This window comes from Dasypus novemcinctus, chromosome 16 (genome assembly GCF_030445035.2).
Source record: "Dasypus novemcinctus isolate mDasNov1 chromosome 16, mDasNov1.1.hap2, whole genome shotgun sequence".
Taxonomy (NCBI): domain Eukaryota; kingdom Metazoa; phylum Chordata; class Mammalia; order Cingulata; family Dasypodidae; genus Dasypus; species Dasypus novemcinctus.
This window is the reverse complement of record NC_080688.1, coordinates 51,003,071-51,147,249: the sequence shown is the minus strand read 5'-3', so window position 1 is coordinate 51,147,249 and position 144,179 is coordinate 51,003,071. Positions and strand designations below refer to the sequence as shown.

Genomic DNA, 144,179 nt, shown 5'->3' with positions numbered 1-144,179 from the left:
GAAAGGAAAGTGTACCCAAATAGCCAAAAGTATTCTAAAAAAAGAAGAGTGATGAGGGAGGAATTTCACTTCTTAACCTTGAAATTTTACAAAGCTACAGTGGTCAAAACAGCATGATACTGGCATAAAGACAGATACATTGATCAGTGGAATAGAATTAAGAATCCAGAAATAAAGCTTCTCTATACAGTCAACTGGTTTTTGACAAACCCACCAAGTTAATGTTAATGGGACAAAACAGTCTCTTCAACAAATGGTGCTGGGACAACTGGATAGGTCATCTACAACCAAAAGAATGAAGAAGGACCCCTATCTCACTCCCTATACATGAATCAACTCAAAATAGATCAAAGACCTAAATATAAAAGCCAGGACCATAAAATGACTAGGAAAAAATGTAGGGAAACATCTTCAAAACCTTATAATAGATGGTGGTTTCTTCAACCTTATAGCCAAAGTATGTGCAACAAAAGAAAAAAATAGATAAATGAGACCTCCTCAAAATTAAAGACTATTGCACCTCACAGGACTTTGTCAGAAGGATGAAAAGGCAGCTGACTCAAAGGGAGAAAATATTTGGAAATCACATATCCAATAAGGGTTTAATATCTAGGATATATAAAGAGATATTATAACTCAATGATAAAAAGACAAATGACCCAATTAAAAATGGGCAAAGAACTTGAATAGACATTTGTCCAAAGAAGAAATACAAATAGCAAAAAAACACATGAAGAAATACTCTACATCACTAATGGTTAGGGAAATACAAATCAAAACTACAGTGAGATATCACTTCACACTGATCAGAATGGCCACTATTAAAAAGACAGAATTATAAGTGTTGGAGAGGATGTGGAGAGATAGCAGCACTTATTCACTGTTGGTGGGAATGAAGAATGGTACAACCACTGTGGAGGACTGTTTGGTAGTTCCTAAAGAAGTTGAATATAGACTGGCCATGTGGCCCTGCAATACCGCTACTGGATATATACCCAGAAGAACTGAGAGCAGTGACATGAACAGACATCTGCACACTGTTGTTCATAATGACATTATTCATGACTGCCAAGAATTGGAAACAACCCAGGTGTCCATCAACAGAAGAATGGATAAACAAACTATGGTCTATTTACATGATGGAATATTATGCAGCAGTAAGAAGAAACGAAGTCATAAAGCATATAACAACATGGATGAACTGGAGGACATTATGTTGAGTGAAGCAAGCCAGACACAAAAGGATAAATATTGTGTGATTGCATTACTATAAACCAAATAAATTGTATAAAATATTGTACAATTCCAAAAACAATGTATAGGTATCCAATACATTTAATGAGAAATGTATGTTTGTTTGTTTGTTTTCACATGGATAGTAGTTAACTCTGTAGTTCACATTCTCCCCCGATACATTAAGTGAGTTATGGTAGGATATATAATGTCCAACATCTGACCCTGCAATATCATTTAGGACAATTCCAAAGTCCCAAAAAAATGCCCCCTCATCACATCTCTTCTTCCCACTAGGGAGCGGGAAGTTGGCCTCAGCAACTACTGTGGTCACTTTGTCCTTGTCAATGATACGATTTCTTCTATTAATTGTCACAAAAGTTTTATAGTATATTATCAGTAAGTCCACTCTAATCCATATTTTATTCCTCCATTCTGTGTGTCCTGGGATAGTGATGTCCACTCCACTTCTATATCGAGAGGGGACTTAGATTCCACGTGGATGATGGATGCAATTCTCCTGCTTGCAGATGTAGGCACTCTCAGTTCCCTGGTGTGGTGATTGACCATCTTCACCTCCCTGTTAAATGACCTGCATAAGTCCAATGAGCCAGAGAGTAGGAGTTGCAACTCTGCTGAGGCTCAGGGCCCAGCTGGCACATGGACAGTCCAGAGATTCAAGTCTCCTGTTTTTACACCAACACTAGCACCAACCAAAGGTTCAGTAAAAGTGACAGAAGAGGCAGGTGTAGAAAGGTCACATCTGAGTCCAACCCCATCACACTCAGGGACACAAATTCCAAAGTAGGGCTCACTGACATGGTACTGAGCTCCAGAGCTATCTGCCATGACCATATTCCTGTGGGCCTACATAGCCCTCAGGAGAACCAGTACCTGGGGTTTGTATTGACTTTGGCTGTTTCTGGGGTCCTCCTGAGGAGTGCATAAGCATAACCCCCAGATGACCTCCTGACTCTTTTTTGAAAACTCTTCACCATATAAACTCATTTGTCTTTGCCATTTCCTCCTTTTATTCAAGATCAAAAAGCAGTTTTTAACACATGATCCTACATGTGGACTGAGATATTCTGCTGGTCTGAGTTGACCCTTTTATTCAAGGTTTTTTTCTATTTATGAAATGTATGTTTTTATTCTATTGTGTTTTCTTTTTAGTTTTTATTTGTTTATATTTTCAATTATTAAATGTCCAAAGTAAAGTTTTTAAAAAAAGTAAATAAGTAATAGAGACTTTTTTCAGTCTTTACAGCCTCCCAACCCAAGGGCCTTGGAAGCAGGTCTGCAAAACATTATGGGGGTCAGGCCCCAGATTTGAGCAAACAACAGGGACAGTCCTAAAGACCCAAATCAGGTTAAACCAAGAATAAAAGAACAGTAATAAAACACAGGTTCCTACCACTAAATCCCTACAAGAGAGAGAAATTGAGCATCTGAGTACTCATCATCCTAATCAGATGGCTAGACATTAGCAAAAAATTATAAGCCATACTAAGAAAATTGAATGGCCCAAGGAAAGGAATATCTCAAAGCCCCAGAAGAGACATAGGATTTGAGACAACTGATCACCAAGATGCACAGAAATTTCCAAAATCAAATTAATGGGTTGAAAGACAATATGACTAAAGAGATAAAGAACATCAAGAAAAAACTGAGGAAACAGAAAGAACAGTTTGAAAACCTGAATAGAAAAGTAACAGAGCTCAGGGGAATGAATGACAAGATAGGTGAGATTAAAAAACACATTAGACAGGGTGGATGTAGCTCAAGTATTTGAGCACCTGCTTCCCAAGTATGAGGCTCCAAATTTGTTCCCCAGTACCTCCTAAAAACAAAACAAATACATGAAAAATTAAAACAATTGTCAGATGTAACTCAGTAGTTGAATGCCTTCTTCTCATGTACAAGGTCCTGGGTTAAAATCCCCAGTAAATCCAAATAAATTAAAAAATAAATAAATAAATAAATAAATAAATAAATAAATAAAATTAGATGCATACAAGAGCAGACTTAAATGATAGAACAAAGAATAAGTGATACAGAAGACAGAACATCTGAAATTGAAGAAAGAAAAGAAAAGAGATAGAAAAGAATGGGGAAAAAATTGAGCAGGGGCTCAGGGAGTTGAATGATAACACAAAACACAACATATGTGTCATGGGAGTTCCAGAAGAAGAAAAGGGAAAGGGGGAAGAAAGAGTATTTGAGGAAATAATGGCTGAAAATTTCCCAACTCTCATAAAAGAAATGAATTTAATTGTCTAAGAAGCACAGTGCACCCCAATCAGAATAAATGTGAATAGACTTACTCCAAGACACATACTACTAAGTGTCAAATGCCAAAGATAAAGATAAAATTCTGAAGGCATCAAGGGAGAAGCAAACTATTGCATACAAGTGATACCCAGTAAAACTTAGTACAGATTTCTCATCAGAAACCATACAGACAAGGAGACAGTGGTACGCTACAATTAGGATACTGAAAGAGAAAAAGTGCCAGCTAAGAATTTTTTATCCAGCAAAATTGTGCTTCACATATGAAGGTGACCTTAAAATAGTCACAAATGAACAGAAACAAAGAGAGTTTGTAAAAAAAAAAAATCCAACTTTGCAGGAAATATTAAAGGAAGCTTTACAGCCTGAAAGGAAAGACAGGAGAGAGGCTGGAGGAGAATATAGAAAACAATAGCAGAAAGGATAGCCAAAAAAATGAAAAGATGGATGAAAATAAGATACGACGTATGAAAACTAAAGAATAAAAATGGTGGAAGTAAATAGTGCATTTATAGTAAAATCACTGACTGTGAATGGATTAAACTCCCCAATCAAAAGATATGGGCTTAAAGAATGGCTTTAAAAAATGAGCTATCTATATGCTGCCTACAAGAGGCTCACCATAGATGCAGCAATACAAACCAGCTGAAAGTGAAAGGTTGGAAAAAGATACTCAATGCAAACAGTAATGAAAAAAGAGCAAGGGGGAAGCAGATGTGGCTCAAACAATTAGGTGCCCACCTCCCACATGGGAGGTGCTGGGTTCAATTTCTGGTGCCCCCTAAAGGGGAGGAGCAGATTCCACAACAAGCAGACACCACAAGGAAGAGATGATGCAACCAGGAGATACTGCAACTGCCACAAAGAGCAGATGCTGCAATGAGCAGACACCACAACCAGCAGACAATGCAAACAGAAGACAACAAAACTAGCAGATGATGCAACCAGCAAACAATGCAATCAGCTGGGAGCAGACGTGACTCAAGCAGTTGGGCATTTGCTTCCCACATGGGAGGTCCTGGGTTTGGCTCTTGGTGCCTCCTAAAGAAGATGAGCAGACAATAAACAGACAGATGAGGGACCCATCTATGGGTAGAGGGGAGAGCAGGGGTAGCTATAATAATAGAGGACAAATAGACTTTACATACAAAAATAGTTATAAGAGATAGAGGAGGCCATTATGTATTAATAAAGGGACAATTCATAAGAGGAAATAACAGTCATAAATATCTGTGTGCCTAAACAGAGTCCCCCAAAATACATGAGGCAAATCTTTCAAAACTGAAGGGTGAAATAGACATCTACACAATAATCATTGGAGACTTCAACACACAACTCACATCATTAGATAGAACTATACAGAGGATCAACAATGAAACAGAGAACTTGGACAATATGATAAACAAGCTAGACCCAAAATATACAGAACACTGCACCCAAACTTAGTGGGTTATATGTTTTTCTCAAGTGCTCATGGATCTTTCTCCAAGAGAGACCACACATTAGGCCCAAGGCAGGGATAAATAAATATAAAGAGATTGAAATTATACAAAGCACTTTCTCAGATCATAATGGAATGAAACTGGAAATAAAAAATAGATGGGAAAGAGGTAAAATCATGAATGTGTGGAGGTTGAACAGCACACTCCTAAATAATCAGTGGGCCAAAGAAGAAATTGTAAGTGAAATTAGTAAATATTAATATTATGAGACAAATGGAAATGAGAATACAACTTATAAAAACTTATGGGATACAGTGAGGTCAGTATAAACACATGTATTAAAGAAGAAGGGAAGTGGATGTGGCTCAATCACTTGGGCACCTGCCTACCACATGGGAGGTTAACAGACGCTGACTCCCACCACAACAAATGATGAGCAGATGTCGCCTCTTCATGCAACAACCTAGACTCTCCCCCCACCACAACAAGAAGAGGCCACAAGTCAGCAGACTCCACAACCCACAGGAAGTGGATGTGGCTCAACCCATTAGGACACTACTTTCTTATGTGGGAAATCCTGGGTTCAGTTCCCAGAGCCTCCTGAAAAAGGTGAGCAAACCAATGAGCAGACCGGGAAAAAAAAGAAAGAAACAGATAAATGAAATCAGAAATGAAAGCGGGGGTGGATGATGCCTGACTCCACTGAAATAGGATCATATGAGGATATTATGGGAAACTGTATACCAAAAAACCAGCCAACCTAGATGAAATGGACAAATTCCTAAAAATCCACAACCTACCCTGACTCTATAAGAAATGTAAAAACTTAACAAACCAATCACACTTAAAGAGCTTAAACCAATAATCAAAAATCTCCCAACAAAGAAAAGTCCATGTCCAGATGCCTTCACAGATGAAATCTGCCAAATATTTATTTTGGGGGTGGGCGGAGGTACCAGAGATTGAACCTTATACACGGGAAGCAGGCACTCAAACACTGAGCTACATTTACTCCCCACTGAGAGTTGATTTTTTCATTTGTTTGTTTGTTTTAGGAGGTACTGGGGATTGAACCCAGGATTTCCTTCATGGGAAGCAGGTGCTAACACTTGAGTTACATCCACTCCCTAGGCATTTTGAGAAGAAATAACACCCAACCCTGTTTAAACTCTTTGAAAAAATTGAAGAGGAGGGTAAATTACCCAACACATTTTATAAAGCCAGCATCATCCTAATACCAAAGTCAGACAAAGACATTACAAGAAAATAAAATTGCATACCAGTCTCTCAAATGAACATAGATGCAAAAATTCTCAACAAAATACTTGCAAATAGAATCAAAAGACTTATACACCCTGACCAAATGGGATTCATTCCTGGTATGCAATGCTAGTTCAACATAAGAAAATCAATTAACATAATACATTAGTAAATTGAAGGAAAAAACCCACATGATCATCTCAATCAATAATCAATGCAGAAAAGACATTCAACTAAATCCAGCATTTTTTTTCTTGATAAAAACACCTTGAAAGATAGGAATAGAAGGAAAATTCCTCAATCTGATAAAGGGCATATATGAAAAGCCTACAGCCAATATCATACTCAATGGGGAGAGAGTGAAAGCTTTCCCTCTAAGATCAGGAACAAGACAAGAATGCCCACTGTCACCATTTTATTCAACCTTGTGCTAGAAGTTCTAGCAGAAGCAATTAGACAAGGGGAAAAAAAGGTATCCAAACAGGAAAAGAGGAAGTAAAACTCTTGCTATTCATAAATGACATGATCCTAAATTTAGAAAATTCTGAAATGTCTACAAGAAAACTACCTGAGCTATAAATGAGTTGAGCAAACTGGCAAGATACAAGATTAACATGCAAAAATCATTAATGTTTTTGTACACTAGTATTGAACAATTTGAGGAGGAAATAAGGGGGGGGGGAAATCCCATTTACAATAAAAACAAAAAGACTCAAATGCCTAGGAAACAATTTAACCAAAAGCTATAAAATAATGCTAAAATAAACCAATGAATACCTAAATAAATGGAAAGACATTCCATGTTCATGGATTGGAGGACTAAATATCATGAAGATATCAATCTTACCTAAACTGATTTATAGATTCAATACAATACCAATCAAAAGTCCAACAGCTTACTTTACAGAAATAGAAAAGGCAATTACCAAATTCATTAGGAAGGGAAAGCACACCCAGCCAAAAGCATTCTGAAAAAAGAAGAGTGATGTGGGAGGAATTTCACTGCCTGACCTTGAAATATATTAAAAAGCTACACTGATAAAAACAGCATGGTATTTGCATAAAGGTAGACAGATACACCTATCAATGGAATAGAATTGAGAGTCCAGAATTAAACCCTCACCTCTACTGCCAACTGTTTTTTGACAAACCTACCAGAGCCTTGTTACTAGGGCAAAATAGTCTCTTCAACAAAAGGTGCTGGGAGAACTGGATAATCACCAAAAAAAAGGAATGAAAGAGGACCCCTATCTCACTCTCTATACAAGAATCAACTCAAAATGAATTTTAAAAACTAAATATAAAAGCCAGGACCATAAACAAATCAAAGACTTTGTGGTAGGTGATGGTTTCTTGGACCTTATATGCAAAGCATGAGCAACAAAAGAAAAAATAAGTGGGTCCTCCTCAAAAGTAAACACTTCACAGGACTTTGTCAAAAGAGTGAAAAGGAAGCCAACTCAATGGGAAAAAAATATTTGGCAATCACATATCCAATAAGGGTTTAATATCCATGATATATAGAGAACTCATACAACTCAACAATCAAAATACAAATGACCCAACTGAAAAATGGGCAAAAGATCTGAAAAGACATTTGTCCAAAAATGAAAGACAAGTGGCAAAAAAACACATGAAAAAATGTTCATCACTAGTGATTAGGGAAATGCAAGTCAAAGCTACACTGAGTTATCATTTCACACCTATTACAATGATCACTCTTAAAAAGACAGATCTACAAATGTTGGAGAAGATGTGGAGAGATAGGAGCACTTATTCATTGTTATTGGGAATGTAGAATGGTACAGCCACTCTGGAGGATTATTTGGAAGTTCCTAAAGAAGTTGAATATAGATTTGCCACATGACCCAGCAATACCACTACTGGGAATATACCCAGAAGAACTGGGAGCAGTGACGTAAACAGACATCTGCACGCTGATGTTCATAGCAATTATTCACAATTGCCAAAAGTTGGAAACATCCCAGTTGTCCAAAAACCAATGAATGGAAAAACAAAATATGGTGTATACCCATGATGGAATATGAAGCAGCTGTAAGAAGAAATTTTGTAAAGCATATGACAACATGGATGAACCTAGAGAACATTATGTTGAGTTAAGCAAGCCAGAAACAAAAGGAAAAATACTGTGTGATTGCACTACTATGAACTAAATATATTGTGTAATCTCATAGAGTTAATAACTTGAATATAGTTCACCAGAAAATAGAATGAGGTTAGAGGATGGAAAGTGAGCATTAATAGCAGAATTGGTAAAATGATGTATGTTAAATTTGGAAGTGTATAGAAAAGATGAAAGCACAACATAATGTTTATAACTAGCAGTGTTATTACATGAGTATGACAGTGTTTTAAAGAGAGAGCATAAGGTCGTGTATAGTATTAAAAGGAAGGCTAAAAAATGTAACATGGGAATGTATAGCAAAATAATACCATATGTGAAATATGAATATGATTAAAATTGCTTATATAAGTCCATTTTCTTTGAAACTTAAGTAATATATGTTAATACTACAAGATGTTAATATTAACAACAAAAAACACCACATTATGCTAAATGAAAAAAACACAAAAAGTACTACATATTGCATGATTCCATTTATATAAAATATAAATATAAATAAATTTATAAAGATGAAATTAGAATAGTGGTTATGTAAGGCTGGTGAAGGATAGAGGATTGAGTGGTGACTGCTAAGAGGTGTTGGATTTTTCTTTCTGGAGTAATGAAATTGTTCTAAAATCTTTTGTGGTGATGACTGCATCACAAAAAAGCCACTGATTATATACTTTGGTTAAACCATGCAGTATAAGAATATATCTCAATAAAACTGCTTGATAAATAAATAAATAAGTGTACAAGAATAGCCAGAAATAGCAACTATGTACAGGATGGGAACAAAAAGAGATTGAGAGGTGAAAAATTTTCTTGTTTGGTTTTTGGTTTTTGTTTATTATTATTATAATTGAAATAATGAAAAGGGTCTAATAATGATTGAAGTGATAAATGCACAACTATTTGATTATACCAAATACCATTGATTGTATACTTTGTATGTATTGTTTGGTTTATTAATATGCATCAATAAAAAGAAACCAAGGAGGCAAGAAGGCAATGGTACAATATATTTAAGGTACTGAAAGAGAAAAACTGCCAATCAAGAGTGGTTTATCAGGAAGCAGATATGGCTCAAGCAGTTGGCACCCACCTAGCACATGGGAGGTCCCAGGTTCTGTTCCCAGTGCCTCCTAAAAAGAAGATGAGCACACACTGAACAGACACAGAGAACAGGCAGCTAGCACAAACAACAAGATGAGGGATAAATAAATACAATAAAGCTTTAAATTTTTTTCTTTTATTAAAAAGAAAGAATGCTTTATCCAGGGAAGTGGGTGTAGCTCAGTGTTTGAGTGCCTGCTTCCCATTAACAAGGTCCTGGGTTCAATCCCCAGTACCTCAAAAAAAATTATTTATCCAGCAAAAATGTCCTTCAGAAATGACTTTGAGTTTAAAGTCCTTACAGACAAACAAAAACTAAGGGAGTATGTTACCAAGAGACTGAAAAGAGATAATAAAGAGAATGTTACAGGCTGAAAGGAAAAAACAAGGGTGAGAACCCTGGAGAAGAGTGAATAATTGAAGAACATAAGAAAGAGAAAAAGAAAGGGTTAAAAAGGTGGACAAGAGTTAGATAACAGAAAGCAGAGGGATAAATTGGAAGGATATAATGCCCTTATAGCAGTAACACTAAATGTTAATGGATTGAATTCCCCAAATAAAAGGCAAAGACTGATAGAAAACATGAACCATCTATTTGTTGTCAACAAGAGACTCACTTTAGATGAAAGGACACAATTAGGCTGAAAGTGAAAGGTTGGAAAAAGATAGCCCATGCTAATACTAACCAAAAAAGAGTGTGTGTAGTAATGCTAATATAGGATAAAATAGATTATAAATGCTAAACTGTTATAAGATATGAAGAAGGTTACTATATATCAATAAAAGGGAAAATTCACCAAGAAGAAATAACAATAATAAATATTTATGCACCTAATATAGCTGCCCCAAAATACAGGGGACACACACTGGCAAAACCAAAGGGAGTAATAGATATCTCTACTATAATATTTGGAGGCTTCAACACTCCACTCTCAGCATTAGATAGAACATCTGGACACAGAATAAATAAGGAAACTGAAGGCTTGAATAACATGATAAATGAACTAGACCTAACAGACAGTTTTAGAGCATCATACCCCAAAACAGCAAGATATACACTCTTTTCAAATGCTCATGGATCTTTCTCCAGGATGCACCATATGCTGTACATAGGTCAGATGTCAATAAATTTAAAAACACTGAAATTATGCAAAATACTTTCCCTGATCATAATGGAGTAAATCTGTAAATTAATAACAGAAAGAAAAATGGAAAATTCACAAATATATGGAGATTAAACAATAAACTCTTAAGTAATGAGTGGGTCAAAGAAGAAATTGTAAGAGAAATCAGTAAATACCTCAAAACAAATGAAAACGAGAATTTAGCATATCAAAATTTATGGGATACAGCAAAGGCAGTGCTGACAGGGAAATTTATAACCTTCGATGCTTATATTAAAAATGAAGAAAGAGCTAAAAATCAAAGGCCTAACTGCACATCTGCAGGAACTAGAAAAAGAACAGCAAACTAATACCAAAGCAAGTAAAAGGAAGGAAATAATAAAGACTAAAGCTGAAATAAATGAAATGGAAAATAATGAAAGAATAGAGTAAATCAATGTAACTAAAAGTTGGTTCTTTGAGAAGATCAACAAAATTGATAAACCCTTAGCTAGATTAACAACAACAACAAAAACAAAAACCCAGAAGATGCAAATCAATAAAATCAGAAATAAGGGTAACATTACCACTGACCCAGCAGAAATAAAAGAGATCATAAAAGGATACTATGAACAACTGTATACTAAAACTAGATAACATTGATGAAATGGAAAAATTTCTGGAAACACATGCACAAACCACACTGACCCTAGAATAAATAGAAGACTTCAACAAACGAATCACAAGAAATTGGAACAGTCATAACCCCTCTCCCCCAAAATGAAAAATCTAGGACCAGATGGCTTCACAGGTAAATTCTACCAATCATTTAAAGAAGATCAAATACCAATATTACTCAAACTCTTCCAAAAAATTGAACATGAAGGAATGCTACCAAACTCATTCTATGAAGCTAATATCACCCTAATAGTAGAACCAAATAAAGATACTATGAGAAAAAGAAAATTACAGACCAATTTCTTTAATAAATATAGATGCAAACATCCTCAACAAAATGCTTGCTAATTGAATCCAAAAACACATTTTAAAAATTATACATCACAATCAAGTGGGTTTTATACCTGGTATGCAAGGATGTTTCAACATAAGAAAATCAATTAGTGTAATACACCACAATAAATAGAAGAAAAATCACATGATCATTTCAATGGATACAGGAAGGGGATTTGACAAAATAGAACATCCTTTCTTGATAAAAACACTCCAAAAGATAGGTATAAAAGGAAAGTTTCTCAATATGATAAGCTGCATATATGAAAAACCCACAGCTAACATTGTATTCAAAGGAGAACGACAAAGTTTCCCACTGAGATCAGGATCAGGATAAAGATGCCTACTCTCTCCACTGCTATTCAATACTGTGCTAGAAGTTTGGTGGAGCAGTTAGGCAAGAAGAGGAAAGAAAAGTTACCCAAATAGGAAAGGAAGAAGTAAAACTTTGATGATATGATCCTATATTTAGAAAATCCAGAAAAATCCACAGCAAAACTATTAGAACATATAGATGATTTTGGCAAAGTGGCAGGATATAAGATTAAAATGCAAAAATCAATAACACATCTATACACTACTAATTAGCAGTCTGAGGAGGAAGTCATAAAAAATTCCATTTACAATAAAGACTAAAAGAATAAAATACTTAGGAATAAACTTAACCAAGGACATAAAGGACCTGTATTCAGAAAATTATAAAAGATTGCAAAAAGAAACCAAAGATGGGAAGTGGCTGTGGCTCAAGCAATTGAGCTCTTGTTTACCATATGGAGAACCTGGGTTAGTTCCCTGGAACCTCCTGGTAAAAAAAGAAAGAAGGAAAGAAAGGTGTCCCAGACTGAGAGGTGCAAGTCCACCACATGATGAAGCAAGGCACCAAAAACACAATGATGCAACCAGAAAAATAAATTATAGAAAAGGAAACCAAAGATGATCTAAATAAATGCAATGATACTCTGCATTCATGAGTTGGAAGACTAAATATCATTAAGATGTAAATTCTACCCAAACTGGTCTCAGATTTAAGACACTCCCAATAAAAATTCCATTATGCTTCTTTGTAGAGTTGGAAAAGATAATTATAAAATTTATCTTGAATGGTATGGGTCCCTGAATAGCCAAAAATATCTTTAAAAAGAATGAAGTTGAAAGGTCTCATTTCCACACATTGAAGCATATTATCTAGCTACAGTGGTAAAAACAGAATTGTGTTGTCATAAAGATAAACAGACTGCCCAATGGAATTGAATAGAGAATTCAGAAATAGATTCTCACATCTATGGTCAAATGATTTTTTTAATGATTTATTTTTATTTATTTCTCACCCCTTCCCCCTCACCCAGTTGTCTGTTCTGTGTCCATTTGCTACGTGTTGTTGTCAGTGGCTTGGGAATCTGTCTTTCTTTTTGTTGCATCATCTTGCTGTGTCAGCTCTCTGTGTGCAGCGCCATTCCTGGACTGGCTGAACTTTCTTTCCCACTGGGCGTCTCTCCTTATGGGGTGCACTTCTTGCACGTGGGGCTCCCCTATGTGGGGGGTACCCCTGCATGGCACGGCACTCCTTGCGCGCATCATCACTGTGTGTGGGCCAGCTCCACATGGGTCAAGGAGGCCTGGGGTTTGAACTGCAGACCTCCCATGTGATAGACGGACACCCTATCCATTGGGCCAAGTCTGCTTCCCCAAATGATTTTTTACATCACTGTCAAATACACTTAACTGAGCCAGACTGCCTATTCAACAAATGGTGCTTGGAAAACTGGATATCCATATGTAAAAGGGAGAAAGAGGACCCTTATCTCACACCTTTTACAAAAATTAATTCAAAATGGATTTAAAAAATGGATGAAGGACCTAAATATAAAAATTAGAAGCATAAAACTCCTAGAAAAAACTGTAGGGAAACATTTTCAAGATCTTGTGTGCTGAGACCAGCTCAGCAATAGGTTTGTTGTTGTTTTTTCTAAGATTTACTTTATTTATTTCTCTCCCCTTCCCACCCCCCCCAGTTGTCTGTTCTCTGTGTCCATTTGCTGCATGTTCTTCTTTGTCCACTTTTGTTGTTGTCAGCAGCACAGGAAACTAGGTCTCTTTTTGTTGCTTCATCTTGTTGTGTCAGCTCTCCGTGTGTGTGGCGCCATTCCTGGGCAGGCTGCACTTTCTTTCACAATGGGCAGTTCTCCTTATGGGGTGCATTCCTTGCACATGGGGCTCCCATACATGGGGGGCACCCCTGCATAGCACAGCACTCCTTGCATGCATCAGCACTGCACCAGGGCCAGCTCCACACAGGCCTAGGAGGCCCAGGGTTTGAACCGTGGACTTCCCATGTGGTAGACAGATGCCCTATCCATTGGGCCATGTCTGCTTCCCTCAGCAATAGGTTTGCATGAAGGGACGGTGATGCAGAACTGAAGAAATAAAAGGACAGAAAGAAAGACACAAAAGAGGAAATAAAGATGGGACCAGGGGACTCGCAGCTTCTGAAACTGAGAGCTTCAACCTTAGTTTCCACATCGTATTTATTTAGGAACTAACAATCAGCTGTTTGTTATTTACTATAATGAGGGACAGGTACAACATTTATGATAATAAGGTACAGGTCATACAAAGTTCAAATGCCTCCTCACACAAACATTTTTTGTGTGACCAGATGGTGTTCCATCTAGTCAAGGCCCGGTGTTCCTAAGCCTGCACTTTTTGCCTGCATTATGGAAACTTTTCAACTTCAAACCATGTTCCTTACTGTTTTCCCACAAAAAATCCCCTTTTTTGTTTTTGCAAAGCAGTGATGACACGTTTGGTGATTTCTTGCTGCTTCACACCCCAGAGGGTTTGTTGAATGCATCCGAGGAGGTTGCAGTTACTATGGCGAGCATAGCTACCAGCAAATTAGGAGCAGTTAACTGGCAATTTCTCCTTCTCCAACTGTTGTTTGGCTTCTTGATTCAGATGTTTAGTTAGCCCCCATATTGGGGGTGAAGCTTCTCTGGTCTTTGGCGTCGGACCCAGCCATGTAGCTTCCAGCATCAATCTCTCCATCTGCATGACTGGAGGTTCTGGGTTCCACAGGAACTTTCAACATCTTTTGGCATTCATGATATGGTTTTATTCAACGAGTTGGTACCCAAGTAGGACATTCTCCATCTCCCAGGGAAACACAAGCATACCCTCATCCCCAAGTTAACAGCTTCCCTATTATCCATTCATTAGTCAGTGGATCATTCCACCAAATTAAAGGTTTTTCAAACACAGTTTGGTTTTGAGTTTTTGGATTATTTTGGAAATGCCTTTCAGCTGCTGTCCCTTCCAGGGTGGTTCCACAGTTAAGAAAATTAAGAGTGAATAGTGCTTTGTGTAAGTGTACCTGCAGTGTTTCCCTGTTTCCCCCTTTTTGTTTTTGTAACATGAGTTTAAGGGTTTGATTTGCTCACTCCACAATAGCTTGCCCTTGGGGGGTTATATGGAAGTAATTTGTGAAATACTCCAAGTATCTAGAAATCTTTTAAGGGAAACACTGGTATAAGCAGGACCATTATCTGCTTTTAGAGACTGGGGAAGTTCCATCACAGCAAAGCAAGCTAACAGATGCTGTCTTACATATCATGCAGTTTCTCCCAACTGAGCAGTAGCCCAAATGAATCCTGAACAAGTATCTAGAGACATGAACATAACATAATTTTCCAAAAAAGAGATATGAGTTACATCCATTTGCCATGGTGAGTTAGCAGTTAAACCATGGGGATTTACTCCAGGTTCCAATTGTTTTGGATTATTAAGAATTTGACAGGATGGGCAAGTTTGAACAATATCCCTAGCTTGTGTCCATGTTAAAGGAAAATGAGCTTTGAGGCTAGCTGCATTTATATGGGTTAGATTATGAAAATGAATAGCTTCTTGTAAAACAGGAGTGACTAATTTATCAGCAGCATAATTGCCTTGTACTAATGATCCAGGTAAGTTTGAATGAGATGAAATGTGAGTGATAAAAAATTGACTTTTTCTGTTTCTAATTATCTGTTGAAGTTTGTGAAAAAACTTATAAAGAAACTGATTTACATTGGGTTTGGTAAGAGATGTTTCAATCAATTGAATAACATGGACAACATATGCTGAGTTTGAAAGAATCTTTATGGACTCTGGTATGTCTTGCAAAGCAGTAAGTACTGCTATTAAACCAGCTAGCTGAGCTGAAAGTGCAGGAGTAGGAATTTTCTTTGACCCATCAGTAAAGATTGTTGGGGTGTCAAATATTGGTTGAAACTTAGTTATGCTAGGTAAAATCCATTGAGTGCTTTTAATGAATTTTAATATATGATTTTTAGGGTAATGATTATCTATCTGTCCAATATAATCAGCAAAGACTATTTGCCATTGTAAGTGCCTTTGTAGGCAAGCCTCAACTTCCTTGCACAAAAGTGGAAGAATGATATGAGAAGTTTCTTGTCCGTGAAGGGCATGAGTGTGCTCACAGCATTTAAGTATAATCTGGGCCATAAAATCCACATAAGGAGATAAAGTTCTAACAATACTGTTAGGCAAAAATATCCATTCTACAATATGATCTTGTTGCACAAGCATTCCCCTGGGAGAGTGTAAGGAAGGCAAGATAATCAATTGCAGTGGCTGTTCCAGATTAATGCGCTCAACATGGGCACTTTGAATTTTTTTCACTATGAGTTTTAATTCTTGTTCTGCTTCTCTCATTAGAACCTGGGGGCTCTTTAATTGAGGATCTCCTCATAATAGGGAAAAAAGATTAGACAGTTCATATGTGGAAATGCCCACTTTGGGCCTCAGCCAATTTATATCTCCTAATAATTTCTGCAGATCATTCAAAGTTTTAATAGAGTTTCTACAAATCTCAACTTTCTGAGGCTTAATTGTAATTTTATCAACAATAGTCCTGAGATAAGAAACGGAGGTAACATTTTGAATTTTCTCAGGGGCAAGCTTTAAACCTGCTGCAGTTAAGCTCTTTTCTAAGGCCTGATATGCTAAAACTAGAGTCTGGGAAGAGGGAGCAGCACACAATATATCATTCTTGTAATGTAGAAAATAACAAGAAGAAAAAGTCAATCTGACTGGATTTAAGGCTTTAGCTACAAAATTTTGACATATAGGAGGGCTATTAAGCATTCCTCGAGGAACATATTTCCACTGAAACCATTTCATGGGTTCTTTGTTATTGAAAGAAGGCACTGAGAATTCAAATTTCTCACAGTCTTGGGGAGCCAAAGGTATTATAAAGAAACAATCCTTTAAATCAATAACAAGTGGCCAGCTACAAGGGATCATAGCTGGCATGGGCAAACCTGGCTGCAGCGCACCCATAGGTTGAATGATTGCGTTTACTGCTTGGAGGTCTGTTAAAAGCCTCCATTTGCCTGGTTTTTTCTTAATAGGACACACTGGAGAGTTCCAAGAACTAAAAGATTCTTCAATGTGCCCCTTATCTAACTGTTCCTTAGCTAATTTATGGAGTGCCTCCAATTTTTCTTGGACTAATGGCCACTGTTCAACCCAAACTGGAGAGGTTGTAATCCATTTAAGAGGAATGGGATTGGGTGGTTCAAGGAGGCTAGACTGAGCAGTGGCCATTATGGAAAAGGTGAGTATCCTAATCCTTCATGATTACCATGAGCTGTGGGATCTATTGGTTTAATAATTCCCTGGTGGTGTTTACCCAGTCCTATCCCTGGAACATGCCCTTGTTTCCTCATTAGTTGTTGACTTTGTTTACTATATTGGCTAACCTGGGGAATATAAATTTCAAACTGTCATTGTTCTAATAGATCACACCCCCAGAGATTAATAGGTAAGTCTGCAACATATGACTGCAGGGTGGCATGTTGCCCATCAGGTCTCAGACAATGAAAAATTTGCACACTCTGTTTTAAACCTCTGGGAGTGCCAAGTCCCACAACAGAAATAGATGCAACTTGTAATGACCAAGCAGAGGGCCAATGGTTAGAACTAATGATAGAAATGTCAGCTCAAGTATCAGTAAGTTCTTTAAACCATTTGTTCTGAATGGTTACTTCACAAACAGGATGAGATTCTAAAATTTTTTCAGTTAAGAATACCCCTGTTATTCCTGTACTTCCAAAACCATCTTTCCCTTGGACTTTCTCTCTAGCTCCTACAGGAACATAAGGGAGGAACAACAATTGTGCTATGTGATCTCCAATATCAGCTTTCCATGGAACTGAGGTGGACATAATAACTTGAATCTCTCCTTGATTGTCACAATCAATTACTCCTGTATGCACTCTAACTCCCTGGGAGGTGAGATTTCCACTTCTGAGAAGTCCAACTGTGCCAATTGGTAAAAGTCCCCTTATTCCCATTTTTACACAGAGAGGGGTATCCCCTCAAAGCAAGATAACAGGTTCTACCATAGGGATATCTACAGCTGAGCTTCCTGCTGTGGCGGGGGATAAGTCAAGGGCACTGCAGAGTATCACCAAGTGCCAGGATTGCTCTGCTGAACCAGGAAATCTCTCTTTTGGAATGGGGCTAGGAGTGGGCCCACTGGAATTTTTCCAACAAGGGAGTGCCATTCTTATGATAATTAGACTGACATTGGCTAACCCAATGGTTTCCCTTACTGCAGTGGGGGCATGGCTCAAATGGTTTCTGTCCAGGTGGCATTTCCCGGAGACTTTTTCCAACAATCTTTTATCATGTGACCAATTTTTCCACATTTGAAACATTTTCCAAATAACCTCTTATTGATTTTCATTCCTACCATAGCCTGAGCCATCATTGTAGTATGGTGGCCCTCCATCCCTATATCCTGGCACATTTTAATATATCCAGTCAAATCTGCTTTACCTTTCATAATCCCAATAGCTTTCTGACAATCCTGATTAGCATTTTCATAAGCCATTAGCTGCAAAATAGTATCAGCATCTTCTCAATTACTGACCTGTTTTTTGATAGCCTCTTACAACTGAGCAATAAAGTCAGGGTAAGGTTCTTTAGGTCCTTGTAATATTTTTTTGAAATGATACCAGAGGTTGACCTTTAGCCTCAATCTTTTCCCAGGCCCTTAAGCAACAGTGATGGACCTGTGCAATGGTTTGATCATTCATTGTTAATTGCTGATCTACTCCCACCCAATTCCCCACCCCCACTAACTGATCCAAGGAAATGGGGGTATTATGGGCTCTATTGTGAGCAGGCTGAGTCTCTGCATCATCCCTCTACCAGGTTTTGAATTGTAAAAACTCTCCAGATGCTAGGGTGATGCATGCTAATGTAGACCAGTCAGCTGGGATCAACCTAGAGCCTTCAGCAAGCTCCTGCACCATACCATAGGTAAAAGGAGAGTTCGGACCATATTGTTGCACTGCTACTTTTAACTTTCAAAGTTTTAAATGGGAAGCATTCATGAGTGAATTAATAAACTTCATTCAGATTTTGAGGATCCACTCCATGAGCTACTCTTTCCCATATGGTGACCAGAAAGGCCATTTGAAGTGTCTCCAAGTCACCCTCCCTTCTAGCCTGTAAAATGCCTTGTTGTAAAGCTGACAACTTTGGCTGAGCATCTCTGGGCATGGGGGGGGCGGTGTCAGCAGGGGGAAAGGTGAATTTCTGAAGTCAGTTAATGAAGGAGCTAAAGGAAAAATAACTTTAGATTTAGTATCACCAAAAAATTCAGTGGGAGAAACTTTCTCACTTTCTCTATTTTCATTTTTCTCTTACTCATCTTCTGTTTGCAAAGGTTCCAAATCAGATTTAATAATCATCCAGGTGAACCAAATAGTAACAGGGAGTGGAACACCTTGTACATGTAATTTTTAAAAACTCCTTCCCTACTCTTTCCAAGTCTTCTAATCCTAAACTTCCTACTGCTGGGAACCTGAACATTATTTTTCTATGATCTATGAAAGTTCTAAAATATGAGACTCTCTGGCCTTGGCTCCTACTGCCTTCATAGTTGTTTGAGGAGACAGACATATGGGTGATATTTTGTTGAATTGTCTCCATTTCCCAATGTAACCCTGCTAGAATACCCATGTGTCTTTACTCACTGAGGACTTGGAAGGCCTTCTTAGCCACTCCGCACTCTATGCTGTGACAACAACTTTAATTTCACTTGAAGAAATTCTACCCTTCAAGCCCCACGTTGGGTGCCAGTTGCTGAGACCAGCTCAGCAATAGGTTTGCATGAAGGGAAGGTGATGCAGAACTGAAGAAATAAAAGGACAGAAAGAAAGACACAAAAGAGGAAATAAAGATGGGACCAGGGAACTCACAGCTTCTGAAACTGAGAGCCTCAGCCCTAGTTTCCACATCATATTTATTTAGGAACTAACAAGCAGCTGTTTGTTATTTAATAAGAAACAGGCACAACATTTATGATAATAAGGTACAGGTCATACAAAGTTCAAATGCCTCCTCAGCCAAACATTTTTTGTGCTGACCAGATGGTGTTCCATCTAGTCAAGGCCTGGTGTTCCTAAGCCCACACTTTTTGTCTGTGTTATGAAAATGTTTCAGCCATGTTCCTTACTGTTTTCCCACAACACTTGTGGTTGGTGGTGGTTTCTTAGAATTTATACCCAAAGCACAAGCAACAAAATAAAAAATAGATAAATGGGACTGCCTCAAAATTAAACACTTTGTATTTCAAATAATTTTTGTTAGGAAGGTGACAAGACAGCCAACTCAATGGGAAAAAATCTTCAGAAACCTTATATTTGATAAGGGATTGACCTCCATGTTATATAAAGAGATCATACAATGACAAAATGAAAGCATCCCAATTTTAAAATGGGCAAAAGAATTGAATAGACATTTTTCTGAAGTGGAAATACAAATGACCAAAAGATACATGAAAATCTAGTGCACAGCAGCACTAGCTATTAGGCAAATGCAGATCAAAATTACAATGAGATAACATTTCACACCATACAGAATGGCCATTATTTAAAAAAAAAAACAACAGAAAACTACAAATACTATATGAACATACATAAACAATAAGTGTGTAGTAAAAGTTGTGAACTTACAAAGCAAACATGCATAACATAATATGGGGTCCCATACATTAACTCACCATCAACACCTTGCATTGTTGTGAGATGTTTGTTACAAATTATGAAAGAATATTGTCAAAATCTTACTACAAATTATAGTCCTTATCTTACATTTGGTGTATTCCACCCCCCCAACCACCCTATTATTATTTTTAAATATATTTTTTTATGATAGAAGTTGTGAACTTATAAAACAATAACACACATGTGCAGAATTCCCAAACTACACCCCTCTATCAATACACCACTGTGGTGGAAGATTTGTTACAAATAATATAATATCATCTGATTGTTATCATGTCCATGGTGTACATTTGGCACACATTTTCCATAATGCCCCATTATCAACATAGTACATCTTTGGCATATAGGTAAGAATTTTATATTATTTCTGCTAACCACAGTTCATAGGGTGACTCCAGTTGTATCTTTCCCATGCTTCTCCACATTCCCACCACCCTCCAGTAGTGATGTGCATTTGCTCTAGCTAACAAAGGACACTCTTGCATCTGTACCATCAACCACAATTCTCATCCACCTCTGGGCTTACTGTGCTATCCAGTTCCTAGATTATTCTTTAGCATTCTGTCAATTGGCATTTACATACCTGGACTAACATTTTCAGCCACATCCCCATTTATAAACTAGCTGTTACTATTTGTTACCATACAGTCTATACATTTTCACACTATCACAGTAAAGCTAATTAAAACTGCTACATACAGTAAACATCAGTAGTCCATTTCAGTCCTTCTCTTATCTCCTTTAAGAATCCACCAACTACCACCACAGCTTGAAACTATTTTCCTACAAATTCTTCTAGAAGTTTATGGTTCTTGGTTTTATTTTTAGGTTTTTGGTTCATTTTGAGTTAATTTTTGGATAAGATGTGAGATAGGAGTCCTCTTTCCTTGTTTTGGCTACAGATATCAAGTTCTTTTAGCACCATTTGTTGAATGGACTCTTCTGCCTGAGCTGTGTGGATTTGACAGACTATTCAAAAATCACTTGACCATACATATGAGGATCTGTTTCTGAACCAACAATTTGGTTCCATTGGCCTATGTATCTTTCTTTATGCCAGTACCATGCTGTTTTTACTACTATAGCTAGGTAATATAATTTAAAGTCTAGAAAGGACAGTTTGCTTTTCCTTTTTAAGGTGTTTCTGGCTATTCAGGGGCCACTTACTCTTCCAAATAAATTTGATAATTGTGTTTTCAATTTTAAAAATGCTGGTGGACTTTTTATTGTGGTTCCATTGAATCTGTATATCAATTTGAGTAGAATTGACATCTTAATGTTATTTAGTCCTCCAATCCTTGAGCATAGAATGTTCTTCCAGTTATTTAGATCTTTTTTTTTTTATTTCTTTTAACACTGAGTTGCAGTTTTCTGAATACAAGTGCATTAAATCATTGGTTAAGTTTATTCCTATTTGAGTTTTATCTGCCATATTTTATTTTCATCACTCTTTTGACAGTTTTAGTTACTTTTATTGATATATTCTTTATTTTTAGACTCTCCTTGGGCCTCTCTCTCTCCTTTCTTTTCTTTTCTGGCTCTAGCACACCCTTTAGAATTTCCTGAAAATCTGGTCTCTTTGTTAGAAATTCTCTCAGTTTCTGTTTATCTATGAATATTCTAAACTCACCCTCATTTTTGAAAGACAATCTTGCTGGACATAATATTCTTGGCTGGAAGTTTTTCTCTTGTAGTATCTTAAATATATCACATCTCTGTCTTCTTGGATTCATGGTTTCTGGTGAGATATCAGCATTTAATCTTATTGGGTATCCCTTATATTTTATGCATTGCTTTTCTCTTGCTGTTCTCAGAATTCTCTCTTTGTCACTGGTGTAGGGTATCATTGATTGGGGATGCTTGGGTGGGAAGGAGTTCTCCAGGGGGGAAAAGAAAAGAAAAGAAATACACAAAAAAAAGAGAGAGAGAGAGAGAGAAGAAAAAAATAATTCTCTCTTTGTCTTTGGCATTTCACATTCTGATTAGTTGTGTCTTGGGGTTGATCTATTTGGATTTTTTTTGATGGGAGTACATCATGCTTCTTGGAATGGATATCTATGTCCTTCAATAGGGTTGGGAAATTTTCTACCATTATTTCTTCAAATATTCCTTCTGCCTCTTCTCCCTTCTCTTCTCCTTCTGGGACACCCATGACATGTATGTTTGAATGTCTTTTGCTGTCATTTAGTTCCCTGAAACATTGTTCAATTTTTTCCATTCTTTTCTTCATCCGTTCTTTTGTATGTTCTCTTTCAGAAGCCATTTCTTCAAGCTCATCAATCCTTTCTTCTGCCTCCTCAAATCTGCTATTATATGATTCCAATGTTTTTAAAATTTAATTTATTGTGCCTTTCATTCCCATAAGATCTGCTGTTTTTCTATGTGTGCTTTCAAATTCATCTTTATGCTCATCCCATGTCTTCTTAATATCTTTAATCTCTTTAGCCATCTAATTTAATTTATTAAGGAAATTTGTTTGAACATCTATGATTAGTTCTCAACTCCTTATGTCATTTGGAGGCTTATCTTTTTCCTTTATTTGTGCCATATCTTCCTGTTTCTTGGTGTGGATTGTGATTTTTTGTTGGTGTCTTGGCATCTGGTTTACTAGAGTATTCTGCATGCAGTTTTTCTTTTTAGTTTAGGGCTTCCTCCCATTTCTCCCTTGCTCATTTTGTAGTAGGAGCCCTCATTACCCCAGGGACCAATGAAGCTTCTCCCTACTTTCTCCTTTGCCAGTTTGGGCGTGCCCCTGGGGCCGTTAGCTATACAGCTGGCCAGGCCATTAGCTAGATGGCTTTCACCTCAGTGAGGCGAACTTCTCGAACGGGTTGTGAGTGATGACGGGGCCCCGGTATCACACAGCCAGGTTAAACACACAGTAACCACCCCGGAGACACAGGCTTGTGGCGCAGGTCTGGTTTATTGGGGAAGTGGTACAGCTTATTTAGGCAGGGGTGGGGGCTTGAGGTGACGTGTCAATTATAGACAGGCTAAGGGGATTGGGATAATATGAAGCAGCTACTTGATGGGATGAGGTAGTTTTGAAGTTGGCGCACGTGGGCTTCTCTGGTGGGAAGCTGGCTAGGAAGAAGGGAGGTGCCTTTTGTGATAGCCATTGTGTATGCTTAGTGGCCATTCTGGCTACATGTTGTTTGCCAGCAAGCTCACCAACAATACCTCCGTTTTTGTTTTATTTCAAGACTGCAATAACTGTGCCTGTCTTAGGTTGTTCTCCCTTGAGAATATTACCCATCTTTGGCTACCAGTTATGAGTCATTTATGCCACACAGTTGAGCCTGTCTTAGGTTGCCTCCCTCTGGAGGTCTTACCCATCTCTGGCTGCCAACTGAGTTTTGTGGCTGGAGGGAAGGTGGCTGTGCACTAGCTACACGGCTACACGGCAGTGGTGGCTTCAGGTTCTTGTGTTTCTTCTTGCACGAGCGGTTGATACTGATGAAGCTGAAGTGAATAAACGGTGAAGGCTGAAATGTTTTCTATTCTTTTCTGTAGCCACTTAATGAGACAAGGAGCTACAGACACAACACAGATGATTAGCATTAAAGTACTAATTAGTGGTGTAAGCCACTGTACGAGGGGGGAGGAGAGCCAGTTCATGAATGGGGGACTGAATGATTGAGTTTTAGTTAAATTTTTATGCAGGTCTTTTAATATTTGGATATTTTATTCTACTATACCGGAGCTATTAAGGTAGAAACAGCATTCTTCTTGAAGGAATAAGCACGTTCCTCCTTTTTCAGCTGTAAGTAAGTCTAGGGCCCTGTGGTTTTGGAGGGCTACACTGGCTAGGGAGGTGAGTTGCTCTTGAAGAGCTTGAAGGGAGGCAGTTGTGAAATCAAGGGCTATTTGTACTGATTCTTTAAAATTACCGGTGACGATAACAGTGTGTGCTAAGGTGCCATCGGCAAGTCCAACAGCTGCAAGGGAGGAGGTAAGGCTGGCTCCTACCAGAAGGGGAAGGAAGGCGGCTCACTTGCTACGGAAAGAAGAGAGCAGCCGGGAAGCTTTGGACTCTGTATATAGTATAAACTGCGGGACAATGACTACAGGAATACAGGGACTGGGAGTGGTGGAATTAATCAAGGGTGTGATTGTTTGATTGCACCAAAAAAAGAGGCCTCTTGGGAGCTGGATGGTACCTGTAAAGGAAACGTTTGTTGTGCAGGTGGGAGAGAAGGAGGTATGGCTGGTTTGGAAGCAGGTGATATTTTCAGGGCTGCTCCAAAGGGGGATATGTGTAAAGGGGGAAGAGAGGTTGCTGGGTGTTGCTGAGGAATAGTCGGAATAGTTGGAGATAGAAACAGGGACAGCCGCTAGTAGGGGACGCTGGAGGGAGGCGCACAGGAAGCAATGAGAAATATTAGCAATTCCAGATTGATTAAGGAGAGAGACAGTATTATTGAGAATTGTGAGCCAAGAAGGGGTATTATATACTAGCAGTTGTTCGTTTAATTGCTTTTTGGCTGTTTTTATATTTACGAGCATGTTGGATATACTGATTGGAGATGAGGACTGGTTGTAGAGACTATAGCGGCGGGAAACCATTATGGATCCGGTGGGCCAAGTGTCACCCCCGTGAGCATATAGCTTGCCAGTGATTCCAGTAGCCCATCTGTCATTCCAGGGGTCTTTTATATGGAGGTAATAACCAGATTTATTAGCAAAGAAGAAGCTTGGGAAGGACGACTGCCATGGCCAGTTAATGACACAGCTCCAATAGGGGCAGCCTCCATAATAAGGGCCTTGGTAATAGGTGTTGGTACAGTATGCTTTGGTTTGGGTGTGAGGGAAGCAGGCATAAGGTTTACGGCTACTTTGTTGGTATGATTTAGGTGTTTCGGTGAGTTTGATAGTAAGAGGTGTTTGACATCCCTGAGGTGAACAGTGGCCTGTGCTTAGGGGGCACGATGTGGTGCTTGAGGGAGAGGTTATAGTTTCTTTTACTGTGAACCTCCAGAGATAAAGGGCTTGTCCATTGACTGAGATAATGAGTGAGATAATTAGAGAAAGAGTGAGTATGTATAAGAGGCGGCACGTGGTGGGTGGGTTATACACAGCAGGCGATAGCGAGAAGAAGGCAAATATGCGTTACGAAGAAAGTGAGGAGGAAGGGTTTGTGCAGCATTGTCCAGTCACTCGGAGAGCCAGCGAATAACAGGAGGGCTCCAACGAGGGTGACGAAGCTACATAGAAGGATTCCAGGGAGGCTACACAGCTGCATTAGTTTCGGTGGCAGGTTTTACGAGACGGCTTGGGATCCACAAAGGCTGGTCGGTGTTTTCTGGAAAGATACAAGCAAATCCTCATCCTTGTGTTAGTAGAGGGTGGGGGCCTTTCCATAGGTTAGTGAGGGGGTCTTTCCACATAACAAGGGGGACCGGCGTGGGGGCTAGTCTTAGGCCTCCCCAATGCCGGATTGCTGGAGTAGTATGATTTTTGTCAAAGGTAGGAAGTTGATAGTGACTAGGGCTCTGTTGAGCAAATCTTGGGGGGTTGCTGTAGGGAACTCCTCTGGAAATTTCTTGATTGTATTTTTGAGGAGCGCATTAGATCACTCAACTAGAGCCTGTCCTTGTGGGTTATAAGGGATTCCTGTTTTGTGTTGAATGTTCCAGTCATGGCAAAATTGTTTAAAAGTTTTGGACTGAAAGCAGGGTCCATTATCTGTTTTTATAGTCCAAGGGATACCCATTTGATTAAAGGCTTGAAGGCAGGCTGTTATAACATTTTTTTGCTTTTTCTCCAGATAAAGCAGTGGCGAAGAGAAATTTGGAGAATGTGTCTACTATCATGTGGACAAATTTATAGTGGCCAAATGATGGGACATGTGTGATGTCTATTTGCCACAGTGCGTTTGGATGGAGGCCCCGTGGATTAACTCCTTGGGGCTGTAAGGGGCTATAGGAAGGAAAGGTGCGCAGTGTTTGCACTCACATGTGAGGTGCTTACACTGGGCTTGAGTGATGTTGGGAAAAAGGTGATGGAGGGAGTGAGCTGACATGTGGAATTTTGCATGTAGGAGCCTGGCTTGATCTGAGGAGGTAGAGAGTATGGAAACAGTGAGAGAGGAGTCAGCAAGGCTGTTTCCTTCTACTAGTGCTCCAGGTAATCCAGTGTGTGAACAGATATGCTGGATATACCAAGGAACTGTACGATTTTCGAGGAGGAGTTGTAGCACTAAAAGGGTGCTATCAATTAACAAACTGGGCTTAACCTTTAGGGTTGCATAGGGCAGTATTCGAATGGCATTGGCGGCATAGGCGCTGTCAGTGAACCTGTGAGGCTAATTTTTTACCAGCATAGGGAGGAAGGCAGCTCTCTTTGACACAGATGGGGACAGTAAAAGTTTTAGTTTGCCTTCTCCATAGTATGTTAGTTGCGGGGTAATGGCTACTAAGATGCAAGGCCTCATTTTTATAGAATAGAGCATTTTTGGGTTATAGTTAATTTTTCAACCACAAACACATAAGGATCTCTTACACATGCCTGAAGATGAATTTGATTTAAATGCAGATATTGACCATTCTTACTATTATTCCCAATCCATTCTATAGTAGGAGCTATTCCTAGAAAAACTTTCCACAGATTCTTCTGCTTGTGTATAGATGTAATATTACACCATGGAGAAGGGATCCATTTCCCTTTCTGTTTTCAAATATAATTTTTAGTAAAAATTATTTTTTATTGTCCTTTACTATTTAGACCATGCCAAATAAATCTGTCATTATATTCAATGGGACTCCCCATAGGGGCACTTTCCCACACTATTCCATAGGAATCATTAAAAAATGACAGATTCTCTTCCTATATGGCACTCTTGCCATCCTTCTTTATCCCTACTGTCTTTTTGTGGACAATCATAAGTAGGATTTTTGGTCATGAATAAATTGGAAGAGGGAAATAAAGTCACAATAAACTGAGTATTATTATTTTTAAAGATAATTATGGCCCGATTTTTAACCTACATACAGGAAGGATGGTTACTAGTGCATAAGGGTTGATAATCAAATGGTAATATGAGATTATAGATTCTTTGTCCTTCCTCATAGGGTTTAATTGACAATCGATCATCAATTGGTTCAGGGAATATATGGGTCTTATTCAGATATATATGAAAGAACGGATCTTTCCAGGTTAACACTCTAAGTAATGGTGGTTAGGTATATAGGCCGGATAAGTGTAATTACTGGCAGCTTCCTCATTACTTATGATCACCATCATCAGAAGTTGCAGGAGACTCCATCTCTTCATTCTGGGGTTTAATCCTCTTCACAGGTAGCCAAATTTGTTCTCTATTTTCTGAAATGATAAGAGCATAGCCTCACCCCCTTACTTTAATCCTGCCTTTTTTCCATTCATTGCTTAAAATATCTTTCCAGAATATTGGTTGATCTTCATTTCCTGCGTCCACTGTAGATATTTGACATTTTCCAAAGTGACATTCCACAGGTGTCAATGAATTATAAACATTAAGAAAATTTAAAGTAAATTAACTTTTGCCAATTGATCTTTTGGTGTTATAATACCATCATCTCCCCCTTTTTGTTTTAAAAGCATAGTTTTTAGGGTATGATGGCTGCATTCAACTATGGCTTGACCTGTAGGATTATAAGGAATGCTGGTAACATGTTCAATACCATACTTTAAATAGAAAGATTCAAAGGATTTACTAATGTAAGAAGGTCCATTATCAGTTTTAATTTTCAGAGGGCATCTCCTTACAGCAAAAGCAGACCAGAGGTGTGAGCAAACATGATGAAACCGTTCCCCACTTTGAGCAGTAGCCCACAAAAAATGAGAATAAGTGTCAATACAAACATGAACATATTGTAATTTACCAAAGGATGGTATGTGAGTAACATCCATCTGTCATAATTGATTAGGAGTTAGACCTCTGGGATTAGTTTCAGCCTGAAAAGGCACCACTGTTAGTGGTCCACAAGTAGGACAAATGCGAATAATTTCTTATGCCTGTAGTCTTGTTAACTTTTGATATTTATTTTGCAGGCCTTTAGCATTAATGTGAGTTAAAGCATGGTAATCATGAGCACTTTGTAAACACCCTACCAATAAATCAGCTTGAGCATTATTTGCTGTCATAGGACTAGGCAAAGAGGTATGAGAGATATACGAGTAATGTAAATAGGTCTTAACCTAATGAGATGTTGCAAGTCAGCGAAGAGTTGAGATAACTCATCAGTAGCAAAGATATGAGCTGTTTCAATATGCTTGACAGTAAGACTTACATATTTAGAGTCAGAGACAATGTTCAAGGGCTCTTAAAACATTTGTAAAACTTTAATGACGGCTGAAAGCTCTGTGCATTGAGCAGACAAATAAGGAGTTTGTCAAACCTGTTCTTTTGAGAAGTAACGTATGCTGCTTTTCCATTACTATTACTATCAGTAAATACTGTAGAGGATGGTTGGGCTATGCACATAGCCCTGAAAAGCACTGAAAAGTTTATTGTTGGGTTTTTTACAGATAGAGGAATGCAGCTGGCTTGATTTGTCTAAGAAGACACTAAAGAAAGTCTTAGCAAGTTTTAAAACAAAGTGATAGCAATACAGCTGGACTTTAACTTTTTGCAACAAACTAGCAGTGTCTGGGATTGCTGCGTACTAGTGTTGTTACTTTAATCTATGATAAGAGGTTGTTTCTGTGACACATACTCTTCCATAATAATTAAAACCATAAATAACCACATTGTACTTCTCTTTAATATTATGCTGAAATATTGGTAACTTTATACACTTTTAAACATTCATAGGAACCTTTTATTCATATGACTTTAATTAATAGAGGGTTTAAGGAAAGAAAAAACTTGTTAATTTTATAACACTTTAAAACACCTTTTATTTAACTTATAACATATTAAATGAACTCAATTATTACTTTAATTTTTCTTTCAAGGTAAAAGAACAAATCTCTTATAATTAGTTTGGAATAAAAGGCTACTGTTCAGGATTAGGTTTTGAGAAAGCAGTTTTGAACATTATGTTCCTTTAAAAGAGATAGTGCAAGAAGCACAAGAAGCTATTTTGATAAAGCAGACTTTCTTTGTATACTGATTATTGAGGATGAAAACTTGTACTAAAACAGATTGATTTGAGAGGCCTTGAGAAAGAACAAAATTTTTAACTTTGCATTAGCATAGTACTTGATACTAAAGCCTTTAAAATTTTATAGATAGACCCATTAAATTTTATTTAACTTTAACTATAAAAATTCCTTTTAAACCAACCTTCTGCACTTTCAGTATTCACTCAGGTTTTATCCCACACTCTACTCTTTCCAATAATCAATCATTTTATCTTAGGACAAAATTATCTTCTGTTTCCTTAACAATAAAAACACATTCCATATAGCCTACATACAAAGTTATCAAGCAAACTTCTTATAACATAATACCGTGAACACTAAGCAAGCTTGTTAAAATAATGAACTTTTCTTTAAATACTTAGTAGCATGCAATATCAGAAACAGTTTTCTAGAAGCAAGTTGTGAAGGGAGGCTGGCTGCAGCCAAGCTTTTTTGTTATAAAATTACCTTTTATTATTATTATTATTATTAATTCAGGTTTGTTTAAACACTTGAATTTAAACAATGCTTTATAAAACTTCTTATAATTATTTATAACCATATAGACTATATTATTTTAAGACAAATTTTACCTTTACAGAACACATTTCTCAAAGTTACCACAATACTTTCTTTAACTTGCCACATGCATTTAAGTTCCAAGAGTTTATGAAAATTAGCCATCCTACTTTAGGACAAAATACACCTTTTTGCAAAAACTTATTAAATTTCAGTTAGCATTTTCACAAACTTTTAACCAAATATTCATTTAAGTTTTACATCCTTGATATTATCCTGTGAAGAAAAATAAGTTATTTATTTCAATCTAGGCAAGAACAACTTTTTATAAAAAGGCTTATAGTAATTTTGTTAATCAAGACATGATTTTTATCATTGTAGAGATTTTATTAACATTTAAACTTAAGTATTAATATAAGTGCTTATTTAATTTTTGGCCATTTGAATAGGGCTCTTTTATAAATTTTTATTAATTTATATTACCATCCGGAGGTATCAAAATATACACTGACATTGAATGAACAGACAAACACAGAACAATCACAACACAGTAACAGAAATATACAGTTTACAATTAACTCATGATTCTTACTTTCTTGGTATAGCTGCTTTTAAGCTATCCATTATACCACATTTTAAATATAACTTCTTAAGATTTCTTCTGGAATCCATGTTGCCTGTAACATGCAAACTTGTGCTTGGAAACATTGTTATTAGTTTAGTTATGGTTAAACATTGTTCAAAGTGGGGGGGGGGGACAGCTAGCCTGAACTTTTGGAAGGGTTTATTGCTCCTCACCTTTTAAAGCACTTGGGGGGAATGACTGTTATTCCGTTAGTAATGTTGTGGGTACCTACACTTTCGGCTTCATTACAATAGAGAGCTTTTTAGGTAATGTAATTTCTGGGGGTTAAAATAGCAAGGACTAGGCTTTTCCAATCAGTAGGGTATTGTGAGCATGAGAAATGCTGTTTAATAACATCTGAGCACAGGGGCTATTAAGACTATATCCTTGAACAGATTTACGAAGGTGAGTAATGGTTTTATGATGCTAAGGAGCCTAATAGGGAGGAGAATCTCATTGTGGTAATTTACTGGAAAGAAGTGAGGATTGAATGGGTGGTGATTAAGGACAATTGCAGTAAGTGGAGCTGAAAGAGGAGGTGTAGAAGGCGCAGCAGTGAAAGAGTTAATAAGCGGAGCTGAAAAGCGAGGTGTAGTAGGCGTGGCAGTGAGAGTTAGGCTCTGTGGTTTTAGCCAGTGTCTAGCGGGGTAAGGCAGCCGTGAATAGCTAAAAGAGTGGGTATGAGACTAAGAGGGAAGGCTTTGCCTTCGTGGGGCTTGCAGCTAGCTAATAGGGCATATAATGCCCGTGCTTGTAATGCGTTCTCAGAAGAGGCTAAGTTCCCCATTCTGAGCTTCACTCACCGATACGAAGAGGATTGCTTCGGATCCCGCTGTTTGCTGTCCGGATGAGGTGGGGGGTCCCTGTTCAGGCGCCAGTTGTGGGCGTGCCCCTGGGGCCGTTAGCTATGTGGCTGGCCGGGCCGTTAGCTAGACGGCTTTCACCTCGGTGAGGCGAACTTCTCAAACGGGTTGTGAGTGACGGCGGGGCCCCGGTACGACACAGCCAGGTTAAACACACAGTAACCACCCTGGAGACGCAGGCTCGTGGCGCAGGTCTGGTTTATTGGGGAAGTGGTACAGCTTATATAGGCAGGGATGGGGGCTTGAGGTGACGTGTCAATTATAGACAGGCTAAGGGGATTGGGATAATATGAAGCAGCTACTTGATGGGATGAGGTAGTTTTGAAGTTGGCGTGCACGGGCTTCTCTGGCGGGAAGCTGGCTAGGAAGAAGGGAGGTGCCTTTTGTGATAGCCATTGTGTATGCTTAGCGGCCATTCTGGCTACATGTTGTTTGCCAGCAAGCTCACCAACATGCCAGGGGTAGGGACAGATTTCCAGCTGTATAATAATCCAAGTCGTGCAAACCTAGGCTCTAGTTCCCCAGAGAGACTGATGAATCTTCATTCCCCTTTCTCCCCTGCCTGGGGTGGGGATGGAGCTGCAGGTGTGGGCAGCAATCTACACAGTGCAGGTCCAAGATGACCACAGTTGCTCTGACAGACTTCTTATTATTCAGTCTGTGCCAGCCAAATGTACCTGCTGTTACTTGGAGAGTCTGGTGCAGGGAATCACAACCTTCTCACTGCCTGAGGTGGGGCTGATGCCTAGGCTAGGGCTGCAGGACGATCTGGGTGAAAGAAACTGGTTCCAACCATCACTGTGATTTTCAGTCCACCAGGCTTCCTCTCATGCTGGGGGCAGAGTCAAAATGGCAGCCACCAGCCTCTTTCTGACCCAGACAGTTTCAAACTTTAGTTGTTCTTAGGGTTATACTCTAGCCAGTCAGATCCATCAATGAGTAGCTGAAATGAGTGGTCAACTGTCTCCTCCTCCCATTTTGGGGAAATGGAGCTTCAAATTCCAGCCATAGAACAGCTCCTTGGTTGGCTTGCACTGCCAAAGTAAGATGATCACCAGCCTCCATGGCTTGGCCAGTAATTTCCCAGAGAGGCTGGCACAGGTTCCCCCAGCTTCCTCCCTGCTAGAGGTGGGGCTAGGGTTTAGGCTAGAGCTACAATCTGATCTGGTTGGAAATAAGCCAGTCCCCACCAGCACTATGATTTTCAGTCTGCTCTGCTTCCCCTTGTGCTAGGCACGGTGTTAAGATGGTGGCCACTGACTTCTTTCTGACTTGGACAGGCTCAAACTTAAGCTGTTCTTAGGATTATACTTTAGCCCACTGAATTTACTCATCAGTAGCTGAAGTTGCTGCCCAACCATCTCTTCCTCCCCCATTTTTGGGAAGTGGAGCTTCCAATTCAGCCATGGAACAGCTCCTGAGGTGGCTTGTGCCTCCAGTGGATGATGGGCACTGGTCTCTCTGGCATGGAGCACTCTAATTATGAATCTTCTCTGCAGATGGGCAGTCTCCTCCTTTCATTCTTTCAAGGATGTTGCAGGATGCTCTTCTGATCTCCTGGAGCCAAACTGGTCCTTCAGCTAGCTCCAGATAGCTCTGGGTGTTTACTAACTGCCCTATAGCAGGAGCTGACTCTAGGAGCACCTTACTCCACAGCCATCTTGCTGGTTGTCCTTGCCTTGTCATTTTGTTGTGGTGCGCGGGGACTTGATGTCCTACTGACATGGCCCAATAGAAGTCCTAGTCATAATTTAATCAAATAAAAGTGAAATCTCTGAATTGAATACAATCTGGCCCAGAGCAGTACACCAGTTTACAAACATAATCCAATCCTATTTTTGGAATTCATAAATAGCATCAAACTGCTACAAGAATGTATAACAAAGATTTTGGCAGTAGATGAGTATTGTGGTTAATAAATAATATAGATACAGGAACATTCTTCTACAAGGTATTTGGAATGTGGTGATACATGGGAAAAATACAACTAATGTAATTTATAGACTACAGTTAGTGACAACATTGTAATGTTTTTGTAGCATAGCAAGTTGGTACCATATTAATGCTAAAGATTAAAAAAACAATATGGGGTTTGGTTTTGTGAGATATGAATATGATTTAGCTTTTTTTTCCCTCCATTTTTTTCATTAATAAGGAGACCTTGACTATATCATTTAACTAATCTGTGTTCATTTGTGAATCTTTCTGAATACTATTGGAACAATTGAGTTAGTAGCTGGAAATAGATGAGATAAAAGTGCCTGTACAGAACTTTTTGTGAGTAATTCTTCCATAACTTGTTGCACTGCCTTTTTCTGCTATTTTAGTTTTTTGAATTTGAAATAGTTATTCAAAAAATGCAACATTCATTCATAATAATAGTAAAAATAATAAAGTTTTCATAGTAAAAGGGAAATTCTTTAATATAAGTGGCATCTATAAAGACATGTTGAACATCATACATAATAGATATATTTGATTGATTTCCTCTAAATGTGTGAACAAGGCAGTGATGTTTACTCTCATCTTCTGTTTAACACTCTATTAGATGTCTTAGCCAGTCGCAATAAGGGCAAGAAAAAAATAAAATGTATACAAGTTTGGAATGGAAGACATTTAACTATTTTCAAGTGACATGATTATTTACATAGGAAATCCTAAAAATCTGTAAAGCAATTTCCAGTAATTATACATGAATTCAGCTCATTGGAAAGACAAATAACTGCTATTATTTCCATATAATATCCAAAAGAATATTGTATGGCTCAATTATGAAAATTAAAGGAGAATTTAGTCATTATTCTCGATACAAAACAAATACAAAAAAGAGATTGCATTCCTATATAGAAAGTTGAAAAATTAATAAATGAAACTATTCACCATGACACTGAAGGACATCACATTCCTAGAAATAAATCAAAAGTTGTGTGAGAAAAATAATGACATTATAAAAATAGGAAGTTAAAAAGAATGAAAAGAAATGGAGGGATACACCACATTCATCTTTGGAAGCTCAATATTATAAAGATCTGAATTACCAAAATTGACCTGTAATTCATGGCAACCCATGTAAATATTACAATAGAATTTTGGTTGAACTTGATAAGGAGACATATTATAAAACTACAGAAATTAAGAGATTATGGTCTTTGTTTTAGAATAGATAAAAGACAAATAGAACAGAATAGAAATCTTATGCATATTTGTACATTTAATTATGATAAAAGAGAAACTCCAACGATGAGCAAGATTAAATGAACTCTTCAACAAATGGCACCAGGTCTATTTGATATCCATATGGAAAAATAAACTTATCCCATGTGCAAAAATCAAAGATAAATTCCAAATGAGGTATAGATTGAAAGGTGAATGGCAAAATAGTACTATCTCCAACAGCTGGGACAAGCCAGGAAAGAACATCTTGTTAAAAGACCCACCATAGAAGTTCTGTCTCCTCGACTGCACTGTAAGGCCTTTGAGAACAAGGCTCTGGACTATATATTTTGGACTGCCCAGCCACCCACCCATGCACACACTGTTCTGTGTACATAGTATGCGATCCAAAATATTTGTTGAATGAATGGCATTAAGTGACATCTGCATTTTTCCTCTGGGAAATGAGAAGGACAGGGCCAGGCAAAATTAGAAAGTATGTGTAGGTTGTTGGTGATAGGGGCTATTCCATCTCTACACTAAATCTACTTCTTGACCATTACTCTCTTGTTTACCTAGGTCTCACTCACTCAGGTTGTCCTCTGTCAAAGTTCTGTAATCTCCTCTTCCAGGACCCATAACATCTTTATTCTGCCAAGATATTCACACTCATGTGTGAATTGCATATAGTTCCATCAGACCTCTGAGTGGTGTGCATAAGGTGGTAAGAGAAATTGTGAACTAGTACTTTGGAGAGTGAAAAGTAATTTTACTATAAAAGAATAGTAGGACTTCAGAGAAGGGTAAGTGCCCATTTGTTACTTGTAGCCCTTAAGTTGAAGGGAGACCAGTCAACATAACTGGTGAGCACAATGGAGGTGAATAGGGAGATGTAGGTGTTGCAGTCACTGGGATGGCAAAGTCTAGGTTATGTCCTTAGGGTAGTGGCTAAAGTGGGACACTTAGGAGCAAGTCAAGGGTCAGGGTATTGGGTGATTTATCTATGTACAAGTAGAAGTCACCAAGAATGGCAGCAGGAGAAAGGTAAGGAAAGGATGATTTTGAGGTAGATGCTAAATTCTTCAGTAACTAAGAGGGTGGCAGTGACTGTTGTAGATGTTGAGAAAAGTTCAATTATTTGCATATGAAAACTGCCAGGACTCAGTAATAATTTTCAGAAGGAAAAAGGAATTTGTTTATGGCTGACTGGGCTTGGAGTGTCTCATTCGATATCCAAGCTCTGGATAAGATTTTCAATTTCCTTTTATACAGAGAATAGTTAAATGGTTTTTTGTTTCAGTGCTCAATAAGTTTGAATTAACACATATCTCCCACATCCTAGGTAAGCTTTTAGCATGGACTTCATACATTCTAGGTAAGCTTTTAGCACATTTGGTTTGCTTTTTCCCTGAATATTTAAAGTTTCTAGAGTTTGCATTGCTAAATTGTTTTTCCAGGACTGGAGTTGTTGCCATAGTTACCAAGGGCACAGCAGCTGCTCTCACTGTTCTACACACACAGCTCAGGACACATATAGCTCAGGTTAACTATGAAGATGTGAAAGACCCCCACCCATAGCCTATGTCAATGGTGACTGCTAGAGCAAAGCCTATCTGAAAATGGAAGACAGAATTGTGAAATGAAGAAAGAGGGGTGGTGGGTGGAGAATGAAGGAGAGGTGAGGTGAGTCCTGCTGCCATTATTAAGCCATTATCGATTTCACCTGAGGCTAGATTGTCTCCATGCTATATCTCTCAGTTTTAGGAGCCCATTTTGAAGTTGCTCTATTCTATTGGTTAGGATCACTTTTGTCTGTAAGCAAAGGGAAGATTGACTAGTGACTTAAACAAGCGGAGTGCATTTTTCTCTCCTAACAAGAAATCTGGAAATCTGCAGTCCTAGGGTTTGTTCCAAGTTTTAATGAGGTCAGGGTTCTAGGTTGGCAAATCAGTAATTCTCTTGGTCTTTCCCTCCTGGTCACTATATAGCTGTTGTAGCTCCAAGCATTACAACCTCACACCAGCATCTCAAACAAGAAAAATGTGTCAGAGGCAAAAGTCTTTCCTTTTATTGTTGTAGACATCAAGGCCAGGACTCATAATTTTGGGAAGGTAAAAGGAATTTATTTATGGTCAGTTGGACTCAGGAGGCTTCTATTCAAAACCCAAGCCCTGAACAAGATTTTTGAGTTCTTCTTATACAGAGGAAGGGCCAAATGGTTCTCTGTTTCAGTGCTCAATAAGCTTGAATTAACATATATCTTCCACATCCTAGGTAAGCTTCTAGCATGGACTTCATACATTCTAGGTAAGCCTTTAGCACATTTGGTTTGCATTTTCCCTGAATATTTAAAGTTTACAGAGTTTGCATTGCTAAACTGTTTTTCCACGACTGGAGTTGTTGTCATGGTTACCAAGGGCAGGACTGTAGTTCTCACTGTCCCACATACACAGCTCAGGACACACAGCTCAGGTTATCTATGAAGAGATAAACAGCCCCCCACCCATAGCCTATATCATTTCCCCCCTTTATACAAGCTTAACTTGCTGAACCTTGGCATAATAATTGTTGGAGTTATGAGGTGGGTGGCTGTTTATTGTTTTGATTGATTATCCCACTTATCAATTTCCCAGTGAGGTCCAAAAGACAAAGTTCCTGGGTAACATCCGGGGTTTATCCTATTTTCAGAAGAAGTTCTCATCCTGACAGTAGAATCCTGGGGATGATTGGTGCTTTTGTGGATTTCTTGCAAGGCTTCAGATCCATCTATTAATTTTATTTTACCCTTAGAGAGTTTTCACCTTTAATCTTAAAGGGGTGCTGAAGGGAGATGATCTCTTTTCTGTAACTACTTCCTGCTGGACATGGGTTGTAGTCCTTACCTAACAAGGCATAAAAACTTTGTTATTTTATTTTGACTGGAGGAAGATGGATCTGGCATTCTACATGAAGCTGGATGAAGTTTTCATATGGTTAATAAGATGTTCATTCTGAAAGAAACAAACTTATTTAAAATTTTGGAATATCTGTTTTTTTTTTTTTAAAGGACACATTGGGTTACAGAGGTAGACAAGGTTAGGTGCCTATAAAGATGGCACCCTTTTTAAAAGTTGGTGGAGAACAGTGAATTTATTTATTTATTTATTTATTTTCAGAGAGAAATTGTAACAGATAAGAGTATTAGGCACTTAGCCTTGTTTTGAAGATGCATTTCAGGCTGTTTAATGATTGGCACTCATGTGCTCTGTCAGGTGCTTCTGGTGAATTGGCACCTTTTGGGCAGTTGGTTTCATTCAGGATTAGTGTACCAGGTTGGAAATTCTCTTAGTTTTTAGCTGTGGGAGTGATCAGAACTACAGAATGAAGTTTTTTACATTTTGGTTTTAATTGTACAATTCCTGGTAATTTTGACTGTTCAATGGGTGACCCATCACTAGCAAGCAAGCCTTGTTTTGCTACACAGTAGAGTACAGTAGAGTAGTAGGGTGGCTGAGCCTGGCACCAATTAACTGGCTACCGCAAGCCACTGGTGGCCCCATTGTTTTTTAGCTAAGATGGCTATTTTATTTTATAGACATGTTCATTAACTATTTAGAAAATGAAGTTTACCAGGAATTTAACATGTCTAATGTACTTTTGTTACTTGATTTAGAATAGAAAAGATAACATTATAATTATTAGGCATATATTTGAACAGGATAAAGGTACAGCACTTAATTAATGTATTACTTAATGTGTAAGAATTCTGAGTTGCAATTAATAGTTTTAAGTTTAAGGTTTATGATACTTTACATGTTGTATCTCCATGGAAGCAGGCTACAATGCCAATTGTGGTTAAGTTTTACTTACAGTATTCTGGTAATCATGGCTCCACTTAGTATGTTCTTCACACAGTAAGCAAGTTGCAGCATCGTTGATCCTAGAGAGAAGCTAAGAAGTTAGTTCCCAGTATTTCACTGGCCTGGTGTATAGTGCTCTCTGGCACTATGGAACAGTGCCAGTCTGGAGTCCATTGTACATTTGACTGTACCAAGCCATCATTGGCTGCTGCAGGAGTTTGAAGCTGCAACATAGTTTCTGTTGACTTCAGGAGCACAATCAGAGGCATGATGTAGTACAGATTTTTATTTGAGGGGTCAGTGACCAGCCTAGGCAATAACTCATATGGAGAGGCAACCTGTAATGTATTCAAGGCCTGGTTTGAATGCACAAGAGAGTTTGACAATGTTAAAGTTTATCCCTTGTTTTTATATATTTTTAAACATCTATGTAACACATCATATATCAAATGACTTTGTGTATTTTTTACACTTTTACCATGAAGATATTAGCAGGCATTTTACTTTAGTAATAGAGGGGGGAAAACTATTTTTCATTGTTAAAATGAAAACAGAAGATTCCCAATGGAATCAAGGTAACTTTTCATTACTATTTACTTAAATATGCACCTTGTGGTGATCTTCAGACAGGTTTTATCATCATCAAGTTATTCTTTGCCATCAATACCAATCCAGGTTTTTAGTTAACAATGGCTTCAAGAGCTATAACCATTTAAATGCTTCAGTTTGGAAGATGTTTTTTACAAACATTTTACAACTGACCACAATTATAGACTGGCAAATTTACTCCAGATTACAATTGGCAATGAATGGAATCTACCTCATGCATTTAAGAGAGAGCAGGTTTACACTTAATTTAATTTCATTAAACATGAGCTTACAGTTTACACTATTTTAAAGATTCAACACATACAATGTTAACTTATTAGCCTGGTAATCATAAATCCAAGAGATAATACCTAAGCTAAACAAGTCGAAATTGTTATTGATTAAACAAAGAATGTTGTTATCCTCTTTTACAGGGGCTTAAAACCTTTTGTTTTTGATAATTTTAAAACTGTGAATAATTTCAAAAGCTTACTAACTTTTAGACTCTGGAATATAAAGCAACTAGTTAACCTGTTTTAATTATGATTTAATAAAGATTTCAGAGCTTGTTAACAGTTCTGTATTTAGTTTTTTACATGACCTTTTATACCATTTAGTTTAATTTAGGTTTTAGAAATATATATTACTTATATAGCAGCATATTTAACTTTAGCAAATAGGCAGACATGAATGGTTTCATACAGAAACACCATTTAAAAACTTTTTCTTTGCTGGTTAATTTAAAATATAGTTCGCTCACTGACTTTCCTTGCTATTGCTATTTGGAGGGAACCTGGAAAGCATTTGGGCTTTTGTTTAGACTGGAAAGAAACCAGGTAGATTTTACTCATTTTTTTTTTTCTCTTTGAAACAGGGGAGGTTGTTTAGTAAGGCCTGGTACCCAAGGAAGAGTATTGCTTACTCCTGGAAAATGTGGCAACAGTTATTTCTGGTGGAAATGGCCAATCAGAATTAATTTATATTATTTTAAAGGTTAAGTAAAAAGACAGTTTTTCCTTTAAAAGGGTAAAGAGGAAATGAGAAGACAAAATATTTAGAATAGCACAAAAGTGATAGGCATAAACCCCCTTTTTAATTTAATTATAACTTTTAAAGTTTAATTATTACATCGGTTTGTTAATGGTGGGCCAGACCTGTGGGAAATGTTAAGTAAATGCAAATGCAGTTTATAATTACCATCACAATAGTTAAAGACCAGAGGTGAAATTAGTTATAAAATAACTATAGGATAAGTTTGAGTAATAACCACTACTATTACAGTAAGCATTAGATAAACTTGAAGTTGCAAATAGAGGTAAATTAATTGAATATCACTATTACAATAGCTGAAACCAGGCCACCTTTGAATAGCTTTAGTTACAGATTTATATATATATATAAAGGTACTTATGCAATGATTTTAATTCTTAGTTACAGTTTTTAATATGTTCTATTTTAAGATGAATTAGATACCTTTATTAATTTACAAGAACCTTATTAGTAACAACCCTGCAATGCTTTCCTGTTTTTTTCCTAATAACCAAACAAATTTCATCTGTGGGTTATGCATTTAATTCCCCAGCAAGACAATACTGGCACTTAAAGATTCATTTTAAGTTGCCTTTTACCATGATTTTTAGGTGCAAGCAAACTGACAAAATCCAAACACAGATTTTAAAGTTGAATACAAAGTTAAGCACAGATTAAAACAGAATTCCATATCTTAGCATTTTAAGGAACTCCCTGACCCTAATTGATGGCACATGAGGTCTTATTTTGATTAATATTTACACCTTTTATAGGCACAATTGAGTTTAAATTGAGAAGTTTGAGGTTTAGTTTTTCAAGCAATAGCCTCCTTACTTTAGACAAATTTACAGCTTTAAAACATTTCAAAGCATTTCTACATAGACTTAAAAAGAGAGATTCAGAAAAGCAGAACCTGGCAGAAGTCAATTTATGCAAATATGTTTTTTGGCCTTTGACACTTTAGGGAGAGAATTTTATTGCATTTATCCTGATTCTGATCCTGCATCTCCTTTACCTTCCCCCTTTCAGGTAGATCAGTGATTTAATAGGAATGTGGCTTCTGAATGGAGAGGCATGGACTCACTGGAAAGGGACAAGCTGTTCCCCCTTCCCAGCTCTCCACTTTTGTTATGCATCCTCCTAAAGGGAGGAGGGGAGCAAAGGTGATGGTAGCAAGTTCCAGGCTACTAAAATGGTTTGAAAGAACTTTTCAAATTCAGCACCTTTCCCGGGGACCCTGCCCTGGCAGGGCTATGATTTAAGTTACTGGCTCCATCAGCTACCCTGACTGGGCCAGTTTTAATAAACTTGGGTGCTTGGTGCAGACACAGACACAGACAATCCCCGAGCTCTGGCAAATGGGATGGCCCCAGAGAGGCAAGACAGTAGAGCATGCACACACATTCAAACGCTGTGGTTTTGCTTTATAAACTACAATCAATTCACTCCTTTGCCAGTGGCAAGGGAGGGTTCCAGCTTAACCAAATTTTACCACTTTACATAATTACACAATCTTAACACCAGCACTTAGCAGACAGACAGAAGCACAAAACTTATCAATCTGACTCACAATTTGTATATATACTTTCTTTGGCACGGCTGCCCCTGCAGCCATTACAAACTTCAGAAAGAGAGAACACTTAACATTAACATCTGAACTGGATCTTCTGCTTACACTTGCTGTCTATAAAACAAATTCATTTGCAATTCAGCACTGTAACAAAAGATTCTGGCTAGATCTTATCACTGTTTAACTTTACACCCAAGCCAAGCTTCACTAGAAAGCTGATTCATTTTCCTGTAACCAAGTTTCTCAAAATCCAGACCAATTTCCAGGATATTAGGACTCAAACCCATAAGCATCCTTTCTTATTATAATCAAGCCTTCACTACCTCAGTGGAGACAAGACCAGAAACAGATGTTAACATGCAGTTAAACAAACCCAAACACCAGGCTTTTTCCCTTTTTTTTTCTTCCTTTCCTTTCAGACCTTGAGAGAATGGCTTCCCCCCAAATTTCTGGAGGTACTAGGGCTCTCTCAGAATTGGATCAGACTTCCTCTTCTAACATTTAAAGTTAGTTTTTCCTGACTATGCTCCCAGGAAGTCTTACCTTTTTCCGTGTTTGGAGTCTTTTTTGTTCCCAGAATTTGTTTCCACACCTTCCATTGCCCTCGATTTTCATTGGGAAGACTCCGGTGGAGCCCACATCTTTTCTGGACTAAATTTAACCCAGGGGTGCCCAGATTTGGAGTTCACCTGAGTCCTCCCAGCTTCCTCAGGGATCCAGAAGGGCTAGCAAAATGCTCCCATCTTTGGCTTTCATTTGCAAATTCCAAACGAGCCTCCAGATGTTATAGACATCAAGAGATGTTCGATTATTTATGTATCAAAAGGTCAGGGTTCATAATAATTTTGGGAACATAAAAGGAATTTATTTACGGCCAGCTGGACTTGGGAGCTTTCTGTTCAAAACCTGAGCCCCGAACAAGATTTTTGAGTTCTTTTTATACAGAGGAAGGGTCAAATGGTTCTTTGTTTCAGAGCTCAATAAGATTGAATTAACATATATCTTCCACATCCTAGGTAAGCTTTTAGCATGGACTTCATACATTTCCAGGTAAGCCTTCAGTACATTTGGTTTGCATTTTCCCTGAATATTTAAAATTTATAGAGTTTGCATTGCTAAACTGTTTTTCCACGACTGGAGTTGTTGTCATGGTTACCAAGGGCAGGGCTGCAGTTCCTGCTGCCCCACACTCACAGCTCAGGATACACAGCTCGAGTTATCTATGAAGAGACAAACAGCCCCCCCACCTACAGCCTACATCAATATCAGAAAGAACAACTTTCCCAGAAACCTCTTGGCAGATTTCCCCTTACATCCCATTGACCAGAACTGAATCACATGGCTATTCCTAGCAGTGAGAGACACAGAGTGAATATCTAGCAAAAGGGAACAGAATAGTCATTGTTGGCTTAGCTCTATCACAATTCATTGCTCCATTTTGTTAAATTGTTCCCCCCTAAATTAAAAAAAATTGGGGGCATGCTAGAAGATGGGAGGCTTTATGTATACAGCAAGAATCAGACAGAATCTTACTTACATAAATGATTAAAGTAAAAACAGCCAAATGTGTCAGCTCCCAGTGAGTTTTTGTCTCACACACTGAAGTGATGACACCAAAACCTAAAGGGCAGATGACTGCAACAAGAGTTGTGGGACACTTTTTGCTGATGGACCAATGCCATGCTGTAGCTAAGCAATTTAATAATCTATGGCTGTACTCTAAGGAGAGGCAAGTCTTCATCAGAACCCAGGAATCTATGAGAAACCATCTCATGATTGTCTCCTTGGAAGATAGGAAGCTGAGTGAGAAATGGCCTTGTAACAACTCCTCACAAGCTTTCCATACTCTTACATATGTATGGATATGTACAAGGTTGTCAGGCACTACAGTAGTTGCCCAGAGAGACTTGCTCTGTCTTGACTAGCTCTTTAAAATGGAGACAGGGGCCACAATTCAGGAAAGAGCTAAAGTAGTGGGGCTTAGAAGGATGGGGTTTCCAAGTGGGAGTCATTCCCTGCCCTCAAAAGAGTAAGTTTGTAAAGAGAAGCTCATTGTGGTTTCCATTTAGTTTCTTGAGTTAGAATGATAGAATAGGAAATCAGAAGGCAAAAGAGTTTTGTAAAATTTTGCAATATTTTAACACCCTCAAGTATTTTTGAATAATGTTATCTTTTTTGTTTTTCTACATTGCTTAGATATAAAAACCGTAAAGTAAAGCAAAACAAACAACAAAAATGCCTCAAGCTGGTTAGGAGCTATGAAAGAGGGACCGGTTGGGAAGACCTATGCGAGAGCTTCAATTATTTGCATATGAAAAGGCCAGGACTCAGTAATAATTTTGGGAAGGAAAAAGGAATTTATTTATGGCCAGCCTGGACTCGGGAGCTTTCTGTTCAAAGCCTGAGCTCCCGGATAAGATTTTCTAGTACTTTTTATACAGAGGAAGAGTTAAATGGTCCTTTGTTTCAGTGCTCAGTAAGCTTGAATTAACATATATCCCCCACATTCTAGGTATGCTTTTAGCATGGACTTCATACATTCTAGGTTAAGTTTTTAATACATTTGGTTTGCATTCTCCCTGAATATTTAAAATTTATAGTTTGCATTGCTAAATTGTTTTTCCGGGACTGGAGTTGTTGCCATGGTTACCAAGGGCAGGGCTGCAGCTCACATAGCTCCTAGAAAGAGAGGAACAGCCCCCCACCCATAGCCTACATCACAACCAAGACGGTTGGTAACAGTGGCCAGGTAGGAGAAGTAGATTAGATCTCTGAAGCCTCCTACAAAGAAAGAAGAGACATCAGAGTTAGCAGGAGTTATGGGAAGATGAGGGTTCTGGTCAGAGTGAAAGGAAGACTGTACCATCAGTTGCTCACTGGCTTGTTTTCTCTTTGATGAATTCTGCAGAAGTTGAGGGTACTTTGCAGAGGGCACTTTCCTGAATGAAGTGGAAAGCTGAGGCCCTAGAATGTTGGATTGCTCCTGGAAGCTTGGATCTGCATTTCTAACACAGACCTTAAATAACGGGCTTCTTTTGTTTGTTTTCTGATGCCTAGCCTATGACCTAACAAAGGCAGCAATGTGACCAACCTCTAAGTCCTTCATTTATCCAACAAATATTTTTAATTCTCTCTGTACCAATCAGTCAGCATCCTGAAACTAGGTGGGGGTGCTGTGATGACAGACAAGGTCCCGGGCCCTTATGGGGCTTACAAAAACAAAACAAGACAAAAAAACTAGTAAATAAATAAACTAGATCACTTCTGATAGTGCTATGAAGATTGGGGAGGCTGAAGATCATAAGCCATAATAAGCCTAAGAGTTGATGTCACAGGAGGCAAGCAGGGACAGACCAAGGAAGTTTTTAGGTCATATTTCAGGGAGTGGGGAATCACTGGATGTCTTCACATAGGGGAAATAAAGTTGTTTGATATACATCTATAAATGATCACTTCAGTTGCTGTTCTGTAGTATAAAATGTTGGAGCCTAGCCTGAAGTCAGGAGACTACCCTGAGTTCTGCAAATTCCCGGTGATAAGTTTCCACCTCTTTTAACTTATCTCATCCTGTTTCCCGGAAGGATAAATTGGTAGCATACTAGGTAGGAACCAAAGGTTGGAGTCATGCTTTGGTTTCAAATTTTGCTTCCCATTTACTATGAGCTCTTGCCAAATGATTTACTTGTGCTTCAGTGCTCAGAGCTGTGAAATAGGGATAATAAAAGTGCCTACTTCATAACGTTGTTGTGAAAATTAAATTACTTAATACACATAAAGTACTGAGAACTGTACCTGGCACAATCTGTAGTTAGCACTCAAAAGCTTTTACTACTTCTCTCAGAAGATTACTGGGAGAACCTCAGGAGATAATACATGTGAAAGGGCTGGTTAAATTGTAAAGACTATCTTAATGGCAGACTTCTTTCTTTTTCCTTTGACTGAAACACAGAACACAAGGCTCTCTGCTGAGGTGCAAGGCCCAGTGCAGTCTCAATGTGGTTATTGTAGCAGGGCCGCCCCTCCCCCTCCCGGAGCGTATCTCCATGGCAACGCAGGGCTTCGCCTCTCTCCGCCCCCTCGGGTCCGCAGACCGGAAGCAGTCCGCGCCGGAGGCTTCTGGGAAACGGCTTGTTGAGCGGCATTTCTGCGTCTGCCGCGGTCAGAGACGCTGCAGCGGTTTCTGAGCAGGAGGTCTGCGCCGGAGTGGCGGGGAGGGAGCGTGAAAAGAACGGTGGGCTAGGGACTGCGGGCCGCGCGGGAGCGGGCGAAGGCGCCTGGGGGAGGCCTTCAGCGGCGTCCAGGTAGGCGCGGGCGAGAGGCCGCGGTCTCTGCGCCCACCAGGGAGCGCGAGGGGAAGGCCTGCTCGAGCCCCGGCATCCGCCGCGCGTCCTCCGCCATCCTGTGTCGCCTGCTACCTCCGTCTGCCCCCTCCCCCACCACCCGGTTTTGTTCTATTTCGAGACCCTGGCTTCTCGCAGAGAGTTCTGGGACTCGTTTGGGAATGAGGTGGGAGGGGGCGGGTCTTGCGCGGGGCTGCCGGGACTTGTAGTCCCCCGCCACGGACGGAAGTGCGGCGTTTCGGATGCTGTAGCTGCAGGGTGGCCTTTGGTCTTAAAAATCGGCTGCAGTACGGGGAAGAGGGCCCGGAGCCGCCAGGCGGGGGCGCATTCGCCGCGAGATTTTGTAGGGGTGAGGTGGGGAGATTGCCTGGGACAAGGGTCCCCGCAAGAAATACTGTGGGGACTGCTGGCCTGCGCTCCCGGCCGCCTCCCTCCACGTCACACAAGCAGAGTGCTGTATAAGAACCTAAAGGAAGAGATATCTCTTTTTTATAGAAATGCTTGAGACAGTGATCAGGTAGGTTCCTGGGAATAGGAAAGAATGACTGTTGGCTAAACCCTATTTATAAGGCCAACACATTTCAGAATACTTAATTGAATCTGTATTACGTGTCTGATAAGATATTTTCTGATTACTAGCCTTCATCTCGATAGGGTTATAAGTTTTTTTAATTACTCATTTTGAGATTTTTGGGTCCTGAACCCGTAGAGTAGTTAATTGCATGATCATTCCTTTGGTGTAATGTAAACAATGCCACGGACTTGACTGCAAATACTGAGGAAAGGACCAGAAATTGGACAAGGTTTCTCTGAAGGCAGACGCTGGGAAAACTGAGTCATCCAGTTTAAGTACAGGATTCTGGGCTCCTGCAAAAACTTCGAGTCGTTATGAGAGTATCTTTGCTTCATAGACTTTACATTTAAATGTAATTTAATGTAATAATGGTGTGCTAGGTAACTGAACAATATTTGCATTATATGGCATCTGGCAGTTAATTTTTTTCAATATGTGATCTGTTCCTGAGCAATTGAATATTTTTTCACGTGTATTTTGAATATAGAGGACTTTAATCTTTTTAAATTGTTTTTCTTTACTTTTTAAAAGGCATATTATTTAAGCTGCTAATTTTTTTAAAAAGTCCCTATTCTTGAGTTGACTTAGGTATGTTAGGGAGGACCAGTCCTCAATTGCATATAAATGCAAATGAATCGGTGTTGGTCCTTACGTTTTGTTGTTATTGAAATAGGGTTTGTTATTTTTGTAGAAAAGATATTGGCAAATATTTTTTTCTGTAAAGGCCCAGATAGTAAATATTTTTAGGTTTTTCAGGCCACACCGTCTGGTGCAACTACTCAACTGTGGTTTAATACAAAATGTGAACAAGTGACTGTGGGTGTGTCCCAATAAAACTTTATTTATGGACACAAATTTTAATTTCATTTTCAGGTCATGAAATTATTTTTTCCAACCATTTAAAAATGTGAAAATTAGTCTTAGCAAAAGGGCTGTGCAGAAAAGGCCACAGACCAAATTTCGTGGTAAGCTGTAATTTGCTGACTCCTGGTATAAGTGATTGGAATTTTTGACACAGAAAAAGAACAAATACCTTTTACTGAACTATGCTAATCTTTCTTTTTAGTATATGTCCAAATTCTTAGTAAGTTATTTGTTTTTTGTTTTTTTAATTTCTTGTACCTCAGGAGGGCCTGTGAAGAAAACAGAGAATTTCCCTGAGTTCTCTATCCTATCTTGATTGTCTTTTCTTCAAGTATTATAATTCAGGATGTCTGCACAGTCAGTGGAAGAAGATTCAATACTTATCATCCCAACTCCAGATGAAGAGGGGAAAATTCTGAGAGTGAAGTTAGAGGAGGATCCTGATGGTGAAGAGGGATCAAGTATCCCCTGGAACCATCTTCCTGACCCAGAGGTTTTCCGACAGCGATTCAGGCAGTTTGGATACCAGGATTCACCTGGACCCCGTGAAGCTGTGAGCCAGCTCCGAGAACTTTGTCGTCTGTGGCTCAGGCCAGAGACTCATACAAAAGAACAAATCTTGGAGCTCGTAGTGCTGGAACAGTTTGTTGCCATCCTACCCAAGGAGCTACAGACTTGGGTTCGAGAGCATCATCCAGAAAATGGAGAGGAGGCGGTAACAGTGCTGGAGGATTTGGAGAGTGAGCTTGATGACCCTGGACAACCAGTAAGCCCAAAAGCCACTTTTTTGGGGTTAGTGGGACAAACCCACTGAATTGTAAATTCCACTCAGCTCAGTCAGAATCATATTTCTGCTTTCTCCACCACCACTCTTCATTAACTATGCTTATTTGCCTCTAGATCTCTGTAGTCTATGTTTTATAATTTTCTGTCTATTTCATATTTTCGTCAGAATTAAACAATTTTCATTGTTTCCAGGTTTCTCTTCGTCGACGAAAACGGGAAGTGCTAGTAGAAGAGATAGTATCTCAAGAAGAAGCGCAGGGATTACCAAGTTCTGAGCTTGATGCTGTGGAGAACCAGCTTAAATGGGCATCCTGGGAGCTCCATTCCCTAAGGCACTGTGGTAAGGACCAGAATTCCATTCTCGATGTGGTCTAGAGTGTGAAAGAGATGGTGGGCCTTTGCAATCACTCAGGGTAGTCTTTGGAATCTTTATCATTTTTTAGTCTTCTCACCAGTGGGGGTAGAGAGAGTATTACTATTAACCTGATTCCTTGGGTGTAGGCACAATGTAGGATCTTGATTATTGTCTCATAACAGTTGATTTGCTGGCCTCTTATCTTTTATTCCTAAACATTAACATCTTTAGGCTTTTCTTCCTTTTCAACTTCCTTCTTGAACACCTGCCCATTCCAGGTTGGTATTTGTCCTGGCCTGGGTCAGCACCCATCTATATAATACCAAGTTCCTCTGTTTTGCGTGTAATATTGTTTATTTGCTATTTGTTTTACTTTCTTTTCCTCAGAATCTCCTAACTAATCCTTTTGGTATATTAAGCTCCCCTCAGACCTACTTTTGTTTGTTGCATATAACTGAACTCTTTCTAATTTCTAGCTACATCTGTTTTTTCTTCAGCATCCCATCTAGAGTCATTTTTTTTTCTAAGAAACTCCTTTTGTGGAAATGATATTTGGATAAAATTCTCTACTTTTTCAAATATTTATGCAGAAGTAAGCTCCCTAGCTATAATATGTTTTAAATGGAAAAAGGTAAATTAAAAGCTTATAATTGTTACAATAATTCACTTTGACCAGTCTTTTACCATTGTATTAGAAAGTAACACCATATACTTGTATACTTTGACATAGCCCTAAAACTGCTGAGTTTAGTTTTCAGATTTATATGAACTAAAATGAAATTTTGTTTGAGATTACTTTGGGAATCATACATTGAGGTAGCTAGAGATATTCTGTTATGTCACAGAATAAGGCCTGGGCAGCTTTTCTTCCCATCTGAGAAGACAGTGCTAGTGAATCAATTTCTGGAGAGGAGCTGAAGCCTGCTGAGGAACTGCAATTTTATGTGCTCCATGGGACAGTCTTCTTTGTAATATGTGAGAATCATTCTCCAGGGTCTCTGGAGGTGGCATTTTCTTGAGTAGAAAACTTCTCTCTCAATTTCTGAAGCATTTTCACCTTTTTAAAAATGACCTCATTATAACAGACTAAGTTTTGCCACACTCTGCACCTTCTATGTCTTCTGTACCATTTGTCCCCACTTTTCCTTTATACTCACCTTCCTGTTCAAGTCCCCAGGCCTCACTGACCCCCACTGTTCCTTCAGTCTCTCTTTGTAAACCTTCTTTCCTGATTTTCTCCCTTTGTTGTTTGTTTTAGAGTTGCTCACAATGGACCACTTTTCTAAGTCTTACAGCTCACCCTACATGAACTAAGTATTTTTACTTTTTAAAAGTTTGAAGTCTCAGGAGAGTGTTAGGAGCCTTGTTCTTACCTCAGCTTGCATACAAGTGGGTGATGGTACCTCATGTTGGTCATTCAGACTTTTTTTACTAGACACATCTAACTGAGGCTTAGAAATATACAACCTTTTAAAGTATCATGACAAATACCAAATAGGGCAAACTTCTTTTATAGGAAAACTTTTATTTATTAAGAGATATACTGAATTTTAAAATGTCATATCTTGATTTTAACACAGGATGCCCCAGTTTATCTTTCAAGACTCTCCTCCTGTGTTGTGCCTTGTCTTGCTCATTTCAGAGATAATTGCTTTCTGCCAGACTTCTTATTTATTGTATTTGGGGTGAATTCTCCTTTCTCAGAGTAAAAGAACATTATAATAATATGGCAAATTTTATTATATTTTCACCTTACAGAGTTTCATCCAGACTTAGCCTTATCACTTGAACTTTGTCTCCCTAACCATCTTAGAATCTGCCATTTTTCTGCCTTTTGTTTTCTGACTACTACTTCTGACCCATTCATCTGTTCTCACTTTTATTCAGCTATAACCTTTTAATTTCTCATTATGTTATGCCCTGTTAACTCATTGCTGCATAATCAGTAAATTCCTTTTTTTCTTAGAGTAGAAGGCAATCTTAGATACCACTTTATAGGGGTGTTATTTATAAATATGTGCAAACTATTTACTCTTAGTTCATTTTTTAAAAATTTTTCTGCAAGTTCCTTTCTCCCAGAATAGGAAAATGAGTGACATTTGCTTTTTCTGTTTATTGCAGATGATGATGCTAGGACTGAAAATGGAGCGCTAGCTCCAAAGCAGGAGATTCCTTCAGCAGAATCTCATGATGTTCCTGGCACACTCAATATAGGTGTTCCTCAAATTTTTAAATATGGAGAAACCTGTTTTCCCAAGGGCAGGTTTGAAAGAAAGAGAAATCCCTCTCGAAAGAAACAACATATATGTGATGAATGTGGAAAACACTTCAGTCAAGGCTCAGCTCTTATTCTTCATCAAAGAATCCACAGTGGGGAGAAGCCCTATGGATGTGTTGAGTGTGGGAAAGCATTCAGCAGAAGTTCCATCCTTGTACAACATCAGAGAGTCCATACTGGAGAAAAACCTTATAAATGTCTTGAATGTGGGAAAGCCTTTAGCCAGAATTCTGGGCTTATTAATCATCAGAGAATCCATACTGGGGAGAAACCTTATGAATGCGTTCAGTGTGGGAAATCCTATAGTCAAAGCTCAAATCTTTTTAGACATCAGAGAAGACACAATGCAGAAAAACTTCTGAATGTTGTGAAAGTTTAAGAAATTTTTTAAAAAATTCAGCACTCAGGTCTTTCTTCAGAAATGAAGACAAAATTAAAACATGAAATGATACATTATAGTTTTGTTTCCCTATGACTGTCAGAAAATTCACTGGGAAATATTTTTTAAAATCCTCACTCACCATTATTTTATCTTGAGAGAAATGGTGTCATCCTTGCCTAGAAACTGAAATTTTAGACTTAATTCAGGTGTTAAACCCTAAATATTCAATGTGATATTTATATTCTAGTATTTTTCCAAATAATGATCTACCTGATTCTTTATCCCTTTCTTAAAGTTTCCTTTTTAGACAAGTACATTATTTCTGTGTTGATCATTAAAATGTTCTTTGCAAGTACACATTCCCTTCTACATGAAAAGGCAACATAGGAATTAGAAAGTCTGAAAACTAAAACCATCTCTTCAAAATTTATCCTTGTCTCATGTAATTAGAGTATGCATTTGAGAAAATAGGAGATAAAGGATGGCTAACAGCCTCTAACTGAGCTTTAAGATCTCAGATACAAAGTGATGGTGATAAAACATCAAAAAGTGAATGGGACACCTAGACTGGGGAAGATAATATACTTCTATCTAAGAATTGAATCTTATCAAGAATTTATCTAAATGCAATTACTGGCCAGCAGGAAACCTCAGAAACAGCTCATATCTGTAATTTGAAGGCATCCTATTAATGAATTTAAGGTTCTCACATGTATCGTTAGAAAGTGGACAGTCTAAACAATAATTGTAAAACTCTGAAGGTAGAAATTTTAACATTAGAGAAATCATAGTGAATGGCAGTGTTGAAGAGCAAATGTAATAAACATAAGGGTAATGGTCTGTCTTGGCTTCTGGAAAAACTAAAGAGACTGGAAGATGTAATTTATTATTTTGCCTTCATCTTTGTTAAGTACAGATAGTTCTCTGAAAGGTGGGTAACAAGTATCAGGTTTGTTTGCTAATTTTATTCGTTTGGTACAAAAGGGTTGAACCCAGGCTAAAAAAAAAAAAACAGCCATGCATTTATTAAATGTTTTCTACAGACAAGGCACTGTGCTAGGTACTGTAATCCTACTCTAAGTAGGTTGTTATTTCTCCCACTGTAAAATCTTGGGGGTTTGGTACAAAGCTCTTTCATGTGAGTTAGCCTCTCTCCCACACCCCTGTCCAATTCTGGGGGAGGTCACATCTGAGAATCCCAGAGCCATAATTCTCTTACCAGGGTGTTGTATTTGGGAGGAGTGGGGGTGGGGGAACTCGGCTCAGCTCTCTCAAGTATTCTTCAGAGTAGAGTCTGAGATACTATGACAGTTTGGAGGTTTGTGAGTCTTTTAAGAAAACTAATCCTCAGTAGCATTGAGGTTGAATCTATATGTTAAGTTGAATGAATGGACTGTTCTATTTAAAAAAAAAACAGCTAGCTTATTAACTAGTTTATTAACTATATCAGAATTGACTGAACTATTTTCTATTTTTTTAATTTTCAGTCTTAACACATTTTAAAAAATGTTTTAAAGTAATACATTGTAGTAGTAGGATTGTATACTCTTTGGCTGAGAATCCCAAATACTGTGATTCTATTTAGTGGGAAACTCTGGAAGTTAAAAATTATATAGAGTATGAGAAAAGGCTTTTCTAGGGTGGGCATCATTGTGTGGAAAAGGATTCATGTGAACAGAAATATTTCATAGTTCCAGAGATTTTGGCTACAGCTGGTGCTTGGATCAAGTTTGGAAAAGGAAGGTGATATTTGCATGAGTCTTAAAAATCGTAGTAATAAATGCAAGGCCAGCTGGTGGGGAAGTGATGCTGAGTGGAGTTTATTGATTTTCTGGTAACAATTATAAGAAATGTGCTTTATAGATTAAGATTTATTGAAGTATAAATATGTAGTAATGATATAATGTATTTTAAGTTATATAAAAAAATGTAGGGACTTTTGTTTGGAACTTTTTCTCTGTGGCTGAGAGGAGACAAGTCAATGTCCAATAAAGCTATAAACTACTCCACTCTAAGATAAAACTATCTTGAGTTGATTGACTTATTTATTTATAACTGGCTTCTTTCCAAGTAGGTTTTGAGGTGGCATATTTGGAATACTTCTGGGATGACAGAATTCTTAGAGTAGGTAAGAAGGGAACAACCCTCTCAGTGGCTGGAATTTCATGCTGCTTTAGATCTGATTTCTTCCCCATAAACAAGTTGCCCAGTGATAGGTTTGTCATAAATACCAAAGATGTTTGGTAATGTGAGAACTTAGAAAAAGCACTATTAGAGTCGGCAAATATGTTTTGTCTTGTCAGCTCTGATGCTTGTATATTGTGTAAAAAGAATTCTGAGACTAAGGCAAGGCTCCATAGGGAATGGGGAGGCTGGATCAGAAAGCGGAATGATGGTATGCAGGAAAAGGAAGTGATGCTTTGTGGGCTGTGTACTGAACATTTTCAGTTTGGATAAGTCCCCACTAGAAAAACTGATTTATCTATCTATTGATTTATGATTTCATCCAAACATTCATTTATACTCACACAATAATCAGCAATTATTGGAGGTACCCCACCTCTGATGAGTTGGACAGTTGGCATGCACTAGCATAACCAGGACATAGGTCTGTTAGCAAACAAGCAGACATGGTGTTATGGTTTGCAGAATGCTGATATATGCTGAATAGCTACTGCATTTACTGCTTGCTACTGAATTTTCTTCTGGTTTTCTTGAAAGTTAAGTTTCCCATATTCATATCTAGTTGGCATTTAATCATTTAGCAATATGTCACATTTATTTAAGTTGAGGGTAGAGTTATATGAATTGAAATAATCTGCATGTCAGGCATTGGGTTAGACACTTGCTATCTTTCTTAGATTTGTAGATTAGAAAAGTAAGACTCAAATCATATGACTTGCATGTGGCCAATTAGAGCTAAAATTCAAATCTAGTTCTGTGAACTCCAGTGACAGATTTTTTTTTTTACTCTGCCATGAATGATGGTGGTTAAAACTTGGTTAATGAATTTTATGACTTTAATAAGTTGTGATTAACAAACGTGAAAAGCTATTAAACATGCTTGTTTGAATTTTCCACAGTACAGAAATGTGTAGTGAAAAAGTACATCTCCCTCTCATAGTCTCACCCAGAAGTAATACTTGGTTTGTTATTCTTCCAGACTTAGGCATATACATATTTAAGCAAAAATGTGTTAATAGCTGACACTTGTGCCTACTGTGTACAGGCACTGTTGTAAGCGCTTTACCATGGATTAACTCTTAGTCCTCATAGTAAACATATGAGGTAGGTTCTTTTATCCCATTTTGCATCTACTGAACTGAGATTTGCACCCCCCCCCCCCGCCAACTTTGATGTAGACATTCTTTTTCATGGCTATATACTATTTCCATTGCATGAATATACTAATTTATTTAACCAATCCCTTATTGGTGGATAGATTCTTTCCAATTTTTTTTTATTAAAGATAAGTGTAATAAACATCCCTGTATATATATTTTTGCTACCTGTGTCAGTATTTCAGTAGGATAAATAGCTGGAAATGGACTTATGGGTTAGAGAATGTGCATTTAATATTTTGAAAACTACCACCAAAAAGATTTTACAATTTACAACTCTATTAATAGGAAGAGTGCCTGTTCTCCTATGCTCCTGCCAACCCTGAATCCTGAAAAATTTTTGCCAATCTCATAGGCAAAATTTGTTTTACCTTTCTTTTCTTTGATTCCTAATGAGGAAGAACATCTTTTCATGTTTTTTGGCCAGTTGCGTTTCCTGTGAATTGCTTTTGCCCAGTTTTCTTTTTTAATTATAGAAAGAAATAACTACCTTCTCACTGTACAAAACACTAAAAGTAATGAGAGACAGACCCCCCCCTCCAGCACTTCCAATCATTATTTCACTTCCCACAGTGTAATTAGTCTTTCCTTCTAGTTCCTTTTCCATACAGTTTCATGTGAATATACATGTACAAGCCATTTTTACATAAATAGACTCATACTATATGTATTGTTCTAGAGCCTATTTTGTCACAAATAGAGATTCTGAGGTTTTTAAATTTCTTTAATGGTTTCATAGGATTCGGTTATACAAAAATGGCATTATCCCATTTCTTCTCATGCTATTGCAATGCTGAAGTGTCTTATTCAGATATCTCTGTGTATGTGTGAATATCTAAGAATGAGTTCTGTTAAGAGGGATAACAATCAAAGATAGACCCACCTTAGTCTTCCAAAAAGCCTTCATAACAATTCTTACCAACTATATGAAAAGCACTCATTTCCCCAAATAGCCATACGTAAACTTTATAGCTTTTATCTGATGGGGGGAAAAAGTAATTTTAATTTGCATTTCCCTAATGAGTGGTAAGGTTGGAGGCATTTTCATGTTTATTGGCCATTTATATTTTTACTTATGAATTGTTCATATCCTTTACCTGCTTGTCTATTGGGTTATGTGTGGATGTCTACTTTTGTTTATGAAGCATCTCTTTCCCCATTTTCTGGTAACCTTTTTTTTTTTTAATTGTGGGAAACCTGTTCTCTGTGGCTTAGGTGTTGTCACCCTCCTCCAAACTCCACATAGTGTGAGCACATGATCAGGCCTGCCCATTCTGAGCCCTGTGTTTCCCTAGCCACAGCAATTAAAGAATGGTCAGATCGATGAGAGCCTTCAACAGAACTGCTCGAACTATTGGACAGAAGACTCTACTGAGGTCCCAGGAACCAAGGATCACGTAAACTTGAATTTGTACCATATGGAGAGAGCCTGAAAAGAAACTCGGAAGTTAGCAGAAGTGAAAAGACAACTCAGGCCTGATGTCATTTTTCTTGAGGCCCTAGATCCAGCTGTGCCTAAAGCCTGCCCTACCTCTGGACTTTAAAGTTTTGTGAGCCAATAAAGTCCCTTGTCTAAGATCATTTGAATTGGGTTTTTGTCCTGATTAACAAAGGTTATTTGTATTTTCTTATTGATTTGTAGAAAACCTTTGTAATTTTTAATTCTTCTAACTTGCCTATTTTAGACTTAATGTCTTATGCACTATATGGGTTAATAAAATTAGCATGGCCTTCCATGATTGGGCCTCTGTCAGCCTTTGCCATTTGTTACTCCACTCTCTCCACCACACACATTCCAACAATAACTGAACATACATCATTTTATGTTGCCGTTTTTTTTTTTCACTTTTTATTTGGTTCCTCAACTCAGAATTCTGCCTCCAGCTCCCATCCCATCCCCTTAACCTGCTTGGGAAACTTCATTCCTCAAAACTCAGCAAAGATCTCCTCTCTCCTGGAAGGTGGCCCTGACTCCCCCAGGAAGTGGTCACCTCCCTCTTAACGCATGTTCTGTACTTTGAACATGCTAAGTTTTAGCCGACTTTGTCGGTCTACAGAGTACATTACTATGTAAACATCTCTCCCAGTCTAAACCCTACCCAATTTTCACGGCCTTATTTCCCTCCTTAGTTCCCATCCCCAGAACATTATATTCATGTTCTCCTGAGCACACCAATGTCTTTCTGTAGTCTTATCCCCAGTCTGCCATGTAACTGCTTAACACATACTTCCCCTTCCACATAGAAGGACCAATCAGTCTGCAACTTCGGGTTCTCACAGGGCCCAGCAATTGGTGCTGGGGATGTCTGGATGAAAGACTTTTCACACAAATGCCTCTGGTATTTTGCTTTCTATCCTCTGGTTTCACCAACATGGGACTCTTGAGTGTGTGAGATGATACTGCTGAGTCTATCTATGCTCCATTCACCTGGAATTATTCCTCTGGGGGCATTCCCCTCAAATACCCTCTGCATGTGAACCTTGGAGTCCCTCCTCATGATCTCCATCCCCCCACATGGTTCTCTGGGGCACTCATTTTATTCTCAGGCCAAATGGATTTGAACCTGCTCTGCCCAAGGCTCTTCCAGGGCAGGAAACAGCAATGCTCAATGTCACCTGGCATTCCTGTTTAATTACATCTCCCTAGATGAGCTTTTCAGAGACGTCCTTCAAACTGAGGCAAACATTGCGCAATCTGTTTTGTTTCTTTACATATTTTCCTCATGAAATGAATATAATGGCAGGGTTTAGAAAATAAAAACCACCTGAAGTCACCCATGAGTCCAAATCCTAATAACATCCTATTAACATTTTGATGTTCTCTATTCATCTCCCCAGCTACACCATTCTTTACAACAGAAAAAAATATATATTTAGAAAAGACAACAGCCTAAGCATCCACATATTGGTTTGTTAATACTATACCTTCCTTCTTTGGATCAACAGCTCCTACCTAAAGCTAACCTCTTCGTTGGATCCAAGCCACTCTTTTAACACCTACTCAAAGATATGCTCCAATAATCCTCACCTCTCTCCCATCTTCAATATTTTCCTCTCATGAACTTTTTCCATTAGCATACAAATATGCTATTTTTATCATTCACAAATACACAAAAACCTTTGGGGGGGGGGAAGCAGATGTGGCTCAATCTGTTAAGCACCCATCTCCCAAATGGGAGGTCCCAAGTTCAGTTCCTGGGGCCTCCTGAAAAAAACAAAACAAGCAAAACAAACGAAAAAATCAACTCAAGGAAGCCATTGTGGCTCAGTGGTTAAGCGCCAGCTTCCCACATTCGAGGCCCCAGGTTCAATCACTGATCCCTGGTAACTCAAAAAAACAAAACAAAACTTGGGGCCACAGTGGAATACAGGGAACAGATCTAACCTCTTGCCTGAAGAAATAAAGTATCCAACAAAATATATCAGAGGCAAAACAAGGACAGTAATTCCTGAGATGGGAAATAAATGATATGTCCTTCAATTATCCCAGTTTACCACCTGGAGAGTTTCCAGGACAGAGAACATGGAGAGGGAATTCAGGCAGAGCCTAGCAGTCTCCCTGAGTTTAGAAGATGGAGCTGCAAGTCCTGGGAGGCCAAGGGACTACCTTTTGCAAGGCAGAGTACCAGAGAGGAGAGAATTGCAGAGGGAGAGTGCTGGAGATCTGCAGAGGTCCTTCTTGAGTATTTGGTTGACCACGGATGAGTGCATTTGTGTAAGGAAACTACCTGATGTCAGGAAAAGAACCACCCAAAAGGATTAGAGGAGAAAATCCCTGGAGCTCACAAAAGGCCAGGAATAGTATCAGTTTTATCAGCCAGAGGGGAAAATATAATTCACAGGGCATCAGTTATAGCAGTGGGTCTCATACATGGGGCAATATTGTTCCCCAGGAGATATTTGGCAATGTTTGGAGATTTTTTCACTTGTCCCAACTTGGGGGTGGGGATTGGTTAGGTAGAGGGCAGGGACGCTGCTAAATATCTTACAATGCATGAAACAGCCCCCAACAACAATGAATTATCCAGTATAAAATGTCAAAAGTGCTGAGAAACACCAGGTTAGTGTACTAAGAAAAGTCTTGCCTGTTTAGTGGGGAAAAAACTCTAGAAACATTCAACAACATAGACAGGAATTAAAAATTACCCAGCTTTCCATAAAATACAAAACACAGTGTCTGGCATCTGATAAAAAATTACAAGTTATATGCTTGTGAGCTGATAAGCCTAAAATAAGAACAAGGCCTAGAGCAACATTGTGCCTGGGAATTTCCTCCTGTCAGCCTTCATGTTACTCAAATGTGGCCAGTCTCGAAGCCAAACTCAGCATGTAAATGCAATGCCTTCCCCCCAGCGTGGGACATGACACCCGGGGATGAGCCTCCCTGGCACCGAGGGACCAGTATCAACTACCAACTGATGATGCAACTGGAAAATGACCTTATATGGAAGGTTCAATGCGGATCAACAGAATATCCCTGTCTACATAAAATAACATGACTTTAAAATGCTGTTTGACCTAAAGTAAGGGGGAAATGGAAAGGAGAAATGAGTTTATATGGCTACGAGTTTCTAAAAAAGAGTCTGGAGGCTGGCAGAAGGATTGCCCTCATGCACAACTGAGCAGAGTCAGAGAGACAGATAAAGCAGATACAACCCCCAGATATTGGTTCCTTTGAGGGCTAAAGAGACCCATGGGAGTTATGGTCATGGCCGATGGGGTTAACTACCAGGTCAGATGGCCCTTCTTTGGAAATGGTGTTTATGTGTGATGAATCTGGACTCAGATGGGATCTCCCTTCATAAGACTTTCATGCTAATGTGCTGGAGGTGCAGTTAATGTTGGGGTTTAAGATATATTTAGGGGATTTGAATCTCTGGACTGACAATGTGATAGCCAGGTCCTGAGCCTCAACAGACTCCAGCACCTACAATCTGATTTATTGGACTTACCACACTCAGCTAAGATGGAGTTGAAGAAGGACAACCACCACACCATGGAGCCTAGAGTGATTACAACTGAAAGTGGGAGGATTGCATCCAGCATCCATGTGGAATCTGAGCCTCCTCTTGACATAGAGGTGCAATGGACACAACCAATCCAATGTCCACATAGAAGAGGTGGCATTGGATTGGGAAAAGTGGACATGGTGGCTGATGGGTATGGGGAAAGGCAGGAAGAGATGAGAGGTGGAGGCGTCTTTGGGACATGGAGCTGCCCTGGATGGTGCTTCAGGGGCAATCACCGGACATTGTAAATCCTCACAGGGCCCACTGGATGGAATGGGGGAGAGTATGGGCCATGATGTGGACCATTGACTATGAGGTGCAGAGGTGCCCAAAGATGTACTTACCAAATCCAATGGATGTGTCATGATGATGGGAACGAGTGTTGCTGGGGGGGCGGGGAGAGGTGGGGTGGGGGGGTGGGGTCGAATGGGACCTCACATATATGTTTTTAATGTAATATTATTACAAAGTCAATAAATAAATAAATAAATAATTACAAGTTATATGAAGGAGTAGGAAAATACAACCCATGACAAGAAGAAAAATCACTCAATCAAAACTGATGCAGAAATAACAATTAGTAGACAGGTACATTAAAACCATTATTATAAATGTATTCCATATGATCAAGAAGTTAGTGGAAGTATCAAACATGTTTAGTAGATACATGAAAATTATTTTAAAAAATAACCAAATTACACTTCTAGAGACTAAAACCCCAATATCTGAGATTTAATATACTGGATGGGATTAATGGTAAATTAAACACTATAGAAGAAGATTATAGTAGATTAAGACACAGCCAGAGAAACTATCCATAATGAAAAACAGAGAGAGAAAACATATTTTCATTTGGCTTCCAGAACTTTCTTGGTTTCCTTCACAGGTTGTTTCTTCTTAGTTTCCTATGCTGGTAACTTTCTCACCTCTCCAGACTGCTATATGTTTGAGTCTCTGAAGACTTTGTGTTCAGATGTCTGCTCTTTTCTACCTTTATTCACTCCTAGCTGATCTCATCTGATTTTTTGTTTTTAAACACTATCTACAAATACAAAATTTATATCCCCAGTCTGGTCCTCTTCTCTGATCGCCAAACTCATATATCCTTTTGCCCACCAGACATCTCCACTTTGATGGCTGCCTTAGTCTGGGGTCCTGAGGAAAGAGCCTGAGGCAAAACCTATTGCTAACACTTCATTGGGGTGATCCAATCCCAGGGAAGGAGGACTGTGGGTAAAAGGGAAGTGAGGTAGGGAAGAAGGGAAAGAAAACACAAGTGAATATTACTGAGATGGCTACAACTCAACAAGCACAGCTGTTTGCTTAGTCTTCCTGGATGTCTTCGGAGCACAAGTGGTATGAATTACTTCATATCAGAACAATCCATGAGGTGAGGGAAGGGGAGAGAAGACTTTTCTGCAGAGTCCCCTCTCACTCTGGCCAGAATTCCCGTTATAAGGCATCAACTCCTACACTTCCCGGTTGTACTGTTCAGAAGGTCAAGACAATAGCACAGTATGAAAGACAAGCCAGAGATCAAGTGGGAGCCAGCTGCTTTTTCTACAGGCAGCCCCAGGGGCCTGTAATCTCAGGGACTGACAGGGTCAGACAGTTTACTTGGAAAGTCATCAGTATTGTAGAGCTGAAAACCCTGGTCCTGCAAATAGAGCGAGGTTTACAATCTGGGTTTGGCACAATAACTAATTAGGTGTCTTAAATCTAATGTCCCCCAAAACAAATTTTTTATTTTCTCTCCAAACATGCTCTTCCTATAGTTTTCCTCATCTTAGAAAAGGGCAATTTTGTCCTCCCAGTTGTTCAGGCTAATAGCCTCCCTGCTCCCCTGTTTGCCCTACTTCACTCAGTTTTCAACACAGCAGCCAGATCATGTCACTTCTCTGCTCAAAATTCTCTCACATCTCTCTCTATAAAGGCAAAAGACATAATAGCCCACAAGGCTCTCTACAAGATCTGACCCACTGCTACCCTCCTGTCCTGATCACCTCCCTCTTTTCTTCTTACTTACTCTATACCAGCCATACTACCTGGGTGGAAGAGGCTTTTCAGACAAGTTAAATATTGGTTTAGTATGGGCATAACAATGGCAGCATGGATGTGTATGAGTGAACTGTGAGGGTGATTGTTAAATGATGAATGTCACAATCAAATTTATCTGACTAACTAAATGAATTAGGAGTACTTTGGTCATAAGTAACCAGATAAGCAAAGGGTGAATATGTACAAGAGTGTAAGTATTTCCTAAAACACCTATACAGCTGCAACTCAGAAATAGCTTGAACCAGGGCATTAGAAATACCCTGATGGATCCCAGAGCACATTGGAGAAATCAGACACACTTTTCTCCTTTCATCTCTGCTTATTTCTGTACCTCTCCTTCATTGGCAAATAAGCTTTCTGTTTCCAGGTCACATGGCAAAGTAGAATTGGACCAACAGTTCCTGTTCCATTTATGAAAGCAATCAGACCACTTCCAAATCTAAATTTCCATGGAAATAATCTAATAGTTACTGTTGGGCCAGGTGACCATCCCTGGGGATTTAACTGTGGCTAAAGAGTTGCATGGTTTTGTTTGTTTGTTTGTTCTTAAAGATTTATTTATCTCTCCCCACTCCCTCATTGTTTGCACTTGCTGTGTCTGTTCATTTTCTTTATTTCTTTAGGTGGCACCAGGAACCGAACCTGGGTCCTCTGATATGGGAGGGAGGCTCCTAATAGCTTAAGCCACCTCCATTCCCTGCTTTGTTGTGTCTCTCGTTGTTTTTTTCTCATGTCTCTTGTTGCATAATCTCGTTGTGTCAGCTTGCCATGCCTGCCCGTCATGCCAGCTTGCCATCCTGCTTGTCCCCTTGAGGAGGCACTGGGAACCTCTGCTCCCTGCTTTGTTTCTCTCATTATGTTTTTCTTCTTGTGTCTTTTGTTGTGTCCATTTGCCACACCTGCCCATTGTGCCAGCTTGCTGTCTTCTTTAGAGACACTGAGAACTGAACTATGGACCTCCTATGTGGTAGGCAGGAGCCCAATCACTTGAGCCACATCCACTTCCCAGGGTTACATGTTATAGACATGTCTGTTTGCACTGGGAACAAGTGGATGAGGGTAACTGAGAAAACAAGAAATAGTTGAAAATGTTTTGTATTGAATACATTTCAATAAAATTGGTTCTTAAAAAAAAGTAGTTTCCCTAAAAGCAGGGGTGTGAAACAGAAAAATGGTGGATTTATATGACACCAATGTAGGCCCTAAGCAAGAGAATGCTTCAGTAAATTTAGTATATCTTCTGGATAGAATATTAATATTCAGTCATTAAAAATGAACTCTCACTTTTGCAAGCCCTCTCCATTGTTCACACAGTATCCAGGCAATCCAAATTTTTGGCCGCTAATGGCAGATATAGAACTTAGGGGAGGTTGATCAGCCTTAGGCATAGCAGAGATCAAGTTGTTCAGAACACCATCCTAATGGTTACTTGGGTGACATTCTTCACTCTTGGAAGTACATACACACTTAAGTTCTTACAGGAATATAAAATACTATAAATATATAATGTCATTTCTCATAATTTTGGAAGTGCTGCTTTTACTCCTTTTTGAAAAAGAATAAGGTGGGATCTAATAAGAAACACTTAAGTTATTTTAATAAAAAATTTAGAAATGATATTTAATCTTCTTATAATTTAAAAGCAGTAACTACTTCTATATTGGCAACACTAGCATAATCTTTATAAAATATCGAGTGTTTTTTCAATATCATCATAATAAAATATAATAAAGTGAATTTTTTTTAAAAAAATGAGACTTATTTACACTAGATAATAACTTGGAAAATGCTCATGACATAATGAGATGCGATCAAATTGGCCCACGAGATAGTGCACTCTAGGTTTTGGAGTATGTAAAAATGAATATTTGAGGATAAATTTAATTTTAACTATTTTAAGAAAATGGCTGTGTATGTTTTAATTATTTAGCATTTATAAACCTAACTTATTTCAAAAGGGATTTAAGGTAGCTTATAAAATTACATACAACATTAAGAGGGAAACCTTTAAAAATGACAGGTTTCTGGTATCAATATAAAAGTAAAGATACCTCTAACCACATTTGTTTTTAAAAACAATGAGTCATGTTGTGTGAAATAAACCAAAACAAAAGGACAAATATTTTATGATCTCACTGATATGAAATAATTAGAATAAACGAACTCACAGAATCTAGGTTATCTGGGAATGGGTTGGGGATAGGAAATAGGGAGTAAAGGCTTAAAATGTAGAGTTAAAAAAAAAATAAAAACAAAGAGAAGAAAGAAACAGAGCATCTGAGAGCTGGCTGGTAGCAGGTTGATAAACTGAAAACTTTCCCATTACTGAGCACACAGTGATTTGTCCTTACTGAAAAAGACACAATTCTGAAATTGGGCTTAACTGAAGTTATAAGAAAGACCTATTATTTGTTATAATGCTATGCTTTTTTAAAAGGGGAGAACATAGGCAAAAACATGTTCATTTGTTTTTGTATTCATACTGAAGTTGGTATTATTCATGTTGTAATTGACATTGTCATGTGAGTATGGTTAGGATAAAGCAAGTAAGTAATTTTGGGATATTCTAATTATATTATCCCCTGATCCTTGGGGAGTCTTAGTGTGAAAGAAAGGAAATATTGATATAATATTGAAGAAATTAAGTAAAACCTCTATAATTCTGAATTTCAATTGGAAATATTGAATTTTAAATCTTTATCTTAAAGATTTATCCATAAAACATGCTTCCACACTTACTCTATTATAGTCTGTTCTCAAAACAGCAGCCAGAATAATCCTTTTAAATTCAGTTTATCCCTCAGTTCATGTAGCAAAGAGCATTTCCAAAACTCACACTCTGACCACTTCCAACTACCATAAATCAGGCTTCCTGAACAATTGCTGATTCTAACACTGGAGTATGATATTCAAAAGATGAGCTTGGAATATCTTGATATAATAGCAAAGAAGTTATCATAGACTATGAATATGCCAGAGGAGGCAGATATTAATTCTAGTAGCCAAAAATGAAACAATTTGGGCTTCAATAATGAAAGCAATTATAACAGATTGAAACCCATCAAAGATGTTTTAGTTCATCACTTTATAACAATACTTAAAGAATTGGTTAACTTAAGAGAATGATAGGGAATCGTTTCGTTATCTTAGAAACTGATAAATGTATGGAAATAAATATTTAATGAGCCTTTCCTATTGACTATACCACTGGGTAACCAAATATTAGATGAAGGGAAGCATCACTTTTTTAGAAACATTACAACTAGTGAATGGGGAAAATTTTATAGAATTAGAATATTCCCGGGTGGTTGGGCAAAAAAAAAATAATAATAATTAGAATTCCCATTTTTTAATTCCCAGTGAATTAATGGAGCTAGGCACTGAGTAGCAACCAAATATTATATTCTTCTTGGTTAAAGATCACACTATATGTAGTCTTGCCAAAGGAATTAGTACTGAGTATAATCAAGCCTCTAGATCTGGCTGCCAATGTTCAGGAAATACAAATGAACAGAGGAACATTTTGAACCACAATATGAATATGCAATCATCAAAATTCACATGTGAGAAACTATTCAGGTCAAAAGGCACACTTCTTCAAAAGATAAAATGTAAAGAAAAGAAAATGGGGAAGTGAATATTGCTTAACGGATAGAGCTTCCACCTGCCATATAGGAGGTCCAGGGTTTGATACCCAGGGCCTCCTGGCCTGTGTGGCAAGCTGGACCATGTGGAGTGCTGCTGTGCAAGGAGTGTTACCCCGCACAGGGGTGCTCCCTGTGCAAGGAGTGACCCCTGGGGAATAGAGTGCAGCCCTGCTCAGGAGGGCAGACCACCCGGGAGTGGTGCAGCCCACAGGGAGAGCTGATGCAGCAAGAAGACACAACGAGAAAGAGACAGAGAAAATATGAGATGCAGCAAACTAGGGAGCTGAGGTGGAACAAAAGCATGGTTCACCTCTCTCCCACTCCGGAAGGTCCCAGGATGGGGTGCTGGAGCTGCCTAATGAGAATACAACAGACACAGAAGAACACACAGCAAATGGACACAGAGAGCAGACAACGCAGGGTGGAGGGGTAGAAATAAGGAGGAAAAAATAGGTACACTGCACAGATGTTGGCCTATTTAAAGAATAAATTATTTTTAAAAAAGAAAATAACTGAGGGAGGAACTTATAAATTGAATGAGATTCAAAAGAACTTTTAAATTTTATATATTACAAAAAGGGCAGGGAAGCAGCTGTGGCTCAAGCAATTGAGCTCCTGTTTACCATATGGAGGACTCAGGTTTGATCCCCAGTACCTCCTGGTAAAAAAAAAAAAAAAAAAGAAAAAGGCATCTCAGACCTGCACATTGTGGAGATATGCATAAGCCCCCATGCAGCAATGCACTAAAAAGATGGTAACATAACCAGCTAGGAAAAGAAAAACAAAACAAAACAAAAGGACAAGATTAATCTGTAGGTCTAGAATGTAAGCTTAGGTAATATAACTATAAAGAAATGCAAGGGCACTCATCTATTGCTGGTGGGAATGCAAAATGGCATAAACACTGTGGAAACCAGTATGGCGGTTCCTCAAAAAGCTAAATATGGAATTATAAAATGAATCAGCAATTATACTCCTAGACATATATACATCTCAAAGTAGGAACTCAGATACTTGTATGCCAATGTTCATAACAGCATTATTCACAATAGCTAGAGGGGGAAGCAACCCAAGTATCCATCAACAGATGAATGGATAAACAAAATGTAATATAGACATACAATAGAATATTATTTAGCCAGAAAAAGGAATAAGGTTCTGATACATGCTGCAACATTAATGTATCCTGAAGACATCATGTTGAATGAAAGAATCAAGCCACAAAAGGACATTTATGCTTCCACTTACATGAACTATCTAGAATAAGCAAATTCATAGACAGAAAACATTACCTGGGTCTGGGGAGGGAGAGGTATGGAGATTACTGCTTAATGTATACAGTTTCTGTTTGGGATGATGAAAAAAATTTGGTCATGGCTAGTAGTGACAGTGGCACGACACCATAAAAGGAATTAATGCCACTGAATTGCACACTTAAAAATGGTAAGAAAGACAAATTTTATGGTATATATATATATATATATATATATATATATATATATATGTTACCATAATAAAAAAAAGAGAGAAATGTCTATTGAAGTCCTTTGCCCATTTCTTAATTGGGTTGTATTTGTTGTTGAATTGTAGTTCTTTATATATTCTAGATATTAAACCCCTATCAGATACGGTTTCCAAATATTTTCTCCTATTCTGCTGGTTGTCAAGTTTTTTTTTAGTGAAGTTCCATTTATCTATTTTTTCTTTTGCTGTTTCTGCTTTTGGTGTAGTCTAAGAAACCATTGTCTAACACAAGGTCCTTGGTGGAATATTATTCTTTCAATACTTTAAATATTTTATCCCTTCTCACCTCTATGGTTTCTAATATATCGAACTCCATTCTTGGCACTACCCTTTTTACTGTATAAATCTATTGTTTGAATTTCTACAAATAATGTTGCTTTTGTAACTCATTTCTAAGAGCAACCTGATTGGAAAAACTGGGGGTGAGGAATCAGGTATTGGGTAATCTGGATGGCAAGGTGCTTAGTAGTGCAATTCACCAGAATAGGGAATTCAGGATGAAGATAACGAGGTATGTATAAAAATTGAGGAATTTGAGTTTACTATGTATACTAGACAGAAATGCAGCAAAGAGTTCTTAAAATTTATTCTCAAGAGAGATAGCTAAACTTTAGATTCAGAAACCACCCTTTCTTTTACCTTTTTTAATTCCCCAAAGAACTGACAATAATTGGTTGTACTTTCTTTTCTCCATGTTCACGTCTCAAACCATCATCATGTCAACATTTTTTTTTTACTCGGGAGGAAAGCATGGATGCAACCCCCCACCAACACAAACCATACAGTTGAGTTTCCCTCATTTGGGGAAATCGCAGGGGTCAGCAGATCCCCAGTGCAATGGATCAGCCTCGCCCTGGGAAAACCACCTTCGTGATCATGGTGTCTCCCCTGCCAGGTAAGTATATCAACATGTTTTGCATGGAATTCCTGCCTTTAATTTCATCTACTTCTGGACCTCATGATTCACTTCAGACTTTGTTTTCCTTCCTGCTGTTTCCTTTTTTAATCTTCTTAAAGCAGGAAGATGATTATGTCATTCCCTGGTTCAAAGATTTTTTTTCAAAGGCTTTTTATTACCTTGAAAACAAAATGCAGAAATATGAAATCTAGTCCAAACATACCTAATACTTTCTGGTTTTATGTATGAGACTAAGGCCCAGAAAGTTACAGAGCCTTCTTGTTTAGCATCATACTCCTTTAAGTCTTTTTTCCTGCCTCACTTCCATTCCCACCTTGTGTTTAACTTCTATTTCATTATTTTTAACACTATGTTTCTGTGTCTGTTGTGTTGCTTGAGACAAGACACAATACTTCAAATCATTTCTTGCACTCCCTTGCTTCCATGCCTTTATTGATTATTCCCTCCCAACCTTTATGTCCCTGCTCCCATCTTTCAGAACTCAAATTTTGGGAGTACCATAAAACTTTCACTTTTCCTTCCAATCCGAATTGAGCCCTCCTTTCAGCTTATAATGAGTACACTGAGCCAAGTGTTTTCTGTATGCATCTATCATATACAGTACACACTTTGTGGGCAGTTGCAGTATACCTTTGTATATTTCACAGACTGTAAAAATACATCTGCCAAATAGTAATTTAGCAAGGTCTGTTAAACAGAAACACTAATTGGATGATCATAGGGGATATTCAAGGTGAATGATAATATCAGAATCTTAACAAATAGTTCACTCGAGAAAGGCAATTATTTGAGTTTTACTTATTTTTTTAAACCTGTTTCTATTTCCAGTTGAAAATTTTGCATATATGTAATCTATTGCCACTGTGTGTCAGATCCAAAAACAAAAGTACTGATAAATTTCCACTTGAGAAAAAGATCACTAGGTCTTTTTATTTTTAGATAAAATACAAGTTAATCATGTGGGTTTTACCTTAGCTACCATTTTTGTTCAAACTATACAAGACAAGATAAACATAGTAGTAGAGAAATCTTAACACTGCTTTATAAAAGTCTTTTTTCTTTTGAAATCCTGTTTCACATGTTTAGATGCTGCCAGTAATTCATTAAATGGTAGTGTTGAAGGAGTGATTTTAAACCATTAGAGTTCATCGGCTGCAATACTGAGACTGAAATAAATCCATAATTGCTGTGAATATTAATAGGGCATGCACAAATTCATATTCACTAGGAAAACCGAAACTAGGCAAAAACAAAACAAAAAACAAACTTCTAAGAAAAGTTGCCTCCTGTAGTCATCTATTTAAGTTCAATACCAGAGTAACACAGCATGTTCACACACACAGAATTTAAAGACAACCAGCATTAGCACAAGGTTGGATTCTACAACTGCCAGGGGATAAATGTGATAATGTCAATTAAAATATGGATGGGATTTGAAGTTTTTCCTATATTTGCTAATGTAACTTCTCTGATATGCAATAGGTAATTTGGACTCACTAAAGGTCTGACTTGTAACACTAATACATTTCCTTCTGAGTTGACTGAACACCTCCCAACACTGATTTTTTCTGATATTTGATAAGGCTTTGCATTAACCATTACACATTTCTTACACTCATAAATTCTCTTGTGGATTTCATTTGAATAAGACTAGAGTATTTCTTACACTATTGCAAAGATAATTCTTTCTATTGCTGCTTATCAACATTTAGGAAAAAAATTTATTCACACTGAAGGTTTTCTCAAAATTTAAAGGACTCCTCTAAATTTTTCTTCAGTAATGTCTGAGCTCCAAATTAAACTTTTTTTGTAAAAATTAACATTTTCTCCCCAATGTGTGTGTGTTTTAAAGTAGTACCAAAGTTCAACATTAGTTAAAATCTTTTTCACAGTCATCAATAGCATTCATGGGATTTTTTTCTAGCATGGTGTCTCTGGTACTAAATAAAGTTGGAGTATATACTAAAGGTTTTCCCATATTCATCACATTAATATTGTCTTCCTTAGTATGTACTTTCTCATGATTAATAAGATCAGAATGTTGGCTAAAACTTCTGCTGCACTGAACACACCAATAGTGTTTTTCCCCAGTATGGATTCTCAGATGTTTAGTAAGATCCATGCATGTGCCGAAGGCTTTTCCACACACATCACATTTATATGGATTCTTACCAGTGTGGATTTTTTGATGATTAATGAGATCAGAGCACCGACTAAAGCTTTTGCCACATTGGTCACATGGATATGGCTTCTCGCCAGTATGGATTCTCTGGTGTAGGATAAGAGCTGAGCATTGACTGAAAGCCTTCCCACACTCATTACATTTATATGGTTTTTCCCCAGTGTGGATTCTCTGGTGCTTGATAAGGTCTGAATTCTGACTGAAACTTTTGCTGCACTGTGTACATGGATATGGCTTTTCTCTGGTGTGAATTCTCTGATGAAGAATAAGGTCAGAACTCTGACTGAAGGCTTTCTCACAATTCTCACAGTGATAAGGCTTTTCTCCAGAGTGTACTCTCTGATGTTTTGTGAGATCTGAGCTTTGACTAAAACTTTTATTGCACTGATTACATGCATAAGGTTTCTCTCCAGTGTGTATTCTTTGATGCTTAACAAGGTCTGAACGACGACTAAAACTTTTAGTACAATCACTACATGGGTAGGGTTTTTCTCCAGTGTGGATTCTCTGATGTAGGATAAGGTTTGAGCTCTGACTGAAGGTTTTCCCACACTCCTCACATGCATAAGGTTTTTCACCTGTATGAATTCTATGATGTTTAACAAGATCTGATCTTCGACTAAACATTTTACTGCATTGATTACATGGGTAAGGCTTCTCTCCAGTGTGAATTCGTTGATGATTAATAAGATCTGAAAGCCTACTGAAGGTTTTGCTACACTGATTACATGGATAGGGTTTCTCTCCAGTGTGAATTCTTTGATGCAGAATAAGAACCGAGCTCTGATTAAAAGCTTTTCCACATTCATCACATTTATAGGGTTTCTCTCCAGTGTGGATTCTTCGATGTTTAATAAGGTCTGAGTTCTGACTAAAACTTTTGCTACACTGATTACATGGGTATGGTTTCTCTCCAGTGTGAATTCTCTGATGTAGAATAAGATCTGAGCTCTGACTGAAGGCTTTTCCACACACATCACATTTATAAGGTTTTTCACCAGTGTGGATTCTTTGATGTTTTATGACATCAGAACTCTGACTAAAATGTTTGTTACATTGATTACATGTATAAGGCTTTTCTCCAGTATGAATTCTTTGATGTTTAATGAGGTCTGAGCGCTGGCTAAAACTTTTACTACAATGATTACACTGATAGGGTTTTTCTCCTGTATGGATTCTCTGATGTATAATAAGATCTGAGCTCTGACTGAAGGCTTTTCCACATTCATCACATTTATAAGGTTTTTCACCAGTGTGGACCCTTTGATGTTTAATAAGGTCTGAGCTCCGACTGAAACTTTTCATACACCAATTACAAGGATAGGGTTTCTCCCCAGTATGGATTCTCTGATGCAGAACCAGGGCCGAGCTCACACTAAAGGCCTTTCCACACTTATCACATTCATAGGGTTTCTTCCAGTGGCTTCTTTGATGCCTAATAAGGCCAGCACTCCAAGCAAAGCTTTGTCCACATTCATCACAGTTATGTTGTCTTCTTTTAAAAAGCCTCTGATCCTTTTCATTTAACTTATTCCCCAAACCACAGAATTCTCTGTACTCAGAATACTGGAGAACATCATCTTTGGGGTTGTCAGACCCTTCAGTCAATGGATCAATTTTTGCTGTAAGTTCCTCATTTGAAGGTGGCTCTCCAATCTTAGTCTTAGTCTCACCATCTAGAACAACAAACAAAATCCAAATGGAATACGTCCTCCATATCATGAAAAAGTTTCAGATGAAACAGATCAGGGTCTACCTATAAAATATCATCATGTGGTAGCATAACATTGTGAAAGTAATTAACATTGAATTATATATGCGAATGTGGTTAAAAGGGCAAATTTTAGGTTGTATATGTTACTTAGCTAATCAGATAACCCATTAATCATTACCTATGAATCAATGTAGATTCGTAACTTAAGACTATCTTGCCTTCCACGAAAAGAGAACAACCAGATGTGCACCCAAAATTCTGCCCACAGTGAAGATTTACCTTTGCCAGTGTGTTTGAGGCCCTCCTCCTGGTGGTGTAATGTGTGCTTTGTCACTTTTGGCTAGCACCCAAGCACTGGGCAGGTCATCTATAACCAGTTCTATAAACTAGTTCCCATGAGGCCATGAGTGTAGACTGAAGAAGTGGTGAAGTAGTAGGAACAGGTACTGTGGGAATCTGAGTTAACTTGCACATTGAATTTACTCTTCTAGGCTTGGTTTTACAATGAAATGCTGCTTTGTATGTCTAGTTTTACTATTTAGTGGATCAAATAACAAGTACACAATGGGCAGTTTGTGATGTACACTCGTTTGTGCTCTGTGGTCATTCAGTCTCTCTTAAGGTCCAGTAGCAAACCAGGATCTGCTTTACTTATTAAGAATCATTGTTGACAGAATGCATGACCTTACTCCACAATGGTTCTCTTATGGAAACTTATAAGAGGTTCCATGTAGCATTCTTGACTGCTACAGACTTCCAATACCATGCCTACTTTTCCTTTGTCTGGACTCTCACACTGCTTACATTGTATATGTTAGTTTCTAATATAATCAAAATGTTCTAGTCACTGAGATTAGGTTTCATTATTTCCAGATATCTTGTGACAAACATGTACAGAACATTGCTGGTGAGCAACTTCTCTAAATGATTAATGTGATCCATTACATGTTGATTCTTCCTAGTTTTGGAATTCATAACCATATCAAACTGCTACAACTCCCATAAACATATATATATATATATATATATATATATATATATATATTTTTTTTTTTTAGAGAAATTGTAGGTTTACCAAAAAATTCATGTATAAAATACAGAGTTCCTATATGCCACCCTATTACTGATACCTTGTATTAGTGTGGGACATTTATTACAATTCATGAAAGAACATTTTAAAAATCGTACAATTAACTACTGTCCATCATTTACAAGAGGGTTGCTATTTGTGTTATACAGTCTTATTTGTTTTTAAATAATTTTTATTCTAGTAACATATACATTCCCATTCTGGAACGGGTAAAGAATATGAATATATTTGTATCCCACGTGAATCCTTGCCAAAGGATATCCACTATAGAAATGTTCCTCAATTGGATGAATCTTCCCTTATTGCAATTGTTATGCCATCACTTTTCACTGACTTAATTCTATATTTATGACTATGGTATTCTACATAATATTGCCTACAAAAAAATTCATTTTATAGAAAAATATAGTAATGGGTTCACACACACATGTAATTCATGGGTCTTACCACATGACCATCATCCAGAAGCAAATGGACTGAGATAATGGTGGAATGACCTGCTGAAGGCTCAGTATGGCGCCAGCCAGGCAACAAGACTAAATTTGGGGTGCTGTCCTACAGGATGAAGTATATGCCTTAAGCCAGAGATCAAAAACAATGTAGTTTTCCCCATGGCCAGAATACATGGGTCCAGGATCCAAAGGTGGAGGAATGAGAATGGCTTCTTTCACTATATACCTAGTAATCCATTTGCTGTTAAATCAACAGTCAGAGAAGGATGGCACTATATTGGCCAGGATGTTTGATCCCAGTTACCAAAAGGGAATGTGGTTGCTGCTATATAAAGAGTGCAAGGAAGAATATGCCCAGAACCCAGGGGTTTCAGTGGAGTGCCTCCTTGTACTTTCATGTCCAATAGGCTCAGTCATTAGAACATTGAAGAAACCTGAAAGAAAGGGATCATTAAAGACTCAAATCAAACAGGAAAGGTTTAGGTTGTAAGCCAGGTGAAGAATTCTGAGCAGCCAAGATGCTGGCAGAGGGTAAGGGGACTATCAAATGAGAGATTGAAAAAAGTAGTTATAATTATCAGCTTAGCCTTGTGAACAGCAAAAACCAAAGCAGTTATGTTTTATAGTAACTATGTCTTTCTTCTCATTCCCTCATTACTTTATACAAAAAGCAGTGATGGGGGAAGTGGATTTGGCTCAACTGAGCATCCGCCTACCGCATGGGAAGTCCAGGGTTCAAACCCAGGCCCTCCTGACCTGTGTGGTGAGCTGGCCCACGCGCAGTGCTGATGCATGCAAGGAGTGCCATGCCATGCAGGAGTATCCCCTGCGTAGGGAAGCCCCATGCGCAAGGAATGCATCTTGCAAGGAGGGCCACCCAGCACAAAAAAAGTGCAGCCTGCCTAGGAGTGGCCCTGCACACATGGGAGAGCTGACGCAGCAAGATGATGCAACAAAAAGAGACATAGATTCCCGGTGCCGCTGACAGGAATACAAGTGGACACAGAAGAACACACAGGGAATGGACAGAAAGAGCAGACAACTGGGGGGCGGGGAAGGGCAGGGAAGGGCAGAGAAAATTTTTTTTAAATTTTAATTAAACAATTTTTTTTAAAAAGCACTGGTGATAGTTAAGTTCTAGTTTCAGGTGAGAATTATATACATCAACCCCTAACGAGATGGTAGCTTAAGGGACTTAATTTTTTTCCCTAAGTTGGGAACAAAACAATCCATACAAAGGATAAGAATGGATGTTGTAGGATAAAAGAGGCAGACTGTGCTGAATTATTTACGGTGCCCCAGGAGGCTGATATTTATGGATGATGTCATCGGGGTTCCAAGTCCTCTAGCCTGCAGCTAGGTTTGGCCAAGAGGAGACACTGGCCTGAAGTGGGAAAGGAATCAGAGGATGACCAAAAATCCTTGTTTTCTTGAGACTGAGGAGATTCTCAGAATGTGGGAACTTCAGTGCTAAACCTGAGAAAATCCTGGGCAAACTAGGATGAAATGGTTACCCTAAAGGAGAGTGAGGTCAATATTTTTACCATCCTAGCTCCCATATTACTGGGCCAGGAGTTGGAAGTAATTTTGTTTCCTGCAGCAGCTATTGGGTGGCCCTATCTCATAGCTATTCTCTCCAGGGTCTGGTAATTTAGGCTCACCTTGTCACTTAAAGTCTAAAGGTAGTAACTGTTCCCCATTGTTGCTTGCTCCAGGATCGTTTTCTATCCCTTGATGATTTCTATAATCCTGTCCATACTCTTCATGAAAGTTTCAATTATGCCATTTGAAGGAGGCACCTGTTTCCTGCTGGAACATTGATACATTGTGGTTTACTTTCTTTATAACTCACCACTACCTGATATTCAAATGTATATTGATTTTTTGTTCCTCCCACTAAAATATAAGCTCACTGAGGGCAAAGGCTTTGTTCTGTTCACTGCTATATCCCAAGCAGTAAACCTCAATATGGTTAATGATAAGCTATTCTTATTAATACTTATCAATAATAAATATTTGCTAGTTACTTAAATGATTAGAAAGATACATTACTGTTAGCATCTCTAGATGGTGGGGTTGTAGGTTATTTAAATTTTTGGCTTTGTGCTTTTTTATATTTTATAATTGCCCTTTGATCTATTTGTATTACTCTATAATAATGTTATTTCACACACACTTCCAGAGAAACAAACACATGCAATATGTATATCAACCTATGTAAAACTACAAGGAGGAGACCTAACTCTGCAGTGTTTCTCAGGAAATATGAGAGCTTGATATTTCAAAATAAACTCTTATAAGGAAAGGGTTAAGTTTAATTTTCACATAAAAGTGAAGCTAGAGCCCGCTCTGCAGTTGGAGGGAGGGAGGGAAAGGGGTTCTAGAGGCTTTGGTGCCAAGAATTTGAAAAGTGATGCCAAAGTGAGGGTGGGGCCAAAGTGAGGGCCGCCAGTGGTGAGAAGTGAGGGCAGGGTGAGAAGCGAGGGCAGGGTGAGAAGCGAGGGCAGGGCCAATAGTGAAAGCAGCACCGAATTTGAGAAGTGGCTCAAGGACTGAAAACTGCCGCTGAGTCTGCCCAGCCCGTGGGAATGTAGGGAATGTGGGAGTGGGAGACTCAGAGCGGGAACCGCATAAATTATTTAAATCTCTCAGGCTGTAACCCCTGAAGTACCCAATCAATGGGGAACAGGGTAGGGGCCTGTGTGTTAGGTTTAGGGTATAAATGTCAGTGTTTCTTGCTGTTTGTCACTTTGGCCATTTTGTCCTGGTCATGCTCCCATTCTTGCAAGAATGTTAAAAAAATTATTTCTCTCCCACAATTGGGTGAGCTTTTGCTCTCTTACAGGTGCAGCTTTCTTTTTAACAACTCTGGGGACTTGTCCAGGATCCTAAGCTTCAGAGGGGGACCCCCAAGGCAGATGAGCGGAAGGTGCACCCCACTGATTAAGTGGTCTTGGACTCCGCCACTGGGGCCCTGCCTTTGACAACTGGAAGGACCCGAAACTTTATGTTCAGATCTGCCAATTGTGGATGAGAAAAGGGGAAGGGAAAATCTGCCTCTCAGTGACCAGGTAAGCTGTGCATGGGCCAAGGTAAAAGGGACTATTAAGGATTGCCTTGGTGGTGGTGGGGAAATTCTGATGAGCCTGGGCTTGAAAGAAATCCAGAGTAGACTCAGAATGGGGAAGAGAGGCAGCTGGTTAATCAGGGAGGGGGTATCTGTAAGATCCCCCAGGGATATTCCCCCCGATAGTCCATTAGGGAGGATGTTGGAACACTGGACTGACAACGATCAGACCAAGGGAAAGGAAATGACCACCCAACGTATTCTGGCTAAAATATGGGGCAGATGAGGATTGGCTCCGTGCTGACCTTGCTTTCATAATTTTTTGTGTTTTTCTGTTTGTTCAGTGTATGTTTTAATACCTCCTGGTGGTAATATTAAATTGACAATGAAAATTCCTAAAAAAGCTCTATTCAAATGGCTAAAAATCAAAAAAAGAACTTATATTAATAAATAAAGTATGGAAATCTTTGAAATGCCTAAATTGAATGAACAGTTTATTCTTTTTTCACAGAACATAATGAGGGATATGAGACTTAAGTAGATATAGAAAGATGTAAAAGGTGTGTGGGAGTGCTGACTAAACTTTGGTGAGTTTGTTTAAAGGAATGTATTTTTTCCTAAGAGACGATAGCTGTTTTTCATAAAATCGGAATGGAAGTATGTAGAACAAAACTTGAATGCATATGGCAAGTTGTGGAAGGTATTGTAGAAGGTAGCATTAAGTAAGGGAATGTGCTTTTTGAAGGTGGGATTTGTCTTGAGATGAAGCAGCTATTGCCTATGTGGTTATGGATAGTTATAAGAAGTTTGTAGAAGCAATGTTTAAATCAACATATTTGAATGGTTAATTCCAGTAAGTCATTATTAAACAGAAACTGAATTGATTTTAATAACAAAAAGTAGCTTCATAATAGGAAAAACTGTCAGAGGCCACCTCAATCTGCATATTAAAGTGGTGGTAAAGGAAGATAATCATGATTCCATTGGGCACTGTATTGCTGAAGTAAAATACTTGTTAATGTGATCGTGGTGAAGATGTAGAAGTAAAAAGCTCTGTGGTGCTGAAGGGCACTATGCACAAGGCTGGTGGAATACTGGAGTCTACCTTCCTAGCTTCTCTCTAAGGTCAAGGGTGCTGCAGCATGCTGGCTGTGTGAAAGACATGCTAAGTGGAGCTGTGATTAGCAGAGTGCTGTAAGTAGAACTTAAACATAATTGGCATGATGGCTAGCTCCCATGTACAGACAACTTGTATGGTATTGCAAACCTGGAGCTTAGATCCATTAATTGCAACTTATGCATTTGTTAAGAGCATTGAATGGTATTAAATACTGTACCTATATCTCTCCTATTCTAGATATATGCTTGGCAATTATGGTGATATCTTTTCTAGATCATAAGGAGAGGGATATTGAACATGTTAAAAGGTCCTGATAAACTTTGTTTTCTATGTAGTTAATGAACATGTTTAATACAAGTCTTCTTCCTAGCCCTTATTCTAAAATCTGTCCCACTCATATCATGGGGAGGATTGGCAAACCCACATGCAATCCTGCCAGGGTTAAGCATTTCCCATCAGGAAGGAAACAGTAAACAAGGGGGCTGGGATCCACTTCAGCTTAACCCCTTCAAGATAGTCTATGGGTAACCTTTCCTCACCTAGGACCTGGAAACCAATTTCTGATGAAAACCTGCAAAATAAACCCATCCACTTTGAGAAGATGCAGCCTGTACGCACCTGACCTTTTCTATATTTGTGGTCTAGTATCCTTTCAATGAAACCCTGTATCCTCAAAATTCTAATTAAGTTTATTTCTTCCATCCTGTTAGCCATATAGAGATTTCATCCAGTTTCACCCAGGGTGACAGTCATCTTCCTCCAACCATGATAGAATAGCAGGAGGGTTTTACACCTTGTCAGATAAGGCCTATGACCCCTAACCAGTGGGAAGCAGTTACAAAAGAATGACGATTGTCCTTCAGCACCCCCATTAAGAATGAAGATGTAAGCTCTCAGGGGGAGATACAAGCTTTAGAGGGGCTTAAATGGGCACTGGTGCAGGCCCTGTTCTAGCCCTCCCTTCCCTTGAGAAGCCTTTCCACCTGTTTCTTACAATAGATAAAGGGACAACCTTGGGGGTTCTGACCCAAATCTGGGGAGGTCAATGGAAACCTATAGCCTTCCTTTCCAAAATCCTGGATCCTGTCCCAGGGTATGGCCTGGATACATTCAAGCTGTGGCAGAAACTGCTCTCCTGGTAGAAGAGAGCAGAAAGCTGACTGTCAGAGGAGCCTTAGTTGTTAGCAATCCTCATCAGGTCAGAACTATTTCATCTCAGAAAGCGGGAATTTGGCCGACTGATTCCCAAATTCTGAAATATGAGGCTATCCTAATGGAAAAAAATAACTTGGTATTGACAACAGACCATAGCCTAAACCCAGCCTCCTTCTTTGGAAGGGATCTGACCAAATGGAGGCTCCTGAGCATGAGTCTTTAGACCTAAGTATCAGATCGAAGTCCAGTCCAAACTAGGGGACCGACCCCTGCACTCAGAGGAAAAATTATTCATAGGCAGGTCCTTCAGGGTCCTAGAAGGAAGGAGGCACAATGGTTATTCAGTTGTAGATGGATTAACTTGTGACATGAAAGAAGCTGGCCAACTGCCCAATGACTGATCAGTTCAAATTTGTGAACTGTATGCATTAAATCAAGCCCTCAAATTATTAGAGGACAAAGATGGTACAGTCTACACTGACTATGTATGCCTTTGGAGTAGTTCACACCTTTGGAAAAATTTGGGAAGAGAAGGGATTGATTATCAGCAAAGGGAAAGGGCTAGTCCACAGGGAATTAATAAAACAATTATTGGCCAATCTACTCTTACCCAGGGAAATATCAGTGGTGCATGTAAATGGACACCAGAAAGGTTATAGGTTTGAAGCAAAGGGCAATAGGTTAGCAGATGAAAAAGCTAGAAAGCTTCCCTTAGTTCCCCTTTGAAGTTGATGATCCTGATATCCTCCATTCCAGAAGAGTTTGGGGTCTCCACATTGTCTGAAAAGGAAGTGAAAGAGCTGGAGCAGTTAGAAGCAACCCTAGATGATCAAGGGAGGTGGCTTCTCCCAATAGCAGGCAAGTGTTGAATAAACAAGTGATGAGAGGTATCAGAAGTCCTATGTCAAGGGAGTCATTGGAGGGTACAGGCCATGTGTGACCAGGTTCTTACGTATTTTGGATGCATGTACTGTAGTTAAACAAATAAGTGAATGACATATAATTTGCCAGAAGGTCAATAAGAAAGTCTTAAGGAAGCAAGAACAAGGGGGAAGAGAGCCAGGCCTCAGGCCATTCCAGAGTATTCAGGCTGATTACACTAAAATGTCCCCAATGGGTCAGCTAAAATATGTTCTGGTTATTATAGATCATCTGACAGGATAGGTGGACACCCTATCCATTGAGCCAAGTCCACTTCCTGGCAGCTGGGACTTAATCCAGTCAAGGAAGGAGTCCAAACTTCAGCCAACCTGAAAAGGATCCTATCAAATTTTGTTGACAACTGAAATTGCAGTTCAGACAGCAGGAAAAGGCTGGACCCACTACTGGTCTAAGTAAAAGGACCAGTACCCAAACGGGACGATAAGTACCCAACAACACCATCTGAGTCCTGGGAAATAACTCCAACTTCAGATCCCTTACAGATGACTCTGAGAAGGCAATAGTTGGGAGGGCACATCAGAAAGGGTGAGGGACTGGTCGGACTCTAGATCAGTGAATTTTGCAGGAAGATATCCCTCCTCTTAGAGGGAAGGCTATTATATGTATCCACCTTGTCTAGTGCCTCAAGAGACTAAGCAGATGAAGGACTTAAAAGTTTCTGAAAATGAGAATAATTATACCTTGATATTTCAGATTCAGGTCGGGACAAGCCCCATTAAATTGATAGTAAATATAACCAAAGGCCTCGAGTCTCAGACTGTGCAGTTTGACGCCTACTGAGTGATAAGGTATGGAGATTTAGGACAGGAGTGGCAGCTGAGTGGGCAAAATAAATATCAATGCCCAGAGTCACCGAGAGGTTATCTCAACCTTCCCCCTGTCTCAACTGGAGGCTTGTGTGGTGGACTACAGAGTACAAGGGGTGGACTGCTAGGGACAGAGGAGGCCATACTCACTTGAAACCATTAGAGGACAAGATAGCCTTTTATAAAGGTAATAACCTACCAAACTGCAAAAACCTCCAGTGTAACCTGGTGGTAAAAACCATTAGAAAGGCAGACAAATTCAGCAATAACAATAGGTATTCTTCCCCTGACAGAGTCTATGGGATGGGGATGGACGTTACAGGGGAAGATCCTCTGGGAAGTTTCCGTATTTGAGTCCTTCCTCCCCCTGTGGATATGATGTCAACAACATCCCCTCCAGCTAACCCTTCAGAGATGCCAAGGCAAAACCCACCAAAGGCCAGTTCCCCAATGCAGAATGATCCCAAAGCAGTCAGGATACTTAAGGCAGAAGATTTAAAGCAGACCATAGAAACAGAGACAGGATATGGAGATGCAAATGCCTGGGTAGAATGGGTCAAATATATGGTCCAGAGTCTGAAGAAAAGCAACTGTTACGCCTATGCAACAGGCCGGCCCACTGCTTATATTGAACCCTTTCCATTAAGTATGAAAGAGACTAAAAGGGAGAATAAGTGCACGGTGCTCCTCTTCCAGAATGCTACTCATGAAAATTGTAATAAGTTGTTCCTTCCTGTCAAAAAGGGAAACATAAAAGCCATACCAGCTTCCTGCCTTGGTCTAGGAAGTCACTCTGCCTGTCTCTCTAGATGGGGAAACAGGCTCCAGGACCTTGGGACCATGGCCTTGTGTACACAAGTATGGAATGTAAGGACAGTACTGGCAATTTTTCTAGTTTGGCCATACCCCAAGCAGAGCTTTGGTGGTAGTGCAGAAAGGGCATCCTCCAACTGGTGTTACCTGAGAAGTGGGGAGGAACCTGTGCTCTGGTTCAACTGGCCATCCAATTTACCCTGGTATTTAAAAAAGAGGAAGAAACATAAAACCAAGGAAAGAGAAAGAAAAAAAGTTTATCTGGTTCCTTTGATGACAGAATTTATCTAGATAGTATAGGAGTACCCTGGGGAGTCACAAATGAACTTAAAGCTAGAAATCAGATAGCTGCAGGATTTGAGTTATTCTTGCTCTGGTGGATCACCATTACCAAAAATGTGGATTGCATTAACTATATATATTATAATCAACAAAGATTTATCAGTTACACTAGGGATGCAATTACAGGAACAGCAGAACAGTTGGATGCTACTAGATGAATGACATGGGAAAATAGGATAGCCATAGTCATGATGCTAGCAGAAAAAGGAGGCGTCTGTATTATGATTGGAGGTAGTTGCTGTACCTTCACCCCAATAATATAGCCCCAGACAGGACTATCACCAAAGCCCTGCAAGGCTTAATAGCCTTATCTGAAAAGCTAGCAGAAAATTCTGGCATTGACAACCTACTCACAGGATGGTTAGAGAGCTGGTTTGGAAAATAGAAAGGAGTGACACTGTCCTGACTTCCCTTATCACCATGGCTGGGTTACTCACAGCAGTTGGATGTTGCATTATGCCATGTGCCCGAGAGTTAGCTCAAAAACTCACTGAAATGGACCTAACCAAACAGATGCCCATACAGTAAAAGCAAAACAACTTGTACCCCCTTAAAACAACTTGTACCCCTTTCATCAAAGAAGATCTCTTTGATGAAAAATGTGAGAAAGCTCTTAGTAGATTTGAGAAACTAAATTGTAAAAACTAAAAATTTAGAGTCTAAAAGAAAGAGGGGAGATTTGTAAGGAAAGGGTTAAGTTTAATTTTCACATAAAGGTGAAGCCAGAGCGGGTTCTAAAGTTGGAGGATGGAGTGAAAGGGGTTCTAGAGGCTTTGGTGCCAAGAATTTGAAAAATGGCGCCAAAGTAAGGGCGGGGCCAAATCAAGGGGGGCCAGTAATGAGAGGTGAGGGCAGGGCAAAAGTGAGGATAGGGCAAAAGTGAGGGCAGGGCCAATAGTGAAAGCAGCACCAAATTTGAAAAGTGGCTCAAGGACTGCAAGTAGCACGGAGACCATTCAGCCTGCGGGAACGTAGGGAAAGCAGGAGTGGGTGACTCAGAGTGGAACCATATAAGTTAGTTAGATCTCTCAAATAGACTAACCCCTGAAGTACACAATCAATGGGGAACAGAGGAGGGCCCTGTGTTATGTTTAGGGTGTAAATGTCAGTGTTTCTTGCTGTTTGGCGCTTCGGCCATTTTGTCCAGGTCACAAGCCTGTTACTGCAAGATCATTAATAAAATTCTTTTCTCCTCCACAATCGGGTGAGCTTTTGTTCTCTTACAGGTGCAGCTTTCTTTCCAACACTCTTAAGGAAGGACAAATTCTAAATTTAGGAGAAATAAATAAAATAAAATACAACATAAAATAAATAATAAGATCCTCCAAGGCTAAAAAGAGGTAGAAAATCTAGAGCGAAAGAAACAATGGAAGGTAAATTTCCCAGGCAAAACAACAGCAATGGGAGGACCAAAACCAAAGAAATAAGACCCTGCGGAACATCTAAACAGTCAGGATCAGAATTACCTTAAAGTAATAGTGGCTAATATTTATAAGGAATTTACTACAAGCCAGGTGTGTGCTCAGAGCTTTACTTAGAGGATTTCACTGAGTTTTTGTGCTGTTATTTTAGTAATGGTCCCCAGTGAATCCTACCTCCGGTATTCATAAACTTGAGTAGTCCTACACCACCTGTGGGACTAATTAATGGCTTCAGTCAATGGGATATTTGCAAATGTAACACAAGCAAAAGCTTGAAATGTGCTTATGACTTGAAGGGTTTACCCTCTCTCTGGTTTTGAAACCTAGTTACCCTATGAAAAAGTCCGGGCCAGTCTGCTGGAGACAGGTGAGTCCAGCCCAATGCCAGACATGTGACTGAGAGCACCTTAGACTCCGGCGCTAATAAAGTCTCTAGATGAATGCATTAGTGATCCCAATCATGGCCAGGAGGAAAAACTACTGTCCAGCTGAACCCAGCCATGTTGATAACCTACAGAATAATGAGAAAATAAAATGGTTTAAAAATGCCTTTGATTTAAATCAGGAGTGCCTACAACTCCAAGCAGTAGAATCGCATTCATCATCCATGTGGGATCTAAGCCCCCTCTCAATATAGAGGTGGAGTGGACATCACCCCAGGGTCCACAGGATGAAGGCAGTGGAGTGCTGAGGGCAGGGAGAGGGAAGAAGAGATGTGATGTGGGGGCATTTTGGGACTTGGAGTTGTACTGAATGATATTGCAGGGACAGATGCAGAACATTATATATCCTGCCCTAACCCACTGAATGTACTGGGGGAGAGTGTAAACTACAATGTAAACTATTATCCATGTGATACAGTAGTGCTCCAAAATGTATGCATCAAATGCAATGAATGTGCCACAATAATGAAAGAGGTTGTTGATGTGGGAGGAGTGGGGCGAGGGGGGTGGCGGTTATATGGGAAACTCTTATATTTTTTGAATGTAACATTTTGTAATCTATGTATCTTCAAAAAATACAATTAAAATTGATGGGGGTGGGGGGGTGGGGAGTGGGGCATATGGGAACCTCTTACGTTTTTTAACGTAATGTTTTGTGTGATCTATTAACTTTAAAAAAAGATAAAAATAAATTAAATAAATGCCTTTGATTTAGATCACTAAGTTTTGGGGTAGTCTGTTATGGAGTAATATATAATTGACAAAATCCTCAAAATAACATCCAAGGTATGAATTATTATGCACAGTTTACAAGGGAAGAAACAACCACAAAAAAATATGTTGCTCAAGGTCACATATATTATAGCAGTGATAAAGCTAGTATATGAATCCAGATTATCAGACTCCAAAAGTTTTAATTATGCCACTACAGTAGTTGTGAAAGATGACTTAAAATGATTTTTAAGGTGAAATACCAAACACTGACAGATTGGTAATAAGGTGATTATAGTGGAAAAAAAATGATGACTTTGGGGTCTTAAAAGAGGAGGAGAGAACACTGTGAGAATATGGTTGCCAGAATTCACAATAAAGCCGAATGACTATGCTTGGAGCACCAAAGAGATGATACTGGCTAATAATAGAGAGGGTATGTGCAATAAAAAACAGGACTTGAACACACTGGCATAACAAGTATGGGAAACAACCGCACCTGAAACCACTAAAAAAAGATAAAACACAGTACTTCTCACCTGATGGAAGGTGGTATTCCCCTGATTCATAATGGAACTGGATCTCCATGGGCTGCAACTGGACACTTGATACCTCAAGGAGCAACTCAAGATTTACCATTTCCTCCGTGAGCTTTTCTTGTCGACGTGGGGGTCTGAGACCTGGAGGCAACTGGGGACCACTGGGCTCCGAAGAGAATCATTGAGACGGGAGATGCACTTTCTGAGACTACACCTCCAAATATAAAAGAAGGGAAGGAGAAAATAAAATCTCATTTCATTTCCAAGTGCCTTTCTCTCAGAATGTATTAAGTTTCTCCCCTACTATCCAGGAGTCAGGCAATCCCCTTCTCTTTGACACATGTACTCCATTCCGAGTCTAGAGATCTTCAAACATAATTAGGAGTTAATACCACCAAAATAACGGTATAAATGAAAAAGATAATGCATGGAAAGATAACGCAGGGAAAAGGATTCTGTCCTAGCGGTTAACACTACGCTATTAGCTGCCCTCCCTATACAAAAATGCAATTAGCGATTGATCACCATGACTTCTTTTCCTCCTTCTTCCAACACTCACAAATGCATGCTGCTCTTTCCGTTGCGGTCGGCTGATCCGCGTGTTCATCCACACTTCCTGATTCCACCCGCCCCCCACAGCTTCTAATGTACATTCGGTTGAGCTCCCGGCCTAGCTAGGGCTGACCAGACACCAAATGAGCACTAGGCCAAGGACCGACAAGGTAGCCGGGCCCAGGGGCCGCGCCCAACAGCTACCCCGGGGGCCTTGACTCCAGCAGCACAAGAAAGCGCAACCAGCTTCCAAGCGCCTCTAGAGGTGCGACTACTCCGAGCTCCCCAGCCTTCCTTAAACTGACAACACCCGCACTTCACGGAGTTCTCACGGTCGGTATTAACCCTATCAGCCCGCAAGCCCGCCAACGTCTTGTCTGCTCTAGGAATCTGGGAGGATTGCTTAGCTCTATGGTTCGTTACCTTGCAAGCAAGTGCACACGCGCAGAGCGAAACTGGGGTTGTGGCGGTGGCAGTAGCGGCGGCGGCGGGAATTAACCCTTAGGCACCCGCGTAGGTACCCCCAAAAGAGCAGCAGTGAGGGGCTCGCTTGGCCAGCAACAAATCCTGATCCTTATCTGCCGATTCCTGAGGTGAACATCAGAATCCATAATATTTCGGTGAAGCTCACTTGGCAGGTTTTCTGACTACATAATGACATTTTCATTACTAATCTATTATCACTAGCCAAACTCGATCAGAATCGCAGATTTGCATCCTTACTTTCCTCTTGTCCTCTCAGTCCCCCCCCCCCCCCCCCGCCCCGACCACCCCGACCACCCCACTCCTCTCCCTCAGAACTGCAGTGTGCATCAGAATCCCCTGGAGGCGTTGTTAAAATACAGATTGCTGCCCTTCCTTCCTCCCAGATTTTTTGATTCCGTATATCTGGGTTGGGAGAACGAAAATTTACCTTTCTCACAGATCCTCGGGTGATGCAGATACTGCTGGTGTGGAGACAGCACTTTGAGAAACACTGCCCTAGAAATAAGTGATGCTCAATAAGTAATTTCCTGAATCGCTGGGAAGCTGGATTTTCATCTATTTTCCCATCAAGAAAGGGCACAGGTCTCTTTTCTAAAAGCTTTACTTGCCAGTACAACCCTTCTTATTGTGCCTAAAGGATCGGATGAGAAGGACCAGAAATGGGGGCGGGGAGGGCATCAACACAGGAAAGGTTATTTCTGTGTCCGTGGTAATATTCTCAGAAATAAGGGAGGGAAGTTGGGAGAAAGACTGGCAGCAGTGGGGCATGATTTCAGTGTAGTTGGGTTAAGATGAAGGGAGAATAGGTACAGATTTGAGAAAATGGTGAATGGCTAAGGTTGAGGTACAGGGAGAGGGCTTCCTGCCCCACCCCAAGACTCTTTGGATATATGCAATCTTAGATATATATGAATGAGGCCCTGATTTACCTGTAAAAGAAAGGAGCTGGGAACTTGTTTGGGTCTAGCCTTTCCAAGTAGCCAGTGTAAACACTTTAAAAATAACACTTTATTGAGGTATACTTCTCATACAATGAAGAGTAAATATCTGAAGTATATAGTTTAAAACCACCACCACAAGATGGTGAACACATTAATCACCCTCAAAAATTTCTTTCTGCCCCTTGGTAATCCCACCCATGCCCCCCCAGCTCCCCAACCACTGATCTGCTTTCCATTACAATAGCTTAGTTTACATTTTCAAGAGATATATTTAAATAGAACTATAAGGAATTTATTCTTTTTTGACTGGCTTCTTTCACTGAGCATTTATTTTGAGATTCATCACTATTATTGTGTCAATAGTACATTACTTTTTTTTTCTGAATAATATTCCACTGCATGTATATACCAAAATTTGTTTATCTATCCACCAGTTAATGGCCATTTGGATAGTTTTCAGTTTTTAATTATTACAAATAAAGCTGCTATGAACATTCCAGTACAAGTCTGTAAAGGCATATGCTTTCTGTCTTCTTGGGGTAAATGCTAAAGAATGGAATGGCTGAATCATAAGGTAGGTCTATGTTTAAAGTTTTAAAAATTTGCCAAACCATTTTTCAGAATGACTATACCTTTGGAATTCCCACCAGTAATGTGTAAGAGTTCGAGTTCTTCCACAGCCTCACCAACACTGGTTAGTCTTCTTAATATTAGGTATCCTACTGGGTGTATAGTAGTATCTCATGTGGTTTAATTTGCATTTCTCTAATCACGTATTATTTGCCATCTTTATATCTTCCTTGGCGAAGTATCTGTATACATCTTTTGCCTATTCTGGTCACAAGTCTTTTTTGAGAAGCAGAAACTTTAAATTTTAATGAAGTATAGTTTATCAATTGGTTCTTTTATGGATCATGCTTTCAGTGTCGTATATAAGAAATCTTTGCCCAACCTAATGACATCAAGATTTTTCCATATTTTTTTCAATCTTCTAGAAGTTTTAGAATTTTAGGTGATACACTTACATCTATGATCCATCTTGAGTTAATTTTATAAAGATATGGTGAAGTTTGAGGAAAAGAGGATAAAAGTCCCTTTTTGTTCTTGGATGATTTCATTATTCTCTTACTAATAACATTCCCCTTTAGATTTCCTGTTATGTAAATACTGAGATTTAAAGTTAACTATTATTACTTCATCTTAGATGTTAGATGGCAAGGGGATTAGAGAGGGAAGAATCAGATATTTTCAAGGGGCTCACAAAAATAAGCTGGGAGTATTTCATTGCCCACCAGGGTGTTCTTAAATTCAACTAAACATTCAGACCTTCAAGCCTACCATACACCACCCTTGGAATGAGATTCATTTAGAAGGATAGGACAGAAACCACAGTTTTCCAGCAGGCAACATCAAATATTCCTATTCTGTAGGAGAGTACTCAAAGTGTTTCACACAAGCATCAAAGACTATTTTCTTTTCTCTTCCCCACTCACAGGTAACAGCTCAAATGCAAGATGAGACTCACATTAGGCAGCTGTGGGAACCACCTGAGTCAGAAGCCCCATAACACCACAGAAGCAAGTATCTCTTGTAACAACTTCATAGACATATTTTCCCAGATCACTGTGAGGGACATGCCCAATTACAGAAGTCACTGAAATCAGGGAGGTCCAAAATTATGGTATCTCTTTACCTTATTTTATAGTTCATTTATAATTCTTCCCAGTCCAGATACAGTTGATAATTAGGAGTCATTTTTCCCATAAGCAGTGTTGTTGGGTAACATAGTTGACATACTATTTTTAACAGGTTTCTAGTAGAACAGAATGAGAACTTAACCAAAAGTTAATTCTTATGTACAAAGGTAAAGGGTTTGTTAACTATTCAGCAGTGATGATGTGAACATAGATTTTCTTAGTGTTTGACCAAGGAAACTAAACAGCACTTTCAGATTATGCTAGTTGCTCTGTGGAGTCTCACCAGACATTTGACATTCTGTGTGCAGAGTCTGAGAATCAGCTTAGAATCAACAGTTTGCTGGATTGGCCAAAACAAACCTGGATCCAACTGTGGTGCACACCACCTGATACTGGAGAAGCTCCTCTCAGTGAAGTGAAAGAAATTAAAAGATTTCCAGAAGAATCAAGAATGAAGTGATTGAGATTCTCAGGAATGAAACTGATTGATAGTCTATCAAATTTGTTTTTTTCCCCCCTTGGGGGAAACTAGGCCTAACTAATGCATATGTTATTTAGGCATAGAATCTAGAGCAGTGCTTCTTAATCTTTTTGAGGTAATAGACCCCTTTGAGAATATGTTAAAAACTAAGGGTCTCCTCAGAAAGATAAGTATAAAGACATATATGTGATTAGAGGGATCATGCTTACACATGTCTCAGCAGGATCTCAGAGACAACCAAAGTAGATACAACCCCAGGAAGTGGTTCTCCTGAGGCCTACAGAGATACTCAAGCCCTACAGTCATGGCAGACGGCTCTGGAGTTCAGTGCCTTACCAGTGGGCCCTACATGGGAATTTGTGCTCCTGAGTGTGATGGAGTTGGACTCACATGTGACTTCTCTACACATGCCTCCTCTGTCACTTTGACTGAACCTATGGTAGGCACAGGGGTTGGTGTATGCCCAGGAGACTTGAGTCTCTGGACTGTCCAGGTGCCAGCTGGGTCCTGAGCTTCAATAGAGTTGCAACACCTACTCTCCAGTTTGTTAGACTTACCCAGGTCAGCTAACAAGGAGGTGAGGATGGTCAACCACCACACCAAGGAACCAAGAGAGTCTACAACTGCAAGAAGGAGAATCCTATCCATCAGCCATGTGGATCTAAGCCCTCTCTCAATTTAGAGGTGGAGTGGGAATCGCCATACCAGGGTCCTCAGGATGGAGGAATAAAATATGGGTTACAGTGGGCTTACTGGTATTCTACTATAGAATTATTGTGATTCTAGCAATGGAAGAAATTATGTCACTGATGTGGAGACAGTGGCCATGGATGTTGCTGAAGTCAGGGAGAGGGAAAAAGAGGTGTGATATGGGGGCATTTTCGGGACTTGGAGTTGTCCTGAATGATATTGCAGGGACAGATGCAGGACATTATATATCCTGCCCTAACCCACTGAATGGACTGGGGGAGAGTGTAAACTACAATGTAAAGCATAATCCATGCTCTGTAGCAGTGCTCCAAAATGTATTCATCAAATTCAATAAATGTACCACAATAATTGAAAGAAGTTGTTGATGTGGGAGGAGTGGGGGGTATGGGGAGTGGGGTATATGGGAACCTCTTAAAATTTTTAATGTAACATTTTGTGTTATTCATGTATCTTTTTAAAAAATATAATAAAAAGAAAAAAAGACATAGGTGGAGAAAAATAGATAGATGATAGGCTAAAACAGCCTGGAAAATGATCTTCGAGGGTTTAGGACACCAGTCAAAGGCTGGACACTGCCTAGAGGAGAAAGGGACAAAGGAGAGGAATCGCAACGACAGAACTGAGTTGAAACCAGTGGCTGCTGCTGCCAGCACCCTCCCGCACACTAAAGACACTTTAAAATTCTCATGCCTCCGGGCATGCAGCTACAGACGAAGGGGGCTCCAGGGATCCACCACCCCAGGGAAGGGGAGAGAGGGACACAGACTAAGGACTACTCAGCTTTTGACTCACACATTTGGTCTACTGTGTCGCAGGAGCACTTCCAGACCCGGACTGTGGTATTGTATGCCTTGGGAGCCAGCAAGGGACTAAAGCTATACAACCATTCCAATCCACTTCTCTACTAACCAGGACTATTGTTGAGAACTCAGAGGGGAGTGGAAGTATTTTCTAACTGGGAAAAAGCAGGGGGCTGCCATAGAAAGCTAGATAACTATCTGAGAAAGTTTTAATTATAAGGTTCTTAGCCCCAGGGCAGGAAAATCTGTCACATTGATCTGGTCTGTGTTGCAAAAAATACCTTCCAACCAGGCACTGAACCTGAGACCTGCCAAAGACCACCTCTGCTGGCAGAAGAAGGAAGTACATGTGAGAAAATTAAAATAAGTAAGAGAGGCTTCTTCTAGCCTTTATAGCTTCCCTTCCCAAGGCCCTAAGAAGAAGGTCTACAACTAATTACTGGGTCCAGAGCCCAATTTTTAAACAACTAGCAGGGACAATCTTAACAGTCCAGGTCAAACCAAGAATCAAAGAGCAATGGGAACACACAGGATCCCACCACCAAATCCTTACAAAAGAGAAAGAAATTGAGCATCCAAGCAAATGACATCTAATCAGATGCCAAGAAATCAGCAAAAAATTATGAGCCAAACTAAGAAAATGGAAGTCATGGCCCAAGAAAAGGAATATATCAGAGCACCAGTAGATATGCAGGATTTGAGAGAACGAATTACAGGATGGACACAAATTTCCAAAATCAAATTAATGAGTTGAGGGAAAATATGACTAAAGAGATAAATGACATCAAGAAGACATTAGCGGGAAATGGACTTGGTCCAGTGGTTAGGGCGTCCATCTACCACATGGGAGGTCCACGGTTCAAACCTCGGACCTCCTTGACCCATGTGGAGCTGGCCCATGCGCAGTGCTGATGCATGCCAGGAGTGCCCTGCCACGCAGGGGTGTCCCCCGCGTAGGGGAGCCCCAGGCGCAAGGAGTGCGCCCGTAAGGAGAGCCGCCCAGTGTGAAAGAAAGTGCAGCCTGCCCAGGAATGGCGCCACCCACACCTCCCGTGCCACTGACGACAACAGAAGCGGACAAAGAAACAAGATGCAGCAAATAGACACCAAGACCCACGAGAGAGGGGGGAGAATTAAATAAATAAATCTTTAAAAAAAAAAAAGAAGAAGACATTAGGAAGCACAAAGAAGAATTTGAAATCCTCAACAGAAAAGTAACAGAGCTCATGGGAATGAAAGGCACAATAGGTGAGATCAAAAACACATCAGAGGCATATAACAGCAGATTTGAAATGACTGAAGACAGAACAGCTGAAATTGAAGAGAGAAAAGAATGGGAAATATGAGCAGGGGCTCAGAGAGTTGAATGACAACACAAATGCAACAACATACATGTCATGGGAGTTCCAGAAGGAGAAGAGAAGGGAAAGGGAGCAGAAAGAGTATTTGAGGAAATAATAACTGAAAATTTCCCAACTTTAAAGAAAGAAATGAACTTACATGTCCAAGAAGTGCACCATACCCCAATCAGAATAAATCCAAACAGACCTACTCCAAGATACATACTATTCAGAATGTCAAACATCAAAGATAAAGAGAAAATTCTCAGAGCAGCAAGGGAGAAGCAAACCATCACATACAAGGGACTCCCAGTAAGACTTAGCAAAGATTTCTCTTCAGAAATCATGGAGGTGAGAAGACAATGGTATGATACAATTAGGATACTAAAAGAGAAAAACTGCTAGCCAAGAATTCTTTATCCAGCAAAATTGTCCTTCAAATATGAAGGTGAGTTTAAAATATTCACAAATGAACAAAAACTAAGAGAGTTTGCAAAAAAGAATCCACCTTTACAGGAAATATTAAAGGATGCCTTAGAATCTGAAATAAAAAGACAGGGGAGAGAGACCTGGAGGAGAGTATAGAGAAAGGATAACCAAAAGAGTAAAAGGACCAGCAAAAATATAATACAACATATGGAAAACCAAAGAATAAAATGGTGAAAGTAAATAATGCATTTACAGTAATATCATTGAATGGGAATGGATTAAACTCCCCAGTCGAAAGATACAGGCTGACAGAAAAAAACATGAACCATCCATATGCTGCTTACAAGAAACTCATCTTAGACCCAGGGATACAAACCAGTTGAAAGTGAAAGATTGGAAAAAGATTCTCCATGCAGGACTGTTTGGTAGTTCCTAAAGAAGTTGAATATAGAGTTGCCACGTGACCCTGTTTTACCACTATTGGGTATATACCCAGAAGAATCTGAGAGCAGTGACATGAACAGACATCTGCACACTGATGTTCATAGTGACATTATTCACAATTGCCAAAAGTTGGAAACAACCCAGGTGTCCATCAACAGAAGAATGGATAAGCAAACTGTGGTGTGTTCACATGATAGAATATTATGCAACTGTAAGAAGAAATGAAGTTGTAAAGCATATGACAACATGGATGAACCTGTAGAACATTATGTTGAGTGAAGCAAGCCAGACACAAAAGCACAAATACTGTATGATGTCATTATTATGAACCAAATATATTAAATATATTGTATGATTTAAAAAAATATGTAGGTATTGAATACATTTAATTGAGAAATGTATGTTTTTATTCAACTGTGTTTTCTTTTTAGTTTTTAATTGTTTATATTTTCAATTATTAAATGTAAAAATACAATTAAAAAAAGAAAAAAGAAAAATAATCCATGCAAATAGCAACCAAAAAAGAGCAGGGGTAGCTATACTAATATAGGAAAAACAGATTTTAAATGCAAAAACATTATAACAGCTACAGAAGGCCATTATATATTAATAAAAGGGACAACCCACCCAAAAAATTTAAGTCATAAATATCTATGCTCCTAACCAGGGTGCCCCAAAATACATGAGACAAACTCTGGGAAAACTGAAGGGAGAAATAAACATCTCTATAATATCATTGGAAACATCAACACCCCACTCACATCATTAAATAAAACAACTAGACAGATAATCAACAAGGAAACAGAGAACTTGAACAATATGATAAATGAGCTAGACCTAAAGACATATATAGAACACTGCATCTAAACTCAGTGGGTAATACATTCTTCTCAAGTGCCCATGGATCTTTCTCCAGGATAGACTGCCTGATAGGGCATGATGCAGGTCTCAATACATGCAAAAAGACTGAAATTATAAAAAGCACCTCCTCAAATCATAATGGAATGAAATCAATAACAGGAAAGTAGTAAATTCACAAATGTGTGGAGGCTGAACAACACACTTTTAAAGAATCAGTGGGTCAAAGAGGAAATTGCAAGTGAAATCAGTAAATATATTGAGACAAATGAAAACTAGAACACAACTTATCAAAACTTATGGGATACAGCGAAGGCAGTCTTGAAAGGGAAATTTATAGCCCTAAATACCTATATTAAAAAAGAAGAAAGAGCTGAACTCAAAGATTTAACTGTACAACTGGAGAAACTAGAAAAAGAGCAGCAATCCAATCCCAAGCAAGCTGAAGGAAAGAAATAATAAAGATTAGAGAAGAAATAAAGGAAATTGAGAACAATAAAACAATAGAGAAAATCAACAAAACCAAAAGCTGGTTTTTTGAGAAGATCGATATAATTGACAAACCCTAGCTAGACCAAGAAAGAAAAAAAAAGAGAGCTGATTCAAATAAATACAATCAGAAATGAAAGGGGGGAAGTTATGACTGACCCCACAGAAATAAAAAGATCATAAGAGGATACTATGAGAAACTGTATGCCAACAAACTAGACAACCTAGATGAAATGGACAAATTCCTAGAAATACATAAACAACCTACACTGGTGCTACAAGAAATACAAGAACTTAGCAAACCCATCACATTTAAAGAGATTGAACCTGTCATCAAAAATCTCCCAGCAAAGAAAAGTCCAGGATCAGATGGCTTCACAGGTGAATTCTACCAAGCATTTCAAAAAGAATTAACACCAGTCCTTTTTAAACTCTTCCAAAAAACTAAAGAGAAGGGAAAATTACCCAACACATTTTATGAAGCCAACATCACCCTAATATCAAAGCCAGATAAAGATACTACAAGAAAAGAAAATTACAGACCAATCTCTCTAATGAACATAGATGCAAAAATTCTCAACAAAATCCTTGCAAATAGAATACCACAGCTATCAAAAGACTTATACATCACAACCAAGTGGGATTTATTCTTGGTATGCAAGGCTGGTTTAACATAATACACCGCATTAACAAATTGAAGGAAAAAAACCCACATGATTTTCTCAACCGACACAGAAAAGTCATTCAACAAAATCCACCATCCTTTTTTGATAAAAACACTTAAAAGGATAGGAATAGAAGGAAAATTCCTCACTCTGATAAAACCCACAGCCAACATCATACTCAATGGGTAAAGGTTGAAAGCTTTCCCTCTAAGATATGGAACAAGACAAGGATGCCCACTGTTACCACTGTTATTCAATACAATACTAGAAGTTCTAGGTAGGGCAATTAGACAAGAAAACATAATAAAGGCATCCAAATAGGAAAAGAGGAAGTAAAACTCTCACTGCTTGTAGATGATATGATCCTGTATCTAGAAAATTCTTAAGTATCCACAACAAAGCTATTTGAGCTAATAAATGAGTTCAGCAAAGTGGCAGGATACCAGATAAAAACTCAGTAATGTTTTTGTACACTAGTACTCAACAATCTAGGGAGGAAATTGGGAAAAATTTCATTTCCAATATCATCAAAAAGACTCAAATACCAAGGTATCAATTTAACCAAAGAAGTACAGTACCTATATGCAGAAAACTACAAAACAGTGCTAAAAGAAATTAAGAGAGACCTAAACAAAATGAAAGACATCCTGTTTTCATGGGACTAGAAGAATAAACATTGTGAAGATGTCAGTCTTACACAAACCGATTTAATTCAATGCAATACCAATCAAAATTCCAACAGCCTACTTTATAGAATTAGGAAAGGCAATTATCAAATTCACTGAGAGGAGAAAATGCTCCCGAATAGCCAAAAGCATTCTAAAAAAGAAGAGCAATGTGGGAGGAATTTCACTGCCTGACCTTGAAACATATTACAAAGCTACAGTGGTCAAAACAGCATGGTACTGGCATAAAGATAGACACATCAATCAGTAGAATAGAATTGAAAATCCAGAAATAAACCCTCACCTATATGGTCAACTGGTTTTTGTTTTGTTTTGTTTTTAAGATTTATTTTATTTTTCTCCCCTCCCCCCCCCCATTGTCTGCTCTCTTGTGTCTCTATTTGCTGTGTGTTCTTCTGTGTCCACTTGCATTCTCGGTGGCACCAAGAATCTGTGTCTCTTTTTATTGTGTCATCCTGCTGCATCAGCTCTCTGTGTGTGCGGTGCCACTCCTGGGCAGGCTGTGCTTTTTTCATGTGGGGCAGTTCTCCTTGTGGGGCACACTCCTTGCATGTGGGACTCCCCTACACGGGGACACCTCTGCATGGCACGGCACTACTTGCACACATCAGCATTGCACATGGGCCAGCTCACCACATGGGTCAGGAGGCCCTGGGTTCGAACCCTGGACCTCCTATATGGTAAGCAGATGCTCTATCAGTTGAGCCACATCCACTTCCCTCAACTGGTTTTTGACAAACCTATCAAGTCAAAGTTAATGGAACAAAACATTCTCTTCAACAAATGGTGCTGGAAGAACTGGATATCTATAACCAAAAGAATAAGAGGACCCCTATCTCAGTCCCTATACAAGAATCAACTCAAAATGGATCAAAGACCTAAATATAAAAGCCAGGACCATAAAATGACTAGAAGGAAATGTAGGGAAACATCTCTAAGACATTGTAATAGGTAGTGGTTTCTTGGGCCTTATCACCCAAAGCACACACAACAAAAGAAGATAGATAAATGGGACCTCCTCAAATTTAAACCCTTTTGTACCTCACAGTACTTTATCAAAAAGGTTAAAAAGGCAGTTGACTCAATGGGAGAAAATACTTGGAAATTACATGTCAGATAAGGGTTTAATATCTAGGATATATAAAGAGATGTTACAACTCAAGAGTAAAAAGACAAATGACCCAATTTAAAAAAGAGCAAAAGACTTGAATAGATATTTGTTCAAAGAAGAAATATAATGGCAAAAAAAACATGAAAAAATGCTCAACATCACTTATGATTAGGGAAATGCAAATCAAAACTGCAATGAGTTATCATTTAACATCGATCAGAATGGCCACTAGTTAAAAGACAGAGAACTACAAGTGTCAGGATGGAGAGATAGGAACATCTATTCGCTGTTGGCAGGAACACAGAATGGTACAACTACTGTGGAGGACTGTTTGTCAGTTCCTAAAGAAGCTGAATATAGACTTGCCATGTGACCCTGCAATACCACTACTAGGTGTATACCCAGAAGAACTGAGAACAGATGACACAAAGAGACATCTGCACACCAATGTTCATAGCAAAATTATTCATGACTGCCAAAAGTTGGAAACAACCCAGGTATCCATCAACAGAAGAATGGATAAACAAACTGTGTTCTATTTACACGATGGACTATTATGCACCTGTAAGAAGAAATCAATTCGTAAAGCATATGACAACATGGATGAATCTGGAGGACATTATGATGAAGCAAGCCAGATACAAAAGGACAAATACTGTTTGATTGCATTACTATGAACCAAATATATTGTGTAACATATTGTATGATTTTTAAAAATGTTTTTATTCAATTGTTTTCTTTTTATTTTTAAATTATTGTTTATATTTTCAATTATTAAATGTACAAAATGAAGTTAAATTATATGTGAACTTTTGCTTATTGTGTAGTTTTTGGAAATTAATTTCCTCTGATACTTAGATTATAAACATAATCTTCACAAAGGATGGATTTCAATCTAAAATTCAGTCTTCATTCCAGGTAAAGAGAAATAAATTCAAATTCTGAAGTGACCTAAATTTACCTTTCCTCCAGTAAATATTAACAAAGAGATTTCTGTAGTTTATTTTAAATGACCTCTAAATATAGAATCATCTTTGACATGTTATTCTGCATGTCCAATTGACTTTGACTTTTTAAAAATCAGAAGCAGTGCTGAAAACTTAAATTCCAAAAGCTAAATTGTAGCAAATACAATCAGAGTTCCGTAGGTTCTTCTTGGCAATGGTGATCAGACTTTAGTCAAGATACACCAGAATTCCCCAAGACTTTTAGGTTGAATTCAAATCAGATTCCCTTGTCTTCTATCAATGATGCTATCAGCATCAGTCTGAAAAATCTGCACCTTCAAGTAACTGAAAACCAGTTCAGAGTGGTTTAAACAAATCTTGGTTTGTACTTATCATGATATAAGAAATCTGCAGGTGGACGTTCTTGGTGAAGCAACTCAGTGGTGCCATCAGGGACCCAGATTTCCTCCATCTTTCTGCTCCATCATTCTTGGCATGTTGATTTTTCCACCTTATGTTTGTCAACTCATTGTTACAAATGATTTGAGATATCCGACATAGCTCCAGGGATCATGTTCAGATAGGACTGCTGGGAAAGAAATGGCCCCAGTCAGCCATTCTTTCACTCTTTTTCCTTTTACATGGAAGTGAAAGCATTCTCAGAGGGCCTCAGCAAACAACACATTGGCCAGCTTACATCACAGGGCAACTGTTAGCTGAAAGGCAGCTGGGAAAGTAAGAATATAGCTTTTCATCCTCTTAAGTTGCAGGAAGCAAGGGAGAAGGAGATTGAGCATGGCTCTTGGGTTGGCCAATCATGGCTGTATCATTCATGTTCCTCATGTTATCAAAAATGTTATTATATATCTATATGTCACTAAAAGTTTTTTCTGAGCTTTTCAATGCTTCCATACTTGCATGAAAATTTATGAGACTTTCTCACTCCTAACACCAGTCTACAGAAACCCTCCCTCTAGTCTTGGAAAAGTCAAGTTGTTCACCTCCCAATGTGCTCTTTCAGAGTGACAACTAGGCCAAAAGAGTTTAAATTTTTCAACAGTCTCCAAATGGCACCCATGAGACCTTGAATCAAAAGATTCAAACATCCTCATTCAAACATCCAAAAATATCTGCTTAGTCTATATATTGAATTTATATTGTAATTTTTTAAATGTGAAAGATGAGTCTGTCATTGTGTTCTTGAGCACTAAGTAGGACTCATAATACTTGCTAGAATTTCTTAGATTTTGAAAGTAGCATATGCTATGTCTTGGTTTGCCACAGGGCAGCTGATGCCAAGTACCTGAAATGGGTTGGCTTTTATAAAGGGGATTTTATTTGGGGCAAAAGATTACAGTTCTGAGGCTGGGAAATATCCAAATCGAGGCATCATCAGAGATGCTTTCTCACCAAAGTCAGCTACTGTTGATTCTGGGGTCCTGCCATGTGCCAAAGATGGCCACTGGTCCATGATGAGGTCTCTGCCTTCTCCTCCAGATTCTACCATCTCTCATAATTCAGACATAGGGCTTGTCTCTTAGCAGGCTTCCTCTCTCAGTCTTGGCTGCTCTCCTTTCTTCTCTTGTTCAGCTGTGGGCTATCAGGCATTTGGATTTTCTCTTGAGCCTTGGACTGCTCTGTGGGCCCAGCCTCTTGGTGACTTCATGCTTAAGCTTTGGTCGCTAATGATCCTCAAGTCCTCCTTTCACATTGCAGGGTCAATATTGGCAGAGCTCCCTCTTCCTGTGTGTTTCTCTCTGTGTCTCCATTTATATCAGACCCAGCAAGAGGGCAGAGACCCAAACTGACTCAGACCTCACTGATATAGTCCAATCAAAAGCAATCTAAGCAAGTGATCTAAAGTGAATCTAATGCAATTAAAGGGTACCACACCCAGAGGAATAGATTAGTTTAAGATCACACTCCTTCTCTTTTTTGGGATTCATAAAAGAACTTTAAACTGTCACATGCTACAATTGGGTTCTTCCAACCCTTGGTTAAAGGGCTCTAAAAGCTGTCACTTGCAGCATGATCAGGGGCTTTTCTCTTTTTTCACTGTGACCCTGTTGCCTAAAGGAGTCAGTGGACTCTATGGGTATTGGGATGCTGTGGGAAGCCTTTCGCAAACCCCAACAGTAGAATCACAGTAGAGTCCCAGAATTTTTCCATTTTCAAGTGGAAGTGGTAAATATGAGATCAGGTTCAAGGGTAGACCCATCCTAACATTTGCAGGGCCTGAATATAAATGTCAGCCCACATATATTACTCCTAAATATTTGAATGGTATAAATCAAGCAACTGTTAAATAAAATGTTATAGTTTCCTACTATAAACATATCTTCATAATGACCTGTAAGTGCAGACTCAAATTTAGAAACCTTGGACCACTTAGAGGTCAAAGTCAGAATGTGGTGGTAGAAAGAGCCAACCTCTGGCCCACAATCTACTCTTCTCTTCCTACCCTTGGCTCCATCCCACACTGCAACACTTCCAAGTCCTATTGTCACTTTCATCAGGGGAGTGTGTACATGGTTACATGCTCTACTTTTGGAAAGACAAACCCAGAGAAGAAACCCACATAATTCCAGGAAATTGGCTCAAGCCATTTGGATTGGTCCTGGGTACCTAGAACATGATTGAGAAATGAAGTATGGGTTTCAGGTGGGCGTACTTTTCTGGCCCATAGACTCCTTCCTACTAGGGAAGGGGCATGTACAGAGGACAGCCAGAAAGGAGATGTCTATTGTACAGGACTCAGGATAGTGGTCTAGCTATCTGACACTGAGAGTAATAACTCTATAGGTCACATCAAAGTTCCAAGTGGATTACATGCCTAGGTTATTCATGCCCTAGTTATATTAGGGTAAAGTTTCTATATATACATATATATTTTTAAAGATTTATTTTTTATTTATTTCTCTCCCCTTCCCCCCAACCCCAGCTGTCTGCTTTCCATGCCCATTCGCTGTGTATTCTTCTGTGTCTGCTTGTATGCTTGTCAGCGGCACCCAAAATCTGTGTCTCGTTTTGTTGCATCATCTTGCTGCATCAGCTCTCCATGTGTGCAGCACCACTCCTGGGCAGGCTGCACTTTTTTGCACTGGGCGGCTCTCCTTTCGGGGTGCGCTCTTTGTGCGTGGGGCTCCCCTACGTGGAGGACACCTGTGCGTGCATCAGCACTGCGCATGGGCCAGCTCATCACATGGGTCAGGAGGTCCTGGGTTTGAACCTTGGACCTCTCATGTGCTAGGTGGATGCCTTATCCATTGGGCCAAAACTGCTTCCCAAGTTTCTATATTTTAGAGGAATTACTATAAGATGAATCTGAGGTAGATTGCAATAAGTTAAGGTGCATAATGTAATACCAATACTAGAAAGAAAATAACTTTTTGAAAAAGAAAAACAAGAAAGGAATTAAAATGATTCACCAAAACATATTTCTTTCACACAAAAGAAGGCAGTGGAGGAGGAACAAAGGAAGAAAAAGGATATGCTCTACATAGAAAACAAATAGCAAAAACTGGTAGATGTAAGTCCAACCCTATCAATAATTATACTGAATGTAAATGGATTAAATGTTCCATCCCAAAAGCAGAGATTATCAGACTGAATGGAAAAAAATACAATTCAACCATATGCTGTCAACAAGGGACACATTTACAATTCAAAGACAAATAGGTTGAAATAAAAAGGATAGAAAAAGATATACCATGCAAACAGTAATCATAGAAGAGATGGAGTAGCTATATTAATATCCTAAAATAGACTTTAAGTGAAAAAAAAAAAACTGACAATGAGGGACATTTTATAATGATAAAAGGATAAATTTATCAGGAAGATATAACAATTATAAACATAATGCATACCTAGCAGCAGAACTCCAAAATATATTAATCAAATCTGACAAAATTGAAGGTAGAAATAAACAATTCAATGATAATAGTTGAAAACCTCAATACCCCACTTTCAATAGTAGAGAGAATAATTAGACAGAAAATCAGAAAGGATATAAAAGACTAAAACAACAGTATCATTCATCTTGCCCTTACTTATATCTATAGCATACTCCACCCAACAACATCAGAATGCACACTCTTTTCAAGTTCACATGGAACACTCTTTAGGATAGACCAAATGCTAGGCCATAAAACAAACCTCAGCAAATTAAAAAATATTGAGATCATACAAAGTACATTCTCTAAAGTACATTCTCTAATGATAACAGGATTAAATTAGAGATCAGCAGAAAGAAATTTGAGAAACCTACAGTTATTTGAAAATTAAACAGCATACATCTAAATAACTCATGGGTCAAAGAAGAGATCACAAGAGAAATTAGAAAATATTTTAAGCTGAATGAAAATGAAATGCACCATATAAAATTTATCTAGTGCAGCTAAAGCAGTGTTTAGAGGAAAATATCTAGCTTTAAAATGATTATATTGGAAAAGAAGAAAATCTCAAATCAATAACCTAAGGTTACACCTTAAGAACCTTGAAAATGAAGAGCAAACTACATCCAAGAAAAGTAGAAGGAAGGAAATAATAACTATTAGAGTAATACTCAGTGAAAAAGAAAAACAATAAATATCAGTGAAAATAGCAAAAGAACAACAAAATTGATAAACCTTTACTAGGCTGGTCAAGAAAAAGAAAGAGAGCATACAAATTACCAAGAACACAAATGAAAGAGAGGACATCACTATCAATCTTATAGAAAGTTAAAAAAAGTGTAAGGAAATACTATCAACAACTTTATGCCAACACATTACACTACTTAGATAAAATGGACAAATTATCAGAAAGATACAAATTACCAAAATGTACTGAAGAACTTATAGCAAAATTGAATTGGTTATTAAAACTCCTCTTAAAAAAAAAAAAAAAAAAAAAGCATAGGCCCAGAAGGATTTACTAGTGAATTCAAGCAAATAGTTAAAGAACAATACCAATCTTTTACAATCTCTTCCAGGAAACAGAGACAGCTGGTATTACTCTGATAACAAAGCCATACAAAAGCATCATGGGAAAAAACTACACCCCAATATCTCTAACAAATATAGATGCATAAATCCTTAATAAAATATTAGCAAGTCAAATTAAGTAACAAAAGGATTATACACCATTACCAAGTGGAGTTTATCCTAGTAATGGAAAGTTGATTTAATCAATGTATTTATACAGGCAGAAGGAACATGGTTTTTTTGGAATCATCAAGTGAAGAGGTTCCAGAAAGAAAATGAGTTGACAAAATCAAGGAATAGAAAGAAGCCTGGATCATAGCAAATGGTTGAAAATCTGGTTAGAGAAATAAGCAGTTGCCAGAGGTAGGCCATTTAAAGACATTGGACTTGCTGATAGGCGCAATGAGGAACCATTAAAAAGTTTTAAGCAGGGAAGTGACATAATCAGATGGGCAGGGTTTTTTGTTTGTTTGGTTTTTGTTTGTTTGTTTTTTATTACTCCAGAAGCAATGTGGATGTGGGGAGGTCAGTCACTTTGGACATAGCCTAGGCACCCTGATGGTGGTTTAAACTGGCATGGTGACAGTGGTGATGGAGAGGAGCTGCAGGTCGATACAAGAAGTATGTTGTGGTGGACATAACCTACAGTGACCTCTAATGTGTTGCATCCATCTATAACCCTCTTCTCTTAAATGTGGCAGAGCTTGCAAAATGTTTCGAACAAAAAAAGTGATGGCCTGTCACTCCCTTGACTAGGTTACCTAGGTGATAAAATGTTCCTCCCACGACTTCACTTATATAGAATTCTCTTATTCACAATTGCCAAAAGTTGGAAACAACCCAGGTGTCCATCAACCAAGGAATGGGTAAACAAACAGTGGTATATTCACATGGTGGAATATTATGCAGCTGTAAGAAGAAATGAAGTCATAAAACATATGACAACATGGATGAACCTGGAGGACATTATGTTCAGTGAAGCAAGCCAGACACAAAAGGACAAATTCTGTATGATTACGCTACTATGAACTAAATATATTGTGTAACATTTTGTATGATTCCATTTATATAAAATGTAAATATAAATCAATTTGTAAAGATGAAATTAGATTGGTGGTTATGTAGAGCCGGGGAAAGCACGCTAATAATGGGTGTGGAGTTTTTCTTTTTGGAGTAATGAAATGGTTCTAAAATTTTTTGTGGTGATGAATGCACAATATTGTGATTATACTAAAAGCCATTGATTATATAGTTTGGATAGATAGTATGGTATATAAATATATCTCAATAAAACTATTTAATAAAAAAAATTCCATCTTAGCAGATAGAAGAGAGATTCTCCTGCCGGCCTTGAAGAAGTAAGCTGCTATGCTGTGAGATGACCATATGAAAAGGAGCTGCACATCACCTTATAGGAGTTGAGTGACTCAGTCCTGTAGCTTCAAGAAACTTAATTCTGCTGGCAACCATATGAGTTTTCAAAAGAACCACAAGCTCTAGAAAAGTACCTGGCTTAACCATGATGGCAGTCTTGTGAGAGACTGAGCAGAGGGCCCAATGAAGTCATAACCAGACACCTGACCTATGAAAACTGTGAGATAATAAATGTGTGTAGTTTTAAACCACAAAATTTGTTGTCATTTATTATGCAATACAGAAACCTAAATCAGATTTTGATGGCAGGAGTGTAATGCTCCTATATCAAATACCTAAAAATGTGGGAATGGCTTTGAAACCAAGCAGTGGGCAAAGGTTTGAAGACTTTTTTTTAATCCTTTATTATATATATATATATATATTTTATATATAATATATATATATTGAAAGATACATAGATCACACAAAAGTGGTTTGAAGAATTTTGAGAAGCATGATACAGAGACCAAGTCACCTCGAACAGACTTAGTAGAAAACTGCATTTTAAGGATGCTGCTGGTGAGGGCTCAGAAGAAAGTGAATAATCTTCCACCTTAAGAAATTAGAAAAAGAAGAGCAAATTAAATTAAAGCAAGCAGAAAGAAGCAAATAATCAAGATTGGAGCAGAAATTAATGAAATAGAGAACAGAAAAACAATAGAGAAACTCAACAAAACCAAAAGTTGATTCTTTGAAGACATCAACATAATTGACAAACCTTTAGCTAGATTGAGACTGAGAGAATGAGGAAAAGAATGAGAGAGAGTGAGAGAGAGAGAAGAATCAAATTACTAAAACCAGGCATGAAAGGGGGACATTACTAATGACTTTACAGAAATGAAAAGAATTTTAAGGGAATACTTAGATAAAATGAACTAATCCCTAGAAAGACACAAGCTGCTGAAACTGTCTCAAGAAGAAGCAAAATCTGAATAGGCAAGTAATAACAAGTCATGAAAAACTACTCACTTGATGGTAATGGTAGCACAACATTGTGAGTGTGGTTAAAGGGGAGATTTTAGGTTGTATGTTTGTTATTAAATAAAATTTTAAAAAAATAAAATAAAATAAAATCTTCTGACCCAGGGAAAAAAAAGGGCATTAATTGGGATAACTGAAAAAATTAGAATATGAGCTGCATGGATCATATATGTGTTAAACTTCAGGAACTTGGTAGCTGTATTTAAGATGTTTACATAATAAGTATCTTTGTTCTGAGGAAATCTACCTGGAGTATTATGTTAGAGAAGTATGATGTATGCCACCTTTCTCAAATCTTTAGATGAAAGAAAGATAGATAGATAGATAGATAGATAGATAGATAGATAGATAGATAGATAGACAGACAGAATGATTAATAAATGTCATAAAATGCTAAAAGTTGGCAAATCTAGGTACCTGGGTGAAGGGGTATATTAGAATTCTATGTATTATTTTTGTGTTACTTTTGCAACTTTCCTGTAAGGCTGAAGTTATTTCAAAATAAAAAGTTTAAGAAAATATTTCTTTGTTATAGACATTATGAGTTTAGAGCTGAAAATACATTTTAAAACTTAAATATAAGTGTTGGTTACATTTATTAAAATGTATGGCTCTGTATACTTTTAGGTCACTTGACGCACTTTTCATTATACCTCAATAAAAGTTTTTGGGTTTTTTTTGTTTTTGTTTTTTTAAGAAAAGATTTTATAAAATTTCTGGGTGGTGCTCATAAAGGTATATATCCAAATGAAAAAAAAAATTCATCCACTTAAAATTTGTGCAGTCTACTCAATAAAAAAAATAAGATAGAGGAAAAAACGTTCACAATGAAAACCCTAGGCACAGAGGGCTTCACTGGTGAATCCTCCCTAACATTTGAAGAATTAATGCCAATTCTTCACAAACTCTTCCCAGAAAAAGAAGGAACGCTTCCCAATTCATTCTATGAGGCCAGTATTATTCTGATACCTAAATCAGACAGAAACATTACAAAGAAAGAAAACTATAGGCTAATATCGCTTCTGCTCAATAAAATATTAGCAAGCCATTTCTTGCAACATATAAAAAAGGATTAGCCACCAAGACCAAGTAAAATTTTCCCAGGAAGGCAAACTTGATTTAACATCCAAAAATAAGTTAAAAATTAATCAAATTGGGAAGTGGCTGTGGCTCAATTAGTTGAGCTCCCATCTTCCACATGGGAGGCCCTGGGTTCAATGTTCCAGGGCCTCCTTGTGAAGGCAAGCTGGCCGGTGCGCTGCGGAGAGCTGATAGCCCATGCACCGCAGAGAGCTGGCGCAGCAAGATGATGCAGCAAAAGGAGACAAGCAGATACAGAAAAAATGTGCAGCGAATGGACACAGAGAAAAGACAGCAAAAGAACTGAACAAGCTGCAAGGGGGAGGGGAGTAAATAAATAAATAAATCTTTTTTTAAAAAGTAGCCAAATCTCTTTCTCTTCTCTCTCTCTCTCTTTCTCTCTCTGTATGCATATATAAAAGGAAAAAAAAACCCACATGATCATTTCCATAGATGCAGAAAAATCATTTGACAAAATATTCAACATACCATCAAGATATTAACACCCAACAAACTAGGAATCAAAGGAAACTTTCTCAGCAAGATAAAGGGTATATATGAAAAACCCACAGCTAATATATTTAATGGTAAATGAGACAAAAATTTCCAATCTCACCATTTCAACTGAACTGTGTCCTGCAGTTTCTAGCCAGGGCAATTAGGCAAGAAAAATAAATAAAAGTTATCCAAATTGGAAGGGAAGAAGTTAAACTTTCCCTATTTGCAAATGACATGACCCTATATATAGAAAATCCTGAAAAACCCACAACAGAGCTACTATAGCTAACAATAAAATCAGATTAGGATCAACACATAAAATCAGTGGTATTTCTATGCATGAACAATCTGAAGAGGGAATCAAGAGAAGTGAATGTGGCTCAAGTGATTAGGTTCTGGGAGATCCCTGGTTCAGTTCCAATGCCTCCTAAAGAAGACAGCAAGCTGGCGTGACAGGCAGACATAGCAAGTTGATGCAACATGATGATGCAACAAGAGACACAAGAAGGGAAACAGACTTGGCCCAGTGGTTAGGGCGTCTGTCTACCACATAGGAGGTCTGTGGTTCAAACCCCGGGCCTCCTTGACCCGTGTGGCCCACGCGCAGCGCTAATGCACGCAAGGAGTGCTGCGCCATGCAGAGGTGTCCCCCGCCTAGGGGAGCCCCATGCGCAAGGAATGCACCCGTAAGGAGAGCAGCCCAGCGTGAAAGAAAGTGTAGCCTGCCCAGGAATGGCGCTGCCCACACTTCGCATGCTGCTGACGACAACAAAAGCAGACAAAGAAACAAGACACAGCAAATAGACACAGAGAACAGACAACGGGGGTGGTGGTGGGGGGGATTAAATAAATAAATAAATCTTTAGGAAAGAAAAAAAGAGACACAAGAAGAAAAACATAATGAGAGACACAGCTAAGTAGGGAATGGAGGTGGCTCAAGTGATTAGGCACCTCCCTCCCACATTAGAAGTCCTGGGTTCAGTGCCTCCTAAAGAAACAAGAAAGATGAACAGACACAGCAAGTGCAAACAACGAGGGGGTGGGCAGAAATAAATAAATAAAATAAATCTTTGGGAGAAAAAAAGGGGGGGGAGGGAATCAGGAAAACGATTCCATTTACGACAGTAACTAAAAAAACCCAAATATCTAGGAATAAATTTAGCCAAAGACATAAAGGACGTATACATGAAAAACTACAACCTAAATAAATGGAAGGGCATTCAATGTTCATAATTTGGAAGACTAAATATTATGAAGATATCAATTCTACCAAAGCAATTTACAGATTCAACACAATGCAAATAAAAATTTCAACAGCTTTTTTTGCAGAAATGGAAAAGCCTTTCATCATATTTATATGGAAGCGTAAGGGGCCCCAAATAGCCAAAACTATCTTGAAAAAAAACAAAGTTGGTGAACTCACACTTCCCAATTTTAAAACTGGTTACAAAGCTAAACAGCATGGTACTGACAGAAGGACAGACACATAGACAAATGGAATCAAATTGAGAGTTCAAAAATAAACCCACAAAACATGGTTCGTACAATATTGTTGATCCTAATTTTCTGCCCCCTCCCCCCAAGCCAAAGCAACATCCTATCCTGATACAGTGTGGGGTTTTTTCCTTCTCTTTTGCCCTGGTTCTTTTGGGGTAATCTACCTAAAATTATGCCTTGTGGAAACACACAGGGGAAGATGCTTTTATCTGTAGCCTTTAGCTCTCTTGAACTGCATTTTTTATTAGATAAGGTATTTTTATTATGGTTGGAATCAAATTGAGGAACGTGAGTTCATGGTAGTTAAGGGTATAAATTAAAATGTTCGCTAAGAGGAAAAAAATATTGTTGATCCTTTGCGGACGGCTGGCTCAGCTGGCTCGGGGGTAGCTGCCGGGGGGCCGGGGGCCCTTTGAGCCGGCAGCAGGAGGCTCAAGGTGTGGTGGGGACGCGCGGCACGGTGGAAGAACGCCACAGAGACAAGGGCTGTGCGCAGGTCTGCTTTATTGAGGAAGTACACTTGGTTATATAGGGTTGGGTAAGGGAGGGGTTGGAGCTAGGGCGGGCTAGCTACGGGGTGGTAGTGGATAGGTGGGAGTGGGCGGATGGCTATGAGGTAAGCAGTGACTAAGGAAGGAGGCAGATTATATGTTGGCAATGTGGACGGGACTGGCGGGAAGGACAGCAACGGCTGGAGGGGGAAGATAACAGCGGCATCTGGGGAGGGCCGTGGGGCAGTGGAGGACTGGCTGGGAGGGCAGGGGCGGGCCTGCGGTTCATGCCGTAATCAGTTACTGGCAGAGGTTGCGAAACGATGGGGCCCCAACGGACTGGGTGCGGCGAGAGGGTGGTGGGGCTGAGGCAGACTGGGGTGAGGGGACAATCCTTATAGAATATGATGGCTTCAAAAGATGCATTCATGAAGTGATATTAAAAATATCACTTCATATTCAGATTGGGTTTTTTAAAAAACAAATCAGTTTTATTGATACATTTACATTGGTTTTTAACCAAGATTTCACTGGGGAGTCTTCATACTGGTCATAATAAGAACTATTCAGTACTACATGACGAGAACAAGAAAAAAGTACCTTCACACAAATTGTTTAGCAGCTTTAGTAAATATGTAGGCACAGTTTCATTCCCTCCATCAATATGTAGTCCAAAGGATCATCAGTTTGTTTTCTTTGCTGTCTGAAAAAACCAACAAAGTTCTGAAACAAGCCACAGTGAGAGGTTCACTGAGTTCCAATAATGTTCCTCTCCCAAAGTATGCACAAGACCTAAATGGCATTGAAGAAGTGATTCAAATGATGTTAGAGATCATCAATTTCCGTCTGACAAATTCTCTTCACCACAATCCACATTTGCTGTAGGCACTGCTTTACAAATGAGGTCTCTTTGAACAATTCCAAACTTATTCTTCATTTTAGGCTATAATGCAAAATATTGATTTTGTGATCACCTTTAGCTCAAGGTAGCTACAAGCTGGAGTTGAGTTGTCAATGGAATGGGTTCTGGAAATCATCAAGCAAGGAGTTGTTGTATTGCCCAAAGATAGACTAAAGAAATTTTCAGAACTGAAATTTAAATACTTGGAGGAGAACCAGTTCAAGGAGTTTTTTATCCCTTATGTCTGGTCCCTTACCTACAACTCAGCAGTAGGCCTATTCTGGAACTCACAGGACTTCCAGCTGTTCACAATGAATTCTGATTAAGGGAAGGACAATGTTTTCCACCCTTAACCCATCCCCTCAAGCCACATAGCCCTTTTAGTTACTTTATTTCAGGGAGAACAGAGGTAGACAGATTACCTGGTATATTTTCTATTAAAGAGAATTACACAAGTATGTTTCCATTGTACACTTTGATTTGGAGAACTGATGCCAGTTGGCAATAGATCACTCAGTTTAGACTGTAGTGCAGGGGAACAGGGAGGAGGATGCACAACAATAATAAACATAAAATCTTGCTAATAAATAAAAAGGGAAGCGGGTTTGGCTCAATGGATAGAGCATCTGCCTACCACATTAGAGGACCAGGGTTCAAACCCAGGGCCTCCTGACCTGTGTGATGAGCTGGCCCATGCGCAGTGTTGATGCACACAAGGTGTGTGCCATGCCATGCAGTGGTGTCCCCCACGTAGGGGAGCCCCAAGTGCAAGGAGTGCACCCTGTAAGGAAAGCCGCCCAGAGTGAAAAAAGAGCAGCCTGCCCAGGAGTGGCACTGCACACACAGAGAGCTGACACAGCAAGATGATGCAACAAAAAGAGACACAGATTTCCGGTGCCGCTGACAAGAATACAAGGGGACACAGAAGAACACACACAGCGAATGGACACAGAGAGCAGACAAATGGGGGGGGGGGGGGAAGAAGGGGAGAGAAATAAATAATAAATAAATAAATAAATGTTAAAAATAAAATAAAATAAAAAAATAAACCCACATATCTATGACATCTGTCAATCAATTTTTTAAAACATGCCAGAACAAATTAGATTTTTATTTTTATTTTTTAAATTTTTATTCCCCCACCCCCACCCCTAATGGCTCCCTCATTTGTCTGCTTGTCTTCTTTGGGAGGCACTGGGAAATGAACCTGGGACCTCCCATGTAAGAGGTGGGCACCCAATTGCTTGAGCCACATCTACTCCCCTCAACTGATTTTTGATAATGGTGCTAAGTCCACTCAAAGGAAAAAGTAGACTCTTCAACAAATGGTACTGGGAAAATTGAATATACATATGTTAAGGAATGAAGGTGGACCCCCTATCTCACACAAAATGCAAAAATTAAGTCAAAATAGATCAAAGACCTAAATATAAGAATCAAAATTACAAAACTCCTAGAAGAAAATATTGGGAACATCTTCAAGACTTTGTGCTAGGCAACCGTTTCTTAGACTTGACACCAAAAGCACAAGAAACAAAAGAAAAAATAGATAAATTGTACATCATCATAATTTTAAAACTTTTGTGTATCAAAGGACTTCATTATGAAAGTAAAAAGACCACTTACAGAATGGGAGAAAACATTTGGATAAATGTTTAATATCCAGAATATACAAAGAATTCTCATTACCACAACTTAACAACAAAAAGGCAAATAACTAAATTAAGAAGTGGGTAAAATACTTGAAGAGACATTTCCCCCCAAAAAGATATACAAATGGCTGAAAAGCACATGAAAAGATGCTCAACATCATTAGCTATTAGAGAAATCCAAATCAAAACCATGAGATACCATATCATGCCCACTAAAATGGCTACCATTCAAAACACACAAAATAACAAATGTTAGGATGTGTAGAAACAAGAACACCCATTCCTTGTTGGTGGGAATGTAAATGGTGCAGCTGCTATGGAAAACAGTTTGGCAGATGCTCTAAATATAAAATTACTATATTACCCATCAATCTCACTATTAGGTATATACTCAATAGAATTGAAACCAAGGACTCAAACAGATATATGCACACTGATCTTCACAGTGACATTATTCACAGTTGCCAAAAAATGGAAGCAACTCAGGTGTCCATCAATTGATGAAAGGATAAACAAAATATGGTATATAGATATACAATGGAATATTTTTCAGCCATAAAAAGAATGACATTCTGATACATGCAAAAACATGGATGAACACTGAAGACTTCCTATTGAGTGAAATAAGCCAGACACAAAAGGACAAATATTGTATGATCTCACTGATATGAAATAATTAGAATAAGCAAATTCATAGAGTCAGAAACTAGAATATAGAATATAGGTTAGCAGGAGACAAGGTGAGGGTAAAGCATGGGCAGTGATACTTAAATTGTACAGAGTTTCTCTTTGGGTTGATGGAAATGTTTTGGTAATGGAGGCAATTGTACCACAACATTGTGAACATAATTAAGAGCACTGAATTACATATTTGAATGTGGTTAAAGGGGAAAAAATTTAGGTTTCATATATTTTACTAGAATAAAAAATTTTAAAAAGCCATAGTACTATAAAACACAACTGTGAACTCTAATGTAAACTATGGACTATGGTTAATAATATATTATTATTTCATCAATTGTAAACAAAGGTTCCACACTAATGCAAAGTGTTTATTATAGGGAAACTGTGTGTGAGGAGAGTATATAGAACTCTGTATTTTCTGCATGATTTTTCTGTAAACCTACCACCTTTCAAATAAAAATAAATAAGTAATGAAAATTTTAGTTTCTTAGTCCCCCTAGCCAAATTTCAAATGATTAATAGCCACATATAGGTAATGGCTCCCATATTGTACAATGCAGATATAGAACATATCTTAAAATATTAATACCTTGTAGTCTCTTCCAGTCATTGGTCATTGCATTCTTCAAGGTCTAGCTTAACTATAACATTTTTTGATAACTTGTGTTCAGAGTCATCTGATATAAGCTTCCTCCACTGCTCTCCTCTACATTGCAGTATTTCTGTTTCTACCCATCCTCCACTTTCCCTCCTGTACAGGAAGGAGTCATTCATTCCCCATTATCTGAGACAACTCCATCTGCTCTACCACCTCATTCCCTTCCAATCAGCTATCCCCTTTTTCTTCCATCTTCAATTTCTCTGCTCACTCACACTACCATTTTTCTATAAATATTAGGTCTCTGCTGTCCTTAAAAACAAAAACAACATTCAATCCTGACGCCTATTCCAACAGTCTTCTTTTTATTTTTATTTTTTTGGTATTTTTTTTTAAGATTTATTTTTATTTATTTATTTCTTCTCCCCTTTCCCCCCACCCCAGTTGTCTGTTCTCTGTGTCTGTTGGCTGCGTGTTCTTCTTTGTCCGCTTCTGTTGTTGTCAGCAGCACGGGAATCTGTGTCTCTTTTTGTTGCATCATCTTGTTGCAACACACAGCTCTCTGTGTGTGTGGTACCATTTCTGGGCAGGCTGCACTTTCTTTCGCGCTGGGCAGCTCTCCTTACGGGGCGCACTCCTTGCACGTGGGGCTCCCCTATACGGGGACACCCCTGTGTGGCAGGGCACTTCTTGCGCGCATCAGTGCTGCTCATGGGCCAGCTCCACACGGGTCAAGGAGGCCTGGGGTTTGAACCATGGACCTCCCATGTGGTAGACGGATGCCCTAACCACTGGGCCAAGTCCGCCACCTCTCTCTTTTTACTTTCTTGCAATATCACATTTCTCAAAAGGAATTATTGTCTGTTCTCAGTGCCTTACCATACATTTACTTCTTAACCATTGGCAAGGACATTCCACAGCAGAGGTTCTTGATCTTTTTTGTCCCATAGACCCCCTTTGCCAGTCAGGTGAAAACCACAGACCTCTTCTCAGAATGTAGCAGTAGATAATTTTATGACACTCAGCACTGGCATGTCTTTAAACAAAATTTTAGGATTATTCAAAATTACGTTTTACAACATACCCATAATTTCAATACCTGATAAGTTAACATGGTTCAACATCTGTTCAAATGGTCATTTTTGGCAAACTTTTAGAAATTTGAGTTTTCCCATGGCATCATAAAACCATCTATACCATCCTTACCAAATTTTTTGCAGGCAGTTATCCACTGCACTCAGAATATGCTACATCAAAATAAAAATCATACTTGAGTCCACACTAAACGGTGTTTATTATTTAAGAAATACATCATACCCACACCAACATGTCCCCACAAGAATTTTTTTTTTCACTTTTTAAAAAATTTTTTAAAGATACTTCGTATCCATGAACAGGGAATATTCTTCCATTTATTTAGGGACGGATGCTGGACGTTGTGTGTCCTGTCGTGGCCCACTGGGTGGACTGGGAGAGAGTGTGGACTACAATATGGACCACTGTCCATGTGCTGCAGGGGTTCTCCAGAATGTATTTGCCGGATGCAGTAGATGTGCTACAATGATGGAAGAGTTTGTTGATGTGGGAGGGGTGGCGTGGGTGGGGTGGGGGGTATATGGGGACCTCATATTTTTTGAATGTAACATTTAAAAGAAAATAAAGAAGAAAAAAATAAATATAAGCTTATTAATATTTTTTAAAAAGATACTTCGATTACTTAAATGTTACAGAGAATATATAGGAGATTCCCTTATGCCCTGCTCCCCACACCTTTCACATTAATAACGTTCTTAAATGCATAAACTAAAATTACAAAGGAAATCAGTTACATATATTGAAATAGTTACTAAATTTAAAAAAAAACACATATTATACTATACATATGTGCTTCTTTCTGAACACATTAAATAACAATCCAATACATTAAATAACAATCAATACATTTATCTTGAATAAGAACATAAAACTGTGGTGTAGTATCTGACAAAGCAAAACACATATCATGTTGGACATCTAATCGAGTTAGATTTTTTTCAATTCATGCTCATGGACCCCCTGAAATCTGGTTAAAAACCCTTGTTCTACAGGTAACCTCCATCTCTGGCCCATCTCACCTTAGTTCTCCCCTTCCTCAGCTTTCTCTCAAAGCATCTGCCAGCCACCTCTCCCCTATCCTGAAACGCTCTCTTAGCTTTTACGGAGTGTGAACCATCTGGGCTTTCCTCCTCCTGAGAAGCTCTTCTTTAGCTGCTCTTCCTTTCCCCATCTCCACACACTGGTATTTCACAATTCCCCCTTTAATTTCCACAAGCCCTCCCTCGGCCATTTCATCACCTTCCCCGGTGTCAACCTATTTTCCAATATTGTCAAATCCTGCTAAATTCCCATTTCTAACTGCCTATTCACTTTCATCTTTTCAGCCTTTTAATCCACCCAGCTCAATACTGTCATATACCCTGAAGCACAATTCTGGCCGTGTCACAGGTAATGGCCTGCATTAATTATTAAATACCTTCCTAACTCCTGAGCCTGGCATTTGAAAGCTTCCACAATCTGGCCCCAACACACATCCCTTAAGCTGAGTTCTGGCCAACGACTAATTTCCGAACAAGCCCTGAACTTCCCACAGCTGTGCTCTCTCTCCCGCCGCTGCCTAAGGGAAACACGTCGCGCTCCGGTCTCTGTCAACATTCTAGTTACTGGGAAGGGCTCAGTCGAGTATCACGTTCTACCTGAAGATTATCCCGACCGTCTCCCGCTCCACGCGCCTACTCTTGCGCTCCGCGGCAGGGCCCACCTCCGCCTTGCACCCTCGCCATCCTGGGGCAGGGCCTACTTTCCTTCCCCCAACCCACCGTGGCTTCCCGGTCTGTCACTGCAAAAACTCCTAATGTTTGTGGTGACTGTGCTCTGGTTCCCCTCTTCCCTAAATACAGCACCACGGGTTCTATTTTGTTTTAACTTCCTTGTTGCTACGCCAGGTTCTGCGTTACCTATTTACTTATTTATATATTTCTTGCTGTCACCCACCCGTAGTGACCGCCGAGTCCAACCTCACACGCGATAGACGCCTTCCTGCCGCCTGCTGGGACCCGCCACAGAGCTGCAGTCCTCCGGGCCTCCTAGAGGGGCGCCCCGACCCCACTTCCGGCGCACGCGCGGCCCTAAGCCGTCCTGGTCCCGCTGTAGGGTCCGTCCCCGCAGCCCGCGGAGCGAAGGGTGAGTGGGGCGGTCGGGCCGCGCGGTCCCGGGTGTTTCCCCAGCCGCTTCTGTCCGGCCTCAGTCCTCCCCGTCGCCCTTCCCCGGCTCCCGGTCCTGCCTCTGCCCTGGGCACTGCCTGCTGTACAATTCTCACGCCCCTGCTCGCTGTCACCCGTCCGGCCGCCCACTTGCTCCTGCGTCCGTCCATTCATCCGTCTGTTCACCAGCCCGCTCATCCATCCGCCCTTCCGTCCATTCACTCTTCAGGCTGTTTACCCAGCGCCTCCCTTGTGCCAGGCCGCAGGCTGAGGAATAGCAGGGGCGCTGATAAGCTGTTTTTTCCCACTTCTCACATGGCAAAAGCACGCTCTTGCGTCAGGTCTCCGCCGTCAGTCTTGACTTACCTAGTGTGTATGTTAGATCTTTAATTAGTCACTCTTAGACCTCCTTTTGCTTTCCCCTTTTATAGTTAGTCGAACTATTAAATTAGCTAATTATGTGTATGTGTATCTGTTTAACGCCTGCTTCACCCTACTAGTTTGAAGCTCTGTGAGGACAAAGACACCGTCTTGTTTATACCTCAGCCTAGCGCCTAGCATAGTGCCCAGGACAAAGTAGGTAATAAATATTGTTAAATAAATTCGTGAAAACCAGAGGCCATGTGTTAGAGGGTCCTGGGGTTTGATGGGAAATGCAGATGTGATAAGGCAGTTCAGAAGATTACACATCTAAAAGGGTGGACTCTGGAGTTAGGCCACTTGGGTTCAAAACAGTCCAGACTGTATCACTTACAAGCCCTATGACCTTGGGCAAATTACATAACTTCCTTTTTTCCTCTTTATTAAAACGGTAGTAACAATGCCATGGCATTGTTTCACAGTCCATGACTGTGAAAATGAGATGGTTTTAGATGCCTAAAACAGGTAGTCAGGCTTCACTCTGTAATAAGGGCTCAGTAATTGTTTTCTGTTAACATTAAATAAGCAGACAGTGCAGGTACATTATAATAATAGCCAGGCTGCAGCAAGCTGAACTGTGCAAAAGTACCTTAAAAGGTTCCCCCCTGGGTAGCTTGGACTGAGATGTAGGTGGGAAAAGGGACTCCCCTTCTCCCAGAGGGACTGTACCCAAGCTCAGTGCTTCCCATAGGGCTCCCCAGCGCTCCCTTCCCCATGCTGAGCACCTTCATTCCCTAGACAACTCTATAAACAACTGATACCTAAATCTAGACTTTATATCCCCACTGACAAGGTTGCTTTCTTACATTTGCATTGGGAAGGTAGAGGGAACTCTTCCCTGGAATGCAGCAGTGCCTCTCCCAACTTCCCTTCTATGGGATATTGGCAGAATCAGGTTCACCTGTCCTTCCTTTTGCTCACTCCTGCATGGTAAGTTTCCCCAATAAAGCCTGTTGTATAACCCACGCCTTGTGATGTGGAATTTGTCCTTCCCTTGCCATGTACCTATGTGTTGAGTACCTATTCTGGGTAAAGCACTGTAGTAGATACTTTATTTCCAATCTTTATAATAATCCTGAAATGTAGATAATGTTAATTCCATTTTTAGGCAAGGAAATGTAGTCTCAGAAAGGTTCACTTTTGTGTAATATATATATCTTTTTAAAAAAAGACAATAAAAAATTTTCATTTAAAAAAAAAAAGGTTTTACTAGGTAGGTAATGTCACCCAACTAGTGAGTGGCTACACTATCACCTGACTCTAAAGTCTGGTTCACCTGATTCCAAAGCTGGTGCTCTTCCTTTGAGTTAAACTACCTTCCTGCAGAATGAGAAGTGCTGTGGGGACATTTTTCAATCTTATTAAGCATTCAACAATGTTGGCCACTGCCTCTTTAAACTGTTCTCCCTTGACTATAGTGACACATCTATTCTTATATAGATACATAGCACCTACTGTGTGCCACACATTGGGTTGGGTGATGGAGATACAACGGTGATCAAACTCTTTAATATGTGAAGAGCTTACTTACAGTTTAGTTGTGGACAAGGCAGGCATTAACCAAATAGGCAGACTAAAGTATATATCATGTCAAAGTCAGAGAAGTCCTCTGAAGAATGGAAAACAATTCTCTCTAAACTTGTCTTTCACCACCCCTTGACTGGCCCAGGGTTCTCAGAACCTTGGCTGCACATTAGAATCACTTGTGGAATGTTTTACAAGTGTGGTTGTTGGGGTCCCACTCAGGAGATTCTGACTCAGTAAGGCAAGGCTAGAATGGAGTTCAGGTATCTGTGAATGGAGATGAGTACCATGAAAGAGAAACAAGCTTTCTATGAAAGCCTCACCTTGGCTGAAGGGTTTTCTTTGTTTTTTAAAAACTGGTCAGAGGAACACGATCAGATTTGCAGTTTAAAAGATCATTCTGGTTACAATGTAAATAATACCTGGAGGCAACCAAATGGATGCTGGGAAGCCAGTTGGTGGGTTATTGTCTAGTGCTACATAGATCACAATAATTGGGATGAAGTGGCAGAAATAAAGGGAGGGGAGGAAATAAAGTCAAGATTATTCATTTGCATTAAATATAGGAAGAAAGTACAGGAAATGTCCAGGTTAGGGATGTCTCCAGGTTTCTGGCTTATGCAGCCAGCTGCATGTTCCTATTTCCTGAGACAGGAATGCTGGGGAAAGAGCAGGTTTGGGTGGGAGGGATCATGAGTTGGTCATGAATGTATTGAATTTGAGGTCTGTTTGAGAAATTCCCAAGTTAGGATGGGAGTGAAGAATAGAGGGTAATGAGGACTGGAGCTTAGACCAGAGGTCTTAGGTAGAGGTGGGTGGTAACTGAAGGTGTGAATGAGATTGCCTAGAACAGGGTTTCTTAACCAGGGGTCTGTGGAAAGATTTCAGGGGGTCCATGAGCTGGAATGGAAAAAAAATCAACTTACCTTTATTTTCTCTGACCTCTAACTGAAATCTAGCATTTCCTTCACTTATGAATGTATGCAATAAATTACAGTAGTGTTCATTTCATATCACATTACAGTTGTTGCATATAAAAAAATCGCTTATGCTCACCCATACATCAAAATTATGGTAGTTGTTAGATCTGGTGCTAGTTGAGTGTCATAAAACTATCTGCCACTGCATTCTGAGAAGGGGTCTGTGGTTTTCACCTGATTGGCAAAGGGCTCATGGAACAAAAAGGTTAAGAACCCTTGGCCTAGGAGGAAAGTAGAGAATCAAAGTAGGAGAGAACTTAGGGCTAGCTTTATAGAAGTCTGTTACGGAGAATGGTGAACTGTAAAGGAGATAGAGAAGGAGCAGAGACATGCTTGATTAAAAATTTCCTTTCAGCCACACATCTGTGGAGGACAAGTTGATGAGGTGTAAGATTTATAATAAACATGGAATACTGTCATAAACATATTGAAATTAGAAGGCAAGAAACATACCATAGACCAGTAATCACTAGGTAAGGACACATCAGTGTGATGGCTGCTTGGTAAATGCTGCAAAACATCAATGTAGGGAAGTGGACTTGGCCCAGTGGTTAGGGCATCCGCCTACCACATGGGAGGTCCGCAGTTCCAACCCCGGGCCTCCTTAACCCATGTGGAGCTGGCCCATGCATGGTGCTGATGTGTGCAAGGAGTGTCGTGCCACACAGGGGTTCCCCCGTGTAGGGGAACCCCATGCGCAAGGAGTGCGCCCCGTAAGGAGAGCCGCCCAGCGCGTAAGAAAGTGCAGCCTGCCCAGGAATGGAGCCGCACACACGGAGAGCTGACGCACCGCACAGAGATGACGCAACAAAAAGAGACACAGATTCCTGGTGCCGCTGATAAGGATAGAAACGGTCACAGAAGAACACACAGAGAATGGACACAGAGAGCAGACAACTGGGGGTGGGGTGGGGAGAGAAATAAATAAAAAATAAATATTAAAAAAAAATCAATGTACAGATCTGACAGTGCATTGTTACATGATTTCTGACATGCCAACTGTCATATAATAATGAAAACTACAGAAATGTATGTAGTCTTATTCTCAAAAATTAAGAAGAATAATATCCCTAGGTTTTTATGTATTTATCTGAGGGTAGAGTACCTATTTATATCTGGCACCACACAGCTTACAAAAAGAAAAAAGCTGCTTTGTAGTCATTTCACATCTAACTTTTTTTAGGAGATACCAGGGATTGAACCCAGGATCTCATATATGGGAGGCAGATGTTCAACCACTGAACTATATCCACTCCCTAGATCTAACTTTCTTAATGAAGAGCTTGTGATATTGATATCACCATCCCTCCAGTAACCAGGGCCAGCTGGAAACCTGAGTCCTTCTTGACAGTTCTCTCTTTCAAATCCTTATCCAGTACATCATTCCCATGTCCTGTTAAATCTCCCTTCTATATATCTTTTGGCTCCCATAGCCCAGTTCCTCACTCTCTCTTGCCCAAATGATTCCAACAGAACCTTTCCCACCTCTACTCCACACCATTCTCTGAGTGGGCAGACAGACCATCCAGCCATCCCGGTGGATGCAAACTCTGTAGGGCAACCTTCCGTTCCCTGGTTGCCTGGGCATTCCTCTGTAGGAACCTCCTCTCCCACGACTACTTAAGTGCCCCAGGCTCTGTCCTGTAGTTTCTCTCTCTCTCTCTCTCTCTCTCTGTGGCTTAAAACAACAGAAATACATTGTCTCAGTTCTGGAGACTAGAAGTCTGAAATGAAGATGTCAGCAGGGTCATGCTCCCTGTGAATTCTGTAGGGGAGGATCCTTCCTTATCTCTTCCAGCTTCTGGTGGTTGCTGGCATATGGTTTTAACCCTGGCTGTACATCAGAATCAATTGTATGTTTACTGGTGCCCCACCCAAGGAGAGTCTCACTTATGGGGTCCATGCTCCATGGCTGATTCTGAGGCCTAGCCAGAGGCAATAACCACTGCTCTGGGTGCCCTAAGCTATCTGCAACTTCCTCAGTGGGGTACATCTTCTCATAACCACTGTTCTCTCTGCTTGAATGGCCTTCCTCTACATCTTCACCTGACTCACTCATATTAAACCTGAAGAGATGTCATCACCTCCAGGCAGCTCTCCCTGCCATTTCTTTCTGCCCCTCACTCTGGTCTTGGTCAGTCATCTTTCCCTTGTATTCCTTGGGCCCCTCTTCTTACCTCCTTCCTTGGACTTATACTGTATTTGTCTGTTTATTTGTTGCTTTCCCAAATAAGACTCCTAGAGGACAGACCTTTTAATCCTGAGACTCCTGTTTATTACACTACCTATTATACAGTAAATGCCCAAGTGTTTCTTGAAAGAATGGATAAAGATATCCATTCCTATTATCTTTGTGTTTTCTCAGAACCTTGTGACATAAAAAGTCAATTATAATTTTTCCTTTTTTGTACATTTACCCTGGTTATTCTCCATGATGCCTTCCTAACATTTTCACCATTATTCTTTTTTTTTTTTAAAGATTTATTTATTTATTTCTCTCCCCTCCCCCTGCCCCGGTTTTCTGTTCTCTGTGTCTATTTGCTGCATCTTCTTCTTTGTCCGCTTCTGTTGTTGTCAGCAGCATGGGAATCTGTGTTTCTTTTGGTTGCATCATCTTGTTGTGTCAGCACTCTGTGTGTGCGGCACCATTCTTGGGCAGGCTGCACTTTCTTTCATGCTGGGTGGTTCTCCTTATGGGGCATGCTCCTTGTGCCTGGGGCTCCCCTATGCGGGGGACACCCCTGTGTGGCACGGCACTCCTTGCACACATCAGCACTGTGCGTGGGCCAGCTCCACGGACCTCCCATATGGTAGACGGACACCCTAACCACTGGGCCAAGTCTGCTTCCTTGATACCAACCAAGATTACCCAGAACATTAACCCATTCTGTAATAAAAAGAGCAAGTGCTTTAGAGTTGGACAAACTTGGATTCAGGCCTTGACTTTGTTATTTACCAATTTGTGGTCTTGGGCAAATTATTTACTTTCAAGAATCTCCATTTCCTCATCTGTAAAATGGTGATAATACTTATGTTAGAGTATTATTGTCAAGCCCAAATAAAATCATATTTGTAAAGTGCCGGACCCATAGTATGTTTTTGTGAAGTTAAGTTCCCTGTTTCGGAGGAGACCCCATTGCATAATAGAATGAGCTAAATACTCTGGTTGTAAATCTCAGTTTTGCTGCTTACTAGCTGCATGTCTTTGGTGAGCTTATGAATCTCAGTATCCTCATCTGGAAAATAGGCATAATTATGACTGTTCTTATAAAGTTGGGAAATTAGTTGTAGGGAAAATTAGATAAAAATTTGTTTTAAGTATCTGGCTAGTACTTGGCATCAAGTAGGAGCTCATTAAAATGGTACTGTTATTCTGAGGAGTAGTAATATACTACAGTGTTTTTTCCTGCTGTCCATGCTCTCCAAACACTATTTATTATCCCTAATGTTTATCCCTAATGTTATTATTAAATGTCAAAGTAATTTTGACTATACTTAACTTTTCTGTTTCACATCCTGAAAAAAACACTACATCACCTAAAAATATTAATTAAATGGAAGCCCCTTTTTTTGTCAGTTTTCTTTCCTGTACTGCACTTCCTGGCTACTGGCCTTCAGTACCTGTGTTTATATTCTGAGCACATTTTTTCCCTTATGTTACATTAGCATTGTATACCTCAGGAGCTCCTTGAAGAATTGAAATTGAAAAGGAATCTTTCAGAAACAGACCTTCTCATCCCTGTCTCAACTGGGGACCCTTTTCAGACTGTCTTTGTCCAGAATGTCAGGGGAGTCCACAGCCTTGCCCTGCCAAGCTACAAAAGAACAAGAAGGACTTATAATTGTGAAGGTTGAAGAAGAAAATTATGTTCAGGAGCAGGAAAATAGCCTCCGGGGAAGCCCCCATAGTCAGGAGATCTTCCATCAACAGTTCAGACAGTTTGGCTACTCTGACTCTGCTGGGCCCCGCGAGGCTCTGAGCCGACTCCGGGAGCTTTGCCACCAGTGGCTGAGACCGGAGATACACTCCAAGGAGCAGATCCTGGAACTGCTGGTACTGGAGCAGTTCCTGGCCATCCTGCCTGAGGAGCTGCAGGCCTGGGTGCAAGAGCATCGACCAGAAAATGGAGAGGAAGCAGTGACTGTGCTGGAGGAGCTGGAGAAAGAACTTGATGAACCAAGGCAAGAGGTAAGAAGTAGGTGGTTTATTTTTTCTATTTATATTCAGTTAATGGGAAGCCAGTGATAATGACTTGGCCATCAGAGGGGAAGTATAAAATGTCTATCTTTTGGGTTATTGTTTGTCCACTGGGTTCAAATCACTAGGGCTTTTAAAAAGCCCATTGTTTTCTATATATTTATCTGGTTACGTTTCTGATCCTCCTGTTCTGGTTACCCTAGGGGTTTTCCTCTAGTATGTCCTTTGAATTATAGTGCTGGTATGCGATTACTCCTAGGACACAGCTCATGGCCAGGAGATTATCTGGAAGGAAGTGACATCCATGGGAGCATTGAAGTCTCTGACAAGCCAGCTCCAGCCTTTGGAGAATCAGTGCAAGAGTGAGACTAAGAAGTCCCAGGCTTTTCATGAGAGAGGTGAGGAGCCAGAATCCATTTGGGTTGGAGGATGGAAGTGAGGGCTATCATCTGTGGCACTGTTCATTTTCTAGGTCTTTTTTGTTTGTTTTAAGGAACAGGGGTCACTTGTGACTGTCATTAAGTATTGTGGAAAGACCCACTTGCTTAGAAATATTCTCTCAATGGCTTTGTCTAGAATATGAAATTCTAATATAATTTCTAACTTTGGATTAAGAATTAAGGTCTCTAATCCCACTTCAAGATTTATACCCCAAAGAATTGAAAGCAGGGACTCAAACATATTTGTACACCTGTGTTCGTAGCAGCATTATTCACAATAGTCAAAAGATAGAAGTAACCCAAGAGTTCATTAATAGATAAATGGATAAACAAAATGTGGTATATAGATGCACAATGGAATATTATTTGGCCATAAAAAGGAATGAAGTTCTAGTGCATGCTACAATATGGATAAGCCTTAAAGACATCATGTCGAGTGAAATATGCCACTCACAGAGGGACAAATGCCGAAAGAGCTCAGTGATATGAAATAATTATAATAAGTAAATGCATTGTATTAGTCAGCTAAAGAGATGCTGATGCAAAATACCAGAAACTGGTTGTTTTTTATAAAGGGTATTTATTTGGGTAGGGGCTTACAGATACCAGGCCATAAAGCATAAGTTACTTTCCTCATCAAAGTCTCTTTTCACATGTTGGAGCAAGATGGCTGCTGACATCTGCGAGGGTTCAGGCTTCCTGGGTTCCTCTGGGCTCAGCTCCTGTTTTCTCCACAAGGTCAGCTGTAGACTCTCAGGTGAATGACTCTGTCTCTTTCCCTGGGGCTCTAGCTTAAGACTTCAGCATCAAACTCTAACATTAAAACTCTAACATTAAGAACCCCCAACTCTGTCCTTTGCCATGTCTTTTATCTTGGTGGGTGGGGACTCAATGCCCTAATGATGTGGCCCAATCAAAGCCCCTGTCATAACTCAATCATGCACAGGTGATCAAAAACATAATCCAATATCTATTTTTGGAATTCATAATCATATCAAACTGCTATATGTATAGAATCAGAAATTAGAATACAGGTTACCTAAGATAAATTTGTGTTCTCCCATGCAATAATGTTGAGTGAAATAAGTCAGACACAGAAGGACAGATATTCTTTGATTCTACTTATTTGAAATAACTAGAATATGAAAACTCATAGAGACAGAAAATCGAGTATAGCTTATCGGGGTAAGGGGCAGGGAGAATGGGAAATTAATACATAATGGGTACAGGGTTTCTGTTGGGGGTAACAGAAAAGTTTTGGTAATGGACCCTTAAGAGGCAATTAAATGCAATGCATGATCTTGGACTAGATCTAATAATGGAGGAGAAAATGTTCAAAAAGACATTAGTAGGGCAAGTGAAAGATATGAAACTTAACTATATGAAGTTAAATTATGATATAAAGCATACTGTCTATATTCCAATTCTTGTAGTTATAGAATTTGAAAAGGTATTTTAAATCCTATATTGTATTGCTTTTCTAATTTTTACAGTCCAAATTTTTGTCCCTGCACAATTATATCGCCACTTTATACCCTTTATAATTTATACTATTTATAATACTCTTTATAATTTGACCTGTTTACTACTTCCAGAAAGTTTCTCATTAAGTCATCAGGTCTATTTTTCTGCCTTTATTATATGCTAAGTACATTTTTCATAATTGTTCCTTTTTTGAATAAGCATAGCCTTGAATAATTTTATTTTCTATCGAAGACTTGTGGGCAGTGTGAATTTTAATGTTCAGCGCTAATCTAAAGAATGGGGAAAAGGAAAGCCAGATAGCTCTCTGCTTTTGTCAGGTATTCATTGTTGATGATTCCAAGCCAAATTAATATTATTTTTGTTTCAGTGCAGCTAGGCCCTGCTTTCTTCCAATAGGAAAGGCAAATGACATAGTGGAAAGAAGGCAAACTTCAGTGTTAAGGATTTTGACTCTTGTCTCTAATAATTATTCTGTGGCCTTAAGGGTAGGTGAGCCTCAGTTTCTTAATCTGCAAAATGTGTATAAGTTTGAGGACTTTTGGAAGGATTGGAGTAACTTAACAGTTCTTTAGATTTTTCCTCCCTTAAAATAATTCAAGTTACATCAGCCATCATCTAGTTGTCTACTGTTACCAATTAACAGAAATCTAGAAATGAGAGGGGCATGTTGTATAAGAGTCAGAAGATTTGGCTGTTGGGTAGTCACACCTGCCAGTTTATGTTACCATTTATACATAAAAGAATGATCATACAAGACTCCCTCCTGACTCTGGAATGAGTCAGGAATCCCTAATATTCCTTTTCTTATGCTCTGTGTGTCTTACTCCATTTGCTTATAATCATTTGATCCACTGGGAACCTGTCAGAATCTGCAATTGCCTTACTAAACTTTCTAGTTCCTCCCACCTTTCTGTCCAGTAATAACTCTGAAAGCATTTCCCAATTGTATCTGCTACTCTCCTATTTGCTTGAGGCACTACTGATTCAAGACTACCAGACATTTTTCTTTATCCTTATCATTGTCTTCCTTTCACTTCATTCATTCCCTAAAAATACATCTTCTTCTCTAACCCAGGATTATCTCCTAGATTCCAGTTTTCTCACCAGTACTCTTATTTACCACCATCTTCTCTAACTAGTAATGTCTTTCCCTGTTCGCCATCCCTCCTCACAAAAGTTCTCATTCTGTTCCCCTTACTCTCTGAGTTGGCTACCTCTCACTACCTTAGCTCTTCCCAAGTCACTTCTTCAAATTCTTCTACATTGGGAAGCTAATTTAAAAAGTTTTCCACTTAATAGGTGTATGTTTCATTTGATTTATTTTCTGTTCTGGCTGTAATATAGGTTCTTTTCTTCAAACTTGGGGAGCAAATGACACTTATGTTTTCTATTCATATTTTTAGGTGGCAAGATGGTGACTGATAAAGTGTTGACACCAAAGTCAGAAATTATTGAATGTGTAGCATCAGCAGCCATGATATCACCAGGAAGACTTGCTGGGGAAACACCTTTAGGACAGATAGCTGGAGAAACTTTTGAAAGTCTGTGCAACTTTGAGATGCAAAAAAGATATGCTGCAAGAAACAAATTGAGTCATCTCCCTTCCCAAGAAAGACATTTCAGTTTGGTTACCTTTAATAAGAAAATCCCCATGGAAGAGAATGTCCTTAAATGTAACGAAAGTGAAGGAACTCTTAGTCTGAACTCAAATGTTACTACAGGACAGAGAATTTGCAATGGGGGAAAGTTCTATGAATGCTTTGACTGTGGGAAAGTCTTCTGCCAGAGCTCAAAATTGATTAGACATCAGAGAATTCATACTGGAGAGAGACCTTATGCCTGTAAAGAATGTGGCAAAGCCTTCAGTTTGAGCTCAGATCTTGTTAGACATCAGAGAATTCATAGTGGTGAAAAACCTTATGAGTGTTGTGAATGTGGAAAAGCTTTCAGGGGAAGTTCAGAGCTCGTTAGGCATCGGAGAATTCACACTGGAGAGAAACCTTATGAATGTGGTGAATGTGGGAAAGCCTTCAGCCGGCGCTCAGCCCTTATTCAGCATAAGAAAATTCACACTGGAGATAAAGGCTATGAATGTAATGAATGTGGTAAGGCTTTTGGTAGAAGCTCTATCCTTATTGAACATCAAAGAATTCACACTGGAGAGAAACCTTATGAATGTAATGAATGTGGAAAATCCTTCAATCAGAGCTCAGCCCTCTCCCAGCACCAGAGGATCCACACTGGGGAAAAGCCTTATGAATGTAATGAATGTAGGAAAACATTTAGGCATAGGTCAGGCCTTATGCAGCATCAGAGAACTCATACCAGAGTTTAACTCTGTGGATAAGAGCCGCACAATTGTGAAATACTAATAATTCACTTTGGGGGTGAGACTCCACCGAAAATAAAAATTTCCTGAGAACAGAGTTCCTGTCCCCTGGAACACTTCAGTACTCTAAGTAGTCCACACCTAGATGTTTGTTTTGACTGATAGAAGTGATAAATGGAAGAAAATTTTCAGCCAGATTTTCTCCAAAAAAGAATGGTAGGTATTGGCTAGAAATGTCTAACTAATTAATGGCTGATGGTCTTCATCAATATCTTCCTCACCTCACTCTTCTTTTTTCAATTTATTGAAATATATCACTCATACATAAACATACACGAACAATAAGTGTATAATAGTTGTGAACTTACAAACATATATAACATCTCACCAATAACTTGCGTTGTTTTTAACCTTTTTAATGGTTAAAGAGCATTGTTAAAATATTACTACTAAACAACTCACCTCACTCTTTACCAACCCAGATTTAACTTCTGCTAAGCACCTTCACAGTCAGTCCAGGATTGGGGCAGAGATCCTGAAAGAGCTCCTTATAAGATGGACCAAGAGGTAATCCCTCCATGGCAAGGATCATAGCTTGGCAAGAGCATTTGAGCATTTGGCAGGTGGAGGCATGAGCTGAGAGCTATTTAGCTATCTGAACTGAGATGGTAAAATGTTGACTTGTGCCCTGGATCGGTGTAAGTGGTGTCAGGATTGTCAGTTCATTCTGCCCCCTTGCTAGTTCTCTTCGTCAGCCCTGAGCTTCCTTCTGAGGTCAACTGAGGTCTTTATTTACTGAACACCTCCTATGTGCCAAGGAAGACATGGTAATAACCCTCTCAAAGTTGAGGGTAGTGGGATATACATATTTATTACACAGGTAATTACAGAAAGTATGGTAAGTACTTTGGAAGGATAAATCCAGGGTTCTGTCAAAGGATATGTCAGGGCTACCTAATCTGCTCTGAGTCATTAAGGCTTCCTGGATGTAATGCTATTTCAGTTGAGACTAAAAAGGTGGCCAAGTCAAGAGAACATTACAGGCAGATGTTATAGCACATACAACAGCATGAAGATGAGAGGATCTTGGAGACATTCCTTTATTAGAGCTCTTCTCTTGGCAGAAATTTTCTTTCATAGATCCTGCTGAGAAGCCGGAACATGCCTTGGGCTATATTCCTCTCTTCCTCTTTATAATCACTGAATGAGGTGGTCTATCCCAGACCCAGAATGACCTAAGAGACTTTGAAGTACTCAGGTGAATCAGTGTGATGGAAGACTGGTGTATCTTATGGATATGGGCATGTATGCAATGCCAATAAGGAAAGAATACATACTGCCGACTAGGGAGACAATGGGGATTGGGAGTGTTGGAGTCCCATGCCTCCAGGGCCCAGGAAATGGGAAGCTTACAGGAACACAGAATGGGATGTCTGCCTTCCCCTCTTCTGCTGTTCCCCATTACTTGTGCCCCTCATCATCAGGCTTCTAGACACTAAGCTACTTGAGGGCAATAAGTATTTGTTCACTTATTCCCACAGATTCTACAAATCTGTACTTCTCTGCTAATTTTTATTTTTTGGCAGTTTTAAATAACATAGTTACTGAGGGCAATTAATACATAGGAGAAAATTTTGATTACTATTCTAAATGTTCCAATTTCTCTTCCAGATAGCATCACTTCTGAAGAAGACTTGTGAGCATAGCTGTTGTGGGAGGTAATAGGGGAGGTGGAAACTGGAGAGACAGTCTTTGTGTCCAAAGTTTGTGGGATTGTCATAAATCCAGCAATCCTTCAAAGGATAGTGAGTTGCCTTTTCCTATAGGGATAATTAGATGATTTCATGTTTTTAGTATCACATAATTATTGTTTCTCCTGATTGTAAATTAATCATAAACATTAATACAGAGAATGAGAAAAGTATAAATCACCCACACTCCCACCACCCATAAAAGAAACATTGTTAACATTTTTTGGAATACTGTCTGTTTTGTTCTCTCTCCTCCCTCCTATACCCACCCTCTGTAGTATTTTTGGTTAAAACCTTATTTGGCAAATCATTTTTTGGTAACCTATTTTAACATTTATACTTTGAGTATATACTTCAACAATTTAGTATTATAATGTAATGATGTGTTGTAATAAAATTTGAGTTTCAAAGTTTTGCTTTGAAATTTTTTTCTTTCAAGAATAAGGATCACAATAGGATTTTGGGTAAGAAACCAGGGAAATGTTCTTAGCTTTTCTTACCTGGGCCAAGAAGTGTTAAGAAACTGACATCTGGTCCCTAGGGTTGGAGTCTACCAGAAGTCAGAAAACTGAAGGTCAACTAGAGTTGTGTGGTGAGTTAAAGTCCATGGGATTGAGAGCAAAAAGTAGCTTATTTAAAAACACACCTCCTGTGTATACCGGAATCAGGATTCTTCCTCCCTTTTGGTAATGTTTCTCAGCACTAACTGCTTAGGCCTATGGACTGGGCCAAGAGCCTAGGAGACTGCCACAGTCCTTCTCCCTCAGCAGCTTCAGTATAAATGTGCAGAAAAGGCCCATGACCCTTTAGGTCAGGGGTTCTTAACCTTTTTTGTTCCATAATCCTTTGCCAGTCAGGTGAAAATCACAGACCCCTTACTAAGTACACACTATACTATTATTTAATAAATATATCACACCCACACCAACACATCCCCACAAAAATGTTTTTCTGAATTTCAATTCAAGCTCACGGACTCCTTGTTAAGAAACCCCTGCTTTAGGTCATTTGTGCCAGTCAGTAAGGCAACTATAAACAGTAAAGTTACTGAGTATCACTGTTTCCAGTCCATCAGAGCACCAGGGAGAATGGATACAAGTGGGACGGTGGCCTGGCACATTGGACTCAACCTTCCCCTTGACTTTAAAGAAATGCCTTTCAGGTCTGTCCTTCCAAGATGAGAAATTACTCTAATTGTCAGTCTTCCTTGCTCAGCCAATATTCAGATTCAGGATGCACTTTCTGGGGGAAAAGCAGCAAAGAAGTTCACAAGGGAGCCTGGAGAAACCCAAGGTCAGATTCGCTTTAAATAACCAATCCTCTCAGCTGGGTAGTGTTAGTTGCAGTTTATAGAAATGAGAGAGAGATAAGAAACTGGTGCTTAGCACCTTGCCTAAATTGCACATTATCTTTTTAAATCTGCACAAGATCCATCTAAGGAAGACATTGTTACCCCCCTGGACTGCCTCTGTACCCAGAGAAACAAGAGGGTTTTGAGCAGAAAGGGAAAGGCATGTCCAGGTAAATTAGGAAATAATTGTCTTTGATATCCCCCATATACTAGTGCCCTTCCATTTCAGAAAAACAGAATGTTGAAGCTTTGACAATAAGAAAACTTCAACTTCTTGAAATTGAGGATCCACAGTTGTAAGGTGACATGGGTGTAGAACTCATGGTATAGGGCTAACAAGAACAAAGATCATTTCAAAGCTATTGCTTTTTCCAGCCATACATCTCCTTCATACAAATAATTTTGCATAGGAATTTATAATTTGCAGAGGACTTGCTTGTATACCAGATGTGAGATGGGTGACTCTGCCATTGTCATTTTCCCAAGAAAATCAAGGATCAGAGACAAGTTAGCTAATGTCCATGAAACTTAAAAGGGACAGATATTATGGAGAGCAAGTGTTTTACTTAGTATTTTCTCAACCCTCCTGGGCTTCCAATCTCTTTGAACTTTTCACTCTCTCTAATTTTAAGAATATTAAATATTTACTGTAAAAAATTTGGTACAGGAAAAAAATTTAATCACCTGAATCTCATCATCCAGAGATAGCCACTATTATCATTCTTATATTAGGTATTTCTAGCATTTTTAATGCATAAATAATTTTTACATGGGATCATATTGTACATACCATTTTGCAATATTTTTACTTAATATATCATGAATGCTTTGTCATTTTAAATATTAACTGATATCACTTTTAACAGCTTTAATATTTTCTTATACATTCATGATTTCTGAAGCATACATTTCCAGGTAGAATTTCAAAGTCAAAAGGCAATGCTTAAGGCTTCTGGTATTGACTGCCAGAGATAATACCTATTCACGTCTCACCAGCAGCATTATGGACCCCATTTCCCTGAATATTTGTATTATGAAGGAAAAAAAGTGCCATCTCAACCGTGCTTTATATATTAATAATATATATATGTACTATTAATTCTAGTGAAGTTGCACATCTATTTATTGTCTACTGTTATTTAATCTTTTGTCATTTGCCTGTTGAAATATTTTTTCCACTGGGACTCTTTCTTGGGGGGGAAAGTATAGAGCAGTGGCTCCACAGAAGGGTTCTGGATTCCTATTCCCTGGGTTTAAAGTCTTACATCACCATTTTTAGGTTTATGAACCCAAGCCTTCATTTCCTCATCTGCAAAATGTGGGCTATTGTGAGAAATAACTAATACTTATATACCAACCCCTTAGCAAGTATCTATTACATTTTTTACTGATAGATGCAAGAGCCCTCTCCAGAAAGAATATTTCCCTTATGTTATGTTATCTTATTTTCATATTGTTTGAGTCTTTTCTCTGGAAAAAGAGGAAATCAAGATTTGAACAACTCCTCCCATGTATTTTGTTACACTTTATCTTTTATCCCTCAACTGATCTTACCCCTTTCTTTTTTTTAACAATCCCTTTCCTTTTAGCCCTTCTGCCACTCTTACTGGTTAGCATGTTCCCATCTGTGTAAGTCCCAAAAGGACCATTCTTATTAAAATTCTTCTTTATACACAGGATTCTAGATTTCCATACATATTTATGCTTTTGGTACTGTTATTTCTCCAACCTTTGAGGTCTTTGAATGATGTTTTTACTGCTGATTAATCCGTACAACTTTTCAACATACATTAAAAGCACCAGCCCAGAGATACTCTTCCCACTGCCCCCCGCCCCCAAGAGAAAAGTCTCTGGATTGATCGTGATTGTTACTTTCTATTGTTACTTCCTTAGCATTGTCTTTAACAAGTTAAATTCACAAAAGGTATATGAAATACCGCTGATAAAAGACAAAATTAAACATTGAGGTATGTGAAGAATATCATCAGTCACAGACCCAGAGAGAAACTGACAAATATTTTTGAGTATCTGCGCCCAAGGGAACGCTAGGAACTGCAGGGGATAAAACCCCAGAAACAAATGATATGGCAGACATAGCAGCTTCTGACTCAGAACAAAGGAGTTAGGAGGAATATGAGAGCAGCTCTGTTAGTGATAAGAACCAATGGAGGGGAGCAGATGTGGCTCAAGTGGTTGAGCTCCTGCTTTCCACATGGATGGGAGATCCCAGGTTTGGTCCTGGTGCCTCCTAAAAACAAAACACGAACAACAGGCAAACAAGACAAAAACTCAGGGGAGTCATTGTGGGTCACTGGGTGAGCACTGTTTTCCCACGTACAAGGTCTGGGTTCAGTCCCCAGCCCCAGGACCTTAAAAAAAAGGAACCCTCATACCTAGGAAAGGGGGACTTATAACTCCTCATTTCTAAACTGGTCTCTTTCTCACCCTTACACCCATGGAAGTGCTAGCCTAGCCTGAAAGTTGGGCAAGGAAACTAGTCCTTTTTCTGGGGTCATACCAGACCAAGACAGGCTCCTCACAATTGTGGTCCAAGGGCCCATTTTGTTCAATAACGCAAACTTCACTGGCTCATATTTTGCTACAGAAACTGCTTAAGAGTCTGACTCCACCCCTGCCACTCTTATAGACCTCCCTTAACAGGAATTGAAGAGGAATGCGCCACACAAGTGGCCTTGAACATTTAATTCCCAGATGTGCCAAACTTTCTCTTCCTGGTTTATTTCCTTTACTGGGAACATTATTCCTTGGCCTAAACCTTGGCTAACTTTCCTACTCATCTTGCATATTACTGATCTCACTCTAGTGTCATTGCCAGTTTGCCTCATCCATTAGACTTATTTTCCATTGTATCCCTACTGCCTGGCACAAAGGGGGCACTCAAAAAATAAATGTTGGATGAATTAATTTGCATTCTTTCCTTTCACTCATGTCTGGCCTGTCCTGGGCTCAACAAATTACTGATGAAACCATTTCCCCATTTTGTCTTGCTGCTCTCACCATCCTTATTTGGGACTATAAAATTTTTTGAGTTCCTGAGTGACAAAAAGTCCCTCATACTGCACAACACCCCCCAACCTGGCATACTGACAATCTAAAGCAAAGACAAAAGCCTGGATCATGATATTCTTCTTGTGATTTTGTCATGGGAAGTGATGTTTCAATGCTACATTCCCATTTTTTCATGTCCTGAGGATTCCTAATGGTAAGAGAAAAGTTGGAAGTGACGGCCTCTCCCATCTGTCATTCTGATAAGGAAAAGCTTTTAAGGGACAATCTGCATTAGCACTGGGAGGTGCTATATAAAGCAATTTTGACTCAAAACCTAGTAGTTTACAACCTTTGAGTCTTCCGCCAAAGTAAACCCTACTAATAAAGATATGACTCTGACTGAAGCATTTACAGTATTCATTGTATTCACAATTTACTCTACAGTGTGAATTCTCTGATGGCGCAGAAGTACTGATCTGTGCCTGAATGCCTTCCCACATTCATTACATATATAAGCTTCATCCCCAGAATGGATTCTCTGGTGCTGAGTAAGGGCTGAGCTCCTTTTGAAGGCTTTGCCACATTCATTACACTGGTAAGGTTCCTCTCCACTATGAATTCTCTGATGTCTGATGAGGTTTGAGCTCAAACTGAAGGCTTTTCCACATTCATTACATTCATAGGGTTTCTCTCCACTATGTATCCTCTGATGAGTAATCAGTTCTGAGCTCTGCCTGAAAGCTTTTCCACATTCATTACATTCATAAGGTCTCTCTCCTGTATGAATCCGCTGATGTCTAATAAGCTTTGAGCTTTGGCTAAAGGTTTTCCCACACTCATTACATTCATAGGGTTTCTCACCAGTGTGAATTCTTTGATGTATAATGAGATATGAACTTTGACTGAATGCTTTACCACATTCATTACATTTACAAGCTTTCTCACCAGTGTGAATTTTCCGATGTCTAATAAGTGCTGAGCTCTGATTGAAGGCTTTCCCACATTCACTACATTCATATGCTTTCTCACCACTATGAATTCTCTGATGAATAATAAGGTATGACCTCAAACTAAAGGCCTTCCCACACTGGTTACACTTATAGGGCTTTTCTCCAGTATGGATTCTTTGATGTTGCGTTAGAGAGGAATGCTGTTTGAAACTGTGCCCACATATATCACATCTATAAGGTCTCTCTTCTGTAGGAACTTTCTGGTATGTTACAGAACTTGTAGTTAGAATCAAACTTCTTTGAGGATCATCATGATGGTTTCTTTTTCCTAGAGATTTGTGTGTGAAGATCACTTGACTAAAACTGCCTCCTTGGGAAGGGGGTCTTCTTAATTTCTCCCCTGTAGCAATTCCATGCTGCCACTCTAAACTGCTTTCATGTTCACTGACTTCTCCAAGTGAAGGTTCCTTGGGGAGTCCCAGTGACTTTTCTCCAAAAATTTCCTTCTTTGTCACCAATTCATTATTCTCACAACCTGAAATGATAAATAGCAAAATAAGATTTTACATCTCTCCAGGACTTTCAATAGTCACCTACTTGTGAAAAAGTAGAAGCTTCTACCTAAAAAGTTATCACTGTCCACTGTATTTTTTTTTAACTGCTCATACTAGGGTTCCTCCTCCTTTCCAATGCTAAGACTTGTATGGACAGTTTGAATTTCATTCTTTCCTACCTCCTATGAGTCCTCAAATGTTAGATTGCTTGGTACTCCTTTCCTATTCAGTCACTTTCTCTATTACCTCCTAGTCACCAGCATTTAAATAAGCTCAAACCTCTTGTCTTTTTAAATCAATCTCCTTCCTTGTATCTCCCTCAAGCAAACTCACTCATTCCCATTCACAGTAAACCATCTTTAACAGGCTCTCTCTATTCATTTCCATTCTGGAACTTGGTTCCTGCCTTGCTCTGCTCCACTTTCACTGATATTACTCTTGCCAAGGTCACCAACTTCTGTGCTGCTTAATGCAATATGCACATTCCAGATCTTACTTAGTTGGCCTCTCTACAGAATGTGAGCACTGCTAAAGATGTTCTCTTTCAGTCATATTAGCCTCAGTTCTGTGGCTGCTCCATTTTAGTCTCCAGGGTTAGTCACTCAATCATTACTGTTTGTCAGGATTTTGTTCTGGATTGTCATGTATCTTCACTCTATAAACTCTCAACCCTCAAGGCTTCAATTACTACTTATAAGCTAAGGTCTCCCTATATCCTCATTTCTATATTAGTTCTCTTTATTAAGCTCTAGACTCATATTCAACTGCTATTTTGGCATTTTGCAAGTATTTCACAAGCACCAAAATGTCCCCAACTAAATACATCATCTAATGTATTTGTTTTCCCTTAAGTTTTCTCATTTACATTAATAGCATCACCATGAACCTGTTTAACACTGAAAACTAAGTATCATCTTCAGCTCCTCTCCTTCACCCTCCACCTTTAATAATCAGGAGATACTGCAATGTAATTTAAACGCTGATGAACAGGAGTCAGCTTTGATCTGCCACCTTGTCCCCCACCCCATAAAATGTCTTTGATTTACTGACTGTGGTCATCTCTGCTACAGTAGACTTTAACAAGACTTCAGAACACTTCTTTTACCTTAGTCAAATCCATTCTCCACCCTGCAGCTAAGTTTTATTTATTTTTTATTATTATTATTTTTTAAAGATTTATTTATTTATTTAATTCCCCCCCCTCCCCTGGTTGTCTGTTCTTGGTGTCTATTTGCTGCGTCTTGTTTCTTTGTCCGCTTCTGTTGTCGTCAGCGGCACGGGAAGTGTGGGCGGCGCCATTCCTCAGCAGGCAGGCTGCTCTTTCTTTTCACGCTGGGCGGCTTTCCTCACGGGCGCACTCCTTGCACGTGGGGCTCCCCTACGCGGGGGACACCCTTGCGTGGCACGGCACTCCTTGCGCGCATCAGCACCGCGCATGGCCAGCTCCACACGGGTCAAGGAGGCCCGGGGTTTGAACCGCGGACCTCCCATATGGTAGACGGACGCCCTAACCACTGGGCCAAAGTCCGTTTTCCCGTGCAGCTAAGTTTTAAAACACAAATCATGTCACTCCTTTGCCCCCTTTGCCCAAAGCTCTTCAACTGCACTCCACTACACTCAGGAAACTGTACAAACTGATTGCATAACATGTTTTCATCACCTGGATTCCATTTTCCTCTCTAGTTCATCTCTCATGAACAATTGCCCATTCAAGTCAAACTGACCTACCTGCAATTCCTAGAATGCCCTGTATTCCCTCCTCCTAGTACACTGTTGCATCTACTTGGGACAATCCTCCTTTACATGGCTTTCTCCTACTCATATTTTGGTTTTTACCTTAGATGTCTCTTCCTCGAGGAAGTGTTCCATGAAATCACTAAGACTGGTTTAGTAGCCTTTCTATGTGCTTCCATAGTACCTAGTACCTACTTTTAATCTACAACTTACTACACTGTATTGCAATTGCCTTTTTGCTTGCTCAGCAACCCATCGAGACTTGAAGCTCCTTGGAGATAGAAACCCAGTGCCTAGCACAGTACCAGATATACCCTATTATGTTGTAAAATGAAGGGATAAGTAAGTGAATGAATGATAGAGAAACTGACACAAAGAGAGTTGTCTGCAATTCATGAGGGTTGCCAAAATTAAAGATGCTAAAGTGTGCACTTCTGGTCTGGAGTAATAAAGTGTGGAAAATGCAATTAATTCTGTATCCTTAAATTCAGAAGCCTAACTGATGAGATGAGTTTCTATTCCTCACCACTTTTGGGGGAAAGGCAAGGTTCCCAGGATTCCAGTTGTGGTTCTAAAGGCTGGAGTTGAACGTTTGTTGACTCTTGGGATGTCAAATCCTTCCATGGCACTGCTGGTCCCTGTGGACTAGCTGGAACCTGAAGTCAATAAAATATGGTTAGCTTTATGAGAAAATTCCTGAGGAAGCTGCTTAGCAAAAGTCTGAGAGAAGATGTCAACAAGGATATCTCTAGGGATGAGGGTTAGGGGAGAAGAGAGTTATTTAAGGATAGAGACAGATACTGGTCCAAGCAGTTACTTTAGGGTTATAATTCAGTAAAGACCAATTTTCATCCTGTAATGATGATGCCACACGCTCCAAACTAAAGTCTTTCTCCCAAAACACATCACATCTCCCAGTTCCCACCTGCTGCCCTGGATCATCAAACTCTCTCTCCAAATCTTCCAACAGGGTCACAGCTTCCTCGCCACTTTTTGGACTACGTTGTTGAACCCAGGTCTGCAGCTCCTCAGGCAGGATGCTCAGGAACTGCTCCAGTACTAGCAGTTCCAGAATCTGCTCCTTTGTGTGCAACTCGGGCATCAGCCACTGATAACAAAGCTCCTGGAGTCGGCCCAGAGCCTCCCGGGGCCCAGGTGTCTCCTGGTAGGAAAACTTCCTGAATTGTTGGCGAAATATTTCTTGACATAATCGGCTATTCCCATTCTGTTTAGATTTCTGACTCCAGGAAAGGTCCCCTTCTACTTTCACTAGTGTTAATTCTTGCTCCTGAGGATCCTGTGTTACCAGGGTTGAAACTGCTCTGGATTCTACAGCCATTCTAGGCTGAACCAGCTTAGTAAAAAGTTCACTACAAATGGATTCTGTGCTTCATAAAGAGTGTCTTTGAATATCTCTTCTTTCAAAGGCTTTCCTAAAGGATACCAAAGCATTATTAACTTATAGCGGTGGGAAAAACAACAAAAAACAACCTCTAAGAACTTGTAACTAATTAAGATTAGTCACTCCAGTAATTTATTGAAAGGGAACAAGTTAGAAACTATGATTAAACAGTAATCAAACGGCAAACTAAAAACCAATCACCTATCTCCCATTCTGTAGGATTCCTACTACTAATGCTAAAAGAAATGATTTTTGAGGCACAAGGACCTAATAGTAATATAAATCATAGAGTGAGAAAATTCTTTCCTTTTCAATTCTCTTTAAATCTTGATTATATCAAGGAGAAAAATCTCATTTCCTAATGTCTTTAGCTTATTGTAAAACTTGCAGAGCTTACTTTTTTAAATGTTTATTTTTTAGGAGGTACCAGGGATTGAACCCAGGACCTCATTCATGGGAAGCAGGTGCTCAACCACTTGTGCTACATCTGCTGTCCAGAGCTCACTTTATTTTAAGAGAGCAGGCCTCATACTTAAATTTCCAAGGGCAGTATCTTTAGCTACAATTTAATAATGCTGACTTTTAAAATGTTTTGTTACCAACTCACCTATCAAATGATGTTGATTTTAAGGTAAAAATAAAACATTTTTAAAAATTCACATTAAATATGAGTTGACTTAAATTGTTGCTTTAAATTGTCATTGGACATCCGCTATTTGTTTAAATTTGGGATTCACTTAATTCTTTCAACAAACACTGAGGCACTTACTCTGGCTTCTTTCTGTCCTGTGATCCGCACTAGGAAACACAGGTTCTTGCCTGTGAATAGATGAGCGTATGGAAGAACTAACGAAGTACGTGATAAATGCTTACCGTGTGTTTAAAAAAACTTGTTAGAAATCAAACAGACACAAATGTAAAAAGCACAATTTCAGTCCTCAAAAAGAATATACTAGGAGTAAAATTTTTAAAAGTGAACCACGATAATAAGTAATTATATGGTACAGACCAAACATGGTCCGATTTTTAGGATAGAAGGATATCGATAGTAGAGTTATGTCCTTTAATCGGTCAACAGGGCAGATAAGTAATACTTAACTTAATCCTGACATTAGTTAATTTTAGAGATGAGACCCAAATCTGTATAATTAATTAGCCCGACTGCACAAGCCTTACTATTTTTATGTCCCCGGTTAAAACAGTTTGAGAGGTCTCTGGGGTGGGGGAATAAGTGCTTTTAGCCCGAAAGGAGGGGCTTGAGCGCCGGCCTCTTCTGCGTCCCCAAGGCGCTCAGAGACGCCACCCGGATAAGGGGTTGTGACCCCGAAGCGGCCAGGCCGAGGAGCTAGGCTCCTCCACCCTGCGCCCGCCGCCCCAGCAGCGAACCCTACCCTCCCTCCGCCTCGGGGCCCGTGTCCCTCACCACCAAGCAAAGGAACCGCCAGGGCGCGAGGAGCCCACCCCGAGCGGCGAGCCACAAAGACCGGAAGTGCGCGCCCTCCGCCTTCCGCTCGCGCGCATCTGTGGGACGCCCTCCCGAACCTCTGCCGCCCCGCCCTTTGATCACAGGCAGCCAATCAGCGCCGTGGATTCGACTCTTTCCACAACCTGTGCTCTGTGGCTGACTGACCTGCGGATCCTCCCGTTCCCTGTAGGCGCGAGAGGAGAACCAGGGTTTTGACAGTGGAAACCTTTCCCTTGAGGAACCTGGCCTGCTTCCACCCACCGTTCTTGGGCACTCATCACCCCCGACCCCCAGACTCGTCCCGCCCCCAATTTTCCAGAAACGTATTCAGATTTTCTTGTAATTCCTGTAATTCCATTCTTTTCCAGCATCTCCCACAAAAGTAAATGGGTGGATGAACAAGCTGAGGAAAAAGTAATATTTATATTGCTCTGCCCCATGCATATCGTTGAAACTTACAACAGTTCTATGTGGTTGATGTGTTATCGCCATATACAGGCGCCACTTACAAAAGATCTACTTTAAGTGAAACAGCTTTGTTATCAGGGACGTCAAAAGACCCCAGAGTTCACGCCTACTCTGGAGTCCCCCACTCTGCGCCTCTAATGTTTAGTTGTTGTTTTGTTTGTTTGTTTGTTTTCCTATTTTTTCTTGGAATCCAGCTGGCTTCAAGTCTTAATGTTTATATTTTCTCTTTGAAGTTGAGATTCCCCCCCTTCATATTTATTGACTTTTTTTTGTCAGAGAAATGCCTTCCTATGTTTTAAATTAGAGTTAGTATTTTTCTTCTTTAGTTATGAGTTTTTTAATTCACAAAGGATAGCAATTCATTTGTTATAAATATTTTCCCATTTATTTGAATTTAATTAATTTTAAAATGTTAATACCAGAGCAGATGTGACTCAAGCAATTGAGCACCTGGTTCCCACATGGGCGGTCCTAGGTTGGGTTCCCAGTGCCTCTTAAAAACAAACAAACAAGTGGAAAACAAAGCAAAACAGGGGAGCCGATGTGGCTCAGTGGGTGAGCATGGGCTTCCCACATTTGAGGTCTTGGGTTCAATCCCAAACCCCTGGTACATCAAAAAAAAAAAAAAAAAAAAGTTAATAGCATACAAGATTATCACAAGGTGATACATATATAGATACAAAAGGACTTATTTGTGACGTTAAAATAAAACACACATACATTTGAAAAAAAGTTATCAGTGGCAGCCCACCTCCCACATGGGAGATCCCAGGTTTGATTCCTGGTGCCCCCTAAAGAAGATGAGTGGACACAATAAGCAGAGAAAACAAGCAGACACAGCAGAGGGACAAGGGAGCCATCTGCGGGGGATGGGGGTGGGGAGGAATTATTAGCTCAGAGAACAATCAGTAAATCAAATAGTTCTTAATCATTGTGAAAATGACTACAACGATTTTACAAAAAAAGACAAATAGTATTATAAATATTACCCTGTGTTTCAGTTACCTATTGCTGTGTGATGACCTACTCCAAAACTGTAACTAACATGTTATTGCTTATGATTCTGTGGTCCAAGTATGCAGGCAGCACTTAGTGAATGTCTACCTCGTCCCTGTTTTATAAGGTGTCAGCTAAGGTGGCTCAACTAGGACTGGAGGTCCAAGATAGCATCCCTCATGTTGCTGGGGTCACTACTTTTTGTCTGAATCTCCTTGATTCTCCTCCATGAGATCTCTCTCTCCATGTAGTCATTCCTTACATGGTGGTTGGCTACCAAGAGAGGAAAGAAGGAAGACATTAGTTCTCTTAAGGCCTAGGTCTGGCATTATGTCACTTTTGCTGCACCGTATTGGTAGGACTAGATTCAAGGGAAGAGGAAATAGAACAACCCCCCCACTCACCGCTCCCCCCCCCCCCCCCGCCATGATGGGAGAAACAGCTTGAAAATACAGGCAAAGAAGGAAACTTTGGTAGTTACTTTTGCATCCAACCTTTCACACCTTGTTACACTGAGAAGCCAACTATTTAGAAATAAAATTGTTGAGAGTAGGTACATCAGTTAACATACTTTTATCTGTAGTATTAGAAAACCTTACTACATGTCCTTATTGTTTAAAGTTTTATTACTCACATGGCTAGATGTGTGGCAGTAAGACCATTCCCAGGGTTGGTTAAGACAACATCATCAAGGACCCAGGTTTCTTCTTTCTGTTTTTCTATCTTTAACTGTACTGGTTGTCCTCCAGTCTGGCTTCTCTACCATGGCTGTCCCAGGTTCAGATTACAGATCAGGTCCAGAAACAGAAAAAGGGAACACCCTTACTGTCTGTCCCCCTCTTTTTTGTTGTTGTTATTACTATTTTTAAAGACGCTTTAGATTACATGTGTTACATAATTTAGATTACATAAATGTTACATGGAAAATATAGGGGATTCCCATATACCCCCACACACACTTTTCCCCATTAACATTTCACTAATGTGGTACATTTGTTACAATTGATAAACACATATTGAAGTATTGCTCCTAAGCATGGTGTGTAGTTTACATTATGGTTTACACTTTGTGCCACACAATTTTATAGGCTTTGACAAAATGTATAATGGCCTGTATCCATCACTATCCATCACTGCAATGTCATGTAGAACAATTCCAATGTCCCCAAAATGCCCCCTTACTTAGCAGATTTTTTAAAATGTTCTATTAGCTAAAATCGTTTCAACAAGGGGGATAAGAACTCCATAATGGGCTTAGGTCAGTGGAAATTCATATCCCAGGACTGAGGAGGAAAGGGGTTATGTTAAAAATGCAGAAAGGTTAAAGGCAGCAGAGGAGAATGATTTGGATGAATGTTGAGTGTGTAACAGCAGCATCTACCTTAATAGTTAATCTGATTGGTAAGAAAGTGAGATGCTAGAGGAAAAAACTGAAATTCCTAACATTCCTCGTGAGATGGTACATATATGCAAATATAAATCAGTTACTTAGTTATAAGAAATGTAGACTGAAGATTTATAGCCAATTTCTAGGACTTGTTTTAAATTTCCAGTTGAATAGCAATTGATCACCTCTTAAAGCCTCAGTCAACAATTTCCATTTGCCCAGAGAGAGGTCTAGCATTTGCTCTTGGATTCTGGTAGGTAATTTTGTTATTAAGCAAAAGCAGGGGTTTTGGGGGAGGCGGGGGTTCTCTGCCAATGCACTCAAACTACCAATTCCTGAGACACTGGGGTTTCAAAGACAAAGAGTTTATTTCTTATGCAAAGCAGGAGATTAGGGTTTTTTTAATGGATTCAAACAAGGGAAGGTGGACATGTTCCCATTATAAGTGCAAGTATAAACAAGGCCTGGAACTAACCTAAAATAATCATTACAATAGCAAGTATGACTAAGAGCCAGGGCTAGGCTGAAATAACCACTACAGTAGTAAGTATAAACACTGCAGTCAGCAATTACAATCACAAGATAAAGGTTATATAGTTTTACAATTATTATCAAAAATCAGTCATTTCAGGTATTTACTTTTGGCTATTCTACAATATAATAGAAAGTTTTTTAAAAAAGCATCTATACAATAATTCAGTAATCATAACCAATTGGTAACTCTTAACTTTGAGTTACAATCTTAAGGCCTAACAAATTGGCACCCCAGGTGGGACGAAAATAAAGAAATAATAATAGAAACCAGAGAATGCTTCCAAGGAGAAGTGCAGAGGTAATTGTCTGCACTGAGGCATCCCTGACTCCAGTGGCTGCTGGAGATTTTCCCAAGGACTCGGGGGTTACCCGAGAGAGAGCCCCTTTCCAGCCGCCAAAAGAACCAAGGCTCACGAGGTTAGGACAGAAGACCAGGTCATCTCCTTCCCCTAGTGAGTGAGTTCGTTCCTTTATTCATTACTCTTTTTTCTTCTAGCTGTCAATGAGTTAGCATTTGGTTCACCTTTGCTAATGTAGTGAAGGTTTGATTACAGTGGGAGAGGTTTTGGTGGGTTTGGGTCCTACTCGCTCACTTCCTTAAAAGGGAAACCTGCTGTTTGGCTTTGGCTAACTGCAAGTTAGCATTTGGTTTACCTTTGCTAAGGTAGCGAAGGTTTGGTGGTGGTGGGAGAAGTTTCATGGGTTTGAGTCCCATTCTCTCGCTCCCTTTAAGGGGAAGCCTGATGCCTTTTATGCCTTTATTTTGGTTGTTCTCTCTGTCTCTTTCTGCTGCCGTGGGGAACGAGGTGTCAGTAACTGAGTGCTCCCCATTAGGATGCATCCTGAAAAATTGGTATAAATTTGGGGGATCCTGGTTACAGAAAAATAAATTATTTTTTGTGATGAAGCTTGGCCTAGATATAGATTAGATAATAGAAAAATTTGGACAGAAAATGGGTCTTTGAACTTTAATACTATATTGCAATTAAACTTGTTTTGTAAACAGCAAGAAAAATGGGCAAAAAGTCCCATATGTTCAAATCTTCTTTAAGTTGTAGAAAGATAAAGAAACTAAAAAGTTGCAAGTTAATGCTGTGTGAGTCCCCTTTAGCCCCAGTCAAAGATCTTAAAAGCAATAAAAATCAAAGATGTGAAATGATGGAAAACTTGGAAACAACTATACCAAAGGAATAAGAATTATGAGTCAAATTAGCAAACTTTATGTTTCTGTTCTTGTATTTTAACTCTTTTGTGCTTGGCTGTTTGTTCACTGTATATTTTCATACCTCCGGATGGTAATATTAAATTAACAAGTAAAAATTCTTAAAAGAGCTCTATTCAAATGGCTAAAATTTTTTAAAATAAGCGTTTATGTTAATATACAAAGCAGAGTCTGTTTTATCAAAACAGTTTTTTGTGCTTTAATCTTACTGTGTCCTGGAGTTCCACAACAATTAATAGCCATTTTAGGGTTGTTGGAGTTATTGGAAACCCTTCATCCCTCACTTAGCTCAAATATGTATGTGTTAATCAAAAAATGTTGTACATGGAAAGCTGCTTTTTAAAAAATGTAAAGAGAGTAATAGCACAGACTCAGACAGTAAAGGGATGGACCCTAACTGACCCTGTGAATTGGATGTAGCCAGCATCAATATTAACTTTGGGTGGAGTTTGTGGCAAAGGCAACATTCTAAGCAAAAACCCTTGGGTTTTGGTCCCAATTGTAGAAAGGCAGCCAAATTATGA

The 144,179-nt window shown here is 39.2% G+C and overlaps 3 protein-coding genes, 1 non-coding gene and 1 pseudogene across 9 annotated transcripts; 3 read left to right on the top strand and 2 right to left on the bottom strand.

Moving 5' to 3' along the window:
- Window positions 1-45,994: 45,994 nt before the first annotated feature.
- On the top strand, window positions 45,995-56,617 carry ZNF24 (zinc finger protein 24). 6 transcript variants are annotated; one of them, XM_004464502.4, is made up of 4 exons: window positions 45,995-46,135; window positions 47,986-48,488; window positions 48,701-48,848; window positions 50,985-56,617. In XM_004464502.4, the coding sequence occupies exons 2-4, from the start codon at window positions 48,069-48,071 to the stop codon at window positions 51,518-51,520; spliced, it is 1,104 nt and encodes a 367-aa protein (XP_004464559.1). In that variant the 5' UTR covers window positions 45,995-46,135; window positions 47,986-48,068; the 3' UTR covers window positions 51,521-56,617. The 6 variants fall into 6 exon arrangements, with proteins under 6 accessions (XP_004464559.1, XP_004464558.1, XP_071064739.1 ...); XM_004464501.4 differs by having other exon boundaries at window positions 46,024-46,245; XM_071208638.1 differs by having other exon boundaries at window positions 46,040-46,135; window positions 48,055-48,488.
- An 11,224-nt stretch (window positions 56,618-67,841) lies between these two features.
- LOC111765598 (U1 spliceosomal RNA) lies at window positions 67,842-68,005 on the bottom strand. The gene has a single exon (XR_002797895.1). It is a non-coding gene; the product is annotated as a U1 spliceosomal RNA (small nuclear RNA).
- A 913-nt stretch (window positions 68,006-68,918) lies between these two features.
- Window positions 68,919-138,462, bottom strand: ZNF397 (zinc finger protein 397). Its single transcript, XM_071208640.1, has 6 exons — window positions 138,353-138,462; window positions 137,107-137,614; window positions 136,708-136,837; window positions 133,386-134,428; window positions 94,535-94,540; window positions 68,919-71,616 (listed from the first exon to the last, which is right to left on the bottom strand). Exons 2-6 carry the CDS (start codon window positions 137,518-137,520, stop codon window positions 69,892-69,894), a joined length of 3,318 nt encoding a protein of 1,105 aa, XP_071064741.1. The 5' UTR covers window positions 137,521-137,614; window positions 138,353-138,462; the 3' UTR covers window positions 68,919-69,891.
- Window positions 108,706-109,609, top strand: LOC139436680 (dymeclin pseudogene; annotated as a pseudogene).
- On the top strand, window positions 115,287-128,993 carry ZSCAN30 (zinc finger and SCAN domain containing 30). The gene is made up of 4 exons (XM_004464499.4): window positions 115,287-115,436; window positions 122,047-122,569; window positions 122,838-122,976; window positions 125,907-128,993. Exons 2-4 carry the CDS (start codon window positions 122,162-122,164, stop codon window positions 126,836-126,838), a joined length of 1,479 nt encoding a protein of 492 aa, XP_004464556.1. The 5' UTR covers window positions 115,287-115,436; window positions 122,047-122,161; the 3' UTR covers window positions 126,839-128,993.
- Window positions 138,463-144,179: the final 5,717 nt, after the last annotated feature.

Excerpts from the sequence above, each read along its gene's own strand:
- ZNF24 (XM_004464502.4), top strand. The coding sequence starts at position 48,069 with ATGTCTGCACAGTCAGTGGAAGAAGATTCAATACTTATCATCCCAACT. Across the intron at positions 48,489-48,700 it reads TTGATGACCCTGGACAACCA|GTTTCTCTTCGTCGACGAAA; the intron begins GTAAGCCCAAAA and ends CATTGTTTCCAG. Across the intron at positions 48,849-50,984 it reads CCATTCCCTAAGGCACTGTG|ATGATGATGCTAGGACTGAA; the intron begins GTAAGGACCAGA and ends TGTTTATTGCAG.
- ZSCAN30 (XM_004464499.4), top strand. The coding sequence starts at position 122,162 with ATGTCAGGGGAGTCCACAGCCTTGCCCTGCCAAGCTACAAAAGAACAA. Across the intron at positions 122,570-122,837 it reads TTGATGAACCAAGGCAAGAG|GACACAGCTCATGGCCAGGA; the intron begins GTAAGAAGTAGG and ends GATTACTCCTAG. Across the intron at positions 122,977-125,906 it reads CCAGGCTTTTCATGAGAGAG|GTGGCAAGATGGTGACTGAT; the intron begins GTGAGGAGCCAG and ends TCATATTTTTAG.
- ZNF397 (XM_071208640.1), bottom strand. The coding sequence starts at position 137,520 with ATGGCTGTAGAATCCAGAGCAGTTTCAACCCTGGTAACACAGGATCCT. Across the intron at positions 136,838-137,106 it reads TTGATGATCCAGGGCAGCAG|GTTCCAGCTAGTCCACAGGG; the intron begins GTGGGAACTGGG and ends TATTGACTTCAG. Across the intron at positions 134,429-136,707 it reads TTGCCTTTCCCCCAAAAGTG|GTTGTGAGAATAATGAATTG; the intron begins GTGAGGAATAGA and ends TTATCATTTCAG.